General features: G+C 40.6%; 11 protein-coding genes and 1 long non-coding RNA gene across 19 annotated transcripts in view; 4 read left to right on the top strand and 8 right to left on the bottom strand.

Moving 5' to 3' along the window:
- LOC110039713 (uncharacterized) overlaps positions 1-2,281 on the bottom strand; it is a 12,293-nt gene extending 10,012 nt beyond the window's left edge. For both annotated transcript variants that reach the window (XM_089281142.1, XM_089281140.1), the window contains exons 1-2: positions 2,118-2,281; positions 1,880-2,040 (exon numbers count right to left, since the gene is read on the bottom strand). Coding sequence is in view for 1 of the 2 variants with exons in the window: in XM_089281140.1 (XP_089137266.1) it covers positions 1,880-1,923 (44 nt within the window). In the remaining variant the exon portion in view is untranslated. The remainder of the gene's footprint in view (positions 1-1,879; positions 2,041-2,117) is intronic.
- A 2,778-nt stretch (positions 2,282-5,059) lies between these two features.
- On the bottom strand, positions 5,060-20,274 carry LOC110039642 (uncharacterized). Of its 2 annotated transcripts, none has more exons than XM_089281144.1 (9): positions 19,650-20,274; positions 17,147-17,264; positions 15,167-15,288; positions 14,016-14,177; positions 13,834-13,911; positions 13,243-13,310; positions 12,677-12,784; positions 7,511-10,504; positions 5,060-6,521 (listed from the first exon to the last, which is right to left on the bottom strand). In XM_089281144.1, exons 3-8 carry the CDS (start codon positions 15,240-15,242, stop codon positions 7,514-7,516), a joined length of 3,483 nt encoding a protein of 1,160 aa, XP_089137270.1. In that variant the 5' UTR covers positions 15,243-15,288; positions 17,147-17,264; positions 19,650-20,274; the 3' UTR covers positions 5,060-6,521; positions 7,511-7,513. The 2 variants fall into 2 exon arrangements, with proteins under 2 accessions (XP_089137270.1, XP_089137269.1); XM_089281143.1 differs by lacking the exon at positions 19,650-20,274 and adding an exon at positions 16,420-16,471 and having other exon boundaries at positions 17,147-17,323.
- An 18-nt stretch (positions 20,275-20,292) lies between these two features.
- Positions 20,293-22,947, top strand: LOC110039641 (actin, cytoplasmic). The gene is made up of 3 exons (XM_020744770.2): positions 20,293-20,632; positions 20,704-20,814; positions 21,971-22,947. The coding sequence occupies exons 1-3, from the start codon at positions 20,378-20,380 to the stop codon at positions 22,733-22,735; spliced, it is 1,131 nt and encodes a 376-aa protein (XP_020600429.1). The 5' UTR covers positions 20,293-20,377; the 3' UTR covers positions 22,736-22,947.
- A 13,099-nt stretch (positions 22,948-36,046) lies between these two features.
- Positions 36,047-39,382, bottom strand: LOC149096618 (uncharacterized). The gene is made up of 3 exons (XR_016204579.1): positions 37,765-39,382; positions 36,657-36,738; positions 36,047-36,252 (listed from the first exon to the last, which is right to left on the bottom strand). It is a non-coding gene; the product is annotated as an uncharacterized LOC149096618 (long non-coding RNA).
- Positions 39,383-39,498: 116 nt separating this feature from the next.
- Positions 39,499-56,961, bottom strand: LOC110039704 (uncharacterized). The gene is made up of 22 exons (XM_089281123.1): positions 56,735-56,961; positions 53,901-54,085; positions 53,371-53,487; positions 53,094-53,162; positions 52,413-52,475; positions 50,337-51,701; positions 50,044-50,260; positions 49,423-49,830; positions 48,580-48,966; positions 48,049-48,102; positions 47,864-47,955; positions 47,541-47,572; positions 46,723-46,855; positions 46,044-46,542; positions 45,556-45,631; positions 44,935-44,984; positions 44,732-44,847; positions 44,238-44,312; positions 41,605-41,690; positions 41,240-41,309; positions 40,812-40,955; positions 39,499-40,117 (listed from the first exon to the last, which is right to left on the bottom strand). The coding sequence occupies exons 1-22, from the start codon at positions 56,865-56,867 to the stop codon at positions 40,001-40,003; spliced, it is 4,488 nt and encodes a 1,495-aa protein (XP_089137249.1). The 5' UTR covers positions 56,868-56,961; the 3' UTR covers positions 39,499-40,000.
- Positions 56,962-58,676: 1,715 nt separating this feature from the next.
- Positions 58,677-105,672, bottom strand: LOC110039614 (E3 ubiquitin-protein ligase HUWE1-like). 6 transcript variants are annotated; one of them, XM_089281601.1, is made up of 61 exons: positions 105,294-105,672; positions 105,013-105,111; positions 102,838-102,972; positions 102,301-102,393; positions 101,747-101,820; positions 101,253-101,331; positions 101,025-101,087; positions 100,736-100,813; positions 100,247-100,303; positions 99,733-99,801; positions 99,118-99,217; positions 98,698-98,798; positions 98,307-98,368; positions 97,452-97,540; positions 96,982-97,062; positions 96,625-96,707; positions 96,166-96,267; positions 95,245-95,644; positions 95,072-95,152; positions 94,545-94,651; positions 94,259-94,436; positions 93,603-93,694; positions 92,886-93,133; positions 92,450-92,507; positions 91,529-91,705; positions 90,805-91,050; positions 90,145-90,361; positions 89,564-89,915; positions 89,137-89,259; positions 88,756-88,829; positions 88,504-88,661; positions 87,662-87,910; positions 87,209-87,322; positions 87,020-87,121; positions 86,098-86,424; positions 85,555-85,704; positions 85,325-85,455; positions 84,372-84,453; positions 77,974-78,089; positions 77,706-77,757; positions 77,323-77,539; positions 76,617-76,695; positions 75,355-76,145; positions 74,900-75,144; positions 73,774-74,350; positions 73,263-73,337; positions 72,731-72,925; positions 72,002-72,352; positions 71,047-71,274; positions 69,593-69,871; positions 68,287-69,174; positions 67,658-67,989; positions 65,159-67,229; positions 64,190-64,480; positions 63,582-63,836; positions 63,203-63,393; positions 62,810-63,005; positions 61,724-62,376; positions 60,420-60,719; positions 59,946-60,136; positions 58,677-59,494 (listed from the first exon to the last, which is right to left on the bottom strand). In XM_089281601.1, the coding sequence occupies exons 1-61, from the start codon at positions 105,336-105,338 to the stop codon at positions 59,392-59,394; spliced, it is 13,752 nt and encodes a 4,583-aa protein (XP_089137727.1). In that variant the 5' UTR covers positions 105,339-105,672; the 3' UTR covers positions 58,677-59,391. The 6 variants fall into 6 exon arrangements, with proteins under 6 accessions (XP_089137727.1, XP_089137730.1, XP_089137728.1 ...); XM_089281604.1 differs by having other exon boundaries at positions 62,810-63,002; XM_089281602.1 differs by having other exon boundaries at positions 67,658-67,986.
- On the top strand, positions 78,134-80,721 carry LOC149096617 (uncharacterized). Its single transcript, XM_089281608.1, has one exon. The coding sequence runs from the start codon at positions 79,044-79,046 to the stop codon at positions 80,238-80,240; it is 1,197 nt and encodes a 398-aa protein (XP_089137734.1). The 5' UTR covers positions 78,134-79,043; the 3' UTR covers positions 80,241-80,721.
- On the top strand, positions 82,080-83,949 carry LOC149096616 (uncharacterized). Its single transcript, XM_089281609.1, has one exon. It carries the CDS (start codon positions 82,208-82,210, stop codon positions 82,994-82,996), a length of 789 nt encoding a protein of 262 aa, XP_089137735.1. The 5' UTR covers positions 82,080-82,207; the 3' UTR covers positions 82,997-83,949.
- A 1,196-nt stretch (positions 105,673-106,868) lies between the features above and the next one.
- On the bottom strand, positions 106,869-118,657 carry LOC110039671 (DNA replication licensing factor mcm2-like). The gene is made up of 20 exons (XM_020744808.2): positions 118,597-118,657; positions 117,817-117,989; positions 117,111-117,280; positions 116,782-116,873; positions 116,333-116,507; positions 115,785-115,894; positions 115,391-115,500; positions 114,821-115,028; positions 114,347-114,481; positions 113,690-113,881; positions 113,249-113,342; positions 111,910-112,160; positions 111,719-111,808; positions 111,233-111,307; positions 110,996-111,070; positions 110,615-110,713; positions 109,757-109,906; positions 108,935-109,117; positions 108,012-108,167; positions 106,869-107,372 (listed from the first exon to the last, which is right to left on the bottom strand). Exons 1-20 carry the CDS (start codon positions 118,600-118,602, stop codon positions 107,262-107,264), a joined length of 2,655 nt encoding a protein of 884 aa, XP_020600467.1. The 5' UTR covers positions 118,603-118,657; the 3' UTR covers positions 106,869-107,261.
- Positions 118,658-119,981: 1,324 nt separating this feature from the next.
- Positions 119,982-127,264, bottom strand: LOC110039755 (proton myo-inositol cotransporter-like). The gene is made up of 5 exons (XM_020744906.2): positions 126,037-127,264; positions 124,587-124,746; positions 123,525-123,733; positions 122,197-122,320; positions 119,982-121,605 (listed from the first exon to the last, which is right to left on the bottom strand). Exons 1-5 carry the CDS (start codon positions 126,614-126,616, stop codon positions 120,819-120,821), a joined length of 1,860 nt encoding a protein of 619 aa, XP_020600565.1. The 5' UTR covers positions 126,617-127,264; the 3' UTR covers positions 119,982-120,818.
- Positions 127,265-128,203: 939 nt separating this feature from the next.
- Positions 128,204-130,805, bottom strand: LOC110039756 (uncharacterized). The gene is made up of 3 exons (XM_020744907.2): positions 130,024-130,805; positions 129,621-129,722; positions 128,204-128,925 (listed from the first exon to the last, which is right to left on the bottom strand). Exons 1-3 carry the CDS (start codon positions 130,103-130,105, stop codon positions 128,642-128,644), a joined length of 468 nt encoding a protein of 155 aa, XP_020600566.1. The 5' UTR covers positions 130,106-130,805; the 3' UTR covers positions 128,204-128,641.
- Positions 130,806-131,976: 1,171 nt separating this feature from the next.
- On the top strand, positions 131,977-140,726 carry LOC110039750 (serine/threonine-protein kinase pim-2-like). The gene is made up of 7 exons (XM_020744899.2): positions 131,977-132,402; positions 134,079-134,364; positions 134,470-134,570; positions 137,159-137,206; positions 138,017-138,377; positions 138,881-139,057; positions 139,660-140,726. Exons 1-7 carry the CDS (start codon positions 132,301-132,303, stop codon positions 139,863-139,865), a joined length of 1,281 nt encoding a protein of 426 aa, XP_020600558.1. The 5' UTR covers positions 131,977-132,300; the 3' UTR covers positions 139,866-140,726.
- The last annotated feature ends 237 nt before the right edge of the window (positions 140,727-140,963 follow it).

Here is a 140,963-nt window from a genome sequence, read left to right as displayed (position 1 = left end):
GTTTTATTTAATTCAGGTGTGATATTCCTTTATTCTTTTATAATATCAAGCCAACTGGGAGCTGGTCACAGATGAATTTTTTTCAGGCTTTGGGTTTTGACTGCGATGATCAATCATGTCTTCATATCTTTCTCCCCAGTTCAGATAAATGATATTTCGTATATTCGCTTGCATCAAAGGTAAACTGTCATAAAACGAGTAAGCATGGTAATAATAGGACGAACGTATGAATCGAAACACAAAAACTAAAAACACCAAAAAAATTAAACACCTGATGATTTCAACCAATTTCCGTTTCTGAGACAAGTCTATACTTTTACAAGATGTGAGTTTGGAATACGATATTTCGTACTGGAATAAAACGAAACAAACCATTTGTATTTCAAGGAAATATAGCTGTTTTACAAAAAATTATAGGAATAACATCGATAGTGTGAACGATAACGCAACCCGAGAATAAACAACATTTTAAGAGTTACGTCACGGTTTTTAGAGTCATTTTTAGGCTCGTAAAGAGTTGCCTTTATATGGAATAAAACCTTAAAATGATCGTGTTCTAGGATAGAAAGCACTTAAGAGGCAAGAACAAATCAAAACGGAAAGAGGATCGTTAAGGAGGGCAAAGATTAACGAGGACTGCAAATGACGAACTTGAAAAACTAGGCTAGTTTTTCTAAGATGCGCAAATCGTGACGTAGCTCCTTTAAAGCAAGTCATGTCCTTGAGCTTTCGTACGTAAGCTTTCTCATTAACTGTAACGCTAACTTAACGCTCACATCTGACGCGAAAAAGTAGCCGAGAATTAGCTACTGATACTAACAACAATTTCAAAAACGAGAATGGAAGGTTCACGCAAGCTTCGAACCAACTATCGTTCAAATATAACTATATCTGCCTGTTCATTACAATTTAAATTCGTCGTAAATTAGGCGCTTATGTGGCTTTTTAAATGACCTCTTGTCATTCTCTGTAATTAACATGTCATTGCGTCAAATTCGGGATTCTTATTTTTATTTAACATATTTTAGTTTTTCACTTTTATTTTTTATTTATTATTATCTTATAAACGATTTAATTTTTTTTGTTTTCTTTTTTCTTTAAAAGGTTTTTTTTTTCTTTTTTTTGTGATCCGATCCGTGATCCGATCCGTGATCCGGTCCGGTCCGGTCCGGTTCCATCCGTTCCTGGTTTTGTCGACGCCGTTCACCTTCCTGTTTGCTTGACCAAAAGCACAAACATATATCGTTTTACTTGATTTAATTTCTCGATACCGTCTTCTAATAACCTCTCAGGAACCCAGTAAAGGGAAACAGATTCTTGCACATTTATATTCTAGCCGAAAATTCAAGAAAGTCGACCTTACATACGATTTTAAAACAGCAAATTCGCGTAGCTCGGCATGAATCTAGACAACGTACCGTCTATGAATTTTTTTTGCTTGTGAATTCTTTCGCTTTTGAATTCTAGTCTTTTTTAGTTAATTACCACGTAAGTCTACCCGTAATATGGAAAAATATATCGAAATCAAAAGAAGGCTAGGTGTGATATAACTGACTCAGGAAAGCATTTCAACGAAGCAAAGTGACATAAAATTATCCACCTTCCAGCGGTTTGATACCGGACGCCATCTTGGATTGGTATAGAGACGACACTGTCGACACATTGCCACCAACTCATTAGCTATGTAAAAGATCGAGAAAAGCGCACGTCTTCATGCACTTCGTAGCTTATTAGACTAAATTTCTTGTGTTCTGTAACATTTGTGGCCGTCACAAAGTTTATAGAATGTATAAAGGTCTTGCAAAGACCTGTTGGGCCTTCTTTTGCTACCATATCAAACCAAGATGACTGTAAATTACCTACGTAACTACAGCGATACCTTATGCTTTTCTCGACGTCGGCATGATGCCTCCTGTTATACATCTCAGTCTCTAATGGCTAAGATCACCACTGGAATTGCCATCAGGAGAAGAGTGCTCTCTTTATAACCGCGTGTGATCCCAGTCTCTGTCATCCAATGCGATCTGCCCGAGGCCTGCGCTACTGTAAAACAAAGTGTAAGCTCGTTGCGATGACTGCAATTGTATTCCGAAAACATTTTCAACTTACTTTCTTACCTGCGACTCAAAAATTAGTATAGTTTAACTCAAGAGGCCTATAGAGCAATATTTGGAAATTCTGAAAGCACTAATGTTATACTGATCCTTAATTTTGAGAGAATGCTACAGCATCAAGAGCAAAACTTGTGTGATTAAGACTTCGGGTGTTCTTCGTCAATCTTCGGGAGATCGGAAATATTAACTGACTTGGTGGTAACGTTCAGGTCAAATTCAGGAGTGTTCGGGAGAGCCGCTTCAGGTTTCTTCGGAAATCGTTGCTTGGTTACTTGGGTACTGGGAGTACCCAGTATCTGAAGGCAACACTATTTTGTGCTGGTGCGTGCTGGTGCCCGGGCACCAGTGTTCGGGTACCGAGTGTGAACACAACATTAGTCTTTCCTGTGTCTGGCCACGACCCAAAGAAGCCTGGGGCCCGTTTCTCGAAGGTCCCGAAAAGTTTCCACACCCGGAAAGCTGTGGCAAAGTCTCAAACCTTATGATTACGGATGCCGTTTTATTCGCAAAGGCCGGCTAGTGTGGTATAGGGGTATTCGCGTGATGCGTGATTAGCTGATTTTATTTTCCGTGAAAAGTGAATTGAGGAAATTATTCTTCGTGACTCGTGACCTGAAGGTTTTGCGTGACCCGTAGAGAATCTGAATTATTAACCGATATTCGTGATTTTACGATTCTATTCTACGTGATTTTAACTAAGACTGGCTTTGCGGGCCCGAAAAGTTTCCGTGACTTTCGAGAAACGCCCCCCTGGTCTGATTAAGGTTAGTTCGCTTTGTTACGGCAACTAATTCTGCTTGCTTGACAAATAGATGACTTGCTCGGTTAACTCGAACACCACGATCTTCTGATCGCGTCCTTCACTGCCTGTCTCACTTCCTCCATCTTCCAACAGTACAGAAATGGGTTAAGAGGTGAGTTTAACAAGGCGAGAGAACATGTTACATACTCAGCGAGGTAAAGAGTGGTGTAACCAGTCCACTACATGGGCGAATCTAGGGGGAGAGTGCAGGGGGTTCGCACCCCCCCCCCCCCCGCGAGATGCAGCCTCCTTCTTCGTTTTCGCTTTTAAAATTTGTTTACCTCGCCAGTCAGTTACGCCATTCCTTAGTGGTGCACCCCGGCCCTCCTAAGAAAAATCCTGGATCCGTCCCTGCACTAATAATAACAATAACTTCAACTGCTAAACCAAATGGAACATAAGAAACCAGAGATGCTGTTTGCACCCATAATGCACTGGACACTGTCTTCCTGTATCGAGTGGTATTGACCTCCGTTCAGTTGTCCTTGGTGGACATGGTCCTGTTTTTGAGCTTGATGTTGACGAAGTATGAGATATATTTTACAGCAACAACAACTTGAGATTATCATACACGGCATCACCTCTATGCAAATGAGGCTTACAAAAATAACCTCGTTGAAAAACAATACAGCCCAAATCGAAGCCTAGTTTAAAAAAACTTCTTTACGTAGGGTTCAGAACAATCTTAAAGTTTTGAAAAGTTGAGGTGGCTCTGAACCCTGTGTACAGAGTTGTTTAAACTTTGCCAAAAATTGCGTCTTATCATTCTTATCAAAAATACATAAAAAATACATAAAAAATTTACCTTGACGTTTTTAAATTATAAGCCCCTAAAGCTGTAATTAAGGGTGTTTTTAGCAGGGCATACTGTTGCTATGGTAACCTACGGTGTCACGAAAATGACAACAACGTGTTCACCAATGATTGGGCAGTTTTTTAATACCATGATTGTAGCATCAAGTGATAAAGAGTGGTTATAACGACCCATCAAAATATAGGTGCTGGAAACTGTTCTGAGCCACCTTAAGGATATCATCGTAATTAATTAATCATTATACTGTAATTCTGTTTTCTTGTTTGTGTGGCAAATCAAAATATAAAAACCCTAGCTGTTTCATTGTTCCGTATCTTCTGTTGTAGTGGTGCGGTTTTTTGCAATAGTCTACCTGTGAAGAAAAGCACAAACTCTCAAGTTCGGCTGCAGTGGTTTCTTTATCACCCTCTGAAACACGGCAGTCATGTGAGGCTGACATAATTTTTAACAATTTAAAAATTGATTGAGCAGATTCATAGACTACGAGTAGTCCATCTGTCGCTTAGCTCGTCGAGCGAGACCGTAAATAAACCGCTAACATAAAATGGCTGCGTGAAATCTTGGGGCGAGACGCGCACGAAAGGAGGGACTACTTTACCACCTAAGCTAGACTACGAGTAGTCCCTCTTTCGCTTAGTCCGTCGTGCGTGACGCAAAAGAAAACCGCGAGAAAAAAATGGTCGCATGGCTATTTTTATCTCGCGGTTTTCTTTCACGTCACGCACGACGGACTAAGCGAAAGTTGGACTACTCGTAGTCTAACCTAAACCAGAGAGTTTGAATTACAGGAATTATGCGTTGCTCTCACAACGAAAAATATGATTGGCCTATGTTAGGAGCGTTGACAAAACGTTGTCAACATTCGAGATACGTGTGACGTCTTGCAGGAATGGTTATCTCCCGGGGTTATCTCGCTCTCTTAAAATAGAAGGCTATGTTTCGGCCAGCCGAAATATAGTACACTTTAAAAAAATCATCCTATGTTGTGTCGGTTTCTGCTTTTATATTCTTCATTTTATATGTGAAGCCGATTAGATCACTATTGATCTAACGTGTACCAGCAGGATCATCGTTCCGGTTGCGTGCTTAAACGGGTACGTGTGGATTTTATACTGAAGGGGCGGCCCTGCGATGGACTAACATCCCATCCAGATAGGACCAGAAATACTCCTGGACGCTGAATGCTACAGAAACTTGGAGAGCCTCCTAAGAAATGGCCCAGACTTTCTTTACACCTGTTTTCGTGCGTACTAGCCCCCCGACCCCGCCCCAGCTCACCCGTGCCCAGTCCCATTATAAAGTAACGAAAAAAAAATGCTTCTCCAGGGCTGTGGACTTAATGTTGATGTATAATCTAAGGCAAGTCAAAATTATTTTTCACTATCAAAGAAACGTAAAAAGTAGTATCCGTGTGTTGTACAAATTGTATCGCATTAGTAAAATAAACAAGATTGTAAAGTACAGTACAGTACAGTACAGTACAGTACAGTACAGTACAGTACAGTACAGTACAGTACAGTACAGTACAGTACAGCACAGCACAGCACAGTACAGTACAGTACAGTACAGTGCAGTGCAGTGCAGTACAGTACAGTACAGTACAGTGCAGTGCAGTACAGTGCAGTGCAGTGCAGTACAGTGCAGTGCAGTACAGTACAGTACAGTACAGTACAGTGCAGTGCAGTACAGTACAGTGCAGTGCAGTACAGTGCAGTGCAGTACAGTACAGTACAGTGCAGTACAGTACAGTACAGTACAGTGCAGTACAGTACAGTACAGTATAGTACAGCCAACTTATCAATGTATAATTCAGCAACAAACGTTCCTTTGAAGTTTTGTAGCAAAAGTATATTAAAGATGAACTATTATTACTTTGGAGGAAAAGAAACAATTTCAACCTGGCTGCGAGAAAAGACAATACGTTTGTTACGAAAGGTTGCACTTATCGTACCGTGGACATATCCTAAAAAAAATTGAATAACAAAATTACAGATCAAAACATTAGTTACAAAAACTTACACCTTTTCACTTTTGTTATAAACACTAAAAATGTAACTGTAACTTATTTCTTTTTAAATTCTACTTAATTTGGTTTTACAAATATTGATATTGTTGGCCTCTTCTAGCTTCTACTATTTCTTTACGGAGAGCGTTCTTCTACTTAACAACTCTATGCGATTTAAAGACCCTTATATCATATAAACAGTACCTAAAAAGAGCATAAAGTGTCTTTACACAGACTAATGCTCGTTAACTTTTTTTCTTTTTTTTGTACCAAAATACCTTTTTACGTCAAACGTACACCACTCCGAATGAACAGCGAACAAGTATTGCTAATACCTGCACGATGCCGGTAAGAGCCGCCCGCAGTGCATCATGGTCGTTATATTTCAACATAGCATAAGTGTTTTCAAGGGGCGGCCATTTTCAGATCTTGCAATGAAGAATTTCGGGAACGAAGACATAAAAGGATGGAACAGTGCTTTGCGCAAAACAGACTTCTTAATAAGGTTAACTTGCAAACTGTTCGATGCAGCTACCATGATGCACTGCAGGCACGTTGCACAGAGGAAACTGGGAACTAGAATTAAGAACGCCACGTCAAACTAAGCAAACTATTGTGAAGCTCTCATTGCTGTTAATTTCCCTTCAGACATTAAAGCCTTGATCGGCAATAATACTTAAAGTTTTATATTGTAAGAGTTCCTCTACATACAGGTCCTGGTTTAGTCAGGTACAGTGTTCCAAAATGAAGGTAGGCAGCTATGTAAACACAACGTCTTAGTCACACCTAGAAAGGGTCATAAAGCAAATGACGAATTCGGTTAACCAGGTCAAAAACGTGGAAAACTAATCCATAAATCAATCAGCCATGAGGTCAGCAATAGCTAGCAATAGCCTTAACTGTACACTTCAGCAATACTGCTGACACTTTCTGGATACCGCTTTTTACCTTATCATATTCCAAAACACTGTTATATAACTAGCAAATGGCTTTCCGACATTCTACTTTTTACAGCAAAAATCTCACACAAAATCGGGTTTGGAAAAAGGAAATCAGAAAGAAGCAACAACTGCCAAAGACCCCGTTAACCCACTTTTACCAAAACATTGGCACTAAAAATTGTCCAGGAAATCATGCTTTTACATGAGATCCACACCAAACTAGAAATATCCAAAAAATACAAATAATGCAACCCTAAATTTGAACACTTTCAGTTTGTCTATTGTAAGTACTATTTCCAAAACGAGAGCGAGTGTATCGGGGTATCCAAACACCGAGAAACAAATGAAAGCACGAGGCCGTAGGCCGAGTGCTTTTATTGTTTCGAGGTGTTTGGATGTAATATATCAAACACGAGAGACAGTGTTTCATCGGGATATCCAAACACCGAGTAGCTGTATAGAGAGTTGAAAATACGACGCGCAGCGGAGTATTTTTGACGAAATTCCAGGCGTTTGGATAGCCGATGAAACATGCCTCGAGTGTTTGATATATCTGTTCAATCGAAACAAAAGTTAAGGAGGAAACGGAGAAGTAAAATCGTCAAAATCTATGTTAATTAAGACCGGGTATCCAAACCCCCTTCACGGTTGGGATTTTGTTTGTTTTAATTTTATGAATTATTAATGAGTTTGAGAAGTAAAATCGTCAAAACTGTGTTGCGCAAAGTTTGTTAAATAAAAAAACTTAGTAAATATTCATTATTGCGCGAAAAGTACGTAAACATGGATATTTACTAAGTTTCTTTATCTAACCCAAAGCACAGTTGTACTTACAATTCAAGATAACCGATTGGTTGCTCCAAATTCCAATGTGACGTCATCACCGATAAGTACGAACGGGGCCCAGTATTTCACTCCACTGAACTCTTCAGATTCTCTCATAGACTTCATGGCTCGGTTCATAGCTTCACTGGCACTTTTCCCTTCGACCAAGTGTTGGTAGAAGCTCTTCATGAACTCCAGAGTGGCTGCGTCATCAATCGCCCATAATGACACCAGAACAGAACGAGCACCGGCTCCCAAAAACGCGCGTGCGATACCAACCACACCCTCAGCTTTAATCTCTCCACGGCCACTATGACAGCAACTCAGTACAACCAGTCTTGCTTGCAGCCTAGCATTCAGAACATCTTCCATTGTCAAAAGATAGTCTTTCTCCTTTGGACGCCCGGTTGCCCGTGTAGGACTTGGTGCCAAGGCTATTTCGCCGGTCTCTATGCGACCATGAGCTGCAATGTGTACTAAGGCCACCGAGGAGATTCGTTGTAACACTGCATCCTTTGTCGCCTCGGTTCCAGTGAGAGGCTCGATGTCGAGTATTCGTCCGATCATCTCTACTTCCTTTTTGGCGAACGGTAACTGGCGAAGCTTTCTTCTCTGATATTTAACTTCTTGTACCCACGGATCTCCGACAAGCAGAGCCCCAGTCTTGCAGTGGTAATCAACTGGACAATCTGTGATCAGTTTCAAACTAAGCAGGGATGGAATCATTCGGATTCTGAAAGATTCACTCAAGTACTTGGAATTAGTATCCATGAATGCCGCGTACGGAACCAAACACAGTGGACCTTCGGGAACAAGTGTAAGTTCGTTACCACGAATTAAGTCCGCAATAGGACTAATGATCAGATCGTAAAATTTCTTTAAGGACGTTTGGTTAAGATGCAACGATGGGGATCCTGCTTGTTCATCTGATGTGTCATTTGTGGGCGTTTCGTCTCTCAACTCTAGTGAGCGATCTTCGCACTTCACATCAGCCCGCACATCAATTTCTTTCCGAGTCTCTTGTGCCAAGGACTGCAAAAATGTCGTCACATCATCCACCGAAGATTTCTCAACGATCTCCTTCCTTCTCAACTTGACATCGTTTCCTTCCTGGCTCACCCAGAAGACGATTTCTTGTTTGCCAAGTGCTATGAAAATTGTATTTGGTGGCATACATCTCGACGTGGAGCTGATCTCTTCTTCCATTGTATCTGATTCAACGTACGGTGGCTGGATACTGTACTTTGCCTTCATCAGATCTTTCAAGGCTTGTGCTCGTCCTTGCTCAGCAGCGGCGAGGCTGTCGACAACCTTGCCTTGTTTTAACAATGTACACCATAAACTTGCGTACACAGTTTCGCTAAACTGACGGAAACTAATTTTCCAGTCATCTTTTAGCTGAAGATCAGCCCTAATATCATTTAATTTTTTCACACTTGACTGATAGTAATCAACTGCCTGGGATAAAATGCCCTGTGCTTCAAAGGCAGATCCAAGGCCATAAAGCATTTCTGCCTCACCCTGTCTGTCTTCAACATTTTTGGCAATTTCAAGACCTAATTCGTGATAGTAGATGGCGTTTTGGAAATTTCCGAGACAGCAGTGAGCTTGGCCAATACTGCCATACCCATTTGCTTCTGAAGTCCTGTCTCCTACATCTTTGGCAATTTTGAGTTGGAGTTCATAATACTCTATGGCTTTTTCGAAATCCCCGAGTTTGTGATAAACGACGCCAAGATTGCCATAAGAACTTGCTTCTCCAGGCTTTGCTCCTATTTGTTTGGCAATTTTTAGACTCAGTTCAAGGGAATCTATGGCGTTTTCGAAATCCGAGAGCATGTGATACGAGTTGCCAAGGTTACCATATGCTCTTCCTTCTCCACTCAAGTTTCGCAGTTCTCTGGAAATGTTAAGATGGAGTTTCAAATAGTCTATTGCTGTTTTAAAATCTCCCATATCATGATAAACCAGGCCAAGATTTCCATAGCAATTTCCCTCTCCAAGTTTGTCTTCCAATTCTTTTGAAATTTGAAGGTGGCGTTCATAGTAGTCTACGGCCTTTATAAAATATCCTTGAGTGAAATAAATGTTGCCAAGACTGCTATAGGCGTTTCCTTCTCCTGTCTTGTCGCCTTCTTCTTTTGCAATTTTCAGTTGCTTCTCGAAAACGTCTTTGGCTTTTCTGCAATCTCCGAGACTGCTATAAACATGTCCCAGATTACCATAGGCGTTCCCCTCTCCTATTCTGTCCCCTACTTCTTTTGCAATTTTCAGATGCTGTTCGCATGCGTCCTTGGCTTTTGTGAAATCTCCGAGATTGCTGTAAACGATGCCAAGATTGCCATAGATGTTTTCTTCTCCTATCCTGTCTCCCAGTTCTTTCGCAATTTTTAAGCCGAGTTCGTTGAAGTTTATGGCCTTTCTAAAATCTCCGAGAATGTTGTAACTTTGGCCAAGATTGCGGCACGCACGTTCTTCTTCAGCTCTATTTCCCACTTCCTTGGCAATTGTCAGTTGGAGTTCAAGATAAACTACGGCCGTTTCAAAATCTTTGAGACCGCAATAAGCGACCCCAATATCACCACACGCGTGTCCTTCTCTGGCTCTGTCCCCCAGTTCTTTGGAAATTTCAAGATGGAGCTCATTGTATTTTATGGCTGTTTTAAAATCCCCAAGTTTGTAAAGGGCACTGCCAAGATTCCCACAGGCATTACCTTCTCGAATCCTGTCTCCCAATCTATTAGCAATAATTACATGACGCTGAAAGCAGGGAATGGCTTTTTCAAAATGCCCGAGACGGTAATAAGCCATGCCAAGGTTGCTATATGCCTGTGCTTCTCCAAATCTGTTGCCTGATTCTTGAGCCAATTTTGCGAGCTTTTGAAGGTAGTCTATAGGGTTATTTGTTGTTCCTGGGACTTCATGACCAATGCTTACATTACAGCACTCTTGCTCTTCTGCAGCCCTATCACGTAGTTGATTTGCTGCTGTTTTTGACACTCTCTATTGGAGTAGAGCAGATTTTTTTTATCAATACTTTTTTTTTGGAATTAAGAGCCCTTTTCACGGTTAATTTTTCTCATTTGCATTACAATGTAATCCAACGTGGATACGAGGCAATTTCAGGCTAAAACTACAAAACAGCCCGAAATTGCTTCACCTACATGCTAGATTTTATTGTAATGCAAATAAGCAAAGGAAACCGTGAAAAGGGCTATTGCCACACACTTAGAGTACCTACAGTTCGGCTGTTTACCATTCTTACAATACTCAATGCAACATGGCTACTTTTTTCCATCTCTCCCCCTCTGTTTTTCTACGTCTACATAATATTATTTACCGCAGTTTGGCTCATATTATCATTCGATACATTTTTTCTTCCTTTTCATTGGCCGAGAGCACACCACGTGGCTTGCAAATAACTGCCTACAAATAATGGGGCGCTTTCCATTCGACCAAAAATTCCGAAATTTTCGAAACGGGGACAAATGGTACGGAAATTTCCAAGGAAAAGTTGCAGAAAATCCGGAAAATTGTTGAATTTCCGAAAAGCGAACCATTCAACCGAAAATTCTGGAAATTCCAGGATGAAAATCAAATGGAACGGAAATTTCCAGGAAAATATGTTGGAAAATTTAGGTACACCTCACGAGGTTGTCCTCTTTTTCGGAATTTATGCAAATTCGCAATTTTCTATTTAGCGCTAGTTCTTTTGGCCGCGATGACAGCGAGTTGGACATCTCACGCAAGGGTGACGGCGACGCGTATTCGAAAATTGAAATACTTAACAGTCTTTCCACTTATATGTCGATAAATACTAGCTACAGCTAAATTCGTGAAGAAAGCGTCTCATAAAAATAATGCCCCTGTGATGAACGCGTTTGTTTTGCACAGGTTGGCTAAGAAATGTACAAAGATTTATAACGCGTACAGAACCATTGTACGACTCATTAAACCCTTTGTTTTGCGACTTTTTCGCTGCCGTTGTGGTTTGTATAAGGTTCCTGCTGTTGTGGTCTATAAAAAGTCACGATGTCGACATATCAGTCTTCTGTTTGCTTCTATATTTGCGATTTAAACCTCGAAGTCATTGAAAAATTCCAAGGGAACAAAACCGTGCGGTTTGTCGTTTTCCACACTGGAAACGTCTGTACCATTCACCCATGGAAATTTCCGGAAATCCACACCGGAATTTTTGGTCGAATGGAAAGCGCCCATGGTCTGCTCATACTTAGTGCAAAGAATTATTCTGCTAGTTGGTAATTACAACCACGCTCTCGTGTGAAAAATGGCGGATCGCTTCCCTGAGCCGTCAAAGAGTGATACAGATATGAAAACAAACTCGGTGATCGAATGAAAAAAATCATTATTGAACTCGATTATCACAAAATATCGTGATTTGTCAGTGTCTCGGAGATTACAATTGATCTGCTTGCCACTGACAAATCATGTTATTTTGCTCAACCTCGTTCAATAACTGTTAATTTTCCGGTGAGTTGTTAGACATTAGATTCGCCTTTTCCCCCATATATTTACTGTAATTTTTGCCGTGTTTGTAAGACGGCGTCAGAAACCGTGGAAATGTCTTTTAAGAGGAGATATGAAATATTCATTTTCAGGTTCTAGTGAAGTTTCTTCTGACTTTTTACTCATGCATCAATGACATTACTTGTTGACAGTTTTGTTTCCTCAGTTCCGTGTAGATAGGAAGGCTAGCATGATTCTGCTTTTAGATAAGAATAATATTGATATTCAAATCTCTCTACCACGATCATGATCATCCTAAGGACAGAATGAAGCCACTGTTGTAAGCAACTTGGTGCATTTGTTAAATAGAGTTACAAATGCGCGCTCCATGCTTAGTAAATTGTCATAAAGAAAAGCAAAACCAAAGTAATCACTCTAGCCAATCATAAAGAACACAGACAATCCAGTGAGCCAATCAGAACTCGAATTACCGGAAAACTTGCGCGAGCGAGTCGCGATTGGTTCTGGTTTTAATTGGATGGAAACGTCAATCATGTAGTGTAGTAATACAAAACTATTACTTTTCGACGCTAAAGTGAAAACAGCTCTCACATTTGAGTGCGTTAAGTGACGTAGAGGGTATGTACCAGCTTGGTAGAGAAATCTTGATATATTTTTTCAGCTGTTTGTTCTCTTAACAGGACTTACTTGGCCTTGTAAAGACTGACATTCAGCTCTGCTGTTCATCTTAACTCCGTTTGTTTTTTCAAGAGCTTTTTCCCTTAAATCCACCAACTTCCGGTTATTCTTTTTTATCTTCGAACAGTTGAGATAAGTAACATAATGTGATATGTACCAAAGAGCACAAAATCTAAAAACATCGTTAATTAACGAATAACCATCTTGAGCTCCCTGCAATTTTGAAATTGGTCTACATTCTTTAAAACCTATTGAGAACAATTCACATAGCCTGAAAACGTTTTCATCATATATTGTAAGTTTACTTTTAATTGCAATTTTAGCTTTTTAGCCTTTTTAGCCTTTTAGCGTTTTAGCCTTTTTATTCCGTTTTTAATCTTGTCATGCGCATTTGAAAATTTTATGAAATTTATAAATGTTATTATTATTATTATTATTATTATTATTATATTCTTAGCTAACTTGGCTTAAAAAACTGGCTTTTTTCATGGCACGAGTTGACGAGCACGCATGCAGCTTGAATCATCTAAGTTGACATAGATTTAGCTAAAAATCTTCGAAGCGTCAAAGGATACTGCTAGTCCCTTATCACACCAGCTAATGGCTTCCTTATACCGATTTAGCTCTACGCATGCACTTGCTCCTGAAAAGAAAACACGCAGTGTTTGACAGGCAATATATGTTAAAAGTAATAATAAATAAATTGAAGAAGGCTACAATTAAAGAAATTTACCGGATAAAATCAATCAAAGAAATTTACCGGATAAAATCAATCAATCAATCAGTCAGTCAGTCAGTCAGTCAATCAATCAACCAACCAATTAACCAATCAATTAATCAATCAATCAGTCAATCAATCAATCAATCAATCAATCAATCAGTCGGTCAGTCAGTCAGTCAGTACGTCCGTTAATCAATCAATCAGTCAATCAACCAACCAATTAATCAATCAAGCAAGCAATCAAAAAATCAATTAATAAATGGACCAGATCTTTTAAATACTTCCAAAGTAAATTTTAGAATTAAAAAATGTTGTGCAACAAAATTGAAACAAAACTTTCCTGGACTAGAAATTTTTTGAAACGACCCCGGGATTCGCAAGATATTTTTTAAAAAGGTTTGGTTAGGAGCAATTAGACACCTTTTGACTTCCCAACAAACCTCACCTCTCTCTATGGGTTTGATGTAGGAAGGTTGCAACTCATTGGCAGCTTTTACGTCATTCAGTGTGTCGTGAAAATTTCCTGTAGACCGTATGAAATGTACTTTTAATAGAGACGAAAGCAGATTCATGAAAAACGCACATATAAACCTTGATGGTAAAATCAACTGAAATTTTGTATCTTACCCAAATAGAAATGGGCTGTTGCTCTGTTACTGTACAGCTTTGCGATCAGTTCCTTATCGGTGCAGTTCACTTTAATTCCCTCCGTGTAGAAGTGTAAGGCGTTATTGAATTCCTTCTTTTTGAATTCATCATTGCCGTCATCATTGTACACCTCTGCTATCGCTGAAACAAGAAATGGCAACTTTGCTTTGAGAGTTTTGTAAAATATTTTATAAATACTTTTTTAAGGGGGGTCCTTCTTAACTACTAATTCGTCTTGAATTTGTTGCTATGAAAGGTTTCTAACCGCCATATTTTGAAAACCAGACCTTCTCATGATAAGCTTTTTGCACAGGTTTGTTCCATTGAAGACTCCTGCAAAAGTTTCAAACCACGACCATATTTGGCCAGTCATGTGACCAGAATATAAAACCCCTAAAATTAAAAGCCATCTATATCCGAAAATTTAAATCAGTGTCAATAGATTAAGAACGTCCGGGTGCTTAATGCTACGTATGGGTTTTATGAAGCTTGCATTATCATAAAAGTTATGAGGTAATTAATAAACACCCGTATTAACAGACGTTCTACAGTAGCTTTCCTCCTTTACCTGTAAACAGTAATTCTATACGTGGGGTTACAAAGAAGGCTAAGTTATTTCTGATTCATAAGAAAAATCGGAACTCTTCCTCTTTTCTTCCAAGTTTTAGGGATTTAAAATTCTAAACGCCCAGTTTGGGACTGGCACTACTTACGCACGCGAAATCATATTTTTTTTTCAAAGCAAATGTTCCCTCATATAAAATTCACCATTTAGCACTGCAAAACGGCCCAAAATAGCTCTGCTTTAAACAGCGTCTTCAGCAATCTCTTAGCAACTGCTCTATAAAATCTGTAGTCACGAAGGACCCCCCTTAAGGTTGACTACCTTCTGCCTTCTCTTTAAGCCTATGTTTCGCCTACTTTGAAATATGATAGGGTTCCTGATCTCAGAGTACTTAGACGTTTGCTAAAGATTACACCCTTAAATATAAAAGAAGAAATTGACAGTAGTTTGTCCCAGATAGAAGTAAAATCTAGTTTATGCTCTGCAAATTATATGAGTACAGTAAAGGGCATTAGTAGTAGTTTGATATTTTAGATTTTGCGATGTATTTTTTTTTTTCACCCACCTCTTAAAGTGTCGTCCTCAAAATCCAATGTTCCTTCCACAGGCGGTGTCGTGCCATTGGTTTCTCTCCTTGCCATGAATGATGGGGGTCTGGTTAGGTTTCCAAGCTTGTGCTGCTTAAAACTACGGAAGAAATTAAGAATAAATGTTTTCAGCTGGGTTGAACTTGGTCAGTTGCAGACTTAAACTGTACAACTCGGTTCTGTGATCTAATGGGATAAATCAACAAAAAGTATCACTAGCTATTTTAACCACAATTCTGAAAAACTAAAAAGACACTCTTTAACACCAAAAGGACATCCAACAGAAGCGAAGAATTGTTGTAGAAAAATGTTAAAATTTATAAAAGCCCGTGTACAGTTCAAGTGCCCCATTTATTATCAGTAAGAGCAAATTTCAGTTTGCCCGTTTTGATCCTGGACCAATATCATAATAAAAGGATTGAACTGATCGATAACAAGCTGTGCGCTTTTTAATATTTTGAACTTGACAGACAGACTGGTGGCCAATCTGACAGAAGGGTTCTTGCCCAGAGTGGGTACTTCGGTCCCCTTGTTGTACCATGATCCGAGTGATTTTAGTAAGTAAACGTAACTCAATCTGTTCTTAGATTTTAAGAATCCAGTCTTGGATTATGCCCAAAAAACGAAGTTTAAGTAAACACAGCGTAGATGATCACGATTTTACAGCTTATAGCAACGGAGTAAGGCTTTTTTTTTTCCACCCCTGGAACGAAAACCACCCTGCTCACAAAAAGCCTCAAGATGCCTTTAACGCTGTAAAATCGTAAGAAACGACAAGAAAACAACTTAGGTGAGTTTAAAGGAAAATTTTAATGTTCATTTCGTACACTTAACAGCGACAGAAGTATGTTCCATATAGTGTCTTTATAGAACGAAGGTCATGTCTAATTATTAACTACGCTCCGTATAATTAATTAGGGTTGACCTCTTACACTATATGTCGATATTATGACGCTCACATACTGAGATTGTGCTACCTGTGACAAAATCAGTTTTCTCGTTCTTGGAATAGGCGCATCGTTTTAGGGATGAGATTTATTTTGTGGGAAAACTTTATCATAACACCAGTGGAAGGAGTCATCTTCGGGAATGAAATGTTGGCGGCCAACCAGCTTGTGCTGAGAGGTACTGAGAACCTCTTGACTCTCAGAGCCAGTATGACTCAGTATCGCGAGACCAACTGCTAAAAGCTAGCCGAGAACTTAGACAAAACAAACTACAAAAGGCTGACCTTGACTGTTGTTGATCGGCCCTAGATGATCACGAGACTGCCACAAGACAAACTAAAGTTAGCAGAAAAAAATAAGTTATACTACATGTAACTTCCTGTTTGTACTGTTGTTAAAGCCACAGAAATTTGCGCGTCGCTCGATTTTATAATACTCTCTTTCTTCCTATAACCTTCCAGGAGCCAATCAATCTAAGTAAGCTCTTGCAATATCCTAAGACGCGCCAATCAACGTTTCCCCAAATTTCCATGCATCAAATTGACGCGACTGGCGCCAATGGGTTTCAGTTTCGCTTTGTGCTTATCACTAGGATTCTGGCGTTCCTAACCTTTAATCTTTCTCAAGTCTGCATGCAGAATAGATACATTAACGAGAACATAAGCGAGCTCAGTTCAGCACATATCGAAGCAAAGTGGGTCGATGTTATCCCAATAAATCGTCCAGTGGTTATTCCGAGGGAGAAATTACTGTAAAGTTCTGATAGAGAAAAATTTTGCTCAGGTTCAGAGCTACAAAGATTTTTAGCCACAGTATATGAAATATTGGGATGCTTTAATAGAATTTGCGGCCTAGTAGACTAAAATTACAGACTTGTAAGAATGTTTACTACAGCAAAGGTTATAAATCTTAATAGTATTTATGTCACAAGCCCGTTTTGTGGTCTTTTGCAACTGTCGCCAGATTAGAACAAGATGGATTTATATAATATAACTGCGTCTATGGCTATACCTTAAGCATCAGACGATTTCAGCCTGATGTGTCCTTTACATCATGACCAGCCTCTAATAGCTAACCAGTTGAATTGAATCAGGAGAAAACTTCACATGCCGTGTGATAGCGAGACGATCTAGACGGAACAGAGCGGATATGCAAATTAATTTATTGGAACTAAAGAAAGTGTTTACATCCTGTAGTGAACTGGGGTTCAACGCAAGGGATTGGTTGGAGACATGAAGACACTAATGACACCCGTGACGTCATAGGACTCGTTCCCAGTCCCTGCCACCCGATGTGACTATGGGTCGGGCATTTGCAGTCTTTCCGAAGCTCCAACGTGGGGTCTTGTTCAAGGATGCTAGCCGCACCGGGGACATTTGCAACATTTCTTCAAAATATGACAAATGCCCCACAAGTGTCCGGGGGTAGGGGTCGGATAACTGGACCAGGAGTCTCATTAGTAAACGATTGAGTCTGATCTGGTAATCTTGTGTCCGCCAGAGCTCCGCTAGCTAAGAGGAGCAGGGCGCTCAGGCGTCCTATACCCTGCATTTTTTTTATTGTCAGACCTCGAAATGTGTCTTCGCACCGAAATTTCTCGTATTTCGCCGGGAAATAAAGGTTTCGGGTTACATCTTTAGGCTAATTTACGGTGCGAAAAACAAAATGATCCCCCACGAAAACAATACACCAGCTTTCCATTAGTGGCGTTAAAATGCTGCTGCTTACCGCTGCTGTTTACACGAGCGATGAAATTCCCGCCATTTTCTCAAACTTCTGTCTGGCCGACCCGCGAAGCCAAAACTTGCGCATGCTTATTACGTTTTTCCGTTCTGACTGCGTGCTCGCGTTGTCATTATTTAGTTTTGTATGTTAACGGCATGACAACTTAACAAATTGACGTCACTTTTTTATACGTCTGTCCTCTTATTGATGATAAGTGCGTCATAACATTGTCAAAGTGGCTGTGGAACCACGAGCCGCCGGCAAGTGGTTCCGCAGTAAACTTTGATAATGTTATGACGAAATTTATCATCAATAAGAGGATAGACACATAAAAAACTGACGTCAATTTTTTTTTACAATACCCAAAACTGGTCAAATGCCGGGATTGAATGAGGGGAAAAGACGCCGTAAACATGCCGTAAACAAGGATAAGTGAATTGTATTCAAAATGACGCAACATTGTCAATAGCTTTTCCCGCTTTTTGATTGGCTACTTAAAAAAGTCCAAGTTAAACTTAAAGTTTGCATAAAGTAAAATTTTATCTGTCTGTATTATTATTGATGATAAAAATGAGCCAGTCAGCGCGCGAGAAATTAGACAGTAATTGTAAAAAGCAAGTTTGACTTCGTTTTTTTATTTACTTATTTATATGTTTTTATATATACATTTATTCATCCATCACTTGTTGTTAAATTAGTTCAGTATTTATGTGTTTAAATTCTTTGTTTCGTAAACTAATCGTCATTCTAGTGGCATGTTAACTCTAAAAGGAAATTTCACTCGCGATCCTGACTGTTCCAGAAAAAAACAATAACAATGAAAATTGCATTAAACAACTTCTTGGTAAAATAATTTGAGATCATGATTTCCTTAAATGGACTTTTAAATACTCACTTTTGAAAACGTTATTATCTTTGGTGAAATATTTGGGGCTCGATAATTTACAGGGCAAGATCCCCCGACTCAAACATAGCTTTAATAGCTGCATTTAATTTAGCTGAGAGGGAGTACAAGACGCCAATTCCGATGATTAAGATTCCAACTTGGCCGGCTCTTGCTCGGCACCGAGGCTTGGGAGTCACATCGAGGCTGCGGGATGAATGAATGTTCTGGTTTGCTTTTAGCCTGCGTAGCAAACGTTCCCGTACGAGGCGAACGTGGGCTGCGCGAAGGAGTTTTTCGCATTCGGGCCGCGCGAAAAATGGGAAGAAGTAAGAAGGTGGAAGGAGGGGTAGGGGAGGGGAGGGAGTTCCCTTCGCTCCCCCACCCCTCTCCTTCCACCTTTTTGCTCCTTCCCATTTTTCGCGCGGCTCGAATGCGAAAGACTCCTTTCGTACAGGAACGCTCGCTACGCACGCTATTTTGTTTTTATCTCCTATAGAGCCTCGGGGTTAAGTTGGAAATTTTATATATCGAAACTGGCCTATTCCTTTGAGGCGTACAAAATATTTGAGATACCCTTTACGTCAGACGAATACGGAAAATTTCAAGGCATACGTGTTATCCGATTAGTACGCTCCAAGAATAATATAATATACGGCCATTTCCCGTATTTTTCTTGCGGTATTATATATCTGTGATGGATTTAATGCGTTAGAGTAATAATAAATACGACCAGTAACAAACGGTTTTATTCTCGGGAACGGAAATTCTTTTGCTCTGAATTCATGACCCAGAACCTCCTGACTTTGATCTGTCGCTAGATACATGATACTGTGCAAACCGACATTTAGTTTTTACAATCAACTCCTTATATGCAAAAATTATTACATAATACTAATTAATCACCTTTAACGCGTCAGTGGTTTCCAGACATTTCTTTAAATGTTCCTGCTGAGAATTTGGCACTACATCAATTCTTTGTTGTCTGTCGATGTCTTCCTATTTTCTCATCACGTATCCGCTTAGCATTGTATTGTTAGTATCAGGAGAAGTCGCGTATGTATCGAAGAGCAGCTTTAAGCTTTGCTGAACGATACGAAAGCGCTCGCAAAAGATTTTGACCAGCAAGCTGTAGACTAAAGAACATTACGGAGAATAAACTGTTTTGTCTATAATGCGTAACATCCATCATGAATCCACAGGAATGCACGTGCGTAACGTTTGTGCGGAAACAGCTCGAAATATTCCATATAAGGTAATAAATTTCGTCTTGCTTCAGGCTACATTAAAAAGCCCAACACCTATAGAAACCCTTATATCTCACCAAGAAGTGTCAAAATTCTGCGCGTCATGGTCGGAAGGTAGTCAGTTTCATTGTTAAAAGCTACAAATTTACCGAGACTTGCGATGCAGATGCAAATATTTCGCTTTCCGCAAAACCTTCCTGTGTAAACATCACCAGGCCGGGGGTGTGAAAGGGCTTACAAATTTCAGCCAATCAGCTGCTTGCACGAATCGGCTTGCTTATATAAACAGTGTCACAGCCCAGCGTTGTCACTCTATTAGTTGGGCTTGCAGTTGCAGTTAGCTTGTAATTTTGAATTGCTTCATATTCGAAACCCTAAAATTTCAACATGGCCGATGAAGATGTTGCTGCTTTGGTTGTCGACAATGGCTCCGGTATGTGCAAGGCCGGTTTTGCCGGAGACGATGCTCCTCGTGCAGTTTTTCCTTCCATCGTTGGTCGTCCAAGACATCAGGGCGTGATGGTCGGTATGGGTCAGAAAGACTCGTACGTCGGCGATGAAGCTCAGAGCAAGCGAGGTATTCTTACTCTGAAATACCCCATCGAACACGGCATCGTCACCAACTGGGATGACATGGAGAAGGTGAGTTTTAAACGCTTTCCGTGCAAAGTTTTGAGCAATTGATTTACTAAGAATACCGTTTTACATTTCAGATCTGGCATCACACCTTCTACAACGAGCTCCGTGTAGCTCCCGAGGAACACCCAGTTCTGTTAACCGAGGCTCCACTCAACCCCAAAGCTAACAGAGAAAAGATGACACAGGTAAAGTTCGTTCTTTCTGTAGACGTGACAACTTATTGCTACGGTTGTAGTCTTCTGAATATTTTTCTGTTTTCAATTTTCTCAGTTGGTGGCCGTTTACCTTTCGATTTAGATATTTGTGAGTTAAATAAACGGGGCCTCGAATCGAACTTTGAGCTCGCATCTTACAAAAGCTGATTTAAACTTTCGCTCCAAACACACCCAGCACCCTTATGATAATAAGCTTCGTATTTCACGCTTGCTTGAACAAAATTTCAATAAGGGCTGCTCGTCTTGGAATACTCGAAAGAGGAATACTTGCATATCCGGCGGACCCAGTATCGAAAACACGATTTCCGGTAGGCGTTGCATAAGATGGGCGAGGCTGTGCTAGAATCTTAAAATGTTGCAACTCTACGCCGGTAGAAAAATTTAGCGTTTGCGAAGTAACGAAAGCGTATCTGAAAATTCTTAGTCATAAAGAGGAATCCGCCCACTATATTGCTCAAGTTTAGCGTACACAAGCCGATTCGTTTTGCAAGTCAAATATATTTTGTTATTTTTGAACCTGACTACCTGAACGGAGTTGTTCTTTTGCCTTATAAGGTAATGTTGCTCTGTGATTGGTCAGGTCAGGGATAAGGCATACTTAGCTCGGATTCGAACCGTACAATGAGCTAGTATTGTTTGTTTAAGTACAACACAGTTCAATAATTTAAATCGCGAGTTTCTTAATTGTTATTGTTTTTGATCACAGTAGACTGCAAGGGCAAGTAATCGTAGCCGTGGTTTACAAAGTGATGGCCAAATCTTGCTGCATAAATTTTTCGTGCAGACATTTAATAAATCCTAAAATATGAAATGTCTCTTTGGTTGAATCATGTCATTTCAAACCGCGTCTTCTCGTGTATACCGGTAATTAATTCTATATATTGAATGAAAACAGTACGTGCTGTTTGACGGAGCTGAAAGTTTCTGTACGTTTTTCAAGAAATAGCATAAGGGAAGCGAGAGAGAGGATTTAGCAAGCAATCGAAAACTGTATTCGTACTTGTTTTAATTTTACCCCTCATAAGCAAATTTAAGACAGACTGTCACGCAATCAAAGGGTGTGACGCATTGATATGGCGACCAGTTTTGATTCAATTTATTGACATGCTTCTTTTTTTTCCACTAGATCATGTTTGAGACCTTCAATTCACCAGCCATGTACGTTGCCATCCAAGCCGTGCTGTCCCTGTACGCCTCTGGCCGTACAACTGGAATCGTCTTTGACAGTGGTGATGGTGTCAGTCACACTGTTCCCATCTATGAGGGTTATGCTCTTCCTCATGCCATCCTTCGTCTTGACTTGGCCGGCAGGGACTTGACTGACTACCTCATGAAGATTCTGACTGAGCGAGGCTACTCCTTCACCACCACAGCTGAACGTGAGATCGTGCGTGACATCAAAGAAAAACTCTGCTATGTTGCCCTCGACTTTGAACAAGAAATGCAGACTGCTGCCTCGAGCTCCAGCTTGGAGAAGAGCTATGAACTTCCTGATGGTCAGGTCATCACCATTGGCAATGAGCGCTTCAGATGCCCTGAGGCCATGTTCCAGCCCTCTTTCCTTGGAATGGAATCTGCAGGCATCCATGAGACCACATACAACTCCATCATGAAGTGCGACGTGGACATCCGTAAGGACCTGTACGCCAACACAGTGTTGTCTGGTGGCTCCACCATGTTCCCAGGAATCGCTGACAGAATGCAGAAAGAAATTGCTGCTCTGGCTCCACCCACAATGAAGATCAAGATCATTGCTCCTCCTGAGCGTAAATACTCTGTATGGATTGGAGGATCAATCTTGGCCTCGCTGTCCACCTTCCAACAGATGTGGATTTCCAAGCAAGAATACGACGAATCTGGCCCTTCCATTGTCCACCGCAAATGTTTCTAAGCGGCCAGAAATGCACTGATAATGTGAAGACATTTTCAGAATTACACACTGAACTGCCATTAAGGGCTACTCTGAAGACTTGAAAATCTTTTTTTTCAAGACAACGTTTGACTATTGTAATAAGAATCGTGATAGTTTTTATAAAAATGTTGAAGATGTTCAAAATAAATTTTGTCGACAATAAGTGACAATTAAACTGTTAATTTCTTTCATTAAGATGGGTGATTATTTCTTTTGAGAGTGAGAGGTGAGAGTAGAACAAAAAGCTAAACGGAACAAAACGGAGAGGTACACAAATAGATCGATATCTTCTCCCTACTCAAAATCTGCCTCGTGACAGGAACTTAGGCCAGAAGTTCTTAATTCTTGTACTTGGTCTCCCGTTCTACAACCTCTATCGTGAGAAGATCAGGAGAGAGTTAAAATCAAATGACAGAGGTTGAAATATGGTGAGCGAATGAACCTCGTAGCCGCCTGGTAAATAAACCGAAACCTTCTCTTCCCTGTTAATTAATCACTGCGCAGTCCGACCCGTTGTATATTTTTTTTATTACAGAGCAGCAGTGGTCCAACCAGCTACAGTTCTGAAAGAACATCTTTCTTTAATTGTTTCCTTGTTTGGTTAATTTTGGTCAAAGCTAGTGCTCTAAATTTTTGCGGTCAGTGAATAAATAAGGAAATTAGACACAGTGGCATTCGTTGTCAGACCCAACTTTTCTAACCCTAGTTCTGGACCATTTCAGCAAAAAACCCTGTGAGAAAAAGGTAACATTTGGCTGCGAATGAATCCTTCCACACTGATCAGAGCCAAGTCTGCGACTCTCACACATCAATTAAATGTACTGAGATGTGTATAGAATTCTTGCGATGAAGTTCAACGGCTTATCTACGTCTCTTATTGTGAAATTTTCTACCCAGATATTTAGATTTGTTGGTTCACTGTTGTAGACTGTGACGTAAAGCAGCACAAGGAGCTGGTCACGCATACCACTTCTGTGACCAGATTGCGTGACAATCTAATACCCAGGCTGTATCTAATATTCAGGCAGTTTTCGTGGTGAAGGAACTTCGAAGATGTGCATGAATGGTAAGCGATTTTACGATTTATGTGAACGTCAGGAAACACCTTGCCGATTTCCTGTAAAAGCCTTTTCATTGTTCTGTTGTTAGGGCTGTATTGCATGTTAGGAACGCCATTTTAATGGTACCAGAAATTGTTTCATTAACCTAAAGTCAAGTTAACTCGACATTGTCTGGGAGGATAAACTAACATCAAATATCTAGACACTAGATGGGCAGGTGGGGTCTTAGTTATAAGACTTGCTTGTGACTGCATTCCCACACCCCACCACTTCTTATCAATAATTTTGAATTTGCAGAGCTTCATAGAGATCTCACTGTTAAAATTATTTGAATGTTTGAAATCAAAATGTTGCATCCAGGAGGCAAAAAAGCTTGAAAACCATCGAAATCCATTTTTCTTGTTTAATGGCTTAGTGCCATTTATCCCTAAAAGTATCAGTTCAAAATATTTTTCCCCTTGTTATGAGTGATAGGTATTGGAGACTTGCAAGTTATGAGACCATTCAGTGTCCTCAAAGGTGGTGGCTTTAAGGTTGGGATGAAAGTTGCGTTGATTTATTGCGTTCGACGAAGAGGAGAACACAGTCCAGTGTCTTAATGCAGACTATTGAGGTTTTATGGGAAAACCAGTCTAGTACGCAAAATTGGCCCCCCCACAGCAGGGGCAGCGGTATATTTTGCAGGTCACAGGTTGCAGGTTGAAATTTAATTATAACTGGAAAACCACTGGCACTGAAAATAATTAATAACCTATACACTCGTCAGGGGTTCTTACATAAAGTAGTTTGCCTCTTTCACGTAGTGAAAACACGATCGATCCGCTATAAGTACTTATCGATTGACATGCTGAGACCAGTGAGATCTCTTCAAAGCCATCTGGATGGCCGCTCCACGGATGTTTCCATCGATTCCAGATTTGGCTCAGGTCTTCCCTCAACAACAGAAGATTGCCATCACAAATGAAGCAAATAAATAAAGAAATGAAATAATATAAGATTTAAACCGATAGAATATACTAGCACAAGCTCAGTGCGCTTTCATTTTGGTACTCACAGGGAAGAAACCAAATTCAGCAGATATTTCAGATGATATTTCAGATGTTTCTTCAAAAACAATAATTCATTACAAGCTTAAAATCATGGGAATATACTCTCCTCCCATTGCTTTGGCCGGTTTGGCACTTAGGGGGAAGCCACCTTTCTGAGCAATTGTAAACAGTGTCATGTAACAGTCACAGTAAGTCTACCACCTGTACATTTCTTTTAAGTGCCAGCAGTTTTCCAGTTATAATTAAATTTCAACCTGCAACCTGCAAAATATACCTGCCGCAGTAGGGGCAAAAACAAATGACATCATCGCAAAGCACATGCGCACAAGTCTGTTTTTGTTTCTCGATCATTCGCTTGTTTGTAGACCTTTGTAACTATGATTCTGGGCTGGGCAAATCAACACAAACATGGCCTGTTTCACCGGGATGTGAGATGACTTGCTTTTGGTTACATGACTAGACTAAGTAGAACTATTTATTACCGGTATGTTTACGAACACGACTTTGAATTGCCTTGGCTTTGGAATGTTACCCAAGGAAAACAGCTATATTTCAATTGGCTATATTTGATTCCATTTATTGACTAGTTTCAGTGTGGTGACAAACAGTTCAGTTTGTATTCAGGTGATTATTGTTTGGAATTGATGGAAAAGTATTCTGAGATCTATGAGAGAATAAGCCTGAACCAAGGAACGACAGTGACAATGCTGTCTATTTTTTATATTTATCAGCAGAAATATTCGAAGTCACACAGAGTTTGTTTCCCACGTTTGTTTACAATTAAGAGAGCATGTGATTGTAAATGTTAACTGATATTTGTGCTTCCAGCAGCTTAGAATAATGTATGTAAAAAATATACTTTTACCAATTTGTTTTTATGCTTACAAATCACCATTAAAATTATGTAAAAAATACTTAGCGTGAAATTTGAAAGCAAATTTATGCAAATGTTTTAGTTCTATTAAATGTGTGAGTCTATATACTTGTGAGTCTATGGAAACTCAGGTGCTGTCACAGAACATACATGTATTAACAAATTGTAGTTTATAGAGGGGATCTCTACTTGCTAACCGGAAAACCACAGGAAAATACTGGCATGGACTTTACCATTTTGTTATATCTGTCTGTAAAACTTCAGTTGTTGTTAAAAAAAAAAAAAAGAACTGTAGCGACTAATTTAACAATAGACAGGAATTGAAATTCAGCTAATAAAATCATTAAAGGTATAATAAGTGAAGGCATTGAATGCACTTCTAAAATCTTTGATTACTGCTAGTTAAATTGTATTATTAATTTTTTTTGGGGGGGGGAGGGTGCATCTTTTTTGACAAAGGTCAGTGGTGAAATTTAAAGAAAATATGCTCACATTTTCAATGAAAATTGTGTTATTTAAGGCAACAAACACAATATTGAGTGGTCCGTTCAGTCATCACATGTCATAGTCTGGTCACACTTGGCATTTTCTATGCTCCACGCCGAAATGCAACTAATACTGTTTTGTGCCTTTTTCGTGAGTGATCGTAGACTTGGGAATTTGGGTAAAGTTTTGAAAAATGGGTTAATTCTGGATCAGAAGGGAGAGGGCAAGTTTTGGTCTTCTTTCCATCAAAGGAGTTATTTTAAACTGAAAACACACTAATTGCCCCCCAAGAGGTCAGGTATATTGTGTAATATATATAATTGTCATTTGGATTTTTGAAATTTACTGAACCAGGTGCAATAACCATCAACTTCATGTTACTAAAAAAAAATAAAAAAATAAAGAAAGTTTCCCTCCTCCTCCAACAATTTACACAACCATAATTTGGAAATAACCTGCTTTATCTAGTCATTGATACTGTGCTACTAATCCCAAGCTATTGAACTGTGTAGTATGTTTTTCTCAGGCTGTACGGGTGTTTTCATTTTATTACATTAGATTAGTTCTGAGAATTTGTGCCCACATGGACAGTGAAATGTTGTCTATTCACATTATGCAGAGAAAGAAAGAACCAGGTATAACTTATGAGCTTGTGTTTTAGTTGATAATGTACATACTACCGGTATGTGAAAGATAAAATGTTTAATATGTCATGAGTATATATGGGATGAAGAAAAACACTGACTCCCTGACGGGAATCAAATCCAGGACCTCTCAGATATGGGTCAGGTGCTCCACGCATTGTATTGTATTGTATTGCATTGTATTGTATTGTATTGTATTAACTGCAGCTTATCCCATATTTTGACAGTTTGAATAAAGTCAAAAATCTGTAGAAATTCTCACATGGAGATCTTGTTCCATAGTGTTATTGAAAGGATAAAGGCTGAACTTGACACCTGGAAAGAGTTTTAGAAGCTGCAGTCTCTGGTTGAACAGCAAAGGAAAATTAAAGAACAATGTGAGTATATTTAGACCAAAATTATTATGATATTTGATATTATTGCTAATTGTATCTATAACAAAATTCTCAATCGTGATTGGTTCTCTGCACAGCTATTTGTCACGTAATCAACCTACAAATGGCAAAGATATTCAATTACAGGTATCCAATAGATCATTTTCATGTGATGCCATCATTTTCTAAAATTGAAAACTAAAGAGCCGCCAAAGTTTCTATCCCCATCTGGCATTAAAGAGGGGGTAAATTTATATCTGTTTTCAATGTTACAGCTCAATAGTGTGCTTCATTTGAAAACCAGTGTATTTCGTATTTCAGAGTTATGCCAATGCGTGACACAAAGCTACAATTGCATTTGTTGAAAAATATATACCTATCTCATGATTTTTAGCTTTTTTAGAACTAATTAGATCGTTAGGAAAATGTTTGTTTGTTCAGTACAGATAATGAGTCACCTAGATAGCCAAAGTAAGTTCCAGATGTTTACACTATTTTTTTGGCCGCCATATTGGTGCACCACAGAGGTGCACCAACATGGCGTTTCCATACTGGGCTCTGTAAATTTCTGTGAAACATCTCGACAAATATCTGCAGTCTGGGAAAATGCGCAAACCTAAAACTTGAAGAAGTGTCTTTTCTATTCATTTTCCTTAAAGATTACAATTTCTTGACTTTATCCGCTGAATGGTTTTCGATCTATTTTTTTATTGCATGTAGGCGAAAACAGATCTATTTCAACAATTGTAATTGGATACCTGTAATTGGATACCTTCGCCATTCGTACATCAATTGTGCACACTTAAATGGCTTTTTTTCGATATTTCCTACAGTTATGGAAGGCGCTTGTCACTTTTTCAATCAAAAGAAGTTCTCAAAAGACTTTAATTTCAGAATTTTGTTCTTTTTATGATCAATTAGTAATTGGACCTTGTGTCGTACAATTCAGAGAGTAATTATGCTTGTAATTTCAAATGGGCCTTGTGTTACATGCTCATCTGATTTTGAAATTATTCACCCCATTACTTCCTGAATTGCACTCTACTCAGTCCATTATTACACTATTACAAATAAACAACTAAATGATTGATTAACTGTTTTTAGTAGTAGAATCTAACTTTTTGAAACTGATCAGATGTGCTCAAATTGTTATACATGTAAGTGGAAGAGTTATAGAGGGTTTTAAAAGCACTTTTAAGAGTTTTTATCAGTTAGAGTGGGACAATTTTCACAATTCTCAGACTTACTTGTTAGAAAACATCCTGCAAGCATGGTGTAGAAACACACAACGTTTACCTTTGTAAAATAGCTGTCTGTACCCTGGCGGGGTTCCACTGAGGTGATAGTTTTAATTTTGTGTCATATATTGCGCAAAAGATATGAAGTGTTCATTATGTCGCAAGTGTGGGAAGCTGAAAACACTGAGTCCCTGATGGGATTTGAATCCTCTTCCTCCCAGTTGATCATGTGTTCCTGACTTGTATGTATTTATTCGTACCATATCAATGGGTGGTGAAAACTGTCAGTCATGCTGCAGCTGGCTAAAAGGGCTACTGTAAACTGTCAGTGGGGTTAGAAACACCACTGCAGTATTCTATTGCTTCAGAAACTGACGATAAGAGAAGCTGACATCTTATATTCAGTCAAAACCTAGGGGTCAGACTAGCTTTTATTTCTATCATGATATTACATTTGGTTGTTATCCCAAACAGGTACTTATTAAATGTACTTTTCTTCTAGCTCAAAGGTGTCTCAGTTGGACACTCACTGGTGGTCATGGACAGTCAGCACTTAAGTCCTGCGCTGCTTTACACCTCCCAGATTGATAAATAGGTGAATTGGCAAATGAAATACTGGGGGTAAAACCTGCCAGGTAAGATTGCTTATTTGATGGTCTATGGCAATTTGTCCAATTATAAGTCGTACTGAGTTTCAATGTCTCTCTCTGTGTGTGGGGGGAGGGCTGAATTTATTTCACCAGTAGGTCAGAAATAAATTATATGTTTGTAATGTTGTGTCAGTAATATTTAAGAATAAATAACAGGGGTGGCATATGTTAAAATTCAAAATGTGTTGGCAAGTCCTGTTTTGAAACTCCAGGTTTGTGACTTGGATCTGTGCTCAATGAAACACAAAAACAGACTTGCAGGACTCATCACAAAGGATTCTGAGTTTCTGAGATGGATTCAAAAGTTTCTGAGGCCCACAATTGTTATAGCCACCCCATGTATCCCACTTGGTAAAAGCATATTAAGTTACAGAAGGGAGGCAAGATTGGGAACTGGGAGTAAAAGGAACAGCAAGTTTGGCAAGTGGAAAGTTGAGAACCTTCTGTACCCCTCATACAGTAGCTCATGGGTTTCTGTTGCAGACATACATACACTCATACATGCATATCATTTATTAAAGTGTCTGGTTGTTCTAGCGCCAACAGCACTAACTGAGGACACAGTTGTACTTAGTTGTGTTTTGTTGTGCTTAGTTGTGCTCGTGGGTTGTAGTTGGAGGGTAGCTAAGAGTGAAATGTGTTATGGGAGGGGAGGGGAGAGAATGGAGATAATCTAACACTGGGCTTTTTAAGAAAACATTGCCCTAATATTTTGGGATAAGCAAGCTGCCTTGACCAAGGAAAGTTGGACTTTCCGTTCCAATGATGGCTTAGATGTGAGTTTTAATCCCTCGCTCTGTACTCAATCTCTGATTTTTGCGAGAAAATAGTCCTCATACTGTCTGCTCTTCTTCAGTACGATTTATTTTTCACTGTGAAAGAGACCCCTTGGATTTTAATAGATTCTTTGTCATCCACTTATGAAATAGATAAAAAACTGTTTTCACGACAGTCTTGTTTGAAATGTTTAGGTTATCAGCTGTTACGAATGGGTTGGTAAACAAGTGTAGTTCTAATTTTGTCCTTCCCCAGGGCCACTCCTTGCGTTCGGGCTTTTCCAAATCTCCTGCAGTTAATATTTTGCTTGCAATCTCGACGAACTCCAGACAAAATAGAGGCTCTATGGACAGACTAACCCTGTAGGGATTGAGTAAAATTCATGGCAAGGGGGGAGCGGAGAGGAATTTTGGGATTTATAGGAGGCAAAAATTTTGCCTCGTATTTGGGCCGGGTGAGGTTCTGGTAAATTTTAGAAGAAAAATAACGGATGATAAAGCTAAATAACGTTTCGATTACTCCATGCCACCTACAAAAAGTGTAACAAAGGACGAGAAGAGGCCGGGGTGAGGAGAGGGCGGGATGAGGGGAGGGGAGGGCGGAGCTGGACTCGTTGTCGCGTGCTTGTTAAGAACGAAGGAAAGGAAACAACTATGGACAGACTACCCTCTAATGAGCAGAGCAAAAGCTGATCATTTGCAAACATTTTCTTTCTTTTTGTTTTGTTTTGTTTTTTTTTTTGCCAAAGTGCGTTTCTTGTGATATATCTTTCTCATTGCCTGGTGAACTCAAATAGCAAGCCAACTGAGGACCCGTGCACACCACGCGGGAGAAATTTGAAAACGGACGTTTCATTCTGAAAATGCATCAAATGTTTACCTTTCACACTACGCCGGTGGAGTTTAAAAATTCAACAATCACTGATCATTTTGGATTTGCGTTTGAGGAAAACTCGGTCAGGGCGATCACTTGATTATCGTGAAGCCATCGTTTCCGAAAAGCTCCGTTTTTAAAATGTTTTCCGTCCACGCTAAAACGCAAAGCCTGCGTTTTCAAATTCCTCCGGTTTCAAGAGCGTTTTCGAAAAGCTCCGTTTTTGTGACGGATTAGTGTGGACGGTAGGCCTAACCGTTGAAGCTGGGTCTTCAAATTTCTCCGGCGTAACGTGGACGCTGCTTTTTCAAAGATGTACCGTAATTAGTACGTGCGATGTCTCTCTGTCGCGGCTCCTGGTTGGCCAGACGAAAATACGTGCAAGCTGATCAATGGTAATGATCAATTTCTTATCCATATTCATGACAAACTGTTGAATTTTCCAGAAATTAATGTTCGTGGATGTGCGAAGGCCTGTTGTTCTTACAAAGACGAGTGTATATTCTTGCTGAAAGAAGATGGAAAAAGGCTAGGAGAAAAGTCAACTCTATTTCAACCGAAGGTATAAGCACTGTTTTTGGGAAACACTACTTTATTGATACTTTAATTTTGTGCGTTAAGCTGGACAGATATCAAGTGTAGCTCAAGGAATTTAAGAACATATGGAGCAGCTGAACTGTCCGCCATAAGCGTCGCTTCAACTTGAAACTCGACAAAAAAGCAGCATTTTGATTCGTCTCAATGGAGCAAAAGTGGCGTGAACTAAACGACAGTTTAGTGGTATAATTGTGCAAATAGACGCTATAGAGGATATTAAAAATTTCGACGGGACCACGGGTGCGTGCAATATTTCTATTTCTAAATGCATAGAGCGTTATTTGTGGAGATAACCCTTGCTAACTCTCCTTGTCTCATTTAGGCACTATGTTGTCGGAATTTTTGCTATAGAGTCGAGAACTTTAAATTATAAACCTTTCTAGATAAATCTCGAGAAAGTTGCTCGCGAATTTTCTCCACTCTCGCGCGCGTAGACACGCGTGCGTCCCATTTTACGTGACGCGTCAAAGACCAACAGTTACTTATGTATTCAGGATAGAGTGTTTTCTTTATAACCTTTCATGTTGTAAAAAATTGAGAATTTGCTGATCAGGGAATTGATCATTTCTATTTTCAGGATTTCAGGATATGGCTATTGACCAGGTGAGGAGGCAACGAAAGAGGAATCTGGTCATGAAGGCAAATTGGGATCTTTGCATCAAGAGAAATTCCTGCAAAGATAAGAATTATCGAATAGTAATAGTAAATAGACTGATCAAATGAGTAGATTTGCCGGAGAGAACTTCACTTGCCGTAGTTGCCTTGCCATATCGGACTAGTTACGAAAAAGGTAAACACCACGGACAAGGAAATTGGCGCAATTTATTTTATTGAATAAACCTTTTGATCACCGCCATTTTCTGAAATAGTTTTAAAGGGGTGTTCGTTATTTTAGAGATCATTGCAAACCTAGGGTTTTATAGAATTGATGGTAAATTCACGCCGATGTTAAAATTGCCAGAAGTGTAACCTTTGAACAAATTTGTTATGATGTTTAGTACATGTAATTTTTGGTAGGTAAATTTGCCGCCAAAAGCAAAGACGAGTTTTCGATTTTGTACTGTCGATCGATCAAGGTTGTTACCAAGATATTAATACTCATCACCACTAGTCACTATGGTTACACTGACTGTCGATATCGTAGATTTAAAGTGGCACTACAAGACGAAAGAGCTCTAAAACATGACACTATTTTTCAAACATATATATTTTATAGAAAATTAATGTTAACTGAGAAGTGTAGCAAGAAATATCTGTTATTTCTACAACGCACTCGACAGTGCTACATTGAAAAGATTCACACCTTTGTTTCATTATCTGATTAGTACAACTTGTGTCCTTTTGAAAAAACTTGTGTTCGTTCTCTTTTCGTTTTGAGAATTTTTGTATATCAAACCCAAATGTCTGGTTGGGCGTAGAAGCATTCTCAATTGTAAGTCAAATTTCCATTGACCACAAGCAAAAAATGAGAAATGAAGGAGAAATTTGTTTTTTGTGCTGGTTACTTAATATTAAAAAGATCAAACAAAATCATTACGATAAAGTCAGTACTTAAAATTTTAATTCGAAATTTAAATTGTCTTGGTTAACCTTTTTAAATTTAACATCACCCTTTGGTGTTTTGCCAGAAATAGTGGAGAGGATTGAGTTAGAAGTTTTGTTTTAGTGAATTGGTCAATTTTTTTACAAGAATAAAATGCAAGTAAACGAAAGTGGAAGTAACTGAAAGAAAATTTTGATCGAGATGTTCTCTCTTTGGTGTCATCATGGTCTGATAGCTTTAAAGTTTATTCATTTAATTTGCATGTGGCAGTTGATTAGGAAAACTCTGAAGAACGCCTCTCTACCTCGGGCCAGACATTGGATTCATCAAAAGAGAAGACTTGTTACATTGAAAAACATCTTTCTCTATGTTACGCGGGACATAGTAGCAAAAGCGAATTCAAGTGAATTACGTATTGCGGATTTTAGAAAAATGGAATTTACATTTGTACAAAAAAATTGTCAGTAATGATCCCGTTATGTTCGACTGACCTTGAATGACCGTGCGTAGGTCGGCGTACACACGAAAGCCGCCATGTTGATTTTCTTTGTATTATAATGCAAATTTATCCACATGAATTTTGATGCGGCAAACAATTTATATTCAGATAATCAAAATGTAACTTAATTTCTGGTTGCAATTTTTTTGAACATTGCTATTGTTACATTTCTCTCAGTCTGTAATTTTCTTATATAACGTGGGTGCGCATCTAGTGCATTGAGAATTTTCAAGACAGGAGCGTCGCATAATTCTCCATTTTTTCGACACTTGTCAATTCATTCTTTTGTTTGACTACAGTTTGATTATTCAATTTCGAGTGTTTCACGAAGATTTTTGTGAAGTCACTTTCTGTTAAAAACAAAAGAAATGACAACCGAGCGATGCATGTGTAGATATCTGATCTTAATTAGCATGGATGTTTACGATTTTATATTTCTCCGTTTTCTCCTTAGTTTTGGTTTCGACTGAGAACATATATCAAACACTCGAGAAAGTGTTTTCTACATTTTCAAACACGTCAAAATTTATCACAAATACTCCGTTGCGCTTCGTATTTTAAACACTTCTCTCGGTTGTGTCCGGAAATGTGGTAAAACACGCAAATCATTTCTAACCAGAGGTAATTTTTGACACAGTTTGACGTAAAAAGCCAATCTTGAATTTCTGGAATTTGCCTTTCAAGTATTGCTCCTCGGTGATCAGTACTCTTAGTTATAGAAACGAATTCTTGGTATGTTGTATGGTTTGATTCAAGACAGCGATTCAGGCTCATTATAACGACGATGTTTAGGGGAGCTTTTAGTCAAAGGTGACTTCTAGTTTTATTGCTCGTTTTAATAATTACTATATTGATATTTTTCATATTTATTTTCTGAGCGACTTATTTTGTGAACAGAATGTTTAGTTATATTATTTTGTTGTATTGATCTTTGTAAATATCACGAATGCTTTTCGCAGGCTAGTTCATAAATGTTACAACTTGTATATCACTTAGTTCTAATGAACTCAAATAAACAAACGTTGAAATATTTCATTGAGTCGTGCTTTATTTAAACAAAGAACAACAGAAAAGAATGCGCTTTTAAAAGGGCCTGGAAACTAGTCAAAATGTAGGCTATCTCTTTTACTATATTTTGACTATGTAGGGTTGCCGACGCGGGAAAAATTTCTGCACTTTAAACGAGGCCAAGAAACAAGTCAAAATAAATGCAATCTTTTGACGAGCTAAATCTGTTTGCAAATGTCACAGATTTTTCCCGCCAAGAGACTTAGTTTATTTTTTGACTAATTTCAGGGCTTTATTTAAAATCGCAGCCTTTTTTTCCCGCCAAATGACTTAGTTTATTTTTTGACTAATTTGCAGGCTCCTTTTAAAAGCGTGTTACGTTTCCCGTTAAGAGATGCAACGAGGCTATAGTTTTACCGCCAAAAGACTTAGAATATTTTTTGATAGTTTCGCTCCTTCAAATAGCGTGTGTTGAATCTTCTCTGAACTGAACCATGCCGCAGTGGTTTCCATGTCAGTTACATTTCAGTCTGAATTGATGTACAAAGAGCTTTCGCGTTTTTTATTCTACAACTTTCACTTTGTGAGTAAAAATTCTAAAGCAAGGAAAAAATTACGAGGACTTAAGTCTCAATACTACAGCATCGTCAAATTATAATCCATAAACTTCTTCACTCCTACAAGAAAATCAAAACACCAGTGTATTAGAAAAATTTGTAATAATTAAAGCTTACGACTTAATTTAAACACTCAGCCGAGTGCAAATTAACTCGGCTAAATACAGGACACATTAGAATTTTGTTCTTGGGCGAAAATACTTTTCAAACAAACGAAACCCAAAGACAAAAATTGTTGCAAATTACATTTTATTGCACAAGTTAACTTTTTTTCAGGGAGACTTCCATATATAAAAGTAAGGGGAAGAGTGGAAGACAGCAATTTTTTTTCCCAATAAACCTAATCAAGCCTAAGGGGGAATGTGCTGGAATATCGGCTGTCAGTTAAATTGTTCAGCTATTTCTTAGCCCGCGAACGTAGACATATTTCCGGCTGTCATTTGGTTCCGCAAGAGACGTCTGCGTTCGCAGGCTAGCTTATTTCTCAGTATCGTTTAAAATTAAAGCCATGCATTTCTAGGCTATCAGTAAATTTTGCACATCTTAGATCTCGGCTATCGGTTAAAACACGTGTCATTTCTCAGCTGACTAGTAAAATTTTGACCAATTCTCATCTATCAGTTGAACTCAACAAGACCCTCCTAAACGGTACCAGAGTCCATAGGAGGCGTGGCTCATCACTAGAGGTACATGCACATACTGTAAAAATCTTTGATGATGAATGAATAGCAAGTGACACTGGCCAACCGCCAGTCGAATCACAGACATCTCTTGGCAAATAGTTCCTGGTTATTTGCAAATCAATTTGACACGTACCCTCTGAGGTGTTATTATAAGAAGCAACTGTAAAAATGTGACCACCCGCCGAAACGATTTGCAACCCCGTCGAGCACCCCTAGGTGCGAAGGAATATAAAACAAACTGCGGTAACAAACAGGACACATGGACTACCCATGGTTTGAAGAAAATTTTATGGAGAGTCTTCCTTCACCCGGGCGTGTTTTTTGTTTGTTTGCTTGGAATTTTTTATCTTTGAGAAGACCGCAAGAGACAATATTCTGGATTAGTGTTTCAAAACAACCAGATCCAAACCTACATTAAGTTAAAACTAATCACTTCAACTCGCCTTGTTAGTTCAAGTTGTCCCTCTCTCTTACGTGAAGGGGCTGTTGATTTTCAGCTTGTTCCTTGCAGGCTGCAGTTTTCCTGGAAAGTGAAGAGGCAAATAAGTAAATACCCCTGTGAATTTATACATAATACTTGCCTGTCCGAAATCAATGACCAACAAGTTATGGTGATGTTTTGTGCTTGACGGTCAAGGCATAACCCTGACGTACTTGCATGTGTGGTTAGAGCTTTCAAGATTTCTGTCACGCAACAAAATGAATGAAAAAATAACAACAACAACTCAGAGCTGGCGGTAACTGTGAGATAATATACAAACACAGGAATGATTTGTCTTTTTCAACATCTCAACAAGTCAGGAAAACTTCGTGGAGCGAGAATTTTGATTATTGTGGAGCAACGTTAATTGTAAGGCTAGTAAGGCAAGGTTTTTATCTACATCTACGTACATTCCTTTAACTAAGATAAGAATATTAATCCCTTACCTTAACCTGTAGATTAAGAACGCAATTTGTTTTCCAGGTGTCTGTAAATGCCAGGCATAAGCTCAAGCCCCAGTTTGGTCTCCTAAAAATGACAACATGATGGTTAGATGAGGCAGACAACAAAAATTTGATATGTAACTATAGTATTGCATGCCCGTAAACAGGGAACTAGACATAGGGGGCTACACAGGAAAGCGGAAGAACAAAGCAAGTTCATGATCTGCTCTCTTGAAGTGCTACCAAACCACCCCTCCCTTGTTCCAACCTCCCACCCCTACACGCACCACATTATGTCACTACTGGGGAGGTATTGCGTGAGGAACATGAACTAATGTCCCGTCTCCCTATGTCACTTTGTCCTCAATATTGCACCCGATACCAGACTTGCATCGTATGTCCACCCCTAACAGTGCTGCTCGGAACATTGCCTAATGCGGCGGAAATTAGTTAACGATGTCACAAGCCAGTGGACATACGCTTTTGCAGGCACCTCTCCTCTGAAAATTGCAACATATGTGCAAGTTATGCGATTGTCTCAAAAGGGCCGGTACCCTCTGCTGGTAGTTGTATTCATCATCCTGGCACAAGTGTAGCAGCTCTCGTAGTCTTGTAATTCTATTTGTCGTCATAATGTAGTAGCTGTTACTGTTTTAGGGCTAGGTGCGTTGTTTCTGTTGTTTTTACTATTGTTCTCTCAAAGGGTGTCGAGCCATTGGAGTGGATATTTGTCTTGACGAATAGAACTACCATGATTACCCGCAGACGCGTGTAATAGAGAGAATTGGCCACTGTCAGGAGCTATCACTGTTCCAAATCCAGCTAGGGTGAGATCAACATGACCGTCATCTATCCATCTTGATCAAGCAAGCTTGATCAACAAAGAAATTATCACTTGGCATAAAGAACGTCATGTTTCTTACGGGGGGCTCGCCCGCAATCCCGAAAGCCCGATGGGAGAGGGGAGGGGGGTGGGTGGGGCAATGGGGCTCTAGCCCTTTCAGAAGTAGCAAGAACAAGGGATTTACGCCAATGCTTGGAAAACAACATTTACATCTTCAGATACAACTGGCTTGTGAAGAATTGGAATATTCATAACGCAAGCATTAACCTGTAGTCAGAGGAACGCCAGTATCCTTCTGTGTCTCTCCTTGTCGGAGATCATGAGAGTTTGTGAGGGTTTTCTTCAGTTGTATGAGAGCCGGCATCAGTCAATCTTTTTTGCCTGATTACGAAATAATAAGTTGATGATTACCCCAGGAAGCTAAGATAACATCGTTTTACACACAGCTTCTCTCTTGCAGAGCTCGGACGTCTTCGATAAATTTAAGGCCAAAATGTTCCCTAATTAAGAAGGAGGAGACACGAAAAAAAGGACTGTTTCGCTCCGCAGAACACCAAACATCCTCGCAATTCCATTCATTGGTTTTCTGAGATACTTACAAGTGGTTCTGTCTATTATCAAAAGTTTATTCTTGAGTAAAATATCTTTGTTGTGCTTAATGGCGTATCCCATTTCCAAGGTCTCATGTACAAACGTTTTATAAATTGATGCAAATGAGGCTGACTTGTGCGACTAGCACGATGCCAAATTACGTGAAAAGAAAGATAGAGCTTTTCATTCCGAGACATTTCCACAAGAAGGCATTTCGAGAGCAACTAGGTAAATAAAAAAAAGGTTTAGATTGATTTACCTTCAGCAGGTAATAAGACGCCGGAACAAGTTGTCAACTTTTTCGACGTGAAACTTCCACGTGCTTTCATAGCCATCGTACGCGTTCGCTGAGTCAACGGTGGCCTGCAGTTCAACGCCTAAACACAGCGCTCTCTTGTTCACGCCTTGTACCAATCGCAGTATAAATGATTTTCATCCAAACTAAGTTCACTCGGCAGGTTTCTTTGGAGAACATTGCAAAGTTTAGAGTCGTTGTGCTCTTTCTTCTTGAAGCGTTGTTGGCGAAGACGAATGATTTGAATATTAATGTGAACATTTATTTCCAATTCAAATACATTTTGTCGAGTTCAAATCAAATGTGAACCGGTCTTTTGCTTTTCGAATCCAAATTTCACTGAATTTTTTTCCTTTTTTTGTGTGATTGGGAAAATCACATTTCCTGTTAGTGCTTTGTGGGCATTTTTTTTCTTCATGTATACTTCAGTTTAAGTTTTTCAAAACGTGAACAATGATCAAATTAACTTGGTCGAAAAAGTGGGGCTGAGACTGAGAGAGGGCGGGGGGGGGGGGGTAGGGCAGATACCCACAAAATTGCGAATAAGCCGCATGCGCAGGGGAGCTGCAAAAAAAAAAAAAAAAAACGCGTTTAGCTCTACGATTTCCTGTACATGAGCACTGAATTCCCGTTCATGGAGTCTCAGTTAAAGTGAATTGTAAGCATTTCTAATTTCCTTATGCAAGTAACTTTTGCTGATGCCAGTAGACGTGTTTTGTATTTAGCTTTGATATCTGATTAAGCAAAGAGCCAAGTGGCCCATCAATAACCCAGAGCTTATCCCAGTTTCAGTAGCATGAAGTGACTAGGAGTATCTACTTCACCTGGATGGGATGCTAGTCCATCGCAGGGCTACCCAGCATTACATTCGCCGGTACATGTACCCCGATTTATACACCTGGGTTGGGTAAGGAGGACCACCGAGCAATATCGACCTTGTATAGCGAGCCGTAAATATTGCAACCCATTAAGGACATAGCATAATTTTCGTTCGTACGCCAAAATGTGCAGTTTATAATAATAATAATAATAATAATAATAATAATAATTATAATAATAATAATAATTATAACAATAATAATAATAATAAGCGAAAGAACATAAAGAGACTGAAGGAAAGTATAAAAAAGCTAACTTTAATGTTTTGTTGTTATTATTGTTTATTATAGTCTACAGTCTCGTCGTAAGAAATCTATCTTTTTTGTGTTAAATTGTAGCCACTTCAACGGTAGTTTGTGTCTTCTAGACAAGTATACACAACAACAACAACAAACCTTATAGTGTACTCATGGTTAAAGAACAACGACTATTTATGTATACCAACATTGAATGGGAAGAAAAGTTTGCAAAGTTAGTTCGTTTTAGGAAAAAAAATTGTACAAAGGCGTACACATTTTAGACACTAAAGGACACTCATTAGCTTGTCGTCATGACGACACAACATGGTTCCTAGCAACACGTTACAAAGCGAGAGCCGATTCGAAACTTGTGGGCTCACTCTGAGGATTCTATCCTTGCACTCCTGAATTCACTGCATCTATGCAGTCGATAACTGTAGTTTTCTCTTTGTAACGATATGTTCTGCATGTCATATTGTTTCTGCATGTCATATTGTGGTCACGTCGTATCCTTCCGCTGGTACTTGTTGCGTGACATGTCGAGAGCGTTTTCACAGATATTTTGGTGGATGGAAAGAAACAGTGGTAAGTACGCCATGTAATCAAGGAACGAAATCTGAAACAGGAATGAACACAAATAACGTGAGCCAAAAGTGACTCACTCACTCAATCCTCCTCGTGCCCTTGGGCACATAAGGCCATAAGAGCCATACGTGAAACCATCCCAATTTGTTTCAAGTCATGGAGATTTCTTTCTTTGTGTGTCTTGCAAGCAAACTCTCTCGTGATCGAGTCGATAAAAGTAGGCAAGCAATACATGCCAAGAAACCTGGCAACAAGGACCTAACACATTCCTTCAGGTACAAAATAAGTCAGTGACAACTGTCAACCTTCGAAACAGTCCAGCATACTTGATTACAAAATGCGGAATTTTAACTGCCCTTGTGCACTCCACGTTTTTTTCTTTTCCCCTTTCCCAAGCAAAAGCGAATAATTGCCGATTCGAAAGAAGCTTAATCTTTATCGCAGGTTATTTCAATCCTTCGTCTGAAAAAAGATGACTACAGGTACATTTACCCATAATTCCTAGCAAACGAAAACTTTAACAACGCTCATAAAACGTACAGTTAATTCTAAAATCTTCAAACCTGGAACACACAATTTCGTTAGCACAGGGACAAATATTGCAAAATTATGGCTTTCTTTTTACTGTCTGTACTTTATGGGTTGTGTAAGGCTCGCATGGTTATTGTAGGAAAATGTACAGCCGCCATCTTTTTTCCTCCGGATGATCGGACCCAATCACCTACCTCTCCTGTCACACTTGACTGAAGTATGTGTCCAATCACGTGATCCTCTTGCTTCTGGTTGAGCCCGCCAGCCTTCAGTTCGATTCTAAGTTGATCAGCGGTGATGAAAGTTACCGAGTAATCTCCAGTTACGAAAAACATGTTCTGAAAAAAGTTAAAAGGTCTGCTTCAGGTCATGTATAAACCCCTCGTAGTTTCAGTATAAAGAGACATAGCTTTGTCTACACTAAGTCGTAACGTAGTTCTTTGCGCAAGTACGAGGATTCGTGCTCTTTTACAGAGTTCCTCAAGCTCGGTTGCGCTTCTCCGCGAAAAACAGATTTATAGAGTCTCACAGTAAAGATCTTGGTGCAATGTTCCCTGGGCGTTATTCTTACATGTAACACGAACAAAAACCTCTCAGAGACACGATGGAAACTTAGTCTTACCCTAAACATTCCCAACTTGCACTCCAGATCAAAAAGGTCGAGATCCTCAACCAGTTGTTTGACAAACGCACTGAAAAGAGAAAACAAAGTGCATAACATTAAACTTATGTGTCGCACAACGCGCGCATGTTCACTTCGATCGCGTAAAGACGAGCGGAGAGTTGATCAATGACGATCACGTGATAGAATGGCATAATGACGTCCACGTGACCCTGCAAATGTTTTCAATTCCACGACACGAAGTCGAGTGGAATAATCGAACGTTCGCTACACCACCACGCAACATAAATAATTTCGTATAAGTGAAAACTGTTAGGCTACAGTTCTCTAAGTACTGCATATACCATCGCACAAAATGTACTCACTCTAGTACTGTCACTCTTTCACACAAGGCAGTCGTCACTGAAAACATCTTGAAAGTTATTCTCGACCCAGGGAACAGCTCGAGAACCTGAAATAAAATCGTAGGTGTCAAAATTATTTCAAAGTTCCCAAACCAGGAGCGTTCTGGGAAATGTAAGGCCATAGAAAGCCTATCTCTCTTTAACCTAGTGCCTAGATCTCCCATGGTGAAGTGGAGTGGAATCTGGTCAGGAAATTAGTCTCTCTCCATAACTCGCCTGTCAGGAAAGAAGTCTGTTTCAAGTCGGCTCGAGTTTCAAGTCCTAAGCAGACAGCGCATCAGTCGCTACAGTCAGCAAAAGTGGACGTTGCAAAAGTAATTCGCTTTCTTTGAACGAAGCCGTAAAAATTGTACGATTTGAGTTTGAAAATGGCTCTAAAAAGTCAAGAGACTGAGTTAAAAATGCAAATTGTCCTAAAAAGAAAAACTAAATAAGAATTGAGAATAGTGACACTCGCTCGATTTTTCCCTCCTCGAACAGTCGCAGTTGAAACCAACAGATGGATAAAATACAAAAGAAAAACAACAAGAAGAAAGAAAGCTCGATCATGAAGCACTACTTTCGAAAAAAATAACGAAAAAAAAACCCTGAGAATCTCATTGGGTACATCTCAAATTCTGAACAAGGGAATGAATCATTTAAAATGGTGAAAACAGTAATTTCGTTTACTGTTTTCTTCGAGTTTATATATCCATGGAAACATCGCCAATTTTGTACAACAGCAATAGTTAACGTACATCACACCATACGAACACACGTTTGTAAAATCAAGGTGACACCGCCCTACACATTGTAAACACAGAATACCGAAAATTATTCAATGTACGAAATCAATTACCACCTCTTTACAGCTCTGTTATTTGTGTAAATGCCGTTTGAAGGATCTGTTATTGTGGACAGCCCTTACTGTTGCCAAATGCAAATTTTTTTCCTCACCTGTCGAGCAAAGCTGCTAAATGTATTGAAGATGGACTTAAGCAATTAAAAAATTCCATGGTTACCGTAATTTAACAAAAAGACCGCGGCGAACCTTGAACAAACTTCACGCAAACACGAATCGGGGCAGAGGCAAGGAAAACATATTTACTTGGGATAATCGCAGGCTTGACGGTCTTAATTATTTATAGATTGCTGGAAAAAGCAAATGCTACTGAATTACATCGGGGCTGCTTTAAATATTGTCTTCAGTTGCGCCTCTGTTCCTGTGAGAAATAATTTCTTTTGATATAGTAGTGACCTTAAATTAACTCTTTTGTGTCATGTATTGGGAAGGATCAACACAATTTACGAAAGCATAATTGATATTTTACCACAAGTACAACAACCCATGTTTTTGTGTGCCATTGTTTTCAAACGTGAAGCAGTATTTGCTGTACGTCAGAGAGAACGAAGAGACAAGAGACTGCGACAGAAGAGCTGACATTAAAAGAAAGAATATAGTGCCCAACATTTACTTGTACACGGAAGCCAACAAACTGTTAAACAGAAGCTGGAACCCGAGGTTGTTACCTAGATTTGTTTGGCCAGCTTGAATATTCGCGGCAATGGAAAGTCTTGAGAAGAAAACTGGCTGCATGAAAGTTCAAGACCCGTACTTCGGTAAACGAAAACCTTCAACTACTCTCAAGCGAATTCACCGAAAAATGTCGCTTTTGGAAAGCCAGAAAAAAGAGGATCAAGTAAACCAGGAGCGCTCTTCGAGCACGACACCTTCATCAACACGAACTGTCCTGTCATCTTTGCGAGAAATTAAACAAGACGAGGTACAATCTCGCTCGAATGGAGAATTAAGCCGATTAACAATCACTGCAATACCTCGACAGCACAGAACCTCGACAGCGCCAGGAGAATTGTCAACTTCAACGTTAACTAAAGATCCCTGGCCAACAAAAGATGACTTTGAAACCTTACTGTTTCGAATGATTTGAGCGTCGTTCGCTCGAGTATAAATATCCCGGTATCGAATGGAATTCAGGTGTAATTTTGAATTCATTGTTTTGATTTTAGAGCTTAATTTCATGTAAAAATCGATCTAAGTATTTAAAATATTTATATACAAGAATGAATTCTTGAATTTTGCTTCGAATATTCAGAACTGTGAATTTTTTTGCTGTTTCATCCAAGGGGCTCCACGCTGGGAAAAAAATGACAGAATTTCAAAAATCAGAAGTATTATAAATATAAATAATGAAAAGTTAGTTTAATAAAGCTCTAGAGGATATTAAGGGCATTTTAGAATAACACAGAAACATGTCATGTTTTCTTTAAGTACAGCGACAGTACTAAGAATGAATGAGGTTGCCAATAATGTTTATTTTGGCGAGCTCTGTAGGAGATTAGCCCTGTCTTATTTATTAATCGCTAAGTAAAGAAGCGGGATAAAAAATATAATTCTTCGATCGCAATACTTTAAAATATCTCGACAATTCGCAGTGATATGTTTGAAAATATATATATATTTATATCTCTCAGAACCTCAACTCAATAAATTATTGAATTCTAATGTCCGCGTAGTCAACCCCAGTCCACCACGTCCTAAACAGGTGTTCTTCAAAGACCTAGTTCCCAGGCTACCTACGTTGATAATATCTTACCTGTAATACAAACAAAAGCTGTTTCCTTGACATCCCTGCAATGCTTGGTACACCCTCTAAGGCAAGCAGCATTTGCTGTGAAAACAGAAAAAAATACCAAATTGCTTTTCATAAGTGAGCCTCCTCGATTCAAGCCTGCGAACAGTCCACTTTTGAGTCTCACGCGCGAGAACACGCGCGAGTGAAACGACCCGGCGGGGACGAGTCTGGTGCGGAGGCGCCCAGAAAATGAAACTTTCTAGACTGATCGCGGGCCACCTCGACTCTTTATAAACGTTGCTTTTGGTTCAACAATTGAATTTGTGTTCCACAAAAGACATTAGAGAGGGATTCAATACCACGCGTGACGTGTCGCGAACGGAAAGTCTCGCGTCTTTCACTGTTTGCAACCATGGTACAATGAAGTAGCTCCGTAAAACTATGGACCATAACTCTTTTTTAGATATAGCCTCGCTCTTGTTATCTCTTCTGATGTAAACGTAAAATTGAAATACCTCGTAAGATATAATGCCGTCTTCGTCGTCATCTTCTAGTGTGAACGCGCGGCCATACATTTCAAGGCGGCTTCGATCCACAAGTCTGTATTGTGCCAAATAGTCAATGGTCGAATCTAAAAAGAAACAAGCAAAAAAAAAAAATCGTTTGATTTTGGTTGGAATTGGTATGACAATAGGCTGATAAACACAACCTTGCTTACCTTTCCTTGTTTTAATATCTGCTTGTCCCATGACATCACTGATGGCTTCCCTTAAAGAGGAACGTTTTTTGTGTAATTAGAAAAAGAACAACTTTCAACTTTTTTCCGTTGAGAAAGGCAAGATTAGTGTCTTAGCATTTCTAAGTTGAAGCAGTTTTAAGATGTTAATAGTCTGTTCCAATCCTACTGATCATTAGTTAACACTTAACGCTAATAACGCTTATTGCTCTCAACGCTTAACGCTCTTATATAATTCAGGTTTAGTTTCTGTTGACCTCTCTGTTGGCAGCATCTAGAGGTTAGGAATCTTGTTACTTCCCCTAGATGATATACTGGTCCATCCTAAGACTCCCACCTGCAGTTTTCCCAGGCTGCCCTTACAGCTCGTCGATACCAATTTACACCCTTACCCGGATAGATAAAGCCATTGCGAGAGCAAGGTGTCTTGTCTAAGAGCAAAATTAATTAGTTCAAGACAAGGACTCCGCCAAGCGTTCAAATCCGGGACAGTTCAGCTAATCTTATGCATAGGCAAGACTTTATATGTCAGGTACTTAAAAAATTCCCTTGAGAAACATTGGACTTCGTTCTGTCACAAACGCAAATCTGTGATTCGCTTACTTCAAAACGTTCTGTAGTCTCTTTCCCAGCTCTGCTCGTTCTTTAAATGCAGCGTTCACTCGGTTCACTCCTCGAACTGGGAAAGAGAGAAATAAATTAATTAGCATTACAAAGGATTAGACTTTCACTGGCGTCTTACGATAGTAATTAAGAAGCTTGTCACACTGTATATAAACAAAAACAACAACAAGATACGATATATCTTATTACTATGTCTATACTCCTCCCGACACAGAATTTATTAAGCAACGTTGTAGAACACACCGTACGGTAAATAACTCAGTGTTTTGATTCATTTCTACAATATTTTGATGCTGGTTTTCCCATCACTTGGCGAATCAAATGCAAATTGAGACGAGGACGAGGACGAGGTTTTTTTTCGCACGGTTGATGGTTCTTCAATATACTTAAATTAGTTATTCATTCATTTCTATATTTTCATTATTTAGCTATTTACTCAGTACGTATTTTATTAATTATCAACTCACTCTTTGGAACCACTTTTTTGACTTCTTCCTGTTCCTGTTCCTGTTCCTCTTTCTCTTGTTCCTTTTTCGTGTCTTTTTCTTGCTCCTTTCCGGTGTCCCCTTCTTCCGCTGGCTTCGTTTCACCGTCATTTCCATTCCTTGTTACTTCCGTGGTTATATCATTGTCGTCTTTGACTTTCTCCTCTGTTACTAGTATTTCCTCCCCAGTTCCCTCGCTTTCAGCCGGCATTTGCTCTTCACCAGACTGCGCCGTTTCTATAGCAGGAGTGGGACTAGAAACTAGTAAATCATCTTCAGTCTCTTCCTGGTGCTCGGGTGACTTTCGTTCAGACTTCGGTACTTTCTCCTTTTCTTTATACACAACAGTTTGTGAAAGAATCTTTTTGGATGGTTTGGTTCTCTTGGTGGATTTAGTCGGGAATGCAGAGGGCTGAGGTTGAGCAGGAAGATCTTCCACTGGGGTAGGGTCTTTTGATTCACCATGCTCATCGAGCTCTCGCTGCAAATAAAAAGTCCGTTAAAATAACATTTACGTTACCACAGTCATCATCATTACCCCAGCTAACTCTAATCAAGGCATTTTACATAAAATCCTAATGGTGCGTAGAGTATATAGGTTAGTGGCTCGCGTTAAATTTGCCGTTACACAAGAGGTTTGTACACAGCACAGATCACTAACCTGTTGTTCCTCGATGACGTCATTTTTGTCCTCGACTGGTTCGTTTTGTTCGTCAATGTGTTTCGTCGCTGTGCGTTTCGCCCTTACACGTTTTATACTGTTTAAATCTTTTGACTTTCTTTCTGGAGGAGGTCTGTAAAATTACAAATATTCACTGAAAGTTATTGTTGTGCGCACTCCTTCTTGGTCACTCGTTTTGCCCCGCCTAGGGGCCAGTAATTAAATCAATAATTAAAAATGGCTAACGATGGCATGAATAGATATTCATTTCGTGTTGAAATGTTCGTATCCATTAGTTATCTTTAGGTTAGGACAATTTTTGAGGGACGGAAGGGAGGGACGGGGGGAGGGGGCGGAGTTGGGCAATTTCCAAAAAAATAAACTTCAGCGCAGCATAAACAGCTGAAAAAAATTCGTGCAAGGGGAGCCATGGGGAAAAATCGAACAAGTGATGTCTACTAACCAGGCCCTGTGTTTGACTTCTTTAAAAAATTATTACACAAGCTATGCCACCACCCAAAAAATCATGCACAACCTAAAGAAGAGAAAAAAATTTCATGACCCAGAAAACTGCCCCCACCCCCTCCCCCCACAAAAAAAAGAACATAATGGTTTGCCCCCAAGAGATTATCAAGGTAAGTACCTTAATAATCTCTTGTTCGTCCCTTATTAAAACGCCGTTGATCCCTTGGCTGTTGTCACAATGTGCAATAATCTGAAGACTAGCTTGATTATCATTTTGGAGACGAAAGCTCTTGGTTCACATATCTAAGGGTAGGGTACCCAGCGGAATAATGTTAAAATCTCTTTTTTCTTACCGACTTCTTCGCTCCTTGCCCTTTTTAAGGCCCTGAGGAAAATAAATGAAATATTTGTAAAGTTAAAGCTCGCAAAGCTCGCCTTGACAATCTTTCAGTTGAAATAATCTTCTACCCAGGGGTATATATGGGTACCGGCGAATTTAATGCTGGGGGTAATCCTATGTTGGACTGGCATCCCATCCAGGGGGGGGGGGGGGGAAGTAGAAATACTCCTAGTGTCTTCATGCCACGGAAATGGGATAAGCTCTGGCTGTAGCGGCCACTGGCTTGACGTAGACATTACCTTATTCAGCAAACTAAGCACAGCTTACATCTCTTACCTGACCAGCTCTAAGTTCGCCGCTGATCAGTAACAGACTTCCTTCTCTCTGTGTTTTGTTGTCAGATACTGGCACGGGACTGTCACCATTTTCTAAAAAAAAATGAAAATAGTCATACGCAAGTGCATTAAAAAACTAAAATTCACCACATGTTGAAGCATCTCTTGAATGATGTCTGTCCTCACCTAATTCAGAAGCCGCTTTAGTTAGACCACGACTTGCTGGTCTACCTTCATCATCTATACAAGAAAAAAATGGGAGACACTTACTTTGAGATATTTATTTTTAAAGGTTTTCACACCTATTGTGCGCATTGCTATTAAGAACATGAAACATGAAAAGTAAGGCGCTGTTTAGTTAAATAGTGGGGTAGTACCTTGTAGTGCAAGAGGATGCTAAAAAGCCGCCTCTTTTGTTAGGCGTATAAATCTACTATTTGTTATTGGACAGAAAAATGTGGCAAGCCAGTGAGAGGGGGGGGGGGGGGGTAATTTACTCTGCTGGGCTTAGCTATATGCATATGGCTGGGTCAAGGCAATCCCAGGTTATATTGAGAAACACGCATTTTATCGCCAACTCTAAGCAAAGCAAAATACAGTTGCATCTTGTTAAGTATGGAGCCAGCTGATCAAACAGGTCAGGTCTCTTTGGTTACGCATTTTACCACACTCGTTATGTATGAAGTCACAAAACAACACAGCTTATTTTACTCATACCCTCTGTGTCGACGCTCTCCCCTTCCCGCTCCTTCTCCTCATCACTAGCTGCAAGTCTCTCGCAAGCAGACGTGCATCTGTATCTCGGCTTTCCACAGGTCTCACAGATATCCCGGCAGGCCTTGCACGGCCCACCTGGCCGCTGACACAAAGTACCACACTTCGAGCAAACGCCTTCACATTCCGGAATAAAAGCTGAGCACCGATAACAGTTTATTCCTTTACATCCATCAGGGCTCTGCTTTTCAGAGCTATTTTCTTGGTCCCCTCTTGGGTAAGGCGCTTGGAACTGTTGCGAGAAGAAATTCATGTCACTCTCGCTAAGCTCGTCGGAGCCACGGGGACCGCGAGGTCTGGGGCGGCGAGGAACATCTTCGGGGTCTGAATCTTTGATATAAGTAAATGAGAAAAAACGTGACAATGTCAGCGAACGTTAAGGAAAAACAGGAGCAATAATAGGTCATGATTGCAGTGATTCATGACCACGGGGGACAGTATCACACATGTAGATCAGATATGATTTTTGGAGTCTAGCGCGAAAGGCAGCTATCCTACTCTTAAAAGCACAAACATTAAATTCAGGTGAGAACCTTGACCTCCGTTAAAGACAAAGCTTAGCCAGAAGCCCTTTTGAGCCGCACTTAAAACATTTTTTTCCTGTTTTTGTCGAGGCTTGTCAGAACACCAGACTACAAAAGACTAGGTATCTGTTGTATCAGCACGACGTCATTGCACAATTACGTCATGTACGTTGCTCGATGACCCTAAATTAACGGGACAGGAATTCCTCAGCTCTGGCAGATTAATTTACGAGTTAGAATTATGCAGCGTAAAATTTCATACCTGAACCGATTTTGGGTATAGGCTTGACAATTGGTCTATTTGCTTTTCTGTCTTTAGCATGGTCCTCTGTGGCAGTACTCCTCCGCGGCCCGTTCTCCGCAGTTCTTTTATTCTCAGGACCTTTGCCGCGGTCTGTACCACCAGGTTTGCTCTCTTTTCTCCTTGCAATGACTGTTGTGGTTTTGTCGGATCTTTTCCGAGTCCTTTCTTCTGTGTTCGAGTTGTTGGTTCCTCTCTGGGCTCTATTCTTCCAGAGTTCTTCGTCACTGCTCGACTCACTCAAATCGCTCAGTGGTTGCACGTGTAAGCTGAAGTCGCTGTCCCAGTCACTGTCCCATTCACCACTATTTAAGGGGGCTCCTAACGAATCGTTTTCTAAGAGGTTCTGTGATTGGACGTCTTCTTTCGCTATTGTGCCACCAAAATATACATTAAAAAAAAAACAGTTAGACTGTTTCTTATACGGAAATGAATTGAAAAATTCAAAAAATGCCAGAAAAAAGTCACCGAACTTTCCAATGGCTAAAGGCAAAACTTTAGAGGGAGGCAGAAAAAAATATGAATTTGCTCTTAAGAATAAAGAGCACGCCAAAACTTCTTTGATAGAAATCTACAACCGACCTTTAGGTTGTTGGTCTTTCGTCTTCTTTTCTCTAGACTCTTTCCTTTTTATCTCTTGTCCTTCCTCTTTTCGTTTTTGATACTTCTTCGCGTTATTCCGAGCTTGTTGAATCTGAGCCTGCAAGGAGGACAGGTCAGCGTTCTCTTCGCTGTCACCAAGGTACCCGTCATGCTGTTCGGGTGATATTGACACTGAAGAACTGTACTCCACGTCATCCTGTTGGATAAATAGTATTTTTAGTTGGCTAAACGTTCCAAATGAGTGATAACACGTGTTTTAACAAAATCATTACCTGATCATCAGCAGGGGAGGGCATTTTCGGTCTGAGTGAGCCAGGACGCAGTGGGCCTGGGCTCCAGTCATCACCATGGAACTCAAAATCTGAGAAAGTGTCATCGCTAAACCTTGTTGCAGAGAATATGATGTCAACATCGTCTTCGTCATCGACGACCTCTTCAATTATGGGTGATTCGCTAAACACGTAATCCCGCTGATCCAAGCCGACAGTGTAAAATGATTCTGTTCTTGAAAGAGTATTTTTGGGGTGTTTTACATTTTGGCTTGTTCCATTTTCTCGTAATTCCTCTTCGTTCTCACTTACGTCGTGTGATCTACGTTTGCTTGTTTTTCTGTCGGTAAAAGTTTGTTTATTCTCTCGACTTTTTGAGCTCCTAGTCTGGTGAGTGTCAGTTTGAATTCCTTGTTTCTTATGATGATTCTTTTCCTTTCGGCGATGGCGAGCATCAGTTTGAAATCCTTGTTTATTTTCTTGATGTTTTGAGCTCTTAGTTTGGTGAGCATCAGTTTGAATGTCTTGTTTCGTACGACCATGCTTTTCCTTTCCTTGATGTTGCCGTTTTCTTCCCTTAGACATGGAGTTTGTACTTGCAGTCTCTTCATCTTGAATCCCGTGTATAACGTAACTAGTCTGTTTGGCGCCACCAAAAGGTCTCCTTCGTAACCTTACAGTAAAACCCGATTCTGTATCGTAATCCTCTATCATTTCAAAATCACTGTAAGCATCGAGATCAGACGAATAACTTTGATTTTCTTTCCCCTTAACCCAATCTCTGCCGTCAATCCCATCATCCCTTGTGATCTCAGCTCGAGTAGTTCCATCATCCCATGCGCGCCGTACATCCGGGGGCTCGTTTAATTTCTCGATATTCGTTCCAGGCTCCGTCATAAAGACGCTACTTCTTCCCGATTCGGAACGCTTCGGCTCGTATTCCTGGTCCCTAGTGTCCAGATCCTCCTCCCGTTGACTCTGTCTGCTTATATGTAGTCGGAACGATTCTATATCGTCACGCCAGTCCACTGGTGAGCTTGGTTCCCGAATTTCACTATTATTTTTCGGAGAGAAACGTGCAGCATGCGAATTTTGAAAACGCCTATGATCTACAATAAACCTTGGGTCTCCTTTGTGTAAAGTGTCCAGAACACTTTCGTGTAAGTCTTTCTCTGTGAGCATTTGATATTCTGTTGTAGGCGCACCGCATTTGTGGCACTCCTTTGGAGTCGCAAGGATTGTGCGAAGCTGTCCGCGAGAATTCGTGACCTTCTCCGAGACTGGCAAGGTTGCGTTGCACACAGAACACGCGTAAGCTGGAGAATGATCAGGGTCATACTGGCCAATGGAAGGAAGAACATCCAAAACCTGACAAAAACGAAACGAGAATGATCAAGATCTCAAACCGCCTTACAATGTTCTCGCTATGCTAAACAAGTAGGTGAGGAGAATTAAGAGAAAACTGAAAATTATGAACAGTGTCTTCATATACCAGCAAATTCTTAGCACCAACTTAGGAATAATAGTATGGCGCAGAGTAAGGAGAATTAAAAATTTGAACCCGCGACATGAAGAGGAAACAATGCAAAGCGATTTGTAAAGCAATAGTACGGGTGCACATGGTATGTCGTGAGGGTGAGAGGGGGTGACGTTAAAGAAGGGCTGAAAGGGAGAGAGAAAAAACAGGCAGTTTGTTCTCCTTTCTATGTAACGAATTACCTTAAGGGTTCTCGTTTAAGAAGCCACTTTAAAATTGACTACAATCATGGAAAAAAGTCTTGGGACAAATTTGCACTTTTGGCGCTTTTGCGTACACGCCAGGCGCGAATACAACTTCACCTGCCTAACCTCGCCCCCGACCCCCCATACAATGTTGAAAACTAGTACGTGCAATTTCAACTGATTGTCAACATTGTGTTGGGTGGGGAGGGGGGACAGCAACCCATTTATAAAGGATATAGCAGCGTTTTCTTCATACCTCAGTTCTAAAACACAGATAATCCGTTACATTACATGAGTGTCCAAGGACTTTTGTCCACGATTGTAGAAAACCTTGTAAATGGCTTGCTACTTTATTACCTTCCAACTGAGCCTGCGATATCCTCCTCCGACCCGTATGACGGGATTCATAGAAAACATCTCCTAGAAAACATAAACACCAGTCAACTGCCTGTCAGTTACAAATCACTCCACGGAGCACAAAAATCTACATCCTCAGTAGCCCTGGAGCTCCGCTTTTCCGGCTAAGAATCAAGACATCTAAAATATCTTTCGCTCCCTGACTACGGATCTCATCGGATCGTAGTTGTCGACAGGCAGCTCAGCAACTAGCCACAAAGATCGTCAATTTAAAATCTTCATTCATCAGCTGAAAATCATTTTTTCACAAGTTTTAAGTCTATTGTTTTAAGAGGTAGCCTCAAAAAATAAGTCTTATACAAGATAACGTCGTATCCTCAAAATTCACCCTCAAGCCTTATTTGAGCGAAATTTTCTCAAACCTCTGTCACCTTCAGTTGTTGTTTTCACGTGTATTTTTTTATGTTTGCTGCTTTGGGAATTTGTTCCTGACAAAATTTACAATTGGCATTTGCAAAGCGGGACTTGATGGTGAAATTTGCTGCTCTATGTCAGCATCCATAAGAGATAATTCAGTTTTTGACCATCTTTCTCCCGTAATAAAAACGCGAGTAAGTTGTTCCGGTTGTAGTATGGCTTGCATTTTGCAATCCCGTCAACATCGACATCATCAAAACTTACGCTCTCAGACCTCTGACTCCTGAGTAAGCGAGGGCAAGGTGAACTGGATACTGGGGAAGGAGCCGGCAGCTAGAGAACACGAAAACAACGTGATCAATACTTGACTACACTTCTACATCTCATTTCAAAAGAGTGGCTTCTATTTATACAAAGATTCCACAAAAACACAAGCTCTTCGTAACAAAATACATGTAAGAAAAATATGTCTAGCTAATACTGCACACCAACAACATTCATTGTACTCGTTCTTGCAAGTTAAATCAAATTTTTCACAAACCCGTTTTTGCGTCTTTTCGCGGGAGTTTTTCTCTGTAGAGCTGGAGATAATCTTCAGACTAAGAGGCGGTGGATGGATGAAACTGATGTACTTTGAAACATCTGATCCGCGACTGGTCTGCAAAGAAAACGAACAATAATCAGTCCATATTGAGACATTTGACAAAAAAAGTGTAGAAGTCTGACTTTTAACAAAACTGCTTGTCTTAATTCAATTGCATGGAGGCGCGGCGGCCTCATGGTTAGCGCGCTGGGCACCGGGTTCGAACCCTGGCCGAGAACATTGTGTTGTGTTTTTAGACAAGATACTCCACTTTTCCAGTACTTCTCTGCCCTCAGGTGTGGAAATGGATATCGGGGGGTAACCCTGCGATGGACTAGCATCCCAACCGGGAGGGAGTAGAAATGCTCCTAGTCGCTTCATGTTACAGAAAACGGCAACAAGCGCGCCAACAGAAGGGCCACTTGGATCGTATGCAGACTTAACCTTTATCTTACTACAATTGTACAGGGTCGAAGTTAAAACCTTACCAGTACAACGGGATCCATCTTGGGAAGTCTCTCAACTACCCGGATGTGATTCCTGTGTAACCACTCGTTCACCATCTCTTCCTGACAGTAATTTGTACTTGGAGTGGAACAGCGCTGGAGTTGCCATTTGCTCAGTGGGGTCAACAGCCTGTCTGACTGGTTTTCCGAGCCGGTTGTGGCGAGAGCTAATAACGAAAACAATTTCATTCATTTTCACCAGACTGGAATAGACGCGCGCTCTGGTAAGCCTACGTGTAGCCGTACCCACCCCCAAGGGTAAAGGGGGAAAGGGAACCCCTTTATTAAGTTTTTCCACGGGGGTTGGGTACGGCTACAGTCAAGCTTATTCTGATCAATTAAATCCCGCGAGAAAGACGGCTGCGATTCTAATAGTATCAGGGATTTTAAAACGAAATAAAAGAATAACCCTGGCTAAGATAAATAACGATAATATAAACCTCAATAAGGAAGATTCGGATGTGAATTTGAAAATAGGGAAAAGTTCTTTTCTGCATTTCAAAATCTTCTTAACGTGAAAACAAGAAATAGTACTTCCAGGGTTGTACAAGGGAGTCTCTGGCACGGTTCACAAACGAAAAAAAAATAGAGGATCACAGATCACGGATATAAAAATTTCGTTTTCCCGAATCACGAAAATAAGCAAGTAAGATATTCTTTTTAATAACCTGTTTTTACTAGAAAGAGTGTTTTAAGAAAGCAAAATCTTGAAAGAGTAACGGTGCATTCCTTTGGGGTGATCCGGATCCGGATCAGTGATCCAAGATCACTCGGATCGTGGTGCATCAAAGGAACCGACGAATCCACTCTGGTCACGGATCGGATTCATCGGCTTCTTTGATGCACTATGACCCGAGTGATCTTGGATCACTGATCCTGATACAGATCACCCCAAAGGAACGCACCCTTCGTCAAGGCTACATATTGCAAATCGCATACTTAAGTCACTCTCTAATTACCATTCGGAGGACTCGCGTCTCAAAATAACGTGGAATAGAGTAGTGAAATCACGGATATCGGTTAATAATTCAAGTTCTTCACGGATCACGTAAAACCTTCAGATCACGGATCATGAAGAATAATTTCCTAAATTCACGTTTCACGGAAAATTAATAAAAATCAGTTAATCACGCATTACAAGAATACCCCTGTACTACCTCTTCTTCATTTGTTGAATTCCTGACACTGCTTACTAAATTCTTCCTTGTCATCGCAATAGAAAGTTGCCTAGTAACTGAATGGCCTTCTCCCAGGCCTTAACGATCAGTTCATTTTGGCAATGTGTTCGAACAGCCTTGCGGGTGAACGCTCGGACCACGTGACCAGAAAACGGGTTGACCACGGCAAAATATAGAGGCCCAGGAACAAGGTAAAAGGCTACCTCGCTTGTTGCCTTTTTCATCGACTTTACTGCTAGCTAAGAAAGTAAGTCTGAAATAAGAAGATTTCCTCCTTCAGGCTTTCGATAAATTGTGTCTGGAACATTTTTCTCTCCTTCAGAGAGAATATGAAGAGCTACCTATGTAATCGTGTTTGATTTCATTTCGTGACAGGAAGAGGTCCAATCTCTTGAAAGCGAAAAACCTTTTGAAAAATATGATTAAACTTAGCAAATTTCTTCAAAACAGAAGCAAGTTTTTCAATTGAATTAAGAAACAGAACGACAGCCAGAAACCCGAGATGTTGAACTCGTACAAAATAAAATTAGCTCAGAAAAGGAAATAAAGGGTTTCATGTTTACAATTTGTCAAAACATCGTCTAATTTTCATGTCGCGCTTTTGAAATTTTAGCATGATTTTCCGTCAAGCTGAATAAACAATTTCCTTTCGAAGACATCTTTTCACTTCGCGCAAAAATGAGTACGATTTCTTCATGTGTACAACAGGAGATGTACAAGAAGTAAGTTAAATTACTCAATCTGTGAGATAGCAAAAGATGGTCAGAAATTACAATTCTGACAACTCATGTTTTCCTTTAATGTATTACCTGACAGTTCCAAGTCAGAGGATCTCCATACTTAACTATGGCTTGACTTTTTTGTTCTCTTATTATTAAAGCAAACACACAACTAGCGAGATCCCAGCAATTCAAAAACAACAAGTCGGAACATGAATTACTTCATCGAGTTTACAAAAAAAACATTGATTAAAAAAAAAGCAAAAATAGGTTAAAAAGACGTTGCGAATTGTAGATATATTTTCCATGCTATTTTGCTCACTTACCTAAAAATATATCGTGCTTGCTTTAACATAGCGACAATTTTTGAGTTACTTTATAACGTTAATGAGGTATCCTTAATTCTTGTGGAATTTTCCGTCCCAGAATTAATATGCGCAATTTGCGGCGGTTTTTACGCGTTTCAGACGATAAAGAAGTCATTTGTTAATCAGTCGACTAGTTAGTACCCCTTTCAATATATTTCACCGCTGCAAGCGATATCAAAACCGTTACAGATGTGAGAATGTGAAAGCAAAAACTTGGCTCTCCCTAAAAAGATGTAACAAATTACGACTGAACAATCGCAATTCCAGAGAAAAGTTGGAGCTCACACATGTTTATCATGTTATCAACAAGTAAAGGAAAGTCAGAGCAGGGCTGTTAGTTATCGCTTCATCTGAAAATGACTAGATATTTCTAGCCCTTGTTAAATTCTTTGAGAAAAGCGAATATTTTTCTACAGCTTTCGATAGAAAACCGGGATTGGTGACAAAGAATACAAATTAGTAAAGGCTTTGATCCGGTTTAAATAACCCAGCGAGGTTAGGTTGGTTTCATAAGCGTAAAAATAAACACTGAAACATAAAAGGCTGCTTACCTCGTACTGGTGGTAGAGCGATGAAGTCTTCTTTTTTTCGATCTGTTGTTCGATCTTCTCTTTTAAGGGGATTTCTCTGAACACTAAAGTTGGTTTCTTGCGTCGCAGGTAAGAAAGTCGGATGACTAGTCATTCTCAGCTGATATTAACATTCTGCTCGAGGATTAACATCTGCAACCAAATCGTTTCCATGGAAAGCCTTCTAAAACTAATCAATAATTCATTCAATTTATTTCGGACTGTCTGCGACAGGTGGAATTTTACATAATATACGGGCGCCGATATTATATGCGCATCGAAACTGTCGACATCGAAAAAAGTCTCGAGTTGGGGAAGAAAATGTTCTTAAATGAGTCATTCGAGCGCTAAAAGTGACTCGCCTTTGCGAGGTGCGAAAGCAACACCTCATGAAAAAATTAAAGAAAACTCTTTTGTTTGCGAGGTGGTAACCCTACATGTAAATTACTTGGTTTGTGAATGTCTATTTGCGCATTTAAGGTATTCAATGAAATAAAATGGTTCGAACGGACACAAAAAAACGAAAAAATAATCCGACGCAGTTGGACTCTCGAAGCAAAATTGCTGCTTTTTTCGTGTTTTCATTTTTTTTTCTTAGGAAGCGATTTAATTAAGCAGCATTGTAAAAATATCGGAGAAATATATATTGAAAAAGAAGTAGTACAAGAGCCGATATTGTACTATGACTGAAGTAACTAATCAGGTGAAATTTACAATCGCTATCTTAAAATGTATTTGATGGGATTTTGACATGATAAAATAAGCAAAATAAATTCTCCTATTTTGGCTCAAATCAACTTGCTTTTGTTGGGCGACGAGAAAAAAAAAAAAAATAGAAGAACTGTATTAAGGCGCCCTTGCATGTGGAGTTCAACACGAGATAAAGAATATCTATAAGGAAGAAAACAGTTTTCTTGTCGTGATATCCCAGATACTCGTTATAGCGACACTTCAGATAAAAGAAAATTTATATTTCTTCACACTGCATGGCTTAGTAAAACTGTTAAACCGAAAAAACTGAAATATCATCGGATGATAAGACTGAAAACCTGAATTTTTCACCTTTTGTTGTTTCAGAAAGTAAGTCAACAAAACCTCGGTGAGCAATTAGCGTTAATGAGCTGAACGAATTACGCCATGTTCAACTAAAACAATGTCAATCAATCAACAAAAGACACGGAAAAGAGTAATGAAATTTTCCAAGGAATGACTCAGTCGTAATGTATTCAAACAAGAGGGTATAAAAGGACAAATGTGTGGCGAAAAGGAAGAAAATGCGCAGTTTTATAGAGATCAATTAATCAAAGGGGTGGTAATCTCTTCGCACGCGCGCTTGCACGACTCTTAAAAACAGTGATAGCGCTAGCCAACACTGCATACAGTCTCTGTTTTGTTCAACCTCTCAGTGTGGGAATACCTAAGAAAATTACGCAACGAACATTCTCGTCCCCAGCGCAACTCGCTCTGATTCACTGACTACGTGACCAAAGAAACGAAAGCTCTGGGGACAAAGTCGGCAGGTGAAATATTTGTGTTATGTAATAAATCTAGGTGATCAGCCCGAGGCTTAGTTTTGTTCAAAAGGAGTTTAGTTAGCCTGTGAAAGGCGTGTTGTATTGTTTTGCGCGGCTTTTTTCGAGTGAAGCAAAGGAAACAGAAGACGCGCATGTAGGTTGCGAAGGAGGGAGGGGGGGGGGGAGATGGAAGAAATTATATTGTTCACAGGGGGGGGGGGGAAAGCAATAATTCTGTCTACTGGAGATAAGTGTGAGTACAATTTAAGTTACTATTTTCTGGACAGCGGAAACGAATACAGAGAGGAAATTACGAAGAAGCAACAAATTTCTTCCGAAGTGTATTCCGATGAATTTGAAGGGCGGAAAAAGTACAACCTTATACTAAAAATAACAAAATCACAACAAAATGGAAATGTATGCCGTTTAATTGTTTCAAAATCTGTTTTAATTAAACATGTCAGCCGAGGCGAGGTTTTCCAAGACTGACAACTAGGTTTACTCAAAATGTTCAAAGATCGCTTTTTTAACATAACTGTTACGTGATATCTTGTCGGTCACTCGAGAACTCTGCCATTATTTCACGAGTGAAGCTCCAAACCGTGCACCAATTTCTAAATAAGCGGTGTCCATTCATCTGTTCTTCGCTACTTTAATAAGAAAACAATGTTTTATTGCTCAATCAGACAACAGCAACAAGTGTTAAAGCGCAGCACACACCAGCGATTTTGGGTAGGAAAATGGCTGTATCGAAATATCCTTACGTGACGCCACACTTACGTGACAACACTCGCGTGACACAGTTCCTCCCTAAATTACGACAGTAGTCACTTTTCTCAAATGAAGCAAATTACGCTTCTGCACACTTTTAACCAAATGAGTAACATGCACGATCCAGCGGTCCAGCGATCCACTCCAATCCACACAGACCAAGTCGCTGGATAACCGCGACTTAGTCCTTAGAAAATTCCTTTTAATTTAGTCCTATTGTCGTACGGTTGACACTTCCTGTCCTAACAGCAAACAGTAATTAAGTGTCTTTGGCTCATTTTCATGTTGTTGTCTTTTTAATGTTTCGTCGTTTTGCGTTCTTGATCTCCGTGTGTAAATCTTGTGGTCATAGTTTCAAGCCAGGCCAAATCCTTCAGGGCACTCATCCACTGCCTTGTTCAGCATAGAGCGCAGCTTGTCGTATGTTTCGTACGCAGGAAGATCAAGCTGGTTAAAACTGTGAATGAGAAAAAAAAAAATGTCATTTGATTAATATCTGATTTCCTCTTTTTGTTAATCTTAATAAAATTGCGTCGATCACTGTTAAAAACAGCTCATATTAGATAGCGAAATTTAACATCTTGATAGACTGTGAAAACCGAAATCTGACAAGAGAATAACCCTTGCCTCTCGAAAATCGAAAGTTTACAGTCACATAGCCTCCTTTCAACTAGGCAGTCAAGCATCACATTCTCAACACCGAGCATTGCGTGACCAACCACAATGCTGGTTTGACACAGGGCTCTTTCAGAACTGCAGCATTTCGATTTGAACGCAATAACATCAAATTAACAAATTTAAGTCAGTTTTTATGCGTCTGTCCTCTTATTGATGATAAATTGCGTCATAACGTTGTCAAAGTGGCTGTATTACGGAATCTGAAACTAAAACAGAAGCCAGGCACTCACCACGTGTGCGCTGAAGGCAGTCTGTCCGTGGATCTGTCATCACGGTGGATCTGAAATTTCTGAAATCCATTCATTCCCTCCAGGGCGGCGAATCCTTGTAAGGGAACCTTGCTCGTACCCGTGACGAACTGAAGAAATTTAGCGCGGTCTGCCTGGTCGAATGAACGCAAAGCCCTCCAAAACCATTGGATCTAAGCAAATGAACAAAGCAAATAAATCATAAAGGTTTTAAACCATAGCAAGCAAAGCCAGGCTATCGAACTCAGAAGGCAAAAGCGTGCATCATAATCCAAAGATACATGCACAGGTTGTGAGAAAATTTAACTTCTCTTAGCCGCGAATTTTTTTCTCGTGCGAATGGGTTGACTGACAGTGGTTTGGCTACGATAATGGACTCTAGCCCAACAGCCCTTGTCAAAAAGTAACATTAAAGGAATTGTACGACCAACAGAAAGAATAACTGACGGCAAATACCTGTAATGAACCCTCGGTGTACTTATGATACTCCGTGTTGGCTTTCAAGTCATCCAAGTCGATGTTAGGTAGTCCAGAAATCAACAACTCTAGCTCTTGCTCGTCAAAGATTGAAATCAACCGCTTGGGAATGATATCGTAAAATCCTGCCAAGAATGACTCGATCTGTTTTGTTATCGCCCCTGTCATTTTCATCTGGCACACAAGCTTCACATACTCCTTCTTGTTCTCTTCTGTGACGGGAATGTTCCGGCCATCCTTTTTCAAATCACGGATTTCTGACAAACCGAATTCTTGCACCTGACAAAAATTATTCAGAGATGAAGAAGCTGAGTTAGAAGTTCGTAAGGAGAAATGTTTGTAATCCATCTTAACCCAGTTCCAGTCTTAACACTCCTACATTCTTACTCATTAGTGAGTAAGTACTCACTTTCAGGTTGGAACATAATTTTGTACATATCATGCCGACCGAACACACTGCAAAGATACACGCGACGTTTCCGTCCGTCCTCGAAGGTATTTTTCGAAAGTATTTCTCGATAATATATCGGTAACCTTGGTTACTACTTTAACCTGGGTTATGCCGTTATTCTGTAAAAAAGACAAGATGTCAGCGAATGTGCCATTATCAATAAAGACACGGACAAACTCATAATCTTTACGCAAAAAGATCTTCGCGGAGCAACCTTAGACATGGTTACCACAAGCATCACTTTTAAAAATTCCCTGACTTTTCCCCGATAAAAATAAGATTTCCCTGACCAAATAAAGACGAAACGTCAGATCTAGTAGCGGCTTCTGGTCTCAACCTACAGCCGTCCTTTCCTTCCTCATTAAGGAAAAATATCGTTGAGATCACGGTGACCCCACGTTTATTCCAGCCTTCAATGGCATTAAATAAGCCGTGTTGAATTATCTCAATTTTCCATGACTTTTCTTCAAAATGTAAATTTTCCCTGACTCAAAATAAAATTCCCTGACTTTTCCCTGACCTTGAAGAATTTCCCTTTTTCCCTAACCATTTCCTGACCTGTGGCAACCCTGGCAGAACATGACTTCTAAAACGGAAAAAGTGCTACACCGTTTCTGGTAAAGTGGATTCTTATGCAACTCTCGTAACAATGGAGGTTAAGGAAACTCAGACCCAGATCCATCCCCCTCCACTTCAATCGCTAACCAAGCAGAAATACACTACAAAACCTTTCAAAAAAAAAAATTCTCGGTTTACAAATTAAACTACGTTTGCAGGAGCCGACAGCCGATAGAAGCATTTCAGTTTAAACAAAACTTTAATGGTACGTTACCTCTGTGCTGAACGTGAGCTCCATGTCGATCTCACTCAAGTCGTGTTCCAGCAGATACTGCAGGCCCTGATAAAACGCATAGTCGAACGACTCCAGATCTGTGAAGTGCACAGCCTTGCCCAAGATGTGCTTATAGAAGGAGCGAGTAAAGAAACAGTCCAGAAGTTTGTTGTCATAAATCGCCTTGGCTACGATCCTGCCCACGAATTTAAAGTAACTCAAGTGGTTGGAGTTACAGTTGGAGCTGGGGTTGGGTTGGTACGTGACCCGGTCCCCTGGGGAAGTGGTAAATAGAGCATAGTTAGGATTAAACATCTCCCGGGACATGATCACGAACCACTCCCGGAGTAATCCCCCGGCATCTTGCCCCTCTTCGCCTTCGAATACGACGTACAAGCGGCACTTCATCTCCTCCGAAGAACGCCGATGGAGCTCGCGGTACGAATCTTCGAACACGTGTTCGCGCCGTACGTGAATCGTGAGGTCGTCTCGTCGGATTCCTTCGTCGAGTCGTTCGAGCTCTTGTCGGAAGAATCGACGTTTGACGTCAAAGTCGAGAACGCGCGTGTGATCCACGAGGACCGCGAACGGTCCGTCAGCGAGGTGGACGGTGGACTGGCGGAGAATCTGGTTCAAAACGGTTCGGTGCTTTTCTGTGAACAACAAGAATTCAAACATGAGTTCGAAATGCGAAATTTAAAGATAATAGCTCCTGGCGTGAAGGTGCTTCTCTACATAAAGACAAGGCAAGATCTGTGATGTAACTCACTGCCCTCCCTCCAATCCCTTAGATGCCACTCCTTTTCGTGGTTTCACCGCTTGTTTGCCAGGTAACGAGATTTCCCATTACGCCGGCAATTGAACTCATAGACAAAAGATTTCATATTTCTTCCAGCAACATCAAGTTTCTAGTGAACCACAAACAAAACAAAACAAAGCACAACAAAACAAAACAAAACAAAGCACAACACAACAAAACGCAACAAAACAAAATGCAACAAAACAAAAATCAAAACTAAACTAAACAAAACAAAACAAAACAAAAAACAGTTGACGGTTACTCTAAAAATGTGCCAAATTTCTTACCAGCGAATCGTAGAAACTTTTGCGTGTCAGATGGCAGGTCTGACGTCACAGATGTGACTGACATCTGCCTGCTGGGACTCAAAGGGCCTGGAGAGAGAGGCCCGGGAGATGCTGGCATAATTTCTGAGCTCACTGAGGATAGCCGATGTCCAGAGCGCGGCTGTTCGCCTTGGTTTTGAGTTGAGCTGCTTTCCTGCTATTGAGAAAAATAAATAAGTCATTTAAATCTACTTACTGGTTTGATGTATAAGAATTTAAGCATAACAGGCTAGCACATCGTACTATTTTCGTGAATGTTGATCTGCTCATGTTAACCTGACCACTCCCTCCTTCCCCCAGTCCACCACACCCCACCCCCAGGTGCTAAAGAAGTGTTATAAATGTGACAATCACCTGCTTTTCAGTGCCATGGACAAGAAAAAACGCCTCCACAGCGGGCTGCAGCACCAGTACAGCGTGACTATCAGATGTCCTACCCAGCTCAGACAGACACTCTCCTAACGTGTCCCACAGCTCCTCCAGGGTGATCTGCTCACTCAGCAGAGGCAACTCAGGCTCGTTTGCAGTCCCTGATGTAGACGCACCTACAGATGAGAGATGCAGTTACAGTCAATAAACTCCATCAGTTTCACCAATAGCCCTCTGTGCAGCTATTATCTGGGTTGTCACGCAACGCCTGACTTCACTGGAATCATTGCGTGACAACAAACCACCACTAAAGAAACTTCTAAAGGACACCCAACTGTCACCCTCTTCGTCTTATATTTCTCACCTTGCTGGGAGCTTCCTCCCTCCTGCCCACCTCCCTCAGGTCTGTTTCTGTCGTGACCGCCATCTCCTTGAGGCGCCGGTTCATTCCGCTGACCACTAGCTCTCCCATGATCCCCTTGGTGATCAGAGCGCAAGGCGCGCATGTGTGAGAAGGCTTCAAAGATGGCTTCTGCTTCGCTCTCTATTGCCGCGATCACAGCACCCAGACCACGTGACCCCTGGACAAGCCGCTGCACCACGGAACTCTCGTCCGTAACTAAAATTCAATGCAAAGTTATCATGATGCCAGGTATTTCACAAATAGATATAAGACAAAATTCCGAGGATAAGTGCCAGGCTTCCTTTGTCCACGGGAAGCGCGGTGACCTAAAGTCGTCCGGGGACTGCTCAAGGAGCTAACGATAACTAAAAAGTTACAATACTTTAACTAATAATAATAATAATCGCAGGCTGCAAAATAAGTACTTAGCCTCTACGAAAGAGTCTCGGTACGTTCTAGAAAGATGGGACTTCTGCCAACTCAGAAAGCGATTAGAAAGTTTCAATAAACACGTATGTAAAGCAATTAGTGTACTCCGCAACATAAAATTGCAAATAACTCTTACTCACCTCTTCTCTGCGATGTTCTTGTCCTTGACGATGTCGCTCCAGAAGCAGACTTACGAGCTGCTTCCCTGAGCTGCAGAATGACCTTGAGTACCCTAAGCAGTAGCGCCTGGCTGGAGGTCTTGCACGTCAGAGTAGGCATGGACGGCAAGTGAAGATCGTACCGTACTTGTCTGTTTTGCTGTTGTCTTCTCGCCCTCGTGCCGCCAGGCATGGTCGCCCAACCACCTTGGTGTCCGCCCCTTGTCGGCCTCCGAGGAGCTGTGGGGAGCACAAGCGAGGCTGGTCTTTTACCTGCGATAGAAAAGTAAAAATGTTTTAAATGGGGCGTACCAGATGAAAAGTACTGATATCAAAAGTACGATTGCTATGGCATTGCTATAGAACGTGGAAAGATGTCGCGAATATTTTTACCGAAAGAACAGCACCCACGAACGCACACTCAACCGTCATTCTATATACGATGCTCGCACAGGGCGCAGCACGGCTGGGTGAGTACTTAGATTTCAACAATTAACTTCTCCACATCAATCATGTCGCATATACTCTAAGTTGAGTCGGTGCGCTGTCACATTAAGCTCTAACATAACGCAAAATTATCCTTTCTGACGGCCATCTCGAATATTCCGTTGCTCACCCAATCGTAAAGAAGCTCAGTCACGATATTTTAAGTTATTTTGGCCACGCACAAAATTACCTCCAAATTGAAGGAAACCTGAAATAGTAGTTTACTAAAAACACCACAGAGATGATAATAAACCATAAAGGAACAAGGATGGTCAAGGATGGAGAAGATTAACACGAATTACAAACGACGTACTTGAAAAATTTAGGTTAAACTTTTCAAGACGTGGAAACCGTGACCTAGCACCTTTAAGTCGGTTGAACGCTGAGTAAACCACGAACATGGGTAACATATTACCGTTCGTACGATGACATAAACTGTGCAATAAAAAAGTCACAATTGCTAACCTTTTTTCAGTTCCGGTTCGTCCTTTTGAGGTGCATTTCTATTGTGTTCTATCAGTTCACTCAACAGCACAGCGATGTTCTGTTGTAACGTCTCCCCAATCCTGCGAGCACCCTCAAGCAGCAGCTGTAGTACACTGTCCCGCGTCTGCGGGTTCAGGCGAGAGACTTGTAGTAGAAGCGTAGTAGCGTCCTCGAGTCCTTCTTCTGAGCACATACCAGACGTGAGAACGTTTACAACCAGCCGCAAATGGCTTTCTTTGACCATGGAGGCTTTCTGTTCTGGGATTTCTTTCGTCGCCGTTGACGCTGCAGTTGTCAACAAAGAGCTATCTTCATTGCAAGCCTGCGACTGCGGATCAACAGGTGGAGACACCTCCACTATCATAGGCTCAACCATCCCTGGATGGGACGGCTCTGCCATGCCTGGATGGGACAAGGTCTCAGTGGATTGGGACAGAGGTTCATCCACAGATCCCCCGTCTAGTGATTCTACCTCATGAGGTTCGCCTCCTGCTTCCGAAGATCGTTCAACAATCAGCGATGAAGCCACGGACTCGGTCTCCGAACCTGGCGTATGAACTGCCAGGTGATGCGTGGTCACGTTTTCCTCGGGAACTGTCACGCTCACGTTTGTCACGGCCTCGTTGGTATTTAAAGACTGCGTGACAGGCTCAGCGGAAGGCGTCTGAGCTAGCGTTTCAGCAGGAACCGTTTCAGATGATGTAGTTTCGCTGCCTTCGGTCTGTTTGCTCGATTTCTCAGGCATGTCCGGGAGAGCAGCTGATGTTACCGATAACAAACGTAAAAGCTTGTCTGTCACGACAACACTTTCATGTACAACGGGATGCGCAAGTGTAATTAAAAGCTGTCCAATAGGAGCCGTGGAAAAGTCTTTAAGTTCCTCTGTAGGCGAGTCTGTTGTAGATGGCAAGTGCGACTGAATCGAGCTTGTTTTGGCCGCACTCTTTCCTTTTCTACCACTACCAGCGGTATCTAGTTTAAGCAGGATATCCCAGAAATCTGTACTCTCCTGAGATGTGGAAGCAACAGGCTTTGCTTCACTTGAAGAATTGTCTTCTTTGCTACAAGATGGATGCGGTTTTGCCGCCTGATACGGAGTGAAACTAGCGGGAAAGCTCTTCGCTAGGAACAACAACGCGTCAAGCACATGCTTACAGACAAAATGCGATGCTTGAGGGTGTATGCTAACGTGTGTGCTACGTTCAAGTCCAGCCTTCCCTTGCCGTTTTATGCAAAATACATTTGTCCGTGAACCTAGTGAAGTGCGCACACCGAACGAGAGCCAAGAGTGTTGCTTCGAGGCTTTAGAATCAGAGGCGCTTTCTTGAGTGTTCAGATATTCATCAAGCCTGCACGGACTCTCTGTTCTATCAGGCTCAGAATTAGACGAAGATGGCTCCGCGTGAGATGCGCTTTCCATGCTAGGCAAAGGGCAAGATCCATCTGATTGTTGCCCGCTAGTTCTTCTGAGAATTGTAATCATGGCGCTTATCAGCCACGAGCGCGTTTCGTCGTGATAACACAGGTTTCTGAGCACCTTGTGTAAGCGTCCGGTGTTAAGGCGAGGTTCTTCCACGAAAAGAAGGACCAGGAGGCACGCCAGAGCCTCGTGATCCAGCAAGTGACGTCCGACGATCTTGCGGTTTGGAGAAGGAAGGTAAGGTGGAGTGTTCGAAAATCCTGTCACCCTACCACTTAACCCTCCCCCGGAGGGAAGCAGCCTTGGAAAATGAGACCCCCCACCATGCCGAGACAAGGCAGAGTGGCGCAAAAGAGCCGAAATAGCCGACGCTCTGTCTCCACTTCCAAAGTTAAAACGCTCCTGGAGTAGCCTGTGGTGCCTGGCCTCTATCTCTCTCCGGAGAGTCTGTGCTTCGGAGGCCAGGTCGGTTGGTAGTAGAGGGAGAAGAGAGTCGTCAATGTCGGCCAAGACTGTTTGTCGCAGGGAAGGGGCCAGGTTACGAAGGAAAGAACCCGGATCTACAGCTTGCTCAGGAGTGGTTGTTTGGTTACGTCTTCTCTCTTGTTCAATCCGCTGCTGTTGAAGGACCTGGTAACCAAAGTCGACATAAACAGCAAAACTGTCAAACGTGACATGTGATAAAAGGCTAAAACGTCTTGTCACATAGCGTTATCAAGTTTATAAAAACTGATATTTCTTTTCTTATCCTTAAGATGCTTAAAGTAGCTGGACAAAGGGTTACAACCTAGCCTAAAACAGCATGACGTACCCTCAATCGGCTGAAAGAGAGCATGTCATAATATCACATTAATGGCCTAAAATTGCGTTATAGAATACACTACAAGAGTAATGACCCAGCGCCACAGAACGACCAAAACTAGCGCAACTCCGTAACATAATCACGCAAAAAGTCTGAAATCAGACAAAAGACCTGCTAAAATATCGTCACAACACGTCGCTCTAAAGTGCATGACCCTTGCCTGAACTAAGAGCGTCATTTCAAATAATTCACGTACCTCTTCTTGCACATCAGGGGGGAGGGCTGCCAGAAATTCTGGGCTCACATTCAAGTCAGCGGTGCCCTCATTCTCGTTTGCAGCGGCATTTCTCTGAGTTGGAGGTGGATGCAGTCCAAGCTGTTCAGCAAGAACCTCGCGGCGAATCGCTTCCGGTAATGCTTCCAGAAACGAGGGATCCACTCCAGCAGGGATAGGAATTCCATCTATCGTTAGGGCTGAGGCTTCTCCACTAGTGCCAGGCTGTGCGGTATCTGGAGCAGGCTCAGCTGCTGTATCGCCAGCTGATGTTGTAGTGTCACTGGCAGCTGCTGAAGGTTCTGGTACGCCTGCTAGTTAAAAGTGAATTATGTAAAGAGAACACTGTTAGCCACGGGGGAATAGTAAATACTTTTCAAAACAGGGTTTACTTTGCCTACGAAAAGGGAGGCACAGCAATGAATACTCGAGCATCTGTGCCAAAATTGTAATTATGTCGATGGTAGCAAACATATCTGCGTTGCTGTCAACCGGATAAAACTGTGACTTAATTTGTCCAGTGGACCAATAAAAAAGTATCCTTTGTGAAATAGTTATAATACATGAAGCTGACAATTGTTACCCGGCTCCACTGGACTCAGTCGACTCACCGCTTGGTGTAGCAGCAGTTCCTTCTTCCTCCAAAGCCATGGGGGAACCGTCACTTCCCTGCTGTACAGTCTCCTGCTCTGTTCTCTCAGCCTCATTGATAGAACCTTGGGGGTTTTCAATGCCTGGTGCTCCTACCTCGTCATCCCCACCTGCGCTCAGGCTAGCTGCTTCCATTGTGGCTGCAGTAATGATATCTTGGACGACTGAGCTGGCAGGCATGGCAGGCATCGTGGTGGGTGTGGATGAGGAATTGCCTTCACTCTCGTTAACAGGGGTTGATGTTCTCACTACAGCGACATCAGCAGATGTAACCGAGGTCTCATCAGCAGGTTCATCCGTGTACATTCTTACTAACATAGAAGTGTCCTCTGGGGCAACTGCCTCAGATGCGGGAGGTTCTGATACAGCAGCATCCGTAGGCTGCTGTTCAACTTGCATCCTTTCATTCTGTGCTTCTGCTGAAGCTCCTTCGTCTGCTTCTGTTGATGTACCCTGCCCATCACAAGTTGTTGACGACTCTACGCCACTCTCTTTGCTCTCTTGTTTCTTCTTCTTCTCTTCCTCTTCTTTCTTGGAAGCAGCAGCCTTTGCTTGAGCCTCTGCCTTCTTCTTCTGCTCTTCCTCTTTCCCCTTGGCAATCTCCTCAGCCTGCCGCTTCAGCAGGACAGGAAGGATCTCAGGCTTAACAGCAGCGATGCAATAGTGAATGCCCTGTGGGTCTAGAATCTGACCTTCTTCAGCCCACCGCATTAAAGCAGATGGCACGGTGGATGAAGTACCCTCGCCAAAATTTTCAAAAAATATCTCATCAGTGACGCCATCTTCAGTATTCCTTGCAATCACCTGGATCTCATCTTGAGCCAAATGTCTGCTTCGGTGAGTCACACCTGTAAAAGAGGCGACACTCTTTATAATATCTTTACTTATATCTCCATCTTTCTGTTTTTATCAATTCTATCTGCTTTCAGTATAAATCTACTCGCGTTGTATCGCAAATGCCGTTCACTGATTGGCTACACTACCTACTATCTATTCTGCTGTCGATAGCGAGTAGCCTAGCAGTGTGCGGTTGTTATGAAACTGGCAGCCACTTCTTTGCGTTTTCAAAGTGTCTGTGGATAGGACTTCGACAAAGTTTTGAACGACAAGTAGATTTATACCAAAACAATCAGATTATTTGTTCTCGATTTCTATGCGTGATAGAAATCTCGAGCTCATAATCTAATTGTTAAGTATTCTCCTTAGAGATTCATCTCAATTCAGTTTTAAGGTAACGAGAACTTAGAGTGTAATTCCAGAACTTGCCTGTACTGAACTGAAGACCATCTGACGAACTCTCGGGTCCCAGCAGGCTCTGAATCACTGCCGGCACAGGAGGTTGACTCACACCTTGAGGATGCGACAAATGAATCGACTGTGCCTGCTGGGTGTGGTGCCTGGGCGTCATACGGAGGCCATGCACACGGGACAGGCGCTGAGCCATGTTAGAAATGGTGTCTGGCTCATCATCTTGGGACACAGTCATCATAAATGTACCTGCAAAGCGACCACCGTGAGGACCACTCATCCAACCAAGATGGCGACCTAAATATCACATGAGCATAATATCACTCATGTGAAACTGTTACGAACATCCTTCCTTCAAATATAGGTCTTTTTATTTTGTTATTTTTGTTATTTTCATGTATTTTTATATTTTAAATCGTTTTCAATACAAAGTTAACTCCAACTTGAACGAAAATGAATTTAAGACATTGTTCGAGACACTGTTAAACTAATGCTATTGAGACTTCGAGAAATGACCGAGGTTCGCAACTTCAAGAACATTTTTACTTCTTAAGTTTTTGCCCACGTGACTTGAAATACCATGGCAACCATGTTTTGATAGGCTTTCAACTCGAATTTCGCACTCTTCAGTTTAGTGTTTGGTTTAAATTAGATTTTCAGTTTAGGCATCTATACATTAGTACCAATTTTTTCAACCCATTTCCGACATTTTTGAAAAGTCGTAAGATCTTAGAGACGGAGTTTGGTGCGATATGACGTCTTACTATCCAGCAGCAGCGAATACCGTCAAAATAACAGTACAAATATGTATGAGTTATTGACCAAGTGTGAGGTCAAGATGGCTGGATATTAGCCAAGTTCTTTTTTTGCGTGTTTATGGACCGAGACGGAGTTAAGGTCCATAAACTCGCAAAAAAAGAACGAGGCCAATATCCAACCATCTTGACCGAACAAGCTTGGTCAATAAAGGATTTATTATATGGCTTTCGGGGAAATTTTTCTTGCGGGACAAGGCGGGTAGTCCCGAGCGGGCAAGATAGCTCCATCTTGCCCGCTCGGGTAGCCAATCACAGCGCAGGATTTGATTCTTCTTGCCCGCTCACGGAGCTAGCCATATAATAAACAGCAATATTGTACAGTTATTTGTACAGTAGAAAACCTGTTTGCCGTACAGGTCGGCGCGCGCACGCAAAACTGTCACACTCTCCCTCTTTCATTGATAAATTTACTGACTACAGCAGTTGGATAATAAATCTCTTATTAGATGTTTTGGTGTGTAGTATCGCTATATATTTTTACTCGTTGTTTGTATTTTGACGAGCCCGTAGGTACAAGTCGTAAAAATATACAGCGATACTACACACCAAAACATCTAATAAGATATATGTACTGCAATGAGCAATCAAGAGGAAAATGAAAATTTTGACTTCGGACACCGAAGCATTAGGAAGAGAAAGTGGCAGATTACTAACCAGAACCTTCGTCCATAGGCAAGTAGATGGCATCCTCCTCGAAAATTCTGAAAGAATCTTCTCCTATCATGTCAACGCCATCTTCATCCATGTCACTGCCGCCTTCGTCTTCATCATCATCATGATCGTCCTCATCATGGTCATCTTCATCTTCTTCTCCCTCCTCTTCCATCACATCAACTCCGCTGGACTCCTCCATCACTCCAGCCTCTCTCACACCCATGCCACCTGAAGGATGTCATGAAATAACTGAGTATTCAGCCCTTGCATCAGGATGTAGATACATTTTATTCGATGGTTTAACAAATGTTACACTCGGATATTTTGCGAGTGCCTGGTATTTTGGAAGAGTAATAAGTAAGATGTCCACGCGTATTACACGGTTAACCATCAACTAACGGATTATTATTCCACAATTATTTCATTTTCTAGTATTTGGGCTTCTAGTTTTTACAAATACATTCTGCATCCTCCCAAAATCGTACTAAGGTTGGTACGCATGACGAATACAAAATACGACTCTACAGTACAATACAGGTTCATATTTTGCGCGCTCTCTTGAACTAAAACGGTGAAATGCGCAGTAGTGGAATAATAACATGAAATAGCTGCTATCAAATAAGACGAGCCGAGACTACAGAGAAAGCTGTTGATGAATCAAGTTGCGAGTTCTCCTCGCAGAAGCCGAGGTTGTGACCTTCGCTGAGGGAAGCAAAATGACTGCGCAGGTCCGGCTGTCTTAACGTGAAGCTCGCGGATGGAAGTGCTGATAGGAAGAAAGCATCTTTTTTCTCCGAATTTTAAACCATCAGTGAACGGAAACGGTTTTTTTTTTTTCACAAAGGCATTGTAACTTCGACTAACACGTTCTGGGAATGATTCTGAAAAGCTTAACAATTCGATAACGATGCTCCGCTTTGAGCGTAAGATTTACAACAATAATTACCACACAAACCTTCTGGCCTGTTCACTGAACTTATTTCATCCTCCTCCTCGTCTTCATCTTCATCGTCATCGTCATCATCATCGCCCTCGTCCTCATCATCATCATCACCATGATCATCATTATCACCCGCGTCTTCAAAAGTGATCACCATGGTTTCGTCGTCTCCTCCTCTCTCATCATGATCGCCTTCATCATCGTCAGAGTTCTCACCCACATCTTCACCACCACTGTCACCATCAGAAGAGCTATTGTCACTGTCACTGGAGTGAGGGTCAATAACATAGGTGGTCTCTTCTACCACGCGTCCATCCGCCATGCGACGGGTCGTCACATGCTCTGCCACAATGTTACTGTCAACATCTAAATAACAAAGAGAGTGTTACCGAGTGAAAATGTGCCATATTCACAAGCAACCGTTGTGTTGTTTTGTTTATTAGATAAACATACTAAGATTTCCGAACATGTTCCGAAAATTTCCCAAGACTCTCCAAAAGTTGTCCAAAGGTCAGACGAACATTTCCGAATATTTACCGAAAAAAAAAAAAAGAAGATAAGCGAAGATTGCAGAAGACTTCCCAAGAAGATTCGAAGATGTTTCGATCATACACCAACAAATTTAAGCACAGTTAGAGGGTCAAACATGATACAAACATTACGCCATCGATATCATCACGGTGAAATTATCGTAATTTTACACGTGTTTAATTACGGCTTTTCTCAGTAGTTTTTAAATTATACCTTGTCCTGCTTGGCCTTCATTGCTATCCGAGTTCAACAATTCGTCGACCATGTCCTGCAATTCTTCAAGTTCCTCTTCTGAGGCCATTGGAATGATCCCCCTGCCAGAGATTTCAGGTAGACCCCAAGAATCCCCACTAGCTGCTGCATTATCACGCTGAGAATCAGACGCTAAAGAGTCTTCATGCGCGGCAACTGAAAGCATATAGTGAAGTATCAAATTAGAGAATTCAATGTAACAACCACAGCTTGTACGGCACACAGCTAAATAGTGCTACATGAAAGAAACGCTCGGCAGCGTTAAGTTTGTCTCAATGACCACACGCTATGATTTTATCAACACACTGAAAATTTAGAAACATTGTGTGCAGCATAACCTAAGTAAGCGCAGAAAACATTACAACCACATGGTGACAGAAGAGGTTCAGTGGTTTCTGCAGATAACATTTTGCGCGTTTTTTTAATGTATTTTAATCTTGTGTGAATAAACTCAATGCTAGGATTGATATTCATCTTCTACTGATATTTATACCTTGACTAGGTGTTGCATCAGTTGATTCCTGACTCTCTCCTGTTCTTGGTCCACTGGCTCCTTCACTTGTCTGGACTAAAAACAGTTACAAACACAAAATCAGTTTCTAGGACTACAAAATGTCCTGGTCAGAATGCCATCTTACAGACCCTTTCGGTCAGGAACGAGTACTTTGGTAAACGCTTTTCTGACAGCTGCCAGTAGAGACGTTTAGATCCAAGTGTGCCCATGACCAGGTTTCAGCGTAAAACATGCTAAGTAAAAATATATTTCAGCAAGCTTAAATTTTTTCTCGGTGGGGAACAAAATTGCAAGGTTCAATTGCTTGAGCATAATCGATTGGTGATTTCATGATTTTAAAAGAAGGAGCTAACCAACCTTTCGAGAGTTTGTAGCCATGGGATAGAGTTTTTTCCTGCCACAATAACAGACATTTACACTCCAAAATTTCAACTTGGAATATCACGATTGTGGTCGCAATCTTATCTAGAGTTCTTTTCCTATTACGTACCAGTTGACGAGGCCTGTTGAGATTCTGACCCAGTCCCTGTCCCCTGTCCACTTGCTGTCTGCAGATCACCACCAGTAGCTCGATCTTTACCAGCAGCACTGGACGGACCACTGGAACTCTGTTGGTTCACCACACCAGACAGCTTCTCCATAGGCTTTAACAGACAGTTGATGGTCGCAACAAAATTGGGACTGGCCAAATCCAAGCTGTGTGGAACTCTAGCTAAATCGTTCACGAGTCCTTTCTTCAGTAGTAGCTTCATGACATTGTTAGGCTGCACCCCCGCGGCTGCTGCCGCATGTTGCGAAGATTGAGGTCCCGTCTCGATCATTGTTTGTACCAAGGTAAAGATCGCCTGTAGCCTGGAGTGTTTTGCGGTTGACTCTGGTAAGCTCAAGGCTCGTCCTAGAGAGGCCTTCATCTCGGCAACCAGGGCCTGCTGAGCTTCAGGTGCCTGGTGACATGTAGCGATTGTTGCAAGTAAGATGCGCGCAAAAGATGGAGTGTCTTCATTGTCAGTTGGTGTGCCAGATGGAAGAAGGTGATCTAGAATAAAGGCTAGGACTGGTCCTTCATACTGTGGAGCAAACAACAAACACTTTAATGTTGCTAAGGTGATTTTGATCTCCATGTTTCCATTTTTCTATTGGCAATTTTATAACTAGTCATGGTCTACTATATTTTATTTGAAGCTAGAGGGAATTACACTTAAGAGAGAATAACCATTGAACCTGTCCAAGTCCAGTAGAGGGCGATCAACCAGAGGAGACCTGTGTTCGGGGACACTACAGGGTCAGAGAACCATTTTCACTATGTCAAAGAGATGCTGATGGTAAGGACTACATGTTAACAATAGGATTGTCTTTACAAGAGTTAGTTTTAGATTTTGGAGATTGTGACTGCATACAGCGGGTACTTTTAAAAAGACGATCCTCTACACAGTAGCTATCTGCAAAGAGACTCTTCAAATTGGGATGTTTTCCTGAGGGAGATATCTGGTTATGAATCTAAAGGAGTTATCCGCGGGAAGACCATCTGCGGGGAAAGACAACACACAAGAGGCCGTTGGGGGCAGGGGAAAAGCCTAATTGAAGAGTATCTACTTTTGTGCTACAAGCTGACTAACCTCTGATGCTGAAGACAGCTGGGCAGTATGACTGTAGTCTGTAATAAGCTGTGCTACTCCTGCATAAGACTTCACCAGCTCTGCTAACAGCTTCAGAATGGCTGACTTGGGTAAGAGAGGCTTGGAAGGTGCCTTGACATCTGGGGTTGAATCCTTGTTTTCTTCTGTGGCATTAACTTCGTCCTTCTTTTCATCAGTTTTTAATAGTGACTGTGAATTGCCTTGGCTGCTATTTTGCGAAGAATCTACATTGTATACAAAAAATACTTGCGTCAACATACGAAGTACAAGCAAATAGGTTGACTGTGAAATAGTAAATCCTATTACGTTTGATAACCACTTTGCTCAAGCTTTTGCATCGTGTGTTCACACTTAAATGGCACTCGCAATGACGGCAGATAACTAGTGCTAGAGGACTTGACAACTCGGAGTCCAGGAAAAACTCTCAAACTTACCCAGAGCCATTTCTTCAACTTCAACGTCCTCTCCAGTGAGTTGTCTTGTGTAGGCAGGTAGTTGATGAGCTGTCAGATTCTGCTGAGCGCCCTGACCACTAAACCCAGCCAGCAGATCACCAACTTGACCCAAAGCACGGCCGAGCTCGCCAAGCATTTGACTGTCTGAGCGGCACATAAGGATTCCTCTATCCATTGCCCTTGCCGTGCTGTCAGACGCACATAAAACATTCAAAAGATCGCAGACAACGCCATGCACCTGTTTTGCCACTGGGGGAGGTTTAGCAGGCTTTGCCAAACTTGCCTTCACAATCTGAGCATAGTTCGATGGCATGTTTGTCTCCCCGCCTTCAATCATTGTCCGTCTTAGTTGAGGAGTTATGGCTAACTGTAGCGAGCTTGTAGCTACTTCCTTGAAAAGTTCAGCATTGCGACAAGCTGCAGGTCCTAGAATTCGTAATATATAATTTATCTCTTTAGCACCAGGTGAGCTTTGACTCACTCCAGTGACTGTACTACTGACACTACTAGTCGCTGACGATCGCACAACTTTCTCCATAGTGTGTTTCAAGTTCTCTTCGTCTTCCAACACATGCCTAAGGAGAAGTGTTGCCAGTGTTGTAAAACCAGCAACTGCAGAGTCTTGTGTGAGAAAAAGGAGCGCACGAGCTCCGCCTTGTTCCACAAACTGGACTGCGTACTTGTGTTCTTGAGTGAGTCTGAGACATAATTTCAGGACTGCTTGAAGGGTTGTTGGCGAGACAGGAATACTAATAAGTCTTGTGCAGCATCTAAAACAGGATTATAAATGATAAGATAGGAAGAGGTAAACAAACAAAACAAATTCAAATGGGACTGCTAAGAATTACAACATGGGCAAACTCCGCGACTAACGAGCTCAGCAATAATCATCTTGAGTAAAAACGTTCCTAAAGGAGCAGCTTTAAACTGGAAGCAGAAAGCTTAAAAGTTCTAAAATTCTTAACTAGAGAACGTTTTTATTCAAGACGATTTGAAATTCTGGTAGCTTCATTTTTACTCGGCAATGATGTTTAGAATTCGTACAACATGCAGTTTTCAACAAATGTCATTTCCCCATCAGAAATAAGAACAACTAACAAGAGGAGCATAGACTGGATCACTCTATGGAAAAACTTGAGAGGCTCAGAATTCTGTTATCACAATTTGTTCATATCAACACTAAAAAGAGTGGAAGGGAAACTGTCCCAGCAATTTAAATCCTTGTGAGGATCTTTTAATACCTGATTACAAGAGCCTTCTGATCATCATTTAAGTGGTGAATAACCACACGCCCCTCAGTCTTCTCAGTTTTTGCCGAATCTGAAAAATACCGATTACGAATTACTCAAGCATCAAATAAACCTTACAAGCCTGAAACTCTCTATGGCTTTTTGCATGATCAACGTGCAAACTTCATTTTCCACGCAAATGCGGGCTTCATCCAACCTTCAAAGGAGTTATATGAAATGCTTGGACGAAATATCAACTCATGTTTTGTGATATAAAAGAATCGCCCTCAAATCAAAGGAATCTTTAAAATAATAGTTTACTAAGGTTCGTAAACACCAAAAAGGTAAATATAAACCAAAGAACTACAAGGATGGTCAAGAGTTCGATGAGATTAAAACGGATTACAAACAACGGCATTTGCGTCACGATTAGAGCGGTTTTCAAAACCAAACCCAGAGTAATCACTCTGGTCAATCTAGTCAATCACAAAGATAATCCAATGTACCAATCAAAACTCGAAATAAATACATTTACATGTAGCTGGTGCGAAGCGCGGGAAAATGTGCGGAAATGAGTTACGATTGGTTTTGCTTTTAGTTCTGATTGGATGAAAAAGTGCGAGAGTTTTTTAAGCCAATCGTGTAGCGTATTAATGCAAAACCAATTACTTTTCGATACTTAAGTGAAAACCACTCCATTGCCACGAAAAATTGTTACCTGAGCTTTCTCTATCTTGCTTATCTTTCTTTGCTTTCTTGCTTGGCTTATCCTGGGAGGTACTCTGAGAATCTTCTCCGCTTCCTTTACCGCTAGCAACAGAGGCGCTGCTTGAAGAACTCTCTGCTTCGTCTCTTCTGCTTGTTGACGCACCACTACTGGGGTTGTCGACTGCTTCCAGCATTATAGGACGTCTGTTACCCGAGTCTTCATTTACCTGCAGCAAAACACAATAAAATAAGAGTTCAAGCAACAGAAATATCGCGCAACACTCACAGTACCGCTAACTCTCACACAGAAATCATGAAGAATACAAACAAAAATCACTCCACAATAATGACCCGAAAAATTGCTGTATAGATCAAACATAACGGAAAACTCACCTGAACCATGGTGGAAAAGTTCACTAAATAACGCCGCCTTCCTGCCATAAATCTGGGAGAAAAATAAAAAAAAAAATAAAAAACTTACTTATGACTTCTCTTTTGTGGTATTTTTAAAAGAATTAATACCAGAAAAATCCCCCTAATGGAGAAGTGATTTAGTCCAGCTCTGGTCCTCTCTGTCACGCAATGCTACGCTCTCAGGTTGCGTGACAGAGAGAGGGACAGAACTGGATTAGAAGTGATTCTACTGAACATGACGACTTACCTGACTCGTGATTCTCCATTCCTGTATGCTGCATCGATGGTTGTGTTGTTGTTAACATTGTAGTTGTACCAGCGACCACTTCGGTCGTCAAACCATTTCCAGGCATGAGTAGTACACTTATTGGGAAGAAAAGCAAAGCAGCAATTCGTCATCATTTACTTCACGTTAAATATAGTTAAATGGAATTTAACATAGTTAACGACTAGGAGCTAGTCTGGTCAGTAGCGTTTTTGTAGGCAGTTGTCAGTGTCTTGGCCGTCTGTGAGCGTTTGGTTAGCGTTTGGTGCGTTTTGTAGCGTTTGATATAGTTCAATGAAATTTTACATAGTTTATGACCAGGAGCCAGTCTGGTCAGTAGCGTTTTTTGTAGGCGTTTGTTAGTGCCTTGGCCATCTGTTAGCGTTTGTTTAGCGTTTGGTGCGTTTCTGTAGCGTTTGCAACAGTCATATGGTTGTGAGAGCCCTGGGGCTGACATTGTCCAGCGGTATATTTGGTTAGTACATGTGTTGTCGTCCCATGTGCTCGCAGTGTGTTCATCGCTCTGTTAGTGTGGCGTTGTGGATTGAATTATAGTTTAGCGGTTCTCGGCGTTCTCCCTATTGCTTCGATAGCTATCTCGGTCGCTGTCCCGGTTAAAATAGAAGTTCTTCGATCTTCGACCGTGGCGTTTTTGTTTCGTCCTGTCTCCACCGCCGTGTTGTGGTTCGTCTTCACTTCTCTCGTACCTGGTCCGGTAGTGTGCTCGCCGTTCAGATAGCCTGGCTTTTGGCTGGCCTAGTATAGCGTTTCCCAGTTGGGAAGAATTTCGTCATTCGCCAACCGTGGTATCCTCGCCCGCTGTCGTGTTTCGTCTTTAACTGTCGTGGTTCGTCTTTAACTCGCTCGTCGTTCTCTCGTACCTGGACCGTTAGTGTGCTCGCCGCTCCGATAGCGTGGAGTTTTGGCGGGCTTAGTGTAGCGGTTCCCAGTTGGGGATAAAAAGAAATTTCGTCATTCATCCACCGGGGTTTCTTCGCCCGCTCTCGCGTTTTTGGTTCGTCTTTAACTCGCTCGTCGCTGGTTTGTACATCATGCCGAACCCACCTCGTTCAACCAACAATAGCTTGTCTGCCGGACTTCGTTCGGAGGACTTACCTCTGTTGTCTTCCGCGCCGACAGTGGTTTCAACGGCTCCCTCTGGCCCTGTGGCGCCTTTGGCCGTCGATTCGATCGCGGAGGCTGTTGTTCGCGCACTTGGAAGCTCCCTTCCTACCATCATTTCTGCAATTCAAGGGAACGCCCCCTCGCCATTAAATTCCTCCGTCCCTGGCACTTCTGTTGGCGTTGCTCCATCTAGCTCCTCCGAATCGACTGCTGTTTCTTGTGATGCCAACGTTTCATCTGTGGCTTCTGGGGCGTCGTCAGGTATGTTTACTTTGCCTGCTTTTGTTCCTACTTTTTCTCCCGTGTCGGCCATCACTGACTCGAGCTCGGCCCGCTTTGTGGCCCCCATCACCTCTCCGTTCGCTAGTTCCAGTGTAGCCAGTAGCCTGCCAAGCCTCGGTAATTCTGCATCAGTGACCAAGTCTGAGAAGGCTTTTATTGTCGGTCCAGGTCATGCACCAATCCCGGCAAAATTGGCCAAGAAGATCGTAGAGGGCCAGTTCGTGGAGTTGGCAGATCTGCTTACGGTAAATCTTCGCGCTGTGGAACAGGAACCACAGACCTTCCTAGAGGGTAAACTCCTCGTGTCCAACGCCAGACGCAGGCAAGTTGAAATTAAGGATATTCTTACCTGGACTGAGGCCTTCACAATTTTCCAGCTGGTCCTGTGTGCATCTTATCCCCTGCGCTGGTCGGACCTGACGAAGTACAAGCTCCTCATTATTCAAACAGCCCGTCAGTATCCAGGTCTGGCTTGGCTTGAATACGATCTGGCCTTCAGAAGGGATGCCGCTGCCTCGGGCCTTAATGATTGGTCCAAAATGAATTTGGATCTATATAATTTTCATCTGCGTTTGCCAACATCGTCCTCACTGCAACCAAAGCCATCCTCCCCTTCTGGGTTTCCTCAGTCTTCCTCAGGCAACCCAGAGCCCCGCTTACGTACACCATTCTGCCATTCCTGGAATGAAGGGCTATGCCGGTGGCCATTTGGGAGGTGCAGGTTCCGCCACAACTGCAGCAACTGCGAGGGAGAGCATACCAAGGCTAACTGCCCCTTTCCCCGCTCAGCTGGACTTCGTTCCCGCTCCCCCTCCCCTGGGGGAGGAAGGGGACAATACTGACGGGCAAGGTACGCCCAATGTTGTGTCTGTACATAGTTTTAATAATTTGATTGTGTTGCCTAGCCAGCAGACTGGACTGCCTCAGCTGGCAAATTTGTTTTGTCCTGTTCCAGTTTCCGTTCCAGTTTCAGTTCCAGTTTCAGTTCCAGCTTCAGTTCCAGTTTCAGTTCCAGCTACGCCCTGCATTACAGCTGTCTCTTTTGCTCCGTTATATCCGGTTTCTAAGGTCTCACCATTACAGCTGGATCAATTTCAAGCGGAGTTGCGCCATCATCCCGACGAATCAGCTGTAGCTTATGTGATTTCTGGCATACAGGATGGATTTCGGATAGGATTTGACCCCTCCTTGGTGTCACTCAAATCTGCATCTTCGAACATGCGTAGCTCTTCTGAACACCCAGCAGTGATTGACTCCTACTTACAAAATGAAGTCTCTTCCGGCAGGGTGGCAGGTCCTTTTCCAGTGCCACCACTTCCATCTTTGCACTAAGTCGTTTTGGGGTGATCCCCAAAAATAATCAGCCTGGGAAGTGGCGTCTCATTTTGGACCTCTCCTCACCTGAGGGGAAAAGCGTAAATGACGGCATCCCTAAGCCCCCGTTTACAGTTCAGTACGTTTCAGTGGATGCCTTCATTGATGGCATAATGACTCTGGGCCGAGGAACACTAATGGCCAAGTTCGACGTGGCCAGTGCATATCGGAATGTGGCAATCCACCCGGATGATCGCCCCCTTCTTGGCATGAAGTGGCGTGGGCAATATTTTGTGGATATGGTGCTCCCATTTGGGCTGCGTTCTGCACCATTCATTTTTACTGCCATTGCAGACTTGGTTGAATGGATTCTGGTTCAAAATTATGATGTCACATTTCTCCGTCATTACTTGGACGATTTCCTCACCTTGGGCCCACCGGCTTCCCCTGTCTGCCACAACAACCTTCAAACCTGTGTTCAACTGTGTAAAAAACTTGGTCTGCCACTTCATCCAGATAAGCTGGAGGGTCCTGCGACTCGTCTTACAATCCTTGGGATTGAACTTGACTCTGAAAAACTTCAGGCGTGCCTCCCGGCTGACAAGAGAGTTAGAATCGTTACACTGTTAGATGTGTGGGCTGCAAAACGTTTTTGTAAGCGTCGTGAGCTGGAATCACTGATTGGCCACCTCCATCACGCCTGCAAGGTTGCCCCACAGGGTAGGACATTCCTTCGCCGGATGATCAACTTGCTTTGTGCCTTTCGCCGCGATGATCACCCCATTAGGCTTAACCAGGAATTCCGACGGGATTTAACATGGTGGCGGGAGCTGTTCCAAACTTGGGATGGCCTCAGTTTTTTCTGTATGCCCACATGGGCCTCTCTCCCGGACTTCCAGGTCTCATCGGATGCAGCTGGCTCTTTGGGATACGGAGCTATTTTTAAATCCCACTGGTTTTCTGGTGCCTGGTCAGTTGCACAAAGTTCATTATCTATAGCGTATAAGGAGCTCTTCCCAATTGTGGTAGCAGCCTATCTGTGGGGCCCTCAGTGGGTATCTCGGCGGGTCGAGTTCTTATGTGACAATGAGTCCGTGGTGGCTGTACTTAAGTCTGGCACCTCGCGGGACAAAAGCCTAATGGTGTTGCTGCGTTATTTGACTATGCTGGCCATCCGTTATTCCTTTTCGTTTACAGCTTCATCAGTTCAAGGTAAAGCTAATCCAGTTGCTGATGCACTCTCTCGATTCCAATTTCAGCGGTTCAGACGCCTGGAGCCACATGCCGACCCGACCCCATCCCAGATTCCTGCTTCCCTTTTGGCAGCGCTTCAGATGCCTTGACTCAGAAGTGTCAGTTCCTACTTACCCAAGGTCTTGCACCATCCACCCGACGAGTGTACCGATCTGCCCAACGTCGATTTATAGACTTTTGCCGCCAGGATGGTCGTGCAAACCAGGATGGCTACATTCCCCCGGCCAATGAGGAGACTCTCATGCGCTTTGCTTCTTTATTGGCAGATAACCTGAACCATTCCTCCATCAAGGTCTATCTTTCAGCAGTACGCTCCCTTCATATTGACCATGGCCTTCCAGATCCTTTAGTCAACTGCCTTCGTTTGCAGCGTTTACTTAGGGGCATTAAGCGGGTTCAGGGTCCAGCTTCACCTAGGCGCCTACCTATCACAGTAGATCATCTGAAGGTCATTCAGCGCTCTTTGGACCTGTCTACTAGAGACCATGTGATGTTGTGGGCTGCGTGCTGCTTGGGATTTTTTGGTTTTTTGCGTGCCGGGGAGTTCACAGTCAACTCTGTGTTTGATCCTAACACCCATATGACTGTTAGCGACCTGCAAGCAGACTCCTTGGTGAACCCCTCGTGTTTTAAAGTCCGTATCAAGTGCTCCAAGACAGACCCCTTCCGCATGGGTTGTGATATCTACTTAGGGCGTGGCTTGGGCTCTGTGTGCCCCATAACAGCTTTGGGCAATTACTTGTCTCTGCGTGGGTCCGCTCCAGGGCCACTGTTTATATTTAGCGATGGTCGTCCTCTTACGCGGCAGCAGTTATCATCCTCTGTGCAGTCCATCCTAAATGAGGCAGGGTACTCTGGCTCATACTCTGGTCATAGCTTCCGTATTGGGGCAGCGACAACTGCAGCAGCGCGGGGAGTTCCAGATCACCTTATCAAGACCTTAGGGCGGTGGTCTAGCGATGCCTACCAGATCTATATCCGAACTCCAGTTAGTTCCATTGTCCGCGTATCCTACCAGTTGGTGGCTTAACAGGTAGCGGATTACTCTGTGTACCAGTGGGGGTGGGTGCCTCAGGCTGGGGTTGTCGGGGGCTGTGGCCTTGGTACCCCGAGCCCCCTTACTCCGGGTTGTTCCATCCCGGAGATCCCTTCGGCATGGCGCGGGGGGCTCGTGGCTTGGTTGCGGGTTGGGCAGGCCAGTCGGGTGTTCTAGCGCCTTGGGGATGTGACTGCGGTTGCAGCCCCCGGGCTTCGTAGGCACCTTCCCTCCACTAGCGACTTGGGCGTTAAATATAGTTAAATGGAATTTAACATAGTTAACGACTAGGAGCTAGTCTGGTCAGTAGCGTTTTTGTAGGCAGTTGTCAGTGTCTTGGCCGTCTGTGAGCGTTTGGTTAGCGTTTGGTGCGTTTTGTAGCGTTTGATATAGTTCAATGAAATTTTACATAGTTTATGACCAGGAGCCAGTCTGGTCAGTAGCGTTTTTTGTAGGCGTTTGTTAGTGCCTTGGCCATCTGTTAGCGTTTGTTTAGCGTTTGGTGCGTTTCTGTAGCGTTTGCAACAGTCATATGGTTGTGAGAGCCCTGGGGCTGACATTGTCCAGCGGTATATTTGGTTAGTACATGTGTTGTCGTCCCATGTGCTCGCAGTGTGTTCATCGCTCTGTTAGTGTGGCGTTGTGGATTGAATTATAGTTTAGCGGTTCTCGGCGTTCCCTCCCTATCCCCCCCTTTCTTTTCAGCATTTTATTTTATTTATTTATTTATTTATTTATTTACTTATTTATTTATTTATTCATTTATTTTTCCACCAATGCCGTCTGGCTTGAGTGTGACGGGTGCCTGTAGGGGGCTTGGCGCGGGGGGCTCGTGGCTTGGTTGCGGGTTGGGCAGGCCAGTCGGGTGTTCTAGCGCCTTGGGGATGTGACTGCGGTTGCAGCCCCCGGGCTTCGTAGGCACCTTCCCTCCACTAGCGACTTGGGCGTTAACACACTGAGACAGATTATAATAGTACAGTTAAATGCAATTTAACTACGTTACAAGGAATTGTCTGCCAGTCTGTATAGAAGACAGCTACAATCAGCTTGTTGTGTGTGTATGGCAGTGATAGCTTTAAGTTCATGCATTGCAAATTCTTGTTTGCTAGATTTTTACTTGCCCTCCCTCTCTTTTACTTTTTCTCTCTGTCTATTTGGTACGCTGGGCGTGTGCTAGCCCTGTATGGACGCTCATGGCTGGCCTGCAGGAATACTGGGCAAACAAGGGATTAGAACTCTGGCTAGGAATGGCTGACCATATAAGAGGTCATGCCAAAAGGTCTGTCCAGAAATTGAATTTTTCAGAAACTGAATGTTCACTGAAATAGCGTACTTTTTAAAAATGAAAAAGAATGTCAATTTACTCTACCTTGTCATGAAGTTGTTTTCTTTTAGTTGTGACTGCCATTTTCTCGTGCGTGTCCAAGAACAGTATAAGCGGAGACAACCATCTATAAGAGAAACAGAAACGTGAGAAAGTCCTGTACTTCTAAGTACTATTTTTAAGTGCGACATAAGTGGGAATCACCATTTTCAAGGATGAATAGAGGCAGACAGGGTTCCACAAAAGTGTTCTACACTACACAATATGCATTATTATTATATGGAGAAGAGTGTTTTACTGGGAACTAAACCACTCGTAGATTCCATACGCCACTTCATCCGGGACCCGAGTGGCGTATTTTCCGTATGTCACCTTTGTGAGTGTCGTATCGTTCAATGACCTCACGATTCCCGCCTTTTGCTTTTGTTGAATTGGTTTCTCCATATAATAAAAAGAACATTACACGTTGGCTCGAAGATATGAATTTTATGTTCTCGTGGCAAGAACAATATCTCACGAGTGAGCGAAGCGAACTCGTGAGATATTGTTCTTGCCACTCGAACGTAAAATTCATATCTTCTCGCCACCGTGTAATATCCTCTATAAACTTTTCAGAAAATAGCCCAAAGAAAATAGGCGCGATGATTGGTTTAAATCGTGTTTTTAACAGAACTAGCATGAGCTGTTGACGTAATGATGGTGCGGGCAAAGATAATTTACATGTTGGTAATTAGAGTAAACAAGTTGTTTCCTTTTTCTCGTCGGGGTGTTTTCTACAAGAAATACAAAACATGTTCTCCGTGTTTCTACCGAGTTATAAAAACATTCGTGAAAGTCGTGGAGAACTCGAAAAAGCTGTGGAAACACTCGCCTGTCAGCTCGTGTTCCCACAGCATTTATCATTCTCCCAAACTTCCATTCGTGTTTCTGTAACTCGATAGAAACACGGTACATACTGTACTATTTTCTATTTCTTAAGAACACAGAGGAATACATACACTGGTGTAGTAGCAGTATTTCCCATCAACTTGATTTGTACGAGATTTGCCTGGCACAGTTCAAGTAGCTCTAGTAATGAGTTCAGGATGCCAAACTTCTCAACAATGGCTTCACATTGAAACTTCTTCTCCTGTAAAACAAAATATTCAGGGCAAGGAATGTTTTTAATTTTTCATGGCAACACTTAACACCAACATACACTTTGTACACATACTAGTAAACGACTTACTTCAAATAATAAGCAAGTGAGATGTAGAAGAGAAGACAAGCGGGCAGCTTCAGGTGTAGAATTCAGCAGTGACATACTCTCCTCAAGTTGCTTGGTGTCAGAACTTTGGTTAGTGCAAGATTTCAAAACAACCCCAATGTCCGTTGTAAGCTGCAGAAAAACAAGATTATTCAAATAAGGAAATAATCTGACATACTCGACAGTATCAAACAAAATATACAGAAGTTATAGTCTGAAATATTAATCTAACTGTTCCTGATGTGGAATCAATCAGTGACTACTCATAAACTCTCATCAGTCATATAAGCGAAATGCAGAGGTTTCATGAAGGGCTGGGCAACTGACAAATCGACCGGCTGTGAGGATGATATTAACTGCCTGGTTTGATCATCTATTAAAAGGAAAGCTTTTCTTATAAAGAAATTCCGTTGAAAAAGCTTTTTCCCGCATGGAAAATCCAGTTGCCCTCCTATTGAAAATGTCAATGAAACTCCTGCAAAATGGCAAGTAAACATTGCTAAAAGACAGGGAGAAACACAACACCTGTTTTAAAACATGCATCATTGTGCTCTCCTTCCACTCCTCGCCATTACGCTGCGCCACCACAGAGAGAACATCACAAGCTTTGAAGACAGTTCCTGGCATGCCAGTCAACACTTCAAGACAACCTTGCAACATGTCGGCAGTAAACTGATCTAGCACGGTCTTCTCCAAAGGAGTGGAATCATCACCATTGTCATCACCTTTTTCGTCTTTTTCTTTATCCTCTATTGTTTCTTCTACCTTCTTTGTTTTAGAGCTTGTCGCAGCAGGGGCAGCAGCAGAAGTGGTGTCAACAACAGCACCAGAAACAGCAGGGGCAACAGCAGACTATACATAAGTGAAAAGAGGTCCAGGGTCTTAACATTACAAGTCTAAGGGTATTGCCATCGCACAAACATTTCAATCGAATCCTTCAACATGGCTAAACTATTGAAATAATCCAACTGGCCAGGAGAATACAAGCAGTAATAGCAGAAAATTATATGAAGAGGAAATTCTTTAATGTACCAGCTTAGTCCAGGATGCACCTGCAATGTATGACAAGCAATCCAACGATGCAAAACTACTGGTTTGAATTAATATAGCATTGGTTTTACGAACAACACCACGAAAGGACATGGAGCTGCAGATACCGGCAATGCTTCTACTGTTACACACAGATAACTTGAACCTGTAGAAAACATCGGTTTTCAATTCTGTTCTTCAAAAATACTCAAGATTGTAAAACAATAGCTATAGTTCTCAGATGACAATACTAACTTTTGGAAACCCAAGGTAGGTACATGAACATGTATAGAGAAACCATTTCCGTTCATCATTAAAGTGTGGCATTGTTGTACTAGCCTGAAAACACAGCTTTTGTTTCATGCTGTGAAACAAAAGCTGGAAATCTGTCTGTGTTTACAGGTTATTGTTGTTGTACCTGATCTTCAGCGGGGGTGTTTGTTATGTCCTGTCCTAGCGACATTGCTATGGCCCTCATCATTTGATCTTCTTCTAACATGTCATAATCCAAGCCAAGCTCCTAACAAAAAAAAAATTGTGATGTCATTTAACATCAAAACTTACACTTGACTAAAGCACGATGCAAAGAGTACCACACAACACCTACCCTTGCAGGTGGCGGTGGAGGGTGAGTCAAGATGTAATCAGTAGCCTCCTCAAGGCTGCCTGTACTCAGCAGGGCCAGTCTAGCATGTTCATGAGTGAAACCCATGTCTATAAACTGAACAAGCAATAGGCTCATTGGTAACTAACTAGTAATATATGTCACCATCCAAGAAGCTTTAAATGAAATGCAATGTGTGGTACTGCACACTGCCAACAGCTTCCATATAGACCGTGACATACTAAGGTTTCATCCTCAGACTCAAAAGTAAGAGCCACCCTATACAACTTAACGAATCAAAATAAACACTATCACATTAAATATTTCCCAGTATCTTTCAGCTACGTGTATATAACTGGTCATAACTGGTCTGGGAGCTAGGGGAACGGTTAAATAGATCTGACGATGGCCTCCACAAGCTAGTAAAATGAAAGCACACCAGTAGGTATACTGTACCTGCTGTAAATGCCGCATGTTGATCTCAGGTTGGGCACGTGAAGGTTCATCAGCAGGTCTTGCTGCTGCAACAGTAGAGGAGCCACTTGTAGATGATGAGCTTTCAGCTGCTGGTCCCAGCTTCTCTTTGATCACAGCCTCGCCCTTTATGATGTGGTAAAGTATGGCCAGCATGGATTCAGCCATGTGTGGACCATACTCCTTAGGAAGTTTCTGTCCCCAGAGCTGTTGGACAGCTGAGAATGCTTTCTGCAAAAAGGAAAACAAGCAACCAATAGTGAACATGCTGTAAGCATAATTATTATGCAATGTATCTGGTCTTAACTGCCAGTGAATTCAAAGAAATGGGTACACGTAGTTTAACACATGATAAAGCAATGCAAGTTGGTAGGTACAGTGTACATATTGATGCATGTAGGTAGGTAGGCATGTAGGCAGGTACATGTACATGTATAGCTGTAGGTAGCTAGGTTTGCTAGTTACATGTAGGTACACATGTCACTAGGTAGATAGGTAGGCACATGTATGTAGGAAGGTAGGAGGAAGGAATGAAGGAAGGAAAAATAGAGGGAATAGGGGGAAGAAGGCAAGGAAGGAGAAAGGCAGGAAAGATACATGTAAGAAGGGAGAGGGGGGAGGGACAAGGAAGGAAGGTGGGAAAATGTACCAGTTTAGGATATACCTGAATAAAAATTATCAGACTAAACTGCATAAATTTTTGTTTCATTCTTTGAACAAATAACTCCACAGTGGCTTACAAGCCATTATCTCATATCTTCCTAAAGGTCTGGGCAGGATAACTTAATAAATACATCAGAATTCTTAGAAATAATTGTATGTACCTTTTGAGTTGCGACAAGAAAGTTGATGGGGTGGAATGGCACAAAGCCTGGCGCTGTAGATGTTTGAGGAAGGCTGTGTGGGGAATCCATCAGGGTTTCAGAATTGGACAATCTGCTGACCAGTGTTAACCAGGAGTCCAACAATTCCTGTGAACCAGCTAAAGGGGAAAGGAAAACAGCCATTCGGGAAAACAGTTCTTAATCTCAACAAGTTGACCATTGCAGAAAATGAAAATAAGCACTAGTCGATACCTGGAAAACCTGAGTGACTAATGCTGTCATTCATGGGTGCTTTGCTGTCCTGACTCAATACCAGTTTTAACAACCTGCATCCGTAGAAACAATGGAAAAACAAACAATGCATGTACACTGATCAAGAAAGAAACTAGTGGATCATTAGGCAGTAAGGCTAAAGATGCTACTTCAGCAGTCTACAGCTTTGAAATTTAGTTAGGTTTCCCTAACAATATAATCATACCTACAAGTATTTATGCAGCTCAAGGAAAAGTACAAAATGTACAAGGCACAAGATAAACACAAGACCAAGGCTATATTTATCATTTATGTAAGACAAAACGTATGACATAACATAAGACAAAACATTTAGTTTTCTCAACGGAAAGTAAATCTTACAAGAAAAGGCTGCTGTGTGCCCCGGACATGACAAATTGTTGCAGCATCAAATGATAAGGATTCTTCTTTTCATCAAACAGCAGGCGAGAAGCAAAACCAACAATGCACATGTGGAAGTGCCATCTAAAAAAAAACCAAAAACATTAAATTAAAAAGATCTGGAGATTTAATCTTGACCTTGCTATGGGAAGCTATAGATTGATTTCATTAAATTAAATCTAATTTCGAGGTAACACAACAGGTATTTGTGGCAGGTGTAATTTTGATATGGTGTGGCATCCTCCTGAGCTTCGAATTAAACTTATTAATTTTGGCATAGAAACTTGCTGGGAAGGGTCTTATATATTGCCTTGATAAAAACCGCTAATTTAAAGTAATAATTATGATAGTGTAATCATTTATTATTAAATAAAAGTTGCAGACAAACCTTAGTTTGGGCACTAAAATATTACTGGGAAGGCCTTGCCAAGTCAAAGCATCCTTCAACACTTTGCTAAGCTGCAAAGCTACATGACGTGCTGGAAGGGTAGGAAGACCAGGTGTAGCTGCAGTATGTGGAGCCCGTCGCTGCCGCTGAGCTGATCCAACACTGAGCTTCACAAGGAGGACAAACAGGTCTGACATGGCACGGCCGAGAGCAGTTGATGCTTGAAGAAGTTGTTTTATAATTCTTTGTTGTTCAGGAAGAAGACTTGACTTTGAAGTGGTGGTTTCACTGCTTGCTTCTGTGTCATTTGTCACTGTTATTGACGGGCTGCCTTCAGGTGCTTGTCCTGGAACTGAATACAAATTTGATTACAGCACTGGTCAATTCGCAATTTCCTTTATTCTTTTTACTTTTACAGGTTCTTTGCAAGGGAGGCAACTGTGGTCTCATGGGTAAGGCACTGGACTTCAAATTATGTTTTAATGAACAGGAAATCACCCAGTCATTTCTGCAAAGAAACCTTAAAATAGCACTGTGATAGTAAGGGAAGACAGTTTTTATTTTCACAGGGCAATCCTCACCTGATGGCTCTTCTTGACTTGCCGATGTTGATGCTTTCAGCATCTCTAGATCTTTTTCAACCAGCTTTGTTTCCTCAGGTAATGTTTCTGACTTGCTTATGGTTTCCAACACAATTGTCTCCCAGATGAGAAACATGTAAAGCTGACTGAGTTGTTTTAGCACAGTGATTCCCTGATCTGAACCCCAGTGATTCACACACAAGGTACGGATGTCAAACTGTCAACGTAATTGAAATTCTGTCAACATTTGATATTTCTACAGAATAGTACTTTCAGTTCTCAAGGATCAAGGATCATTTGTTATCACTTTTATAAGAATTGTGGAGGTGCAGTAGCCTACTGGTTAACACAATGTATTCCGGACTGAGTGATCTTGGTGCAAGCTCTGGCTGAGGACATTGCATTGTTTTCTTGGGCAAGTCACCTTACTCTCACAGTGTCTCTTTCCCCACAGATGTATAATAAACAGCAAATTTAATGCTTGGGAGAAGGTAACCCTGCCATGGATTAGGATCCCATCCATGGGGGTGCAAAAATACTCCTAGTCGCTTAGTGCTACAGAAACCAGGATAAGCTCCAGATTTATGGGCCTGTTGGCCTGATAGAGACTTTACCTTACATTACTATAAGTAGAATTCCAACCACAAACCACACCCTCACCTGTCCCACTTTGCACACATGAAGGAACATGCTGATGTATGCATGAGCAGCTACAATTCCATGCAACAGTGGAGTTAGCTGCATTGATGCCATGGCCTGTTGGGGCCGGCCTGACGACGCCACCTCATGCAACAGGATAGACAATGGAGACACGTCTGATCTTGAAATGAGGGGTTCCAAGGAAGTGAGAACATCAATGAGGAGAGTCAGACCTTGTTTTAATACTTGTGCTTCATGGGAAAGCATCTGAAAAAAAAGATATTCATGATGTCAAACAATGTATCGTCCTATAATGGGCCAAACATGGCCAGCAAACAGAAGTTGACATTCTAGCAGTTGGGATGGTTGGACTGGAACCAAGGGGTTGGAAAGCTTTTGTTGTAACATTTATAACTTACATGTATGTTCTTTTTTATAGAAGAAAAACAATAATGTGGTCCAAAATTGTGTGACATTTGACCTCCACTTGTCATTCATGACTCCCACATACAGGTGTATATGTGCATAAGCTCTATCGCTAATGCAAGTGGTAAAGGAACCTGCGATCCTTAGCGATAAAGATAGATGTCTTTGGCTTCTGTATACTACTAGATGTACGTGTAAATACAATTGCATGCAATGATTAGATCCTTTTTTCTTCTAACCTGTTCATGAGAATTTGAGATAAAAAGGTATAGCGGACTTCTAAATACATCAGAGATCAAACCAGAGTACTTATACTCACCAGGATAGATTTGCATACACCTGACACAGATTGACAAGCAGGAGAAGAAACAAAGTCGAGAGGCAGGTTCGGCAAACCAAGGATGTTAATTAGAGGTTCGAGTCCTCCAAGACGAACAAACTCTCTGCAGTGATCGTCAGTTGAATTGTTGCTCAGAATTGAGTCAACAAACCGAACCTACGGAGAGATATTAACTATTAAACAACTAGTTTTGCATTTAATGTTCATTTTCTGTGAACTTGTTGGTGGGCTATTGTAATGATACATATGCCAAAAAAAAAAAAAAACATACCAGAACTGCACACTACAAATGCTTTTGCCTGCTGAACAATATGCGCCGGCACTTGCACCAACGCGTCGATGAGCACAAAAACCCATCGTCATCAATTGGAAAACATTTTCGCGAGGAACATTCTTTGGCCCCTAAAGATCTTACTAATAACTTTTCGATTTTAAAGAAATGTACAACCAAGTTTCACTGTCTTATTTTCGAAATGTTTTTTATTCACGAACTGAGACCAAGTCTCAATGTACAATCTGACTCTATTCGTGCGAAAGTTTTTAAATAATCTTACATGTTTTTTATTGATTTAAGCACTACTTTGTTAATTCTTTTACATACTTTTTACATATTTTTACTTCATTAATAATTTTCACACATTCTTACCTCTTTGTAGCTCTATATATATCTATGCAAATTTTACTTCTTACATCTTGCTTGATAATGACCGAAGAGCGGTCGAAATGTCGCAAACTTTTACCTTTTATTTTTATTGTCAAACAATACTTTTGTTGAGAATAAACAGGCATTAATTGTAGAAGTGAAAATAAGAATAAAACATCTAAACATGGTCTTTCACGTTTGATATATTACGTTGCTGTATTTCTATGAAGTTTAATGAACTATATATTTGCACACACCACATTCAGGATATAGTCCATGAGTGGAATAAAGGTCCGTTTCTCCTCTTCAGAATTCCTTAAAAAAAAGAAAAAGAAAAAGAAAAATGCATCCATGATCTCTTCAAAAGTTGTTATGAACACAGGTCAAAAACCCTGTTGCTTGCTTTACTATGATAATTTTATACTTGATACATTAGTTATACAAAAAGGTTTGCTACCAGTTGCTACTCAGAGATTTGTAACAAATTGACCAGTTTGATGTCTATAATGAAAAGACTGTCCACTAGACCATAAACCTGGTAATGCTACTTTTTGTATCAAGCACTCATTCACAGATGTGAATGCTTTGCTGTTTCCCAACTCTGTTCATTCACACTTCTTCACAAAAATTATGTCAATCTTGTAATAAAACATGGGAGAAGTTCTTCCTCCATTAGAGTATTAGCAGTCATACTTTGAGTTATCTCTGTTCTTGTCATTTTCAGCAAGGACCTTAGCAGTGCTGGTAGTGCTAGTAAAGCTGAATCTATCTTCATCATCCTCTTCCTCGTCAGACATTGGTTCCTCAGTCACAGGAGCAACACGCCCAGAGCCTTGTCCTAATCCACTACCACTGTCCACTTCACTACCGTCTGGCTTAGCACCCATCTTGAAGCCAATGTACTTTGGGTCCCGACCTAGTGCACAGACCTCTTGTAACAGCTGAAAGAAAGTGTTATCCATCACATTCACTGTAACACATCATGATAGAGAGATTAGGGTGCAAAACGAAAACATTTTGGGCTTGCCCACTGGGCAAACTCAAACTATGATATCATCATCAGTCCTCATCACGGACGCATAAGGCCTTAAAAAACTATGATATGTTAGCCTCAAAATCATTCTCACTAGCCCCCCAAAAGTCCAGCTCTTACTGTACTTGCATGAGTCAAATTTCTGCAAAAATGTTTCCAAGATAGTTTACGTGCAAGTGGAGGACAGCATCTACTAGCCCACCTGGAAAATCCACTAGTCCTGGGCTACTGGACAAGACTTTCTTTGTACGCTGCATTTATAAACATGCAGCTTTCATATCACAATTCTCTCATGGAATTTAACATACATTTATGAAAGTGTCAGCGAGACAGAAACTACCAAGTGACAAATGACTTTGCAAGGTGTAATAAAATACCTTGATTATGGCTGTCATAGCATCTGTTTTTAATGTGGGCTGGTGTCTCATCAGCTCATCCATTGCTGTCCCAAGGTTTGAAGCAGTTTCACCTACATCAGACAAATACCTACATTTAATTCTCGAAAACAAACATCTTTGCAAACAGCTTACTTCCTTCATCCATACAACATACTGTAGGTGGACAAAATTTATCCTCATGTCACAGTAACGATGTTACAGATCGCAGCTGGGGCTCTGGCAATAACTTTTTTTCAGCTTGATTCTCAGGTATATTTTGGGGAATGAAGGAAACAGAATAAGCTATTTTCATCCTCAAGCTAAAGGTATATCAGTGCAATATACACCCTCACATTGATAAGTTTGTCTATTTTCTAGTTTGTATGTTGGCTATTGGCAATGTATTATTGTTGTTCAAATCTAAATGTACCAGCTTAATCCAGGATACACCTGCAATGTTTAACAAGCAATCCAACGATGCGAAACTGCTGGATTGAATTAATATAGCATTGGTTTGACAAACAACTCCATGACAAGACTTGGAGCTGCAGATACCGACAATGCCATCATCAAATTATGGCCTCCTAATTCTGTTAGGCAGCTAAGTTCCTCAAAGCATTACAGTACAATGACAAATTATGCTACAATTATCCTACCAAGGCTTTCTGAAGTTCTTCTACGTCTCATGGCTGGAAGGTAATCAGGAGACAACAGGACTCTGAACAACTTGTCAAAAGGCTTGCACCTCATGAATGCTTGGAGCCCTCTAGTATTCAAACACAGAGCACTAAGCACACTGGGCAATGAAGACAGAACTTCTCGTGTAGCTGGAACCTAGAATAAGAAATAAGACATGTTTGTAATCAACCTTCGACTTCAAAACATATCAAAATAAATACTCTTTAAATTAACAGGTTTCAAAATGTTCATTGACAAACTGACCTCTTTGACGACCAAGGCCTTCAGCATAACCGCAGTCAAACCATTGTCTTGGAGTGACGACAGGAGAGATGGCTCATGGAAGACATACACAGTCACAACATCAATAGCTGTTGGAGAAAGGATCAAATACTCACTCAAAATATAAATTCTCTGTGCTGTTTGTCATTGGATTATTTCATGATAGAGTTATCTTACCTGCTTGGGACTATCCACTGCTTCGTATAAACAATAATGCTGTTTGTAAAATGACATTGTAATAAATCCTTTATTGACCAAGCTAGTTTGGTCAACATGACTGAATACTGGCATCATTTCTTCATTGAATGTTTTTGGATGTCAACAGTGTCTCTGTCCACAAATGTGTATGTAAAAAAAGAACTTGGCAAGCACACTGTACATGTGCTGTATCCCAAGACCTTCAGCTCACGCTTGGTCAATTAAACCACATAATTTATACTGTTGTTTTTGTTTGTTTCTAGTGTTAACCACAGAGCATGATTAAGTTTTTTGGAGAAGTTAAGTCATACCTGCCATGAAAAGGACAGGACCATAGTACTCCACATTGCTGATAACGTACTTTAGTGATGTTGGAAGTGAGCTATCCATGACTGAAATAAACCAATATGTTCAATTTATTGTAACACTTGCATACTTGTCCTGTCAAGCAAAGCATGATCAAAGCAATGGAAGCTAACTTTACCATTTCTGATGCTTTCTGAGAAGGATGGGTCAGGAATAGACTTCTTCAAAAAGCTAAGAACAGCCTTGATCAGAGCTGCTCGCTGAGGCAAGCATCGGCTCTTACTGACAGGACTCACTGATGAGCTAGGGCCTGCTTCAGCAAGCTCAACCTGTGACTTTTCTTTTCCTGTTTCATGTTCGTCCACTTCCATTTTGTTATCTTCTGTATTGTTGATGTAAGGCTGTTCAGTCTCCATGGGGACTTCCTCTGACTGATGTGACTGTGAAGAAGCATCAGACTGCACTCCCTGGTTTTCACTGGTTTCCATGGCAATACCATCTTGCTGGTTTGATGGAGCAGAGGGGAGGTCTGGGGACAGTATGGCTCCATGATGAGGTTGGCATTTCTTTATTTCTTGCTGTATAATTCAACAAAAATAACAATTTATAGTTAAGTACATGTAGGATGTATACCTACTCAAGCACCAAGTAGCAGGAACTCAAAATCAAGTCCTGGTAACATAATATAAGATGGACAAGCTAGACTTTACATGGGCCCAGTTATGCTTCATGGAAGCTCTTGTCATCAGCAATGTGATCAACTATGGCTAACTGCCACAGTACCAACCAAATGTAACCTACATGTAAGCTAAGTTCAATTTCAGAAAATGCTGATTAACCTCAATGGCTTTCCTCAATGGCCTCAGGGTTTTTTCTTAGGTGCTTCACATGATTTCTATTTTGCTCAGTTTGTACCTGTTATGTACTTGATGTGTATGGCCTTCTTTGTAATGATGATTTTAATACATGATAACTGACAGAAGGGAGTTTTGTTCTGGCATAAACACAGGAAGTGGCATCTCAAAGTCAGGATCAAAACTTACATGTACCAAGCTAGCACTGATCGTAACTGTAAAAAATTACTTGCATTCTAAATTACCTCAAGTCTGTTGATAATGGCCGTCAGTCCACTCTGATTCTGATACCCAGAGAGATCCATGTTGGCAATCCACTCCATGATGCGAATGGCTCTTGTCACAAACTTTTGATCAAACAGAAATCACATCAAAGTGATTAATCTAATCATTTTAGTATACACGTAAATCTACTAGTCGTTCAAAACTTTATCTAAATCCTCTTTACAGACACTTCAAAGAAGCCAAGAAGCAACCGTCATTTTGTTGACAAGGGCACACTGCTGTGCTGCTATCTATCTATCACAGAATGGACACTGAGCAGCGCAGCCAATCAGAGAACGGCATTCGTGACAGAACACTAGTAGATTTATACTAATAACAATTATACTTGGAATGGAAAAAGTAAGTATCATGCTCCCATGGCACTTAATGATCATCATTTCTGGTAGTTAAACAAGCACTTTTTCAGAATTGATCCTTACTGTCAGATGACTATCTCCTCCCTGATGTTCCACTACTCTGAGAAGAGCTTCTAATAAGCCACAAGAGACCAGAGCTTCAGCACCTGAATAAGGAAAAACAAAATGAAGAACTACAGTTTTAAAACAACAATGCTTCATGAAAATGTTGTAGTTCACGATCAGATTTTGTTAAGAACGAAATGTTAATGAAGCACAGTTGTCTGGCTATCAACACTCGATACTGGATTTTTAGCAACACTTTGTCACAAGCAAGTGGAAGCCTTACATTATTAGTTTTGCAAGTCCCATGATATTTTATTGCTACGGTGAAAGGGTTTTTGAACTCCAGAACAATATAAAGATTGTACATGTACTTACCAATTTCATAATACGCCAAGTGGTAGAGAAATGAAAACAAGCCAGTTGCAAAAGGCAATGGTAGTGAATCTCCCAATGGATCTAAAATTCACAAAGAAAGAATATTCACTGTCAATAATAACAATATTCCGATTGACTCAGAACAAAGAAAAAAGTGAGAAAAGTTTGCAAAACTATCAGAATTTTATAAACATCAACAGTGACAGTGAAATACACTGTTTAATAATACTGCAGGATTAATCTTTCCTCAGACTCTGACTAAATGTATCATACTCGACAGTAATCAGGGGTTTTAATAACATTTTCAGCAGGGTGGCAACTGGTTTTCACGGGTGGGCAAAACTCTTTAACTGAACTTCTTTATAAGAAAAACTTTCCACAAGATGGTCAAACCAGGTGAGCAAAATCATCCTCGCAGCCGGTCAATTTGCTTGGTGCCCAGCCCTTAATAAAACCCCTGAGTGTTGTACCTGTGAGAGCTTGAATGCAGTTTCGCGTGAGAGTTGGTAGATATCCATGATAAGATGCTAACCCTGTACAGTCAATGACAGTGTTCACTCTAAAATCAGGCAAAATATAAAACAGAGTATTTTAGGATCACATACCACACTGTTAAGTTCTACTGAAATTCATAAAACCAATGACCAGTGACTGTCATCTTGTGCTAAAAGCGTCCTGGAGGCCATCTATACACTTAGGTATACAGTGAAAGGGCTCCAAAAAAAATGCCGTCCAGTTGTCTGAGACAAGTAGATTGCCCTTCCGGGCAAGTCACTTTTCATTTTCACTTGCTAGTAGTAGTGCTGCAAGTAGTGTTTGCTAGTTGTGTTTGCAAGTAGTGTCCACTAGACAAGTTGCATTTGCTAGTTGTGTTTGCTACATGTAGTTGTGTTTGCAAGTACATGTAGTGTTCACTAGTTGTGTTTGCTAGTGTTCAAAAAAAGTGCCAATCGGTTGCCTGGGACAAGCAGATTCTCCTTCTGGGAAAGTAGCTTTTAATTCTCACTTGCCCAACAGGCAAGGGACCAGGTAAGTCATCTGCCTACTAAATCATTAAAGGAGCAAACTAAGACTTGCCCGGGACAAGCAAAATTTTTGAGTTAGCTATCCCAAGGGCAGGCTGGAATTCAAGTTTTTTTCAAGCCCTGAGTAGTAACACAAAAGTGCGTTTTTTTTTGTTAAACTTATATGTCCAATTAAAGAAGTCGGTGATTTCTTGACACATGTACTACAAAATAATGATACATATCTTCATGACTCTCACACTCTTCTTTATATGCTTTAAGAACTTCTTTATGTGCTTTAGATTGATGTGTTCAGAGTACCTTGGACTGCACTCCATGTGCACAAGAGCAGTAAGTGTCCGGATGGCTGCTGTTCTAATATCCTGAAAAAAAGGTCAACACGTAAACTGACATTACAGTGTATGCCATTGTAACCTACAAATGTATACATGTAGTTCAATTACACTTTTTAAATGACAGTTTCTGATAAAAAAGAATCCACATTATTAGCTTGACAATCTCAAAGATTGACAGTGGTTCATGTCAAGCATGGACTTGGGTTAAATTGAGGACAAGGTTTGCCTCAGACTGGTAAAAACTTTGTAAACAAACATGTGAAGTTTGCCTCTGTTGATGTCAGAAATATTTTGCTGTAGATGGCATGTATATAGCTATTAGCAGCAGAAATAGTTGTGTAACCTCGGAAACTTACACTGAACTGAGGCTGATCGAGCTCAAGCAGTTCCACTGTTTCCTCTATGAATCCCTGGTATAGCAGTGGGTTTACAACATCCTGTGTGCTGTTTGAATACACTACAACAATAAATAACATAAAGGAGGTAAGCTTGGTACCACTGAATACCATAAAAAATTTAATTCCTAAAATGTGATCAACATCATATTCCTCATTTCAAAATCAATGCATTACGAAGCAGACAATAAAATTAATATGTACATGTATGCATTGTCCAAACTTAACACCATACTCTGTGAATAGATAATGGTAGGAATGTACTGTTATCCACAAGATGAATCATTCCACTCAAAGACCATCCTAAAATCCTTCCAAATACTGACAGTTGAAGCTCACAATCAATAGAAAAGAGAGATGAAATACAGGAACAGTCCTTACATAACACTGAGATAGCTTGCAGTCGAGCCTGGATACACTGTAATCTCTTCTCATAGATGGGAAAGTGTTTGGCCAATCGTATTCTACTGAACAGATTCACCTGAAAATAGTAATAAAATGTATCAGTCAGTTTCCTTTTAATCAGCATGCTAGAAACAAAAAAGTCTTGAAAGATTGTATGTGCATGCATAAGACAAGATTTGAATAGTTTTAGGAGGAAAAACTACACATCCAAACAAGTGGCGCAGTGGCCTCATGGTTAGTGCACTCGACTTTGGATCAAGTGGTCCAGGTGCAGGCTCTGGCCGGGACATTGTGTTGTGTTCTTGGGCAAGACATTTGACTTTAACATAGCCTCTCTCCACCCAGGTGTATAAATGGTAACCTGCAAATCTAATGCTGAGGGTAACCATACGATGGACTAGATAGCATCCCATCCCGGGGGGAGCACAAATATTCCTAGTGGCTTCGTGCTACAGAAACCACGATAAGCACTGACCTGATAGGCCACTTGGCTTGTAAGGAGACTTTGCCTTTATGTGGAAAAACTAGATTGTACATATCCAAGCAAGTGCACATCATAAATACAGTTTACAATGGATAATAAATTATTACCTGCTTGTCAGTCGGTACATTGTAACAAGTTGTTACTTGTTCCATAACTTCTCCTGGATTCTCTGAAAACTAGTGAAGGAGAAAAATTAATATAACAGAATGTACACTCAATAATATGAACATATCTTTGTTTAACAGCAACCCCAACCTACATGTAGCACATGCTGTTAACTACACTCTTCAGACCATTAGATCTAACTATTATCACTTATCTATCTGGGCTTGTCTTAAGAAGGAACACACTATTAGGACCTTACAAGGCCAGAACTGTCAGAGATTCCTGCATCGATTCCTGTGCATTCTGCTAACCTATTGGCCACTGAACCCCCCTTCTCCCCCAAGAAAAAGGTTTGATGTCTATCAGCATGAATGAATTTCATTGTAGATGAAGATAAAAGAAGTGGACATGTATATTGAACAAGAAGCTACATGTAAACATGGAAATCATGAATACGTTAAGAGGTCTACATCAATTTAGCATGTAAAAGTTCAGCAAAGTTTAATATCAGTCTACCTGGTAAAGTTGCTTGACATGTACAGAACACAGTTGACTGCCTGGTGTTTTTTCCTGCTGAAAGAATTAAAATTACCCACTGGTCATTAACTAGATGTACATGTACTATTTCAGTTTTATTCAGACTGTTCAGTCCAAGACAGCTGATTAAGACTAATACTATGTACATCCCAGCACTATCATAAATTAAAATAATTACATGGTCAACCATTATACACACAACAAGATTAATCAAAAAATAATTCTATGCTTTTTGCCAATACATGTACATTTATGATCAGACACATAAATAGTAAACCTATGGCCAGGGTTGTTTGAAAGATAGATAATGCTATCCACTGGATAAATCACCATCAAGTTGGTAGCGTGGTTTAGTTAGCACTTGTCCACTGCACAGCAATATATCCAGTGGATAGCTAGCATATTCCAGCCTTCAAACAACCAGGAAATGCACTGCAAGAGGCTGAATAATTATTATTTTTGCCATACCTGTGAGTCAGACTGAGGAGTATTGGCACTTTCATTGTAATACTCAAAGTAAACATCAGCACAGCTGGCAGGAAACTCCTAAACAGAAAAAAACAAAAATTTAATGCAAATTACAATGTTACAATATTACAGACAAAAGTAACCATAATGATGAACTTCAAGTTGAAAGCACATAGTTATCATATACAAGTAGGTCCTCTACAAGTACTTGCACATAAACCAGAGAACTACATAGTACTAATCATGCAGAACGCAAGTAGTACTGTTGCACACAGCGAGCTCCACTTACCTTGAGAGGTAAATCCTGACAACAGTGAGCAAGACTGAACCCTGCATTCTTACCTCCCCATGTCTAACGAGATAAATATGATTTCAAAATGGATTTAATAACATTAATTAGTAATTAAGTTAATTTTACAGTTCAAATAAACCTTGTTGTTGTTGTTGTTGTTGTATACTGTAGTTAAAAATGTCTCTCACATTGCTGAATATTAATTTTTTCAAGGTTGTTACTTACCTCTCCTAAGCACTGAAGACGCTGTTGAATTGCCTTTCTCTTGTCAGCTGGCAACCGTGGTATGAAACTGGATCTCTTGCTATAGTAGATAAAAAGGTTAAGACTATGATTCTCAGACAATATTAGTTATGCAACACTCTTGAAATTTATAAGTAATATCTACACTACATGTATCAATAACAAACAATGCTCAAGGGTTTTAGATGTTTTTAGGCAAGAAGACCAGCAGATCAAAAGCTGTTGAAGTTTGATTGTTACTCCCTGTCGCCCTCATTTGGAAGCCAAATTCATGTAGCTGACATACTTTCTAGTTTATGGTAATTAATGGAAACCTTGCTTGCAAACAGCATGCATTACACTGGTCACAAGTAACAGCACTACTCCAAAATAAATCTTTTACCATTTTCTTGAAGGTACATGTACCCAGGTAACTCTCACTGGGCTTTTAAATCAAGGTGAACAACCTTTAAGTCTGATGAACATTTGCAACATACCTAAATACATAGAGCACTCCAAGAACAGAGAGCACAACTTCCATGTCACTTGCAACTAACAGAGAAACCAGATGCTACAAGCAAACAACAAATTCAAACATAAGTGAACACTGAGATTTATAAGGCCAAAAAGATTGCGAAGAACAGAGTCTGGTGGAAAGTTATGGTGGAAGCCCTATGCCTCATAAGAGGAAAAGAGGATTAAGTCAAGTTTGAGATTTTAATTGATTACCTTTTTAAAAAACTTTCTGCAAGTAAAATATAACAGCTAGGGTGCTTCTTTTAACTCTGTCCAGCTTAATCCATGAGGCCAGGCAGAGTGAGTACTCGCACAAGGGAATAAAAAAGTTACATTCCACGATTACTTGGGTCATATTTTATACCTTGTTAGTCATCCTAAAGAGCATGTAATCAGAATGAAGTTTTTCAACACTGCAAGTCAGATTACTGGCACCAGATTCATTTTGTTTGCTCAGATTGGGGAGGGACAGGATGAGAGAGGGTAGGTTTATAGGGGTGACCTAGTGGAGGAAACTGACTTAAAATTTACCTACCTCTGATGAGCTGTAGAGATGTCTTGTATATGAGTGCTCCAACACCAGAGCAGTGAATCTCAGCACATGATTAACCAGACACCGTTGCTCAGTCTATGTCCAAAAAAAATTAATGAATAACAATGTACTCTCACCTTGAAGACTCCTAAAAAATATTGCTACAAGATTATGAATTCATAATGTACTTTGCTGTACCATCAAAGCATGAATCTTCCCACTGTCATACCCTCAAGCAACTGCCAGACTGCACATAGATATACATATGTATGTCATTCAAGGCTGCGGTCTAAAAAAATTAAGAAGAGCCCCTAAAATCCTGGGTGCCCAGCACTCAAGCTTAATTATATGAATAGAGTATGTTTTACCAGTCGCCCAAAAGTAAAAGCTAGTAGCCTATGGTACCCAGGTGCTTCTAGAGCACAGCCCTGCCATTGGTGATTCAAATTTTAAGGGAAGAATTCCTGAAATAAATCATGTCTGTGCAAAACTGAGTGAATGAAGAGAAATTCTCTCTATATTTTAGTCTACAGTATTTACCGCTATGTCAGGTCCTTCAAGCTGATCTAACTTGTCATAAGTGAGAATCCAACTACTTCCGTTCACTGGTTTAGCAACACTTGCCAAGATATCATCAAATTTGTCCATGACATCAACCCAGTGTTGAAGCTCACACTAAAGAAACAACATTAGAAGCAAAATTTAAGATTTGTATTTTCAGCACATGTAAAATGTACACATGTTTAGTAAATAGCCCAACGAAAATATCTGCACTGATTGGTTAAAAATCGTGTTTCTATAACTTGATAGAAACACAAAATTAGCACAAGCTGTTGATGTTATGATGACGAGAGCAAAGAGAATTTACATTTTGATGATCAAAGTAAACAATTTGTTTTCCTTTTTTATCACAAAATTCTCTAAAAGAAACAGAAAACATATTCTCCATGTTTCTAATGAGTTTTAGTATAAATCTACTAGCGCTCTATAATAATAATAATAGTAATAATAATAATAATAATAATAATAATAATAATAATAATAATAATAATAATAAATGAATTTTTAAACAGGATTAACCCATCAGGACTTGATAGTACTGTTATCGTAAGGGTCCTGTAAGATTTTAAAAATTAAAAAGGTAACACAAAAATTTTGAAAATTTTAAAAAGGCAAAAGTACAAGGGAAAAACAAATAAAAGCATACGAATAAGAATTACAAATAAAAATTTTTGTTGGCCTTTTGCCTAAACTAAAGCCTAGAGTTCAGATTTCTCATGTCCGACGGTAAACTGTTTAAAACCGAGGCTTCTAAAAACAAAAAACTCTGACAGCCAAACTCTAGGTTCATTTTCGGCAGATCGATTTAGGAAAATCTATTCACTGTGTTGACACTATGACTAAACCTTGTAAAATAGTTCTTAAAAGGTGCACATACATTTCCAGTTTCTTGATGTTTTCGAAGTGGATTTAGATAAAGTTTTGAATGGCTAGTACATTTCTACTAAAATAATTAGATTATTCGCTCTTGATTTCTATGCGTGATAGAAACCTCAAGCTCATAATCTAATTGTTTAATAGAAACCCTCGTTAAAGTTTGGAAAGAACTCAAAAAACTGGGGAAACACTCGCCTATTGGTAGTGATCCCACAGCATTTCTCATTCTCCCAAACCTCCACTCGTGTTTCTGTAACATGATAGGAACACGGTACATTTTTCCTATTTCGTAAATATTTGGAGTTTTAGCTTTGTTTTACCTAAATTTGCTTCTAAGAGTGTAACTTGTAAGTAAAAGGACTGAGAGCCCATTAATACGCTCTAGTTTTTCTAAACCATCTCAAACCGCACCAGGTATAGATCAGTTGTATAAATTAATGCTAGGTCCAAATATATACAGTACTAACATCAGACATTGACTCTTGTCATACTTGATATCTGATGTGGCAGTTGTAAAGATCCAGCTAAGATCTTTCGATTAAATTGACCACAGTTAATTTTTGTTGAAATTACAGGAGACATTAAAACCAACCCTCTACCAGATCGATGGTGAATTTGCGCTACAACCAAAACCTTTTACATGCCGTTATTTTCATCATTTAAACAGGAGAGGGGTGGTGTTGATTTTTCATTCAAATTGAACAAGATTACAATATTTATGCTTATGACACCAGTCCCAGGAGTTTTAGTGCACCTGTTTATGGGTGCAAATAAATACAAGAAAAATACCCCCCTTTGACCACAAATAGAAGCCTCAATTATCCAATGTGGCTGAGAGCTTGATTAAATCAGTAACACATCACATAACTATTGAGCTTCATGTAAAAAGAAGTTCTCAAATTATTCATGCATTGTTTTTAAAATGTCCCGCATCACTATTAATGTTTCAATTAATTACCCCAAAAGGACACGCATTTTCAAAACATTTTCATTGCGTTCAAGTCATTAAACAACTTATTGCCACTACTGTGAAGCTATTTACTCTAAAAAGCAATAGTCAAGGGTGAACTGTTTACAAGCAAGTCATTAAATGATTACTTCACACTTCCTGTAATCATTTCAAGCGAACAAACATAAATTTCCCCAACGACAATCTATAATTTAACGTCGCAAAACCCGTCTTGGGTAAAACTTGGAATGCTCAGTTAAACAGCTTCAATTCTGATGAACACATACCAAAGTTATAAAAATACAAGGGATTAATATCTGTTTTTTCACCTTTCCGTAGTACCACGTATTGATGTCCTTGAGTATGCGGATCAGTTCGCAGTCACTCGCCTCCTTGAGTCTTTGAATAAGTTGCCTACACTCAGGAGCCTGTGAAAAAAACTTTGTCAATATTGCACTTATAAAAAAGGAGCATCAGTGTAGTTAGTATCTATGCAACGACTTCTCTTGCTTCTAGCATGTACTTTGTATTATTTTACTCTCATCGGATGAAAGTAAGTTCTTGGTCCCGACTGAACTTAGGGGAAATGGTACTACTCTCCGAGACTTACCACGTCCGACTGCGTTTTTCGCAGTTTACTTCTGTCAATCTTCATTTTCCAAGGACAGATATTATCAATAAACTATTTCTCTCTCCAATCTACCATAATGCTTCACAGAGAGCTAAATATAAGGGGGTAACTTCTGTTCTCTAGCCAGCAAAGAAACTCTCGATTCTTGGAAATCGAGGGTTTCGCTCCCACGATGACTTCACAAAACAGCACGAGTATCTCTGTGTTCGGTGACTAGCTCTTCTAGTTTATGTTCTGTCGTGCCTTGAAAAAAGAGACCAAACGGCGCTATAAATATCACATAATTTCGACCGTTTTGGCTTTGTACGTATGAAGTGATTCATTCAACATGGCCGACAATAATGGCGTGCGCGGAGCTTCATAACGAGGCTTCGTCGCCTTTTTGCTTGAAATCTCCCATAAGCCCTCGCGTTTCAATTTCCGCAGTAATCCCGGCGGGGGAACAGGAGGGAGGGGTAGGGGCGGCCAATACCCCTGCTTTCATCCCCGTTTCTCTCCCGGTCCGCTCCGTCTCACGCCTGCTACGTGGTGACCTTGCAAAAGAGACGAAAGTAGAAAAATCTCTTTATCGGACAATCCGTCTCGGGATCCTGAACTCATCTATAATTTCCTGTTGATAACATTAACTTCGATCTGTTCTTACATAATGTAAGCTGAAAATAACCCCTCGGTCTTATTTATACGTTTCTCGTGACTCATGCTTCTTATGTGTTGACGGGTGGGTTGTTATTTTAGAGGCGGGGCAATTATTGGAGGATGGGAAGGCCTGGATGCATGGTCAGGATAGTGAACCACTGACGCAGCAATTTTTTCAATAATCCATTCTCTAAACTAAGACCGTGCTTGACAAAATATTGGAAAATATATATCAAATTTCTGTACGGTACGGTCAGCTTTACTTTATTGTTCTTCACATTTTGCAGTCAGTCACTGGTATCCGGTTACTCTGTATTGTCCTTTGGCCCTTGTAGAAATTTTGTGTTCACTTGTTTATATCTGTTCTACAATAGTTTCTTTTAGAAGTCAAAGAAAGTTTGAGCTAAGCCCAGATTAATCTCATGATTTCCAAAGAACATCCCTACGGGATTTCCCCGGGACTTAGCCGGTCCAAGAGGATCGGTTGGTTTGGGAGAAGTTCGCGAGAAAACAAGGGGGAGGGTACCTATTGGGTTAGCACTCACGCACTGCTATCGAACTTCGAAGCGAGAACTTTCAATTGCAACTACAGAAATTACGAATAGGATAAGGGAGAGAGTAAAAGGTGAAACAAACTGGAGAGTTTCTACTAGACACATTTTTCAAGGAACTTAAAAGACACAGGGACAGCCTATGTTTGCAAAAAGGATGGAAGGGTCTGTCGACTTGATTCTTTTATAGTATACTTATGTAGAGAGAAGCCACGCAGCCACACACCTCCCCCAAAGTGAAACACGCGCTGATGTCCTATTACCTTTGCGCAAAATAGAACGTGGTGGATGTCGGCGTACTGAACAGGAAACACAAACCCAAGAAACGCACTACATCTGAGGATAACCAAAATCATGATACGCAAGCTTTTGAGAAGATAAATGTATTTTATACCACGGATACACACGTCTGTACAAAAACAAAGCTATTAATTTACAAGACTTACATCATGCATTAAGCACGTGCAAAAAAAGAAACGTTAACATAAGCTTCAGGACCGTCCGTTCGGGAATGTACGTAAAATTGAACTGCAGCATTTTCAGCTTCTCATAACCATTCCCTCCTCACGAAGAGTGCTATACTTCACCGAAAAGGGTGTCAAGCCATCGTTACACATTTCGCTTCTAGTCACGCAACGAGCCATCAAGTTGATACAGTGAAAAGGGTGTGACTCCTTTCTTATCATTATATTGTCCAGTAACGCAATGGCTGAAATTGTCTAAAACAGGTTTCGAACCGTTCAACAAGAGGCAGCCTAGCCTACAGTGTTTGAATGATGAGCTTTCGTTTCTTGTCGTGGATAAATCGATTAGACGTGAACATTGGGCTGTCGTAGAACGATCCCAAACTTGTTATGTTTATTTGCCGCGCCTGAAAAAAGAAAGTAAAAAGAAAAACAAGAAGTTTAAACTAATGTCTAGAAAGTTCACTTGAAAGGATTTAGAATAGACAAAGCTTTTTCATGACCTAGCATGAGGAGAATAGGAAAACAAAGAACACAAGGAAAAGCAAACTATAGGAGATAATTTCCAATTCGGTAGAAAGACTAAGAGCCTTTTAAGGGAGATTTACGAGAAAATTTTCGATTGCTATCGTCCCGTTTTAGGGAAGCGCACAAGTTCTGAAGAGCGCTCCAAATCACGGTCCAAATGTTCGGATTTGCCATGTGTTCTTCACAACCCTTTCTGGCTACACCGAGGTAGCGTGCTCGTCAAAATTTTTTCAGGGTCCATCTTTCATCGTGTGTATATCCCTTTTTGGCTTTCTGGGTTACTTTTTTTACGTCTTTCTACCTCGGAAAACTACCATTTTGAGATTTCCTACCATTGAAAAGCAATTTTGTTTCTCGCCAAAATTGACTCATAGGAGAAACAAATCATTGCGTTTGTTTGTTTGTTTGTTTGCTTAAATCCCGCGTTTTTCGATTGGCGATAAATTTCTGTAAAAATGTCCCTCTTGATATAGTCCGTTTAAATCTTCAAACGTTTTAAAACATGCACACAAGCTTACCCTGTCCGTGAATTCATCCTCCTGAATTTCAATCACAGCAGGTTCACTGCGGTACCGACTGCGGGAGAATGTCACTTGTTCCTTGGCCAGCTGCTTCAGCACAAACAACAGCAACTCGTTGTTGTCACGACGGTACGCCAAGTACTGCGAAAATGCCTGTTAAAAATATAAACAGTGCTGTCGTTACAACTCTTCTATTAAAAACAAAAACAAAAAAACAAAAAAAAGAACAAACACCCGAACCGTCACCGCACAAGGTGTTCGCAAAAGCATTCTGTCAAAGTTTTTTCAACATCTTTTTTATGGCTTACCTGTTGCTTCCTGGCCAATCAGAAAACAAGTTAGTTTGCGCGGTGCAGAGCTTAAAGTCAATCCACTGTCGTTGCCTTAGATTGTTCTTTGACTGGCCGAAATGACGAGAAAACTAACAAAAAGATGTGTAATCTTTTCGGTCTGTTGTTAGCTCAGGCCTCAGCCGCACCACGCCGGAGGAATTTGAAAACGCAGCTTTATTTCTACAGTTAGGCCTACCGTTCACACTAATCCGTCCCGAAAACGGCACTTTACGAAAACGCTCTTCAAATTACACCGGAGGAATTTGAAAACGACGGCCTTGCGTTTTAAAGTGGATTAAAAACATTTCGAAAATGGCGTTTTTCGAAAACGATGAGTTCACAATAATTTTGTGATTTCCCTGCCCGAGTTTTCCTAAATCACAAATCCAAAATGACCTTTGATTGTTGCGGTTTTAAATTTCTCCGGCGTAGTGTGGACGGAAAACATTTGAGGCGTTTACAGAGCGTAAACTCTGTTTTCAAATTCCTTCGACGTAGTGCTTACAGGGCGGCAGTAAATACAACTATTTGAACAGTTTCTCAAAAACCAAACAACTCGACTTGCTTGTAAAGTTTTCGCGTACGTACCTTTCTCATATTTCTCATCACAGAGAACTTCTGAGTATCAATGAAACTCTCCAGCATAACTCTAATCGCCATGTTGACATCATCCTCCGTCACGTATTCCCGCAGATGCATCTTCGCGTGGGCCTCGGCCATTCGGATCATGGACTCGATATGTCGAACAGTGATGGGAATGGAGCCAGTGGCCTGTAAAGATTTTAAAAATAAGATAACGATGCACGTACTCAATGTTAACGAAAAAGTTCAAATGTCGTTGTTTACAGTGGTCAATGCGCTTAGCTGCACCTAGCTAGTTTAGTTCGCAGGCATACCACTTAAACAGAAAGAAATAAATATATCAACTAAACATAATAGGCTTAAAAATCCCAACTAGCGGGAGGCAGACCAGTTGGCTATTTACAAGTATGACTCAGGATCTGAGCTAGGGTCTAGAGACACAACTACAGCTAAGTGACCAGGGGCCCGTTTCTCGAAAGCCCCGGAAACTCTTCGGGCCCGTAAAGCCATTTTTAGTTCATCTGTATCTACAAACGGAGTAGTGTATACGCCTGAAACTTCTTGTATGAAGGGAGCCTCTGTTCGTATTAAGAATACGTGAATAAAACAGCTCTGTAATCGTAAGGTTCGAGATTTTGCTATGGCTTTCCGGGCCCGAAAAGTTTCCGGGGCTTTCGAGACACGGGCCCCACAGTGGGACTTGTACCCGCTTACCCGAGGTGTAAGTCGGAAAATTTGTTTTCTTTAGCCCCTGTTTATTTCAATACAATCCCGCTTGATAAATAAATACAACTCCACGAAAAAATAAAGTCCAGATAATGTTCTCACCATTGACTCTTTTCTGAGCTCGGCAAACATTCTAGCTATCTTATCCTGGTCCATATTGTGCAGTTTGGGGTGGATTTTCTCACGGGCATATATGACGTACTTCTTCAGCATTTCTTGAGGAATGGTTTCCACACCAGGTTGCAAAGCATTCTATGGAAAGAGTCACAAGAAACGTCTTGAAAATGATCCTAAATCATAGGCAAGCAATGCGTGCACAGTACTTTTTAAACTGGACTATTTGATCAGGTCTTCCAAGTCAGTCATTACAGTACGGCAGTCTGTCTATTGTAGAGCTTTGGGTTGAACTAGTCTCTCTCTCGAAGTAGACCGTGCGAGATCTTTTTCTTTCAGTGTAAAGCATGGAAAGCAGATGAAATTGTTTGGGTGAAGAGTAATACCTAACAGCACAACAATTTGCGATTTTTTTTTTCCACACTATGGGTCTGATGAGTTAAAATGCTGCCCAACTTTGGCTGATCAAGACAATTGGCATAAATGCACTTTTGCTAAACTTGGATTAGTTTGTGTTCCAAGAACAACATTTTCTGTCCAAATCGTCCCCAATTTTAGCCATCCGTGTCTTCTTCTTTGGTGTTTTTCTGATCATCAAGACAATTGGCACAGATGCAGTTTTGCTAAACTTTGAAATTTGCCCAATTCATGAATAACATTATCTGTCCTAATCTTCTCCAATTTTAGCCATTCTTGTTTACTTCTTTGGTGTTTTTCTACCTTAGTAAACAGCTACTAGTAACTATATTCCTTGGTTTAATTACAATTTTCTACAAAGCGAATTCTTAACAAAAACCATGCAATCTTTAAGTACGGCATTTGAGCTATTTATTAGTGCATTCCCACCTGCTGAAAGTCATCATCATCATCATCATCCTTGTTGTTCACAGCATTAGGGTGGTGCTTAACATGGCTGTTGACAACAAACCTGGCCAGCATTTCATCCTGCAAATTTCACAGCATAAAAATTCTGGCTCGTTTAAAGGCTAATAAAAAATAATCTGAAATGAAAAGATAATGCTTATCCAGTCCAGAGTGTTTAGGTGCAGGTGTAGGTGTTCCTGGATTCAACATAGGCCAGTTCTTACAACAGTGTTGAATAACAGGGCTTGGGCCCTTGCCCATTGGGCTTGTCCCAAATGACCAAATGACCAAACAGCACTTTTTTCAAGCCCTGACTTTCGTGACCCAATTATTGGTGAAATTTTGTGACAGTAAGTTCTTTACCTGCACTGGATCCACTGTGTCTTTAACCACACAGAGAATGTCAAACCGTGATAAGATGGGTTCAGTGAGATCAACCTGCAAGTCAACAAAAGATTGATTTTGAGAACATTGTGTGAAAAAAAAAGTAGTTTGCTAGTATCACATTAATTCATCCCTTCAATAACCAACATTAATAAACACCTATTTCCTCATTACATTACCAGCACAATGTGTGGCAGACATTTGTGTGACACTTACATTTTCGGCAAAAGTCAACGATGGGTCATATCGCCCACCAATTGGATTAGCTGCAGCTAAGATACTACATCGTGCCTGCAAAATATTAGAGAACAACATTTTCAGTACGTTATACACATATAAGAAGATGAACCGTGAATCTTCAAAAGAACATTTTGTTGGAGCAGGGATGGCGCAGTGGTGAGAGCATCCATCTCCCACCAATGTGGCCCGGGTTCAATTCCAGCCCAGTGCCATATGTGGGTTGAGTTTATTTTTGGTTCTCACCTTGCTCCTTCCACAAAAACCAACATCTCCACATTCCAATTTGACCAAAATAAAAGATCGGCATGAAAACCAGCTAAGCCTGATGTGGAGTCATCTCTAAATATTGTAATTTTTTATTTGTTTGCATTCTCTTGGTCATGAATGAAAGTGTGTGCTCACTGCTCATCTGAATGACTGAGTCATTGTTTCCAATTGATAACTTTGATATAACATATTCACCTGTAATGAGGTAACAATCCCAGCTTTGGAAATTGAGATGCTTTGTTGTTCCATGGCTTCATGAATACTTGTGCGATCTGCATCATTCATCTAAATCAAGGTAGATAAATTTAATTTAAAAATTGTCCATAATTTTATATAGATGAGAACTTAGTATTTCAGCTTAAGACACAAATTAAATTAGAACTCACTTTGTCAAACTCGTCAATCAAACAGACACCTTTGTCTGCCAGAACCAGTGCACCAGCCTCAAGTGTCCACTCTTTAGTGACTGGGTGTCTCTGAACATATGCAGTCAATCCAACAGCTGACGCACCCTGGCCAGTTGTAAACACAGCTCTCTGAGCAGCCTTCTCGACATACTTTAGAAACTGGGACTTGGCTGTTCCTGGGTCACCGCACAACAGGATGTTGATGTCGCCACGAAGTTTGTGCTTTCCACCTACAACATATTTGACAAAAATATACAGAAATAAGCATTGTGTTGTTAAGGAAAATATCCAAACCTCTCCCACAGAGGCTTTTGCTTAGTTTGAACTCCCCCCCCCTCCCCTCCTGCATCCCCCTGGAAATTCTGGTTTAGCTTCATACTTCCCTTTAAAAATTTTTGCTTTCAACCCCACCCGGGCCCTTGGAATCTCTGTCAACCTTCCTTGGGGTGGGTATGGATATGTTCTGGAACTACACAATCACAAACCATGGAGATCCAGATCTAGCACAATGTCAATACCATTTAATGAAAGAAACTCTTTGTAGCACACAACATTTAGATCCACTCTCTTTGTCTCTTGCTGGACACGCCAGTATAACGAGAGAATGAAAATTAAATAAAACTTGAAGTAAATTGTAACAGGGGACAGAGATTTTTGCTCTATGTCACATGAACCAAGTTGAAAGTGAAGAATGATCATCGCAGTAAATTTTCCAATTTAAGCAATTGGAAAGAAGAAGCCTGAAAAAATCAGGGCTTCAACAGGATTCGAACCCGTGATGTGGTCACGGGTTCGAATCCCGTTGAAGCCCTGATTTTTTCAGGCTTCTTCTTTCCAATTGCTTAAATTGGAAAATTTACTGCGATGATCATTCTTCACTTTCATCTACAACCGCAGTGCAAATATGAATTATTTCATATATCCTTCACATCATGAACCAAGTTGTCGCTGCGACTTGTCCTCATTTCGTTTCACAGCAACTTGTCGCTAAGTGTGTTCCCACTTTAAACATAAATTAAATGTAAAGGAGCTCAGTCACAGTGTTTTTTTTTTTTCTTTTTTTTCTTTTTTTTTTTTTGTTTGGCCACGTACAAAATCTCCTTTAAATGGAAGAAAACCTGAAAATAATAGTTCACTAAGATAGAAAAACATCACTTTCAAAGAGATAATAATAAACCATAAAGGAACAAGGATGGTCAAGGATGGCAAAGATTGACACGGATTGCAAACAACAAATTTGAAAAATTTAGGCTAAACTTTTCAAAATGTGCAAAGTGTGACTGAGCTCCTTTAAGTAAATATCATAAATTATTCCCACCTGGATCTTTGGCCACACCACCAAACATAGCCAGAGCTATTGCTCTCTTGATGTCTTCATGACCATATATGGATGGCGCAATACTATTTATAATCTGCAAAATCCGAGTAAAAAGAAATAAGATGGAAGCATGCAACATAACTTGACATCAAATTACCTAAAAGGAATCAATATACATGCTAGAAACCAGTATTTGTCTGACTAAAGAAATGGTGAGGAGTTACTAACAACGAAAACGTATCACATGGTAGTTTTAACTTAATTTCATCATTGGTATCTTCACTTGAGATTAGTCCCCATGAAATTAAATTTATTACTACTCAAAGAACAGCAAGACATTATCAACAGTGAATATAAACTTCCTGCCTAAAACTCAGTAAGATCTGCTAGAAAGATGGTCCTGTGCTGGCACATTAGTGTAGTACATCAACATTAATTTACCTTTTCACCAATTTTCTCATCTTTTGATAAATCAATAATTGCCTTGATATCCTCGTCTGTCAAACTTGTCACAGCTAGTTTGTCATCCTGTTTGGTGATGAAATTGGCTTCAATCACAGTAGCGAATACTGGAAAGCCATTAGAACGGTTCAGGCTTGTGTCATAATTGATTCTGTAAATACCTGTCAACTCCTGAGGAAATTAATAAATAAACAATAAATTTAAAATATAATTGATTTACCAATATTATTAATTCATTGATGAATTAATGCCATATTTAAGAATATTTTAAATCAAAGATCATGTCCCAGACATCATGGTGGTACAAGAGCTTATTATAAAAATTAGTTGATTTGGGTAACAAATAACGCTGTCCAGTAGCCTTCCTGTTCTCTCTCTTGTTCTGTTACCATCATAATGATCATTGCTTGGCAAAGGCCATGTTGGTCATAGTCACTGCCGCAAAGGCCATAGTAGTCATAGTCACTGCCACTGTTATTAGCATTGTCATCGTCATCACCATTTTCATGATCATCGTCATCATTATTGTCATCAACATCATCATCATCATAACTGATATTGACATGATCTACAAATTTCTCGAAAATAACACCGTCACATTACTTTATTAACAAGTTCATTGGGGCCACCACTTACAATTTCATCTCCTGGTTTGCAGCTGTCGACAAGATCACCAGTAAGAATTACATCTTTGTATCGTGGAAGTCTGCCTGCAGCGACTTTACTAGGACTTTCTTGAATCTTGATTTTTTGGAAGTTCTGATATATGGTCTGTTGGGATGAAATGAGGAAGTTTAGGTTAAAGTGTACCACACTGCCAGAGTTTATCCCTGTTTCATGAAGCAGTAGCATGTAGCAACTACAAGACAGCGTTTCAACTCCCTCTGAATGGAATCCTAGTCCAGCGCAGGGTTACACCCAAGCCGGTACCCATTTATACATCTGGGTGAAGAGAGCCACGGTAAGAGCAACATGTCTTAGCTAGGGCTTGAACCAAGACTACTACCTTGTTCTGGAACCAGCACATGCTAACCATTAACTCAACACGCCTCTAAATTCGGCATATATATTAGTCAACAACTAAGTACAATTAGCGGCTCTGAATCATACCTGGTCCATGTTTATTTCAAAAGGTCCTCGTGACTGACACTCTGGACAAGACCCTGGCTTTACTTCCTGATTGGGCGACTGAAAGAATGGACCCAGGATAAATGAGCATTTTTGACAGTCATACTTCACCATACTGAGCTGGGGAAGAATGCCTGTGCTACTCGTTACAACTCCACAAGTCCTTATGAGTTGGTTCACATGTAATTGCCTGTAGAGAAGAAAACACATTTCAAGTTTGTTTAAGAGTGAAAGAAGGTAAGGAAAGTGTACATTCTTAGCCTAATAGAGTTCTAGCTACTGCTTATTATTTCCAGTATCTCCCATTGATGGGATGCTAGTCCATCACAGGGATAACCCAGCATTAAATTAGCCAGTTCCCATTTATACACTTGGATAGAGAGAGGAAACAAAGCATATATATTGTGACAGAATCATCCCCACAAGGAAAATATGACCAGGGTTTAAAACTGGACCTACCAACCGGGAGTGAAGCATGCAAACCATTAGAACATTTACCACTACAGCACCAACAAATTCAAGCAAATAATAACCAAAGATTTACAAGGTTACCTTAAAGATCTCAGTTCCTCCATGAGGGGCAAGTCAGCAATTCGCACATGGATATCACTGGTGATTCGGTCATAGTTTGGAAACATTGCCAGCACCACTTCTTTTGCACCCTGAAAATTCAAAATGTATGTTCAAAGACCAGATTTTCGTGATGTGCATTTTTCTATGCTTGGCCATGTTTGGAACTGACTTTCTCGTTCCCTTGAATATTGAAAAGTGACAAATAACCAAATGAAAAATGTGAGTTAAGTTTCTGACCAAAACATCACTTCATGTTGTAAATATTTTAGAACCGTCACATCTCCGATGACTGAAATTTACTGCTCCCATCCTTCCTTCTGAACAACCTCAAGAAAAAAAAACATTTATGTGCTTTGATGGAAATGTCAGTTACCTCATCAAAGATCTGCAGGACTTCTGATGGAGCTTCTGGGAGGAAATAAGCTAAAACTTGTTGCTCATTGGCCAGTATGTTGTAATCAACAACAAGGCTTTGTTTGTTTGCTGTGTAAAAGAGAAAAATAAACAACAATATAATATTTTGATGTCAAATGTAAGAGAAACCAAGCATGTATAAGTACTGAGCACTAACAATTAAGCAAAGTAGGAGTAAGGATGGTGCATTGTTAGGACCCGCCTCACATCAATGTGGTCTGGATTTGATTCCAGCCCAGTACAATATGTGTGTTGAGTTTAATTTGTTGTTGGTTCTTGCCTTGCTCTGAGGGTTTTTCTCTGGGTTCTCCAGTTTTCCTCCCTGCACAAAACTCAGCATCTCCAAATTCCAATTCGACCAGGATAGAAGACCCCCATTAAAACAAGCTAAGGCTGATGTAGCTTCACCTCTAAATATTGTAATTTACTGGCTTCTCTCGAGCTCATAGTATATGCTGCATTTATTTAAAAGGATACAATAGATTTTAGTGGAATCTCAATGCTTACCTTCACACATCTGTGAAATTTTCTCCCTGTAAACGCTTTTTCCTTGATCATCAACAAATGAACGAAGGAACTGTTTAAACCTGTTCTTGATTTCCAGGCGAGGTGCCTGCATAGACACCCACTCCCTCACAGAATGTCCTTTCATGTCCTCCAGGTTTTCAATACTTTCAATAAGCTACAGAGAGATAACTAATATTATTAAAGGAAAGAGTCAACATTTCTGGGTTCTTTTTTAACAAATTTGAGCCAATCTAAGATTCCACTACTTCTCTCCCTTCATGAAAATTTATCCAACAAATTTTCAAGACTATGTTTGAAAACACCACGAACTTAAACACACTTTAGTGGCAGCTCTTATTTGAAATTCAGGAATTTTTTTCAAGACTGCAAGTTGTAGTTACTTTCTTATCCGACTAAGATATATTCTAAATTTAATCCCTCTATCATACTTCATCCTCATCTTGCATATCTCCATCAGCTGCTCTTTCCGCAAGCCTACGCCGACGTCTTGGTTGCTCCTCGTCTTCCTCATCAGTTTCATCTTAACAAAAAATAGATTGAAACCTGACATTAAAGGTTACCACATGACCACCACAATACAGGCTCATTTGCATTTATACAAAAGAGGTCAAGGTTTAAAAGTTTGAATCCATTGAAATCTAAAATAACATTCTTGGCTTTTTAACTTCTTCAGTTGCTTTATGACTTAATGAACAATACACTTCCCTCTCATTGTAAAAAAAAAAACAAACAACAAAACAAATTATCTTGTCTTTACCATAAAGAAGTCCCCGGTGAAGTCGTCCTCTGGCAGCTGCCTCTTCTCTGTCTCTCTTTCTCATGAGCCGCTCAGCTTCCTGCCGCGCCTCTGGTGCCATTTCATCAAAGTCTTCATCATCTAATGCAGCGGGATCATACACATCAAGTGCTGGGATTGGACGGTAATCTCTGCAGATCAGAACAGTGACTTAATTTTTAACAGTTGTCTGATAGCTGCGATCTTGTTGAATCTGAAGGATAGCTGACTAAGGGCAGAATTACGCATATTACAGTTTGTGTTCCTAATCAGTTGGCTGATCTGTTTAGACCTGGTTCTATGCCACAATTTGTCAGCTTGATTTAATTCCTTCATCAACTTGTGTCAATCAGGAAAGTAAAAATATATCTGATTCATAACATCTGCAGTACTACAACATATTGTGTGTACTTCCCCCACTCCCCCCACCCCCCCCCCCCACAGAACGGATTGGAATTTCCTGAGGATGGGGGTATCTGTGAGAACAAAAAATTGACAGAAATGTATGAAGCTTAATTGGAATTTCCAGAAGGGTGGGGGGTCTTAGAAAAAAATCCCTTCCATGGGGGAGGTATGGTTATTTTGTAAAACTACATCTAATTTTCTTAAAAACACATCTTGAATAGACCCAACAATACCACTACTGCAAATTTCGCCAAGAATAACAAAACAGTTTTGCACAACTTACTGTTCCATCCTGTCGCCAAACAACTCTTCGCCTTCTTCCTCCTCTGCCACATCATCATTACCAAGGACTGCATCAGTTTCATCTTCAAACGGCGGCAGATCCCTTCCTGGACTTGATGTGAGGCCATCTGTCCGCTGAGGGCTGCTGGGTACACCTAGACTACTTGAGGATTCCTGCACAGAAAGAGAAATATCCTGATCAATGTCAAAACTCTCCTCGCTGCTCTGGCAAATTTTCTATATGTTTCCCTTGGAAGAATTTGGTTTCATCAAAATCGAGACGATGATGAGCTCCTTCTTATCACGACCTGGCAACCTTGTTTTGTTTTGAAAAAAGAAAAGTGGAGTTAGACATTTTAACCAATTCTCAAAGCTATACAAATTTTCCGAACAAACTGACTCGCGAAAAATTTGTACATTTCACACAAAGCCTGATAACCACGAAACGCAGGTCGTGTTTAAAACGACACAACTTCGGTAGCATGGATAGAATCTCTTAGCTAAACTTAAATTTAAACTTAAAACTTAAATCCCCAAGAAATCAAGTTGGCCTTCAGTTTAAAATTCGATCGAATAACATTTTCTGCAAGGCGAATGCATGCATCGGACGAAGCGAAGCCGAAGGTAATTTTGCTTCAACAACGACGATCAAGGAGCTAAAACCCGGAATGAAGTAGATAATTACTGTGAAAGATATGAAGAATAACTCCCTAACTAAGTAGAAAGGTTTTACATTATCAAAGTAACGGCGATTTCTTCCACAACTCATGGAACAACTTACCGCCATGCTGTCTTCGTCGGCTGATCTGTTCACGTGACACAATTTTCCCGCGTTTTTCAAGCGGGTACCGTAATAGGCCGAAGCGATCAGCTGACAGATATGTGACAAACTCTATGGTTGTCACGCAACTTGCACGCGGAAAATTGACCACATTAGCTGTACATTGGCGACGACATGTCTGTTGAGAACGCTTCTTTCCAAAAGGCCAGGAAGCCCTACCCAGGAAGCCCTCGATCTAAATCACTGAAATAAAAAATATTGGATCGCCTCTGCCTTCACAAAATTTTTGTCCGTTTAGGGTCTCTGGGGGTCTTCGACCCCCTCCACACCACGGCGGAGGTCGAGGCATTTGAAAACGGACGTTTCACTCTATAAGCGGATCAAATGTTTTCCGTCCACACTACGCCGGTGGAATTAAAAAACGCAACGGTCATCGGGCATTTTGGATTTGTGGTTGACGAAAACTCGGTCGGGGAAATCACGAGATATTATCGTGACGCCATTGTTTGCATGCCTCGTTTTCAAAATGTTTCCGTCCATACTAACGGTGCGTTCCTTTGGGGTGATCTGGATCAGGATCAGTGACCAAGATCACCCGGATCATCGTGCGTCAAAGGAACCGATGAGTCCACTCTGGTCACGGATCCATCAAAGCCGGCGTTTTCAAATTCCTCTGGTTTTAAGAGCGTTTTAGTTTGGGCGGTAGGCCTAACAAGAGAAACAAAGCTGCGTTTTCAAATTTATCCGGCACAGTATATGTACTGCTGCCTTAATAATCTTGTGCCCAGCCGGAGGCTGTTTCTCGAAAGCTCCCGTAAATACCGGGCTAGATAATGTACCGGGTCTTTCGAGAAACGGGCCCCAGTTGTTTAAACAATTTAACCACAGGTCTCGCAAGCTCCTTGGGAGCCGTGAATATTCAGTTGCGCAACACAGCGTAACAGTTAACACTTTGTAAGAAAGTCTAATGATCGTTCATAACAATTCGAAATATTTAAAAGAATCGAAATTCATTACAAATGACTTCCTTCGACATTTCCTTTCCGTAGCGTTTTAAGGCCGTTTCACAGCGATTCCAGCGAGTTTTGGTTTCAATGTCTGCCTCTTTATATATATGTGGCACAATTTTTGCTTGATTCTCGTGAGTGTTTATAGATTGCTCTAATTCGTAGATTATGCGTAATAGTTCTTTTTGTTAGTTGTTAAATTTTAATTGTTGTAATTGTATTGTATGTTACTTTTTTCAGTGACTAAATAAAGGTTTACACCTTCTGAAAAAACAAGTGGTGTACGGGTACTAAACAGCCCTCTGATAGAAAAGGACACTGGCGTAGAGTCGTTATTGTCGCGGACACGAGACAAACAAACAGAGATCAAAAGCAAGATTGACATTATGATTTATAACTTTAATTTGCCCCAATTGAGTTGAATACTTAATTAATATCATGGGTAACTTTAGTTTATAATTTCACATGTGAAATTATAAAATTGCCATGGTAACGTTTGGCGAGAGGTTTCTTGACTAAGAAGTCAAAAGCCTATACTCGCAAAATTAAGGGGAAAAAAATCACTTACGCTTTGTCAAAATTCCAATAATTTCCCTCGCCTAAAGGCGAAGAAAATTATTAAAATTTTCCCAAAAGGCGCGTAAATTATCTCCTAATTTATCTCGTCACCAGATCGATTACCCGTGCGAATATGTCCTATAATTAAGGGATCTTCTTGCAATATTCTTAGCGTTCGCGAGTCGCAACCAGCTCCGCAGAAAATGGGGAGGAATATTTTTGTGCTGAGAGCGTGCTGCGAGCAATAATATTTTATTATTATGAGTCTGATGCCGCTGGCTAAATCAGCGTTGAAACAAACTCTATGATAATTGATGGTATGAAGCATTGTACGAATGAACGAGTCGAGGTTTTTGTTTAAATAGACTCTTGCCAATTTGATTGCTAAGTTTTAGTTTTACTCTAGCCTACGTAGGGCGAGATTTCGCGCGCGAGTGTGACTTCGAGCGCTTTGTTACAGCAGCGGGCCTTGTAACTGGAGAGGCGAGACCACTTCTCGGTCCTCTAGATCTGCCGGTTGCACTAGACCAGGAGCCATAATGACTGAATAAAATTTCATTCGTTCGCTTGTTTGTCTCTTAAAAGTCACCTCATTGTTGTTCAAATACAAAAATAAAGTTTGACAAAAAAGACCATGGTTGTTAGACAATCACCTCCCTACAAATATAAATGCTCGAGTTCCTCCAGGGATTTCCCTTTCGTCTCCGGAAGATATATGAAGAAAAACAGCCAGCCACAAAACGAAATTCCCCCGTAAAGCCAAAACGCTCCAAAGCGAGTGATCCACTCGGTCAGCGTGAGAAATGTCATAGAAATCACGAGATTACAAGTCCAGTTTGTAGCAGTAGCGAGAGCATTCCCTGTACTACGGGCCCACAGGGGGTAAATCTCCGAGTTTATCGTCCACGGCATTGGTCCCATCCCTGGGGCAAACGCTGCTATATAAAGTACTAAAGCGACTATAGCTAACCAGGCGTACTTGTAAGGACACGCCGCATATGACCAAGTCGTAGAGTGATCTTTTTTGCTGCATCTGCCGTATGCCGCACTGTTATCACTTGAAGAATTGAAAGGAATACAAGAGCCTTTGACAGGGTTGTTCGTGGCATCTTTCACGAAGCAAAATCCGCATTTATCTTCCAAGCAGTCTAAACAGAAACCAGAGCTGGGACAACTGTTTTTGATGTAGAAAGGCGCCGTCTCGTGTACGGATATGGAGGCGTCGTTGCGCTTCGCCATGTAAAAGGCACCTCCAAGAAGAAACAGGCTGAATGTGACTCCTGCCAGGCTACCGAGCAACAGTTTACGCCGTCCCATTCTCTCCACCAGACACACTCCTACGATGGTAAAAGCAAAGTTTCCAAATGCAACCAGGGCCGCTAACCAGATAGCGAGCTGATCACCCTGGATTCCGGACATCTGTATGATGGTGGCACTGTAGTACCTAGTGACAGAAAGCTCCAAAGATTAATTCTCCTTACCTAGCTCCGCATTTCTCTTCCTGTTAGTTACGAGAATTTCAAGGTACATCAAGACAATAGCTTAAGATTTAATTAGCCTAAGTTCATGTCTTTTTCTGCTGAGAAATTCAACCTGGAAAACTCCGTCTGTCCACTTTTTTTCCCTACAATTAGTTTATCCAGGGTTGCTTTCCATTCGACTAAAAATTCCAAAAATTTTGAAAAAGGACAAATGGTACGAAAATTTCCACGGAAATTTTCCAGGAAATCCGAAAATTGTTGACTTTCCGAAAAGTGAACCATTCAATCGCAAATTCGGGAAATTCCGAGAGGAAAATCAAATGGAATGGAAATTCTCGGAAAGAAATTTTCACAAATTTGGGTATACCTCAAGAGGTTGTCCGCTTTTCCAGAAATTCTGGGAAGTGCTGTACCATTCATTCTTGGAAATTTTCAGAAATTAAACCCAGAATTTTTCATCGAGTGGATGTGTGTGTAAGGCTATATTTAAACTGTCATGATGGTTTGTCACAAAGGCAAAAGAACCCGTAAGTCGTGCCCATAAATTTACTTACATAACAGTATTAATCCCAGACAGCTGTTGTATCGCCTGCAGCATGCAGCCAACCAACAAAGCTTTCCTTGTCGCTGAAGTTGTCAACACTTGATACACTACGCTTTGAGTAAATGAACAAGATTCTGGAAAAAAGGATACGGTTGGATAACTTTGTCAATGCATTCAATCCGAAGATATTCCAAATTCAGCATTTCATTTTTCTTTCATTTTAATAGTCACATATCAGAAGCTAGAGCCACCTTGTTCAGCATAATAAACAGTACCACATGAAAGTACTGCTTGATAGCTTTCATTTGAATGGTCACACACTAGGGTTTCATCCACAGACTTAAAAGTTAGAACCACCTTGTACAGCATAATAAACAGCACCACATGAAAGTACTGCTAAATAGCTTTCATTTGAATCGTCACACCCTAGGGTTTCATCCATATACTTAAAGTTAGAACCACCTTGTACAGCATAATAAACAGTACCACATGAAAGTACTGCTCAATAGCTTTCATTTGAATCATCACACACTAGGGTTTCATCTAAAGACTTAACAGTTAGAACCACCTTGCACAGCATAATAAACAGTACCACATGAAAGTACTGCTCAATAGCTTTCATTTGAATCGTCACACACTAGGGTTTCATCTAAAGACTTAACAGTTAGAACCACCTTGTACAGCATAATAAACAGTACCACATGAAAGTACTGCTAAATAGCTTTCATTTGAATCATCACACACTAGGGTTTCATCTAAAGACTTAACAGTTAGAACCACCTTGCACAGCATAATAAACAGTACCACATGAAAGTACTGCTAAATAGCTTTCATTTGAATCGTCACACACTAGGGTTTCATCTAAAGACTTAACAGTTAGAACCACCTTGTACAGCATAATAAACAGTACCACATGAAAGTACTGCTAAATAGCTTTCATTTGAATCGTCACACACTAGGGTTTCATCTAAAGACTTAACAGTTAGAACCACCTTGTACAGCATAATAAACAGTACCACATGAAAGTACTGCTCAATAGCTTTCATTTGAATCGTCACACACTAGGGTTTCATCTAAAGACTTAACAGTTAGAACCACCTTGTACAGCATAATAAACAGTACCACATGAAAGTACTGCTCAATAGCTTTCATTTGAATGGTCACACACTAGGGTTCCATCTACAGACTTAAAAGTTAGAACCACCTTGTACAGCATAATAAACAGTACCACATGAAAACAATGCTCAATAGCTTTCATTTGAATGGTCACACACTAGGGTTTCATCCACAGACTCAAACAGCATAATAAACAGAACATTGCTGATCCAACACACTTACTGCTCTTATGCAACGATTCTTCCTCATCACAAACATTTTTCATGGCATCAAGTTCTGAACCCACATTCACAGTGCCTCGTAGTTTCACAAGCACTTTCTTAGCTTGTTCAGAGTAGCCTCTACTAACAAGCCAGCGAGGACTTTCTGGTAGGACCAGACAACCAAAGACCATCACAATGGATGGAACAGCAGCTAAGCCAAGCATGTATCTAGCAAAAAGAAAACAATGATTACAACATCTCCTAGAGGATGGAGAAGGCTTTGAGTGAGGTTTTAAGCCTGTAACTTGATCAAGCCCTCCACTTTTGTAGTGACATGGATCAAATTAAGAACATTTGTCACATGTGGAGGTTAGGTGCCCATAGAAAACACACCCTGTTTGGTCTCTGCTGGTAGCCCTGAAAGCATATTTCAGGTTCTCTGGACATTGTTTTCCTCCAAACAAGGTTAAACCCAGCAAGATTATGGCCTAATACTAAATTTTCAAAAATTTTGCTATTTAGCTAGTCAACATCAAATTTTAGACAGACTTATTTTTTGTGTAATAGGCCATTTCCGAGTTACCTTGAGCCTTTGCTTCAAATAATTTGAGTCCTCATGCAAAATCTTTCATATGAAAATGAGTTTGATTTGCAGACTAATTTTGACATAGAGGCAAAAGGCAAAAGGCAACTGGGAAATGGCCTATTGGGTCACAAGTGGAAGTGATATGCATAACTGTACTTATTTCTCCACAGATATTATTCATGACAAAACATCTACCTTTAGTGTTTTGATGGCTGCTTTCACTTGTACATGTACCAAAACAAACTTAAGGCACCAGAATCTTCAATAACAGTCAAAGTATTGCTTTAGAAGAAACTCTGCCTTTTCTATCACACAACAATCATCTTTTATGCAAGTTTCCAAGTTGATTGTAAGATCTGGTCAATGAAACCAGGTCCTCAATAATCAACAATAGGAGAGCCAGTAAACTTGGTCAATATACCCTACACCATGGCAGGTTGTCACTAAAACAAAGTAAAACATAACTAAAGAACTGCAAGTCAATGATAATACTACCTCCATCCATTCTTTTTGTATGAGCTGAAGAGGCCATCAACAACTGCAGCAACAAACTGCCCACCAGTAATAAAAAGATTGTTTGTAGTGACCAGGCGCCCTCTGATGGTTGAGGGTGCTGTTTCCGCAATATAAACTGGGACAGTAACAGAAGCCCCACCTGCATATAATCAAATGATAATTTAAGGCGCACTGTCACCTGCGGATTATGCTATCCACTCAATACATGTGGTGTTATCCAACCTTAAACAGCCATGATGGCAGTAGTATGACATATTTTGAATCAGTGATAGAAAAGTCAAACTCTGACATGCTAACTAACTCTATCTTGGATGAGAAAAATTCATGGCATAATTCATTTTGTGCGATTTCATATTCATACATTTGGTTGATGTGTTGTTCCAGAAAACATCCATACCCCTCCCATTGAAGGGGGGGAGGGTTGTTTGGTTTGATCTCCCCTCTAAAACTTTCAGTTTTGGTTCATACTTTCCTTTGAGAATTTTGGCTTTTGGACCACCTCCCCCCTGGGAATTTCCAATAACCCTCTTGAGGTGGGTTTGGAAACTTTCTGGAAGCAAATGTATAGAAATATGACAAAAGATATTACACAAATTTTGGTTCTAACCAAGGATGTAAACATTGTGGATCTCCTTATGAGGCTATATTGAGCTGTATTTTACATATTTGCATGATGTCATATGTGTTGCCATGGTTTCTATAAGCTTTCAGTAAATGGTCCTTTAAAAGTCAGCTGTTACAAATTATCATAAAAAAACTAATTTGGCAAAAATGTAATCATTTTAATTCAAAATTTTGAAAGTCTGTCATATTCTTTATTTTCTCTGTAAACTTAGCCGAGTTTAATTTAAATCAAAAAAGGATCTAATGTCACCTAAACGCATTGTGTAAATCACTCCATATTTTTTCACTACTAACCTCAAATGAATGTTGTTTTATGCTTGTGCTTGTATGCTAGGGAAAACTAACCTTACAGCATTTGAAGTGACCAGAAACAATCCTTGTAAAAGTTACACTTATTGTTCCAGCAAAAAGCTGTATGAAGTGAATTTCAATATTTTCAGAGCTCTGAATGCGGCCGAACCCCTGCGATACATCGCGTGATAGTAAAATTAAAGGAGAGTCGTGGATGCATTGCTTACAAATTGGAGAGATCTTCTTCGATCATCTGCGGGTTTTAAAGACTTTTATTAACAAGGTCGCAAAAAAAAGTAAAAGTAACTGTGTGCAAACACATTATTTACGATTTTATTGATATATTTACATCTGAGTGAATATTTGCATATTCTGAGCTAGCCCTTAATTTTGGGGAGCGCAACCACGACTAAAATTAAAGCCACAAATCGCGATCACTGATGGAAATACTAACTCATCTTTCTATTATAATTACCAATAAACTCATAGAACTTCAATACTTGATTAAATTTACCTATTCCAAAGCCCACAGTGAGCCTTCCAACGAGAAGAATCTCTCTCGAAGGAGCAACCCCCATCACCACAGCTCCAACTGTGAAAACCATGGCTGAAACGACAAGGAGAGGCTTTCTGCCAAGCTGTTGATTCAGAAACCCTCCTAATAAAGCACCAAGTATGGCTGCACCGATGGTTACGCTAACAATTAGTTCTTGCCAGAAAGAAGACAAATCAAACTCCTGTTTTATCAGAATCATGGCGCCGGAAATCACTCCAGTGTCGTACCCAAACAGAAATCCACCGATGGCGGCAAAAACAGTTAAGAAATAAACATATAATGGAGTTGTTTGTTTCGATTCAAGATGCGAGGTTTGTATCAAGGCTTGTTGCTCGCTTTCCTTGTCATCGGATGGGGCTTGATCAATGTTTACATCCATTACGTCTCCTGTTTGATCAACGTGAAGAACTAGAGAACGATCTGCCATGTCTTCCTTCATTCCTTTGGACCGAGTGAGACTGGAAACAGGAAATATATCCAACCGGACCGAACTTCGACCTTTTGGAAAGACGGACTTCATCGTTTTCGTTTCACCCATCCAAATTTGTCTGCTCTATTTCCCTTCCAATATTGTCAACAGAATTAAAGCTTGTGAATAATTAAAATTTGAATTACGTCCGTCTGCATTCTCCTAAAAATGACATCAAAATAATATTCCGAATTTTGCCAAATGTTCACAGTCACGCGTTGTGCATGTGACGTTGGCCGATCCACAAACATTTGGATTTGAAAGAAACATTACAATAAACACATAACCTTGCTTTCCAGCGCGAATGTTCCGGTCCGTTCCAGGGCACAGCAGCGAGCTCACTACAGCTCGCGGCCGTCTGTATCACAGCTAGAAATTGTCTCCGACACTATGTCAAATACACTTGATAATCACGGACCTCAGAGGACACAAATTTCCACCGTCACTAACGCTCCTTTCATTGAACGCTCGAATCGAACTTATGACTTCCAACGCCTGTGTCGATGTTGACCCCAACCGCAAGTTTTCCGAGTGGCTTTTTCAACTCTTGCATTATTCAAAGTAACGTTCCTGAAGGTTTTTTCGGCCCACAAGGGTGCTCTGATGACAAAAACTGACTTCACATCTCAAGCATTTTGTATGAGACTGGTTGATTTCGCCGTTCAATTCTGCTTTCGCTATAAGTTTTCTTTTCCAGACAAGCGACGCTCGAGTCAAGTGTGACAGTGGCGTGATTTCCCTGAACCAATCACTCTTTTCGGTTTTTTTTTTTTTTTTTTTTTTTTTTTTTTTTCCAAAAGTGAAGAGTTTGTTTCCTTATTATGTAAGACGTAACAAATCGAATGTGGTTTAGCGTGGTCTGTACTCTCTTCGACCACTGTTTATGACGTGTATCGTTGTCGACAAGAGTACAGATCACACTAAACTACATTCCAATTTGCTTTTTTACCACAATATCAACGTCAAATTTTTTTCAGAGCGCGAGCTGAAAACGGCATTGCACGACACATTGACGCCAGCAGCGTTGTCTGGACTCTTATCGACAACGGCATATTAGCCAATCAGATTGCAAGATTAGTAGCAATTGTGGTAAAAAAAAAATAGATTCCATGTTGCTGTCCGTGACGCACGGCAACATGGAATCTATTTGTGTACTGCAACACAGTGTTGATCTGATGAGACCCAACCAGGTCGAGACAGTTGTCCACGGTTGCAATTCTTGGCTTCCAGTTTGGACCCTATCATGTCGTTGTGTAGTAATCAGCCTTGCTTCCACTAACTAAACACATAACTCGCTTACTGTTTGTATCCAGCCAAACGAAGGCTACGCGTGTGCGCGTGTGCACCACGCGTGACGGACTGAGAAAGGAGGGGCGGTTCCCAATGCCACACAATCTCTTCTTTTACCGTCGTGCATGGTCTTCGCCTTCACCACAAGTAGTGAATTTGGAGGATGACGTTTCAGGCGTTGGTTCTTGGCCTGAACAAATTTTAACCTTTCAAAAAGCCTAGGCCGATCAACACTCAAAGCGTCTGCCCTCCTTTCTAAATTCAGTTCGGCGTGCGGTTTGGTAATGTTCCCATGGTAACCTCAATTTGGTAATTAACCAAGTTTCACTTGTTCGCACCCTTTTCCTGACGCAGAAAAACAGTGTATCTGAAAACTAATCTTTAATTTACAGCCGAGAGCATTAAACTTTGAGGTCGTTTGTCTTTAATTATTTGCAGTATGGGAGGTCAATTCTCAGTCTGTAGCGCTTTGCTAATGTGTGTGGGTTTTTTTGTTTGTTTTGTTTTTCATATTTTTATGAAGCAGAATCGTACTTCATCTACGTTCATCCACTTCAAAACACAGTCTCTTTGCACGTAAGCGAAAAAGTTTTCGATGGTCTTTTTACGAACCGAGATTCTAAGATCCTTTGTACACAAATAAGTCATGACAAACACAGAGTGCAAAAGTTCTTTAGGTGTTGCTGTACGTGATTTATGTTCTACTGAGTGAATCCTGATCAATTCTCGCATAAGTCAAATCACGATTCGTTACGTTGTAGAAGAAAGGGAAGATAAATTTTAACAATCTAATCTTGTTCAGTTCTATTCTTCTTCACAATACGCTTGTCCCCAGCAGCACCTCAGCTGACGCCCACACTCCGCAGTCAAGCACCATCCTTCATCATCAGAACACACGCAGTTCTGCTTGCAACTTCTAATAAGATCAATGACTTCTGTCGTCTGCCTGCCCGGGAGAGTCTGGTTCATATAGCAAGTTGAAAAGATGCTGTCTTGACAGGCGTGGTCCTGGGTAAGAGTTTCCCACGCTGGACCAAAGTCTTCAGAATCACAGAAGAAGCATTTCAGTTTCAGCGTCATGTACACTCCTATTAAAAATACCCGATGGAGAGACTTTAAAAGAATTGCCAGTGAACAAAATAGACCATCATGGTAAATCATTGCTTAAACAACAGTGTTTATATGAAAATTTAGCTTTTTATTGAAGTTGTTCGCCCAGCTATTTGCGGCGAGAACTACTGAGCGACGGGTAACTGCACGATGATTGCTGTTCTCAAAGGATGTGGTGCTCTTTCAACACAGGTTATGCATGCCAAGGCATTTTTGCAAAGTTGCCTCAACAATTCGTTGTAACCTATTTTAAATGCCTCTAGCTAAGAGTAAAAGAATCCTACACAAGTCCTCCTGGCAAGTGTTTTTGCAGGGTGGCGAATCCGGTATTTTTAAAAAATACGCGCTTTGGCTGCATGTCTGGAAATTTCTTTGCGACTCGACACGGTATCTACGGAGTCTCGATCTATAAAACAGCTTCTGTCTCAGTCTCGAAAGAGACGTTAATCTTGCCGTCTTGCAGAGTCCCAGATTTCCCGTTTTGTGAGCTCAATGTGAGAACAATCCAGTCTTTGCAAGTACCAATTTTTTGTGCAGTAAACAGACAAGTTATGCGGATTCATTTCAGAGAAGGAAACTGGTCGTAACTCAGTTACCAGTTTGCCTAATTCAAGGAATATTAAGCTCCATTCCAGGGAGGGGCGGAGATCATGGGAATTTATTCCCTACTCACCTTCCCCTCTCTGTTCATGAACCAGAGAAGATGAAACGGGTCCCTCCAGGGAAGTCCGTGATCCTTTATTCCATAAATTGTACCATACGGCTAGAGTGAAGCCTGGAAATGAGCAGGGACACTTTGGTGAATTTTTGTTTTGGATATTTCTACTAAGTCTGCCAATAAAAAAGAAAGCTAAGCTACCATAACATATAAATACCTGCCGCCAGAGATTGGAAGATGTCCACGCATTATTAAATATTTATTCCAATTCGTCATTTGAACCCGAATTGAACAAACCAGATTTTAACCGATTGAGGCGGTTCTAGTCAGTTAAAGGACCCACTCAAGTTGAAACAAAAATTTAATTTTAAAAGGTAAATTACTATTTTTACCTCACCTTTCTTGGTTCAACTCTTACCTAGAAAGGTACAGACAGCGAGGATTTGTTGCCATTGTGGTTTGCTGTGAAATCGTTTCACTGTTTCCGTTTGTTGATGCATTCTAATTTCCAATTTTTAAAATAAACTCCACGGTTTTCCGATAAAAACAAATGTCGAGCCTTGGCGATAATTTTACAGTCCATGGATTGTGTTAAGTTAAATTTTCGGAGTAAAGGCAGTCACATTTTCTGTTACACCAGTGTTGTTATCCTCCAGTTAGCTTTGCAATCACCGTGACAGTTCTTGTTCACTTATTGGCTGACAGTTTAGCATCAATAAGAGGTATCGACAAACTTGCACGCCTGCCTTATCGGTTATTTAAGTTTTTTTTTCCTTTTGCTTCCGATCAAATGCAATGTATACCGTGTGGTGTGCCAAGAAGATCATAAAACAACAAAACAACAGATTTGAAGTACCTCTGATTATAAATTAATCAAACGTGGCACAAATTTGCAATAGGCGACTTTATAAAGACATTACAGAGACGAATCGTTCCCAGGGTTTCGGGGCCGCTTTCCAAGATGGCGACCTGGAAAGCAACGCGGAGGAGGTCTGGAGACAACAGTAATAGACTCGGCTTTCGTTACGAATCAAAGACAAGTAATCGCGCGATATTGTTAATTTCATGCGCTTTGAGGCTTGCGATTTTTTATAAAACCAGTCGACACAGATGGCCCTGTTCCTCAGCTTTTTTTTCTCGAGGAATTGATAATTCAAATTTCAAGGAAACATATTTGAAAGTGGATAAAATATTGAATCCTCATAAATGTTGATTGGCGGGAGATCAATATGAATACACAATTTATTTTCATATTATTTAAGAAAAATAACAGACGTTTTAATTTGGTTACCTTTACTCAGTTTCCTTCGTATATTTTACGAAGTTAAATATTGAAAAAATTGACAATCACTTTGACTGCTAAACCAATTTAACCGTTGTATATACTACTAAATATTTCCATATATCTTTTCATTTATGAACAGTTTAATCAGTTGAGTAAAACTAAAATCTTTCAGACAGATCCGATTTCTAAATATGAATGAAAACAGGTCCATTTGTTATACATCGCACAATTTTACTTGTTATGTAATTGTGGTGGTTTGATTACAAATGGCCACGGCTGGTTTTTTTTGTGTTGTCTATATGAAAACTATCTCGATTCCTTTAAGTACTCTTTATCTCCAAATGTCCAGCATGCATCGACCACTATTGGCGTTAAAAAAATGTCAGACTTGTTAAGAAGGCAAAATCCACGGTTGGTTTTCGAGATGAGCTGTAAATTTTTTTGTTGAACCAAGGGGTTTTGCTGTCACAAAATGTCACTGTCTGCAAAACAAAGCAGTTACGTAACCCAGAAGCAGTTCTTCTCTTAAAATATTAACGCAGTTTATGGAAAAATAGCTCGTTTTTATGCCACTTAAATTCATCTTAAATTCATTAAGCTTCAATGATGTGTCATTGTTAAGCATTTTAAGAAAACGAGTTTCGCATTACTTGAATAGAGTTACCGCTAATCTCAAATAAAATCCCGAAATAATAATTTTATGTTCAATATATATCCATTTATCGTGGAGAATCGAAATAGTAACAAGCGGTTAACTTGAAAAAGATGTATTCAACAAATTTATGCGCCAGGCATTTGGTTTAGGAGCCAGAACTTTCATTGACGTCAAAACAGTGTTGGGATATAATATATCAATTTGTCGACGATATAGACGGGTCTCAGAACTAAATCAAATAAAATCAGTGCTCCTTGTTAGATAAATCGATATGAAACAACGATATGGTTCAGAAAAATAATACCCCCAACTATTGAAAAAATCCGAAAGAAAGAACCTATTAAAATAGTTCTATACTTCTGCGTCGTGCGAGAGCAGGATTTTACAAGGCTTTCGCACATTGTATGTCGACATTTGTTTGTCTGTTTTTCTCTCGTTCACCTCTAATCTCATTTAGCCATAAAAGAAATCAAATTCAAGATAAAAGCCAAGACATTTCTAATTTATAAGTGGCAAAACTTTATCAAAGTCTAGCTTGTGTGATTGGCTTTTCAGGTTATGGATAAAGATCAACAATGTACTTTTTTTTTCTGATCACAATTGATTCTGTGCGCACGCTCTTCCAGTCGATCTTAAATCGCCCAATGCCCTGACCTGAGAAGCTTGCTCAAGCGATTTGGAGCGTCGGGAAAGAAGACCATACCACAGCAGCCGAAGATGAAACAGGGTTAATTAAAATTCTTTGTTAGCTCAGTATGGCACGGCAAAGGCGAGCTTCGCCTTTAGCTTCTGAGAGCACTACCGCAGATCAGCGATCGAGACTCATGGAAAAGGAAAGCGACGCAGCTCGTTCACAGGTAAGGTGTTGACTCAAAGTTCGCGTAAATTGAAAAAAAAAAAAAAGCAAAGAAAAGATTGAAGTCTAAACCGAAATCAGAGTGTTAGTTAGTTCATTTCAATCGAATTTGCATGATTGTGTTTGTAGCTTTTGTAAACAAGTTCTTCATTTATCGTAATCACGAACATCCATACAGTTCTATGATACCCAAACATGGTTGCCCTCCTAGCAAAATTTCACCGCAGCCACAAAAAAATACACATTTTTGAAAGATTCTTCAGATGAACCCTCTATTTTAGTTCCATGCAGCTTCTCCGCATTATTTTTGAGAAAGAAAAGGACTTTTTGAAGCCAATCTTTTTGTGGCATGTTTCGAAGCACGTAGACGAAACAAATCTTCGCGATATGACACTAGTTTAAAATTCTGATAGTCTAGGGACATTGCCGCGGCTTACATTGCTTTAGGTCTGTGTGTGTTTGATTTAATTTCACAGTTCTTTATTATATATCATTGAAATATTCTGAAACCTGGGACGGCTTATTTTCTTCGCCCGAGGGCTTGTTTTTAAAGGATTCGAAGTAAGGAGCTCTCCTTCAAACGATAGAGATTGTTGAAAACGAGCCAGCGTTTTAATGAAAAGCTGAGTACAACTAAAAACAATTTAGCGATTCGACGCCAAACGATACAGAACGTATTTCAGTGGCTTTACATTATTTTTGTCTCTTTACCGTGAGTAAAGGTAAAACATTGTTTTGAAAAACTGTACAAGAGACCACTTGTTTTTAATTCTCTCCTTTTTCATTCAACGACTATTTTTCAATCAGTGCATGTGGGTAGTACGAGATTAAATAAAATGTGAAGCGAAATTTATTTTGACTCGTGCACTTTTTGCAAAATTAATATAAATTTCGTTCGGTAGCGAATAAACGCTTTTATTATTCACAATTTTGCTGACATGAACAGATGTATTTCGTGCTTTCTTTTTCACTTTTAGACGCAGAGAATCAACGGAAATTGGGTATACGACAAAACTATATTATGCAGCTCAGAAAACTGAGCGATCAAAGTGGCTTTTATCGTGGAAAACCGGCCAATGAATGCTAAGAAAAGAACCAAGTAATTGCATCCAGCTGGTTTTCCTTTGAAATTTTATTTTATTTTACCACCAGACTAGAATGGCCTAAATTATTCACAGAATCCTTCCGAGAACACGATTGAGAAAAGACGAAACGACTGCCTTGCTTCCGTGATTTCGCAAAGAGCGAAAGAAGAAAAACATTGTGGTAGAACCGCGACAAATGTCATGTTTCGCGATAAAATAGCGCGCACGATTAAATTTCAGCTTAAATTTCCGACGCCATATTTTTTTGTCTTTTCATTTTCAAAGAATATCCGATTTCGAATATTGTGTTCGCGCCAAACAAAGGCAAACACACGGGAGGGCTTTGCATGTGATAAACAATTGATATTCATTGTACAATTGTCCACACTGACACTACTAAGGAGGTGTGTGATCGGCCCGAACAAATTGGGGGCTTTCTTCCGACGACGCTATTGGTAGAGAGGAAGCGGATAATGAGTCACATAGACTTTTTGCTTTAGGCGTTATTTACTGGGTTATATAAATATTCGTATTTGACATGTTACCCGTGCTACCGACGTTTTGATGTGTACATATACCTTTCGTCACTCAGGTCGCGCAAGGCGAGAGTCCAAGGAGTGAAAACCTGGAGGACTCGGATTCTGGTGAACAAGACAAGTTCATTGGAATAATGGGCGACACAGCGAAACGTTTTTCCTCGCTTCTGACGGTTATTTGTCGCACAGCCAAGAGGTCTGCAAACAAGGTGGCGAAAATACGAAAGAAAAAGAATGGCGGAGAAGATATGAGTAACGTACCGCCAAAGGTTGACGCGGTTGTTGGAAGCCCCTGTAAAACGCGTGGATCAAAAAGCTCTGCTTCAAGCGTGGATGAAAAAGGTGTATACGATCTCGCATACAAAATGATGTGTTAGCAATTTTTAATTTTCCTTATTCGATTTCAAAGAGAAAGTAGCATTTTAATAGGTGTTTTTTCGCCCACAGTTGAACAACATTTCAATGAGACTTATGAACTGCACCAACTTCTTGGCCAAGGAGGATTTGCTGTTGTGTATTCCGGAACCCGAGTCCGAGATGGTCTACCTGTAAGTGCGGTTTTTTTGTTTCTCGTTATCATTTCGGCACGGGGAAGTCAATGTCTGTAGGCTGCAGATAGGGCTTTAGATCCCCCCTGATGGCCTACAGATTATGGTTTCCCCTGACGCAATGGTTTAAAATGAAAGCCGCAGAATCTAGTGGAGTCTCCGCATCCAAGATCCAATGACAACCTAATGTTCCAATTGATCAAGTGTTCCGATCCAATATTCTGATCATGTGTTCTGATCAAATGTAAGTGTTGATGCAGTCATACTGATCAAACGCTCTAATCGAAGGATTCTAAATTCGTTTCTGCTTTTTTATCGTTCAGCTCGAGCGGTCTTTGGAAATTTTTCTTTCAGTTTTTACAACGAAAATAGCATATAAAAACCTTTTAACATACGCGTATTTGTCTTCGTGGTGTTTTTAAACTCATTTAAACATAATGTTGGTTGAGATCAACAGATGCCGTATTGCCTGTACGAATGTTCTTGTTTTAATTTTATTATTTTTGCAAAATAAGAGGACTGTTTGCATCTAAATATAAACAGCGTTTGGTAGCAAAGGCTTCTCGCTTTATGAAACAAATTGGTGTTAAGCACTAGTATGAAAGCTTGTACCACGAAAACATCAAAATTAGACTTGAAATGTCGAAGGCTCCATAACAAAAAGTCGGAAGCGTTCGGCACCTGCTAAGGGTTATTAAATTTAAGCAGCTTTTAGCCTCGTTTTATGCCTTTTTGAAACGTGTACGGCAGCCTGAAGTTATTTTTCTTATAACTGAATGCTCATGTTCCTCAGCAAATTGGCACGGCTAGTACAGCCTTAAAATAAATAATGATAACAGACGCATGCTGCTGTAAGTTTCCCTCAGTGCTGGTCAATACGGCTATTATCTCGCACGGTAAGCAATCAACTAGAACAGTCTTATCACCCGAGGCGTCAAACGCTATTATCTAATTCATAACATTGAGCTTTTTAATAGTTCTTCAAAATTTCCGTATTTCAGAATTTGGCTGGCTAAGTCAGTCGAGAGCGTTATAGCTGGCTTATACTTTATAGCGCTTATTGAAACAACGACGGATTTTAAATCAGCTTCATTTTGTTAAATTAAAATATCTTCACGTGCGAGGCAAAATGAAACAGAAATAAAAATATTTTATTCCATTTTAAATTTTATTCCATTTTAAATTTATGCCTGTCAAATTTTAGTTTTATATTTTTTGAAATATTTTGTCTCTCCTAACCGTAATTTCAGTTGACTTAATTTCATTTTTGGAGTGACTGAACAACAATTTTTTAAATTTCATTTTTGCTTTTGTTCGTCGAATGTCTTATTTCAAATTTTTCTTTAATTTGAATAAATCACGTGCATGTTTGAGTCATAAAGCCTTTGGGACATCTAGGCCTTTCTACAAATATCCGGATATTTTTTTGGGATGTTTAGAAGTTTCCAAGATATTTAGAAAATAGTTAAAGATATTTCTATTATTTAGGGATATTTAGAAATTTTCATAGCTTTTTGACTGAGTCCTGTATTTTCCTCGCGAATTTTCCTGAGGCAATATTCAGTTTTATCCCAGAAACAACCCAGTTCAGCGATATCCCAACTGAAAAATGTACTTCAATAATTTCATATCACTACAAGCTCAAACGGCCTCAGTTTTCCAAAATGACGGACGCCGGTAACATCGAGGTGCCTGAATCTTCTTCCTCTACTTTTACTACTGCAAAAATTTTCAATTTTTTTTTGGCCTAATCGATTCAAAATCGGTTCATTTTTAAACCAAAAAATAAGGGGATATTTAGAGGGTTTTTCTAAATATTTAGAATTTTTTGTGATGTTTAGAAGATTGTTTGAGAACTTCCGGTAAAACATTCAGGCAATGTTACGTGATATTCGAGGAAAGGCCTACGGACATCCTGATATTTCTCTTGTATTACAATCGATCACCAGATTGATTAATTGATTCAACTTTTCCAAGCTGCCAGTGCTGTATATTTGACAGGTGACATGGCAAACAAAGAGAATTGTATAATTGTCAGCTGCGGGATCTTGTTTTGATAAATCACCAAATTCTCAAACTGTCAGCGAAAGAAATGAATGATATTCAGTAAAGAGAATCGATATTTTGTGGCCGGGAGGTAAATTGCTCAAAGTGATTGCGAGATCCCTTAGGCACGCGGCGGCCACAAGGAAATCTGTTCAAAATGTACTTACAACTTTCAACGAATATTTTCCCTGGTCAGGACTGCTACTCCGTCAGCGGGTAAGATGAACCAAATCCTACGCTGTGATTGGCTACCCGAGCGGGCAAGATGGCGCTTTCTTGCCCGTTCGGAATTACCTGCAGTTGCACGCAAGAAACGACGAAGAAAAAACGAGAAAAACAAGAAATGACTCTTCTATTTACGTTTGATTTGTTTTTACTCTTTTTCTTTCCCTGTCCTTTATTACGCACGTTTCATTCCACGTTTCCTCTCTAGGCAAAGTGTTAAATGACTAATTACTTGCCCAGTGTTTTGCTTATATTTCAAGGGTTTTACACCAAGTTTATTGACTAAATAAGTGAGTGATATTTCTCTCATTTCCTAGGTGGCAATCAAGGTTATTCCCAAGTGCAATGTGTACTCTTTTGAAGAGGTATGTTAATGCAAAGCTTTGAGCATCTTCGTATAGTAACAAAAATATTTCATTTCATTTGCATCAAAGTGTACTGAAGGTGTCAGTTCATATTTAACTGGAAAAAGATAAAAATAAATTCTTTCTTCGCCATATTTTGGCTAGTTTGGTACTGAGATCATGAATAAAAAACTAAGACAAATGAACCATTCGACACAGGTCTTAAAACATTAAAAACAACCATCAATCAAAATTGATAATATAAACAGTTTTTCTACTGCCGTGGTCCGATTTAACTTGCCCTTCCAAGAGTAAGTAATCAGCTTGTAAATTCTCCTCACAATATTAGTAGATTATAAAGTGACTAAATAGTGAGAATTACAAATAGAGAGAACATGGATCGACAGTCACGGTGTTGCGAAAGCAGGTTTCTTTGGATTCTCTCTTCTCAGTGTTCTGTAAGCCCGGCCAAAAATTATACACAGAGAATTGAGGCATCCTGCGGGAGTTTATGGCCTTTTCTACTAGTAACTTAGCCTAAAACTAATAGGTTTGGAGAAGACAAAAAGCGGCTCCTTGTAATTGGTGTAGAAGACACAGGACACGTCACAGAAAAGCGCCTCAGAAACTCATTGTTTTCATTGCTTTCTTCGTTCTTTTGTCCTTTTGTTCTCTATTGTTTCATGTCAACTGTCCGACTTCTACACCAAGAAAGAGCCCCCAAAATCGTCCCCAGTGTTCTCTCTTCTCCTCTCCAAACTGTGGTCCCAGCTCCCTCTCCACCGTTACGCTAAGCTGCCTGCGGCTTTTGTTCGTCTTTGATTTTTACAGGAAAATGAAGTCCCAATTCCAATGGAAGTTCACCTTCACCGCTTCCTTGACCACCCTAACGTCATCAAACTACTCGACTACTTCGAGCATGCGCAGGCCTATGTGATGGTGTTGGAACGGCCGCAGTACCACAAGGATCTGTTTGACTACATCACAGAAAAGCGTCGATTGGAGGAAAGCGAGGCGAAGAGTATTTTTCGCCAAGTTGTGGAGGCGGTCATGTACTGCGAATCAAAAGGAATCTTCCATCGTGATATCAAGGACGAGAATATCTTGCTGGATTCCATGACAGGTCAGGTGAAATTGCTCGATTTTGGCTCAGGCACGGTGCTGGAGAACACCTTATACACTGATTACGAAGGTGAGTATGACTGAGAATAATGTCACGCAATCGTCGTTGAAATTGTGACACAGTCACGATGCAAACTCTAACGAAATCGCGATTCATGCTGTCACAAGAAACGTGATGCATACATTGGAACGCGGTTTTAAACAAAAACGAATGCAAAGGGTGACGTCATCCAGATAACGAGGGACAGTTTTCTGTACCACGTGACTTAAAAGAGATTGCCAATACATTCAATGGATGCTTAAAGAAGTAGTAAAAAACTCAAAGGAAACGTGGTAAACTGAATGATTGCATGGTAACAAATGCCCGACTATCGAGTTAATTTACGAACAGTTCATTTATTTCTTGGAAATGTTCTTTCTAACACTAAAACAACATCTCTTTCATGATATGCACCCCAGTTAATAAGTAGCATATTAGCTGCTTAAGCTGAAGGGAAAAAATATTAATAAAATTGAAGGAAATACGATGTAGCACACGTACAAACGCACCTGTCATTGTGTTTCTTGCTCTAGGAACCCGAGCGTATTGTCCTCCAGAATGGTTCCGCTTTCATCGCTACTACGCACGCCCAGCTACTGTGTGGTCACTGGGGATACTGCTGCACAACATGATCACGGGCGACGTTCCTTTTTCGAATGAAGTGGAGATCGTCAGGGCAGAGCTGAATTTCTCGGATGATGTTAGTAAAGGTAAGAAAAAAACAGATTCACATCACAGAAATGGCGATTCTCAGTGGAAAGTAATCGTGGTAATACACAAGAAGGAAAAGAAGGAATACATGAGGGAAAGTAACTAGCTTGCATTGTAGGCGTAGACAGGGATTGTGTAGGCGGGAGGCGGAAAACGCGTGGAAGAAGCTAAGGCAACGCAACGCGTTCTTTTTCTCACCCATTCCCCCCTCCATACATCTTCACTCTCTCTCTTACCGTCTCCTCCATTTTACGCCTGCTAGCTGCCTGCTAAAAGGGGACATAAGGACGGAGATATAAAGCAATTGATGTTTAGTAATGCAGAGGAAAATATAAACCCTTTGCATAAATGGCAATAAAAGGATGTACAAAGTATTGTTATTCAAATTTAGACGCCATTTATAAAAAGGGTCTATGGGCGTTGGCAACTAAAATAATAAAAAGAAAAATGAAGGGTTGGAGAAATAACAAGTGGTAACCAGGCCTGGGAGATAAGGAGAACTACAGGGTAGGAACAATTAAAAGAAGCGAAACAAGAAAAGTCAGGGTAAAAGAGAGTGTTATGTCAAAAATCTGATGTCTATTTGTATCCTTCTATACAGACTTGCAAGATATTCTGCGATGTCTTTTAGCCAAGCACCCTTCTTACAGACCCTCTTTGGAGGTGATAATAGAACATCCTTGGCTTCAGCCCCATAGACACAAACACCGCCCCTCGGACAGGAGACTGTGTCAAAGCGTTCCTATCCCTGGGGAGAGCCTTGGAGAGAGGCGAGAGCGGCAACCGCATCGAGGATCAGCTCTTTAAGCTAAGACCAGAGGATTAAAGAGTTATCATATAAATCACCTGCTCTGGACCACGGTAAACAATTTCTCCTAATTAAGTCTGGCGAGGAGCAACCTAAGCACGTGCAATATGGACAGTGTATGTGTAACGCACGGGCTCAAACATATGCGGGTCACGTGCATGAATACAACAGAGTATGACAGATTTACAAACCAGATCGTACTCTGTTAAAAACGCGAAATTCTGCAGGAGCCTCCGCGTCTATTGACAGCATGTTCTGCTGAGTTGATGGCAGCCGTGTCTTCTTTGGTTTTCTTCTAGAATGATTGATAAGTCTCGGAGCTGTATCGTCGTGATGGCAAAATAACAGCGGTGCCGGCTAATGTGAATCAATTGAGTCTAGAAATATGAAGCCCTGGCTAGAAAACTAAAAGGACGGCCGCGAAGTTCCCAAAAGGGACATCCTGTATTCTTATTAAAGTCGAGACAACGGCATGTTCTAACCAAAGGAACTCACTTGAACTAGAGCTGTTGTAGATACTATATGTTTCCAAACTTGGTTTAATCCTGTTCCGAAAGGATGGAAAACAGAAATTCAGGGCTGTTAGTGGCCTCCCTAACTTTACCAAGTTGCCAGACAACAAGACGTCGTCTTATAACGTCCCGCTGACGTGCCGGCGATGTCTTGATAGGAGGTTAGGGAATCGGTAACTATTCGAGCGCGAAGATTTGCCGAAAACTATTCGGGTGCGAAGATTTCCCGGCTGAAACCGGGAGGTACAGTTGTTGGAGTTATAAGCGAGGTAGCCGAAGTATCTGTCGAGAAAAGCGGTTTTACATCGAGCGAGAAAAGTTTGTATAAAATAAAGATTTGCAAGAAAAGTTTGTATGTGATGTTTTTCATCGATGATTATAAAACGTCAAATATGTTTCCTTTCGCCTGTCCAGTTAGCATTGAGAATCAGATCACTAGTGTTGAGAGAGATCTGGGAACGAGAAACTCCAGTTAGCTGCCGGTAAAATGGGTCGCGGGGGAGGGCGGGGGGGGGGGGGCCTTGCAGGGAAATGCCACTTGCTTGCAATTTCTCCTGTATCACTTACTCAAAATGGTTAATAACT

The sequence above is a fragment of the Orbicella faveolata genome, unplaced genomic scaffold, assembly GCF_042242905.1.
Source record: "Orbicella faveolata isolate gen_17 unplaced genomic scaffold, um_ofav_v1 contig_48, whole genome shotgun sequence".
Taxonomy (NCBI): Eukaryota; Metazoa; Cnidaria; class Anthozoa; order Scleractinia; family Merulinidae; genus Orbicella; species Orbicella faveolata.
Note: the sequence above shows the minus strand (reverse complement) of the source record. Positions and strands in the feature narration are given on the sequence as shown.

Excerpts from the sequence above, each read along its gene's own strand:
- LOC149096616 (XM_089281609.1), top strand. The coding sequence starts at position 82,208 with ATGCGCTTTGCTTCTTTATTGGCAGATAACCTGAACCATTCCTCCATC.
- LOC110039671 (XM_020744808.2), bottom strand. Across the intron at positions 111,809-111,909 it reads TGATTGACGAGTTTGACAAA|ATGAATGATGCAGATCGCAC; the intron begins GTGAGTTCTAAT and ends ACCTTGATTTAG. Across the intron at positions 108,168-108,934 it reads TGATGAGAAATATGAGAAAG|GCATTTTCGCAGTACTTGGC; the intron begins GTACGTACGCGA and ends TATTTTTAACAG.
- LOC110039641 (XM_020744770.2), top strand. The coding sequence starts at position 20,378 with ATGGCCGATGAAGATGTTGCTGCTTTGGTTGTCGACAATGGCTCCGGT. Across the intron at positions 20,633-20,703 it reads ACTGGGATGACATGGAGAAG|ATCTGGCATCACACCTTCTA; the intron begins GTGAGTTTTAAA and ends TTTACATTTCAG. Across the intron at positions 20,815-21,970 it reads ACAGAGAAAAGATGACACAG|ATCATGTTTGAGACCTTCAA; the intron begins GTAAAGTTCGTT and ends TTTTTCCACTAG.
- LOC110039756 (XM_020744907.2), bottom strand. The coding sequence starts at position 130,105 with ATGCATCAACAAACGGAAACAGTGAAACGATTTCACAGCAAACCACAA. Across the intron at positions 129,723-130,023 it reads CGCTGTCTGTACCTTTCTAG|GCTTCACTCTAGCCGTATGG; the intron begins GTAAGAGTTGAA and ends GCTCATTTCCAG. Across the intron at positions 128,926-129,620 it reads TCATGAACAGAGAGGGGAAG|GAGTGTACATGACGCTGAAA; the intron begins GTGAGTAGGGAA and ends TATTTTTAATAG.
- LOC110039755 (XM_020744906.2), bottom strand. The coding sequence starts at position 126,616 with ATGGGTGAAACGAAAACGATGAAGTCCGTCTTTCCAAAAGGTCGAAGT. Across the intron at positions 124,747-126,036 it reads CACTGTGGGCTTTGGAATAG|GTGGGGCTTCTGTTACTGTC; the intron begins GTAAATTTAATC and ends GATTATATGCAG. Across the intron at positions 121,606-122,196 it reads TCTGGGATTAATACTGTTAT|GTACTACAGTGCCACCATCA; the intron begins GTAAGTAAATTT and ends TTCTGTCACTAG.
- LOC110039614 (XM_089281601.1), bottom strand. The coding sequence starts at position 105,338 with ATGAAGATTGACAGAAGTAAACTGCGAAAAACGCAGTCGGACGTG. Across the intron at positions 93,695-94,258 it reads AAGAACTTCAGAAAGCCTTG|GTGAAACTGCTTCAAACCTT; the intron begins GTAGGATAATTG and ends TGTCTGATGTAG. Across the intron at positions 60,720-61,723 it reads AGCTCACGTTCAGCACAGAG|GTGCAAGAATTCGGTTTGTC; the intron begins GTAACGTACCAT and ends AATTTTTGTCAG.
- LOC110039642 (XM_089281144.1), bottom strand. The coding sequence starts at position 15,242 with ATGGCAAGGAGAGAAACCAATGGCACGACACCGCCTGTGGAAGGAACA. Across the intron at positions 14,178-15,166 it reads TGAGGACGACACTTTAAGAG|CGATAGCAGAGGTGTACAAT; the intron begins GTGGGTGAAAAA and ends TTCTTGTTTCAG. Across the intron at positions 13,912-14,015 it reads AACAGCCCATTTCTATTTGG|GAAATTTTCACGACACACTG; the intron begins GTAAGATACAAA and ends TACGGTCTACAG.
- LOC149096617 (XM_089281608.1), top strand. The coding sequence starts at position 79,044 with ATGCCGAACCCACCTCGTTCAACCAACAATAGCTTGTCTGCCGGACTT.
- LOC110039750 (XM_020744899.2), top strand. The coding sequence starts at position 132,301 with ATGGCACGGCAAAGGCGAGCTTCGCCTTTAGCTTCTGAGAGCACTACC. Across the intron at positions 134,365-134,469 it reads TTCAAGCGTGGATGAAAAAG|TTGAACAACATTTCAATGAG; the intron begins GTGTATACGATC and ends TTTCGCCCACAG. Across the intron at positions 134,571-137,158 it reads GAGTCCGAGATGGTCTACCT|GTGGCAATCAAGGTTATTCC; the intron begins GTAAGTGCGGTT and ends CTCATTTCCTAG.
- LOC110039704 (XM_089281123.1), bottom strand. The coding sequence starts at position 56,867 with ATGACTAGTCATCCGACTTTCTTACCTGCGACGCAAGAAACCAACTTT. Across the intron at positions 46,543-46,722 it reads ACGTCATCGAGGAACAACAG|CGAGAGCTCGATGAGCATGG; the intron begins GTTAGTGATCTG and ends TTTTATTTGCAG. Across the intron at positions 40,956-41,239 it reads GCAAGTTGGGAATGTTTAGG|AACATGTTTTTCGTAACTGG; the intron begins GTAAGACTAAGT and ends AACTTTTTTCAG.